Genomic DNA, 112,915 nt, shown 5'->3' with positions numbered 1-112,915 from the left:
GATGGATTCTGAGTCATGGAGTCTGAGGCATAGTAAAGAATGTAGGCTGTGTTAACTTATTACTGAGCTCCATCTCTTACATCCAATCACTGCATCACTTGTCTGTAGAGAACATAGCCAGGCTACGTTTCTTTAATTCATCTCTAGTTATTTACAGTGCAACATGGTTTAGCCTAAGCTCATCAAAAGTGAGCATTTATGTTTGCTGAGAATCAACAATAACTTTCTGTCCACACATGGATGCTAATACAACAGGCCTAGCAATGTTCACACACTGATCTTCTCTGCAGAACAGAGGTGACTCTGTGACAAACAGATGCGTTGGAGTCTGGACCATGCCTTGTTCAATATTTGCTAATGTCTTAAAGAGCTCAGGCACACATGAAAGAAGCCCCAACTTGGCAACCAGTTAAAAGGGAGGAGTGGGGACCCAGAGAGGGCAAGCCCCTGTGGCAGGTGGCCTGTCGCCCTCCTTCTCAAACATTCCAAAACCCTGCAAGGTTACTTTACACATGCACACTGGACTCATTCCAGCACCATGCACAGCTGGCCCATAATACTGAACCCTAAAGGCACATGCAAGCTGTTAGCTACAGATTTGTAACAGGCTAATGCGATTCTCCATTCCCCGTTACAGGATAGGTACTTATGGCGTAGCACAGAGAAATTTCGACCAGCATTAACTTGCTGATACTATCTTCGTTCTCGATTCGGCCAAACATCTAAAATTGTTTTAAGATGGTCATTCAGTACAAATGGATCATTTAGCTATTTGATTTTGAATTTTAGGACCCCTTTAGATATATTTGTTTTAAATAAAACATGTATTTGATAAAATATTGAATTTGGCCTTTACTACTATAGCCCATAGAAACGCATTGAATAACACATTCATTAATGGCAAAAAAGACAGTCAAATATTTATCATAAGGAATAAGGTTTTGAAATGTCTGTCCTATATCTGGGGCGGCAGGTAGCTTAGTGGTTAAGAGCGTAGTGCCAGTAACCGAAAGGTTGCTGGTTCTAATCCCCGAGCCGACTAGGTGAAAAATCTGTCGATGTGCCCTTGAGCAAGGCACTTAACCCTAATTGCTCTGGATAAGAGCGTCTGCTAAAATGTAAATCTAGGAGATATAAGAAGGCTTAGGAAATCTTTTATTTTTTGGGTTGGCACAAAACTACCTCCATACCGGTTACCTTCAGATGAGTCCTATTGGGGGTCCTAGAGCAAAACGGAGAACACCATCGTCTTCGTGAGAATCTCCCCTTTCCACAGTGTAGCCCAAATGGTTTGGATGCTACAAACAGAAGTTGACACATTGACGGTACCAACTTCAGTAGAATCCCGTGTGGCTTGTGGGAGTCGTAGAGAAAAACGGAGACCACCGTCATGTTCATGAGAGTCTAATTTTTCCATAGAGTGGTTTATAGGCCAAATCGTTTGGACGGTACAGACGTTTTCGTGAGAAGACTAATTTTCGGGATGTCTCATGGTCTGACAAACACTGCTGTAGCTCAGCCACCTTCCACCGCAGATGCGGAAGGCTGCCATAGGCGGATGCGGTGGATTGAGACGCAGCCCATGCCAAAAAATTAACGGATGGATTTTGATTGGGACTTTTTAAATTATGTTACTTAGTTTGACACACCAGTTCATTAATAGACTCTAGGCGGTTTAAATAGCCAAGATGGCAGTGTACACATTGTTGGATTACTTCATGGAGCAAAACATTTCTTTATTTTAATAACAGAGCATTTTTTTAATTCAAACGAACCACCTGCAACTGGACACAGACATTTTAGATGTTTGGCCGAATTGAGAACGAGATAATATCGCCAAGTTAATGTTGGTCTAAATTTCTCTGTACTACGCAAAAAGTACCTATCCTATAACGGGTAATGAAGAATCACATTAGCCTGTTACAAATCTATAGCTCGCAAGCGGTCAGAAGACTGAGATTTTCTGTACAGTGGAGTTTTGTTAAGAGGCCCGGCGCTCAGTCTGAACATTAACACCATCGCTTACGGTATGGTTTTGGAAGCATAAGGACCTTGTCTTTCATATCAGCAAGAAGCATAAAAAAAGAAAATATGTTAAATTGATACACACCTTTATAGGGTTAGGGTTAGTGTTCCCACATGGCCATATCTCCATGTCACAGCGCGTGTTTACGGAAGACAGAGGGACCACCTGTGCTAATTAGCTATCTAGCATGCTCCGAACACCTGTGTGCAACGGAAGAAGGCCGCCAGAAAGGTGTTGTCACTGAAAGATACTGTAGGCTGCAACTGTGATAAAGCCAGTTAAAACAGTGTACAGTAAGTGTGTATTTTGCATTTGTGAAATTATTTTGATGTGATATGAAAGTAAATGGCTTTATGTTTCTAGAACCGTATCGTAATTGAGAATCCATTCACGTTTAGATGGAGTATTTGGCTGCCAGAGCCAGTCTACCTCTGAAAATAACATAATATCCTTGGACGTTAAGGATAATAAGGGTAACATTAGGCTCCTTAAGAGTACATCTTGGGCTATGTAGACCCCTGAAAGATAGACTGTAACACAGCGCTTTCAAGTGGCGTTGGCCCATTCAAGGGGACAAAATGCCCTCATTGGAGTTTCTTTCTGCACTGCATTGCCATAGATCTATTGGAAAGTGAAGTTTCTCCTAATATCTGCTGATCACAAATGTTGTTTGTTTTAACAAGCTCTTGTTCCACCTTGGCAAATCCATAGAGTCAAGGATAAACCTACTGCTTGTTTGTGCAGGCTATAACACTGCTCACATGCATGAGATGGAATGAGGCATTAATCATATCAAAAAAGATGATCACAGTTGTCCTGGCTAAATCTCAATTATTCAAGACCCCAGGCAGTATTCCATTTTAATAGATTCTGAACTTATTATAACAGTATATGAGTTTTGGGTAACACTTTCAATAAGGTTCCATTTGTAAAGTGTTTATGAAGGGTTTGTTATTACTTCATGAACAGTTATTTAATCATTTGTAAAAGCATTATAAACCATTAATACATGTGTTATAACAAATTGGTCAATATAGTGTGATTGCCAGTCAGTGCTTGCCAAATAGTGAGCCACTATTTACCACCAGTTATTAACCATTTATAAATGCACTTACAAATGCGTATAATATTGAACCCTTATGTATCATCATGCAATCTTATTTTCAATGGTTGCACAGTTAAACAATATTTATTTTCTCACTTTTGGGTGTGATGCAATGTTAAAATAAAAAAAATGTCCTCAGCAATCTACACACAAAACCCCATAATGACAAAGCGAAAACAGGTTTTTAGAAATTTTAGCAAATTTATTTAAAATAAAAAACAGAAATACCTTATTTACATAAGTTTTCAGACCCTTTGCTATGAGACTCGAAATTGAGCATAGGTGCATCCTGTTTCCATTGATCATCCTTAAGATGTTTCTACAACTTGATTGGAGTCCACCTGTGGTAAATTCAATTTATTGGACATGATTTGGAAAGGCACACAGCTGTCTATATAAGGTCCCACAGTTGACAGTGCATGTCAGAGGAAGAACCAAGCCATGAGGTTGAAGGAATTGTCCGTAGAGCTCCGAGACAGCATTGTGTCGAGGTACAGATCTGGGGAAGGGTACCAAAAAATGTCTGCAGCATTGAAGGTCCCCAAGAACACAGTGGCCTCCATCATTCTTAAATGGAAGAAGTTTGAACCACCAAGACTCTTCCTAGAGCTGGCCGCCTGGCCAAACTGAGCAATCGGGGGAGAAGGGCCTTGGTCAGGGAGGTGACGAAGAACCTGATGGTCACTCTGACAGAACTCTAGACATCCTCTGTGGAGATGGGAGAACCTTCCAACCATCTCTGCAGCACTCCACCAATCAGGCCTTTATGGTAGAGTGGCCAGAAGGAAGCCACTCCTCAGTAAAAGGCACATCACAGCCCGCTTGGAGTTTGCCAAATGCCACCTAAAGGAATCTCAGACCATGAGAAACAAGATTCTCTGGTCTGATGAAACCAAGATTTAACTCTTTGGCCTGAATGCCAAGCGTAACATCTGGAGGAAACCTGGCATCATCCCTACGGTGAAGCATGGTGGTAGCAGCATCATGCTGTGGAGATGTTGTTCAGCGGCAGGGACTGGGAGACTAGTCAGAATCGAGGCAAAGATGAACGGAGCAAAGTACAGAGAGATCCTTGATGGAAACCTGTTCCAGAGCGCTCAGGACCTCAGACTGGGGCCAAGGTTAACCTTCCAACACGACAACAACCCTAAGCACACAGCCAAGACAACGCAGGAGTGGCTTCGGGACAGGTCTCTGAATGTCCTTGAGTGGCCCAGCCAGAGCCCGGACTTTAACCTGATCGAACATCTCTGGAGAGACCTGTAAATAGCTGTGCAGCGACACTCCCCATCCAACGTGACAGTGCTTGAGAGGATCTGCAGAGAAGAATGGGAGAAACTCCCCAAATACAGGTGTGCCAAGCTTGTAGCGTCATGCCCAAGAAGACTCAAGGCTGTAATTGCTGCCAAAGGTGCTTCAACAAAGTACTGAGTAAAGGGTCTCAATACTTATGTAAATGTCATATTTCAGTAGGTTTTTATAAATTAGCAAACATTTCTGAAAAACTGTTTTTGCTTTGTCATTATGGGGTAATGTGTGTAGATTGATTAGGAAGAAAAACAATGTAATCAATGTTCGAGTAAGGCTGTAACCTAACAAAATGTGGAAAAGTTATGGGGTCTGAATACTTTTCGAAGGCACTGTATAGCCTTGTTGATTTGATGATGTTTAAATGTTTAAGTTGAAATGGTGGAGGCAATGCGACTGTTGTCTTTCTGCTGATGGCGGTAACTCAATGGTTCTAAATCAGTAGTTGACCATGCTGCAGGTCATAACTGTTTGTTAAATGCAATATTTGCTTTGTGGACTTTACAGGACAGATGTTGCTGTCCGGTTTTGTGATGAAACAAACGTATGTGTAGTTGAATTAATTCCGCCACTGTGTGATTGTTGTGTTGTTGTTGTCTCTGCCTTATTGTATATCATGGTGGCGTATGAAGAAATGGGTTAGAAAGCAAACAGTGCAATTATCACAACAGGTTGTAATATGGCTTTTTTACTGGCTTGCCTTGGCTTGGCTTCCCCACAGATTTTTACCCATGCACCGCCACTGTTTGGAGGCGCTCTGCAGAAGCCAGTCATAGCTTCAGTTATTGGCTATTTAGATTAGGCCTATTGTCAGTTATTTTAGTCTACATCCTAGGACAGACTTCGTAAACGTTTTGTAAATAGGCCTACTCATGGATCCAGCTCACCTTCTAGCCCAAAACCTGTAAATAAACACCATTTTGCACCTGATTCTGTCTGACTCCTTATGATTCACACACCCCTGACAGTAGGGTCCACCATTTACTGGTAGTAGTAATAATGGTAGCATATGCATGATGGCTAATAAATCGAACGATTATGGTCAGGCTATGCAGGAGTTCCAGTGTTATATATATATATTTTTTTTTTATTATTTTTTTTTATTTTATATATGGATGTGAATATTGTTTTTACCCCACCTGCTGGTAAGTATTGGTATTGCATACCATCAACACGCTTGCCTGTCTATGTCGTGGTTTTCCCAAAATGTAAATGAAAAGTTATACTAAATCAGTAATAGCAATGTGAACTATTCCGTTTCAAATGCACTTACTGCACTTATGTATTATGAGAGCCAACTTGGGCTGATCTATATAAAATGATGCATGTGAATAATTATGACACTTTCCTCTCCATCACTCCCTTATGAAGGCACATAGAGTTAGTGTTTGAGCATACATTGAGGTGTTTAATAAAGCTGACAGTCTCTATTGTTTGGGACTTCACAGGTGGACAAAATCTAGGTAAGAAAGTTGTTCACTTCATTTACAGAATAAGTGAGAGAACCTAAAATAGACAGTAGAAGCCAATAGTTTTACTTTAGTGAATGTAGAATACACATTTTACAACAATCTCTAGCATGATATCTTAGTCATTCAATAAAAAGTTCACTAGAATATTTATTATATAATGAAGATAAAACAACACATTCAAGGGAAATAAAATGCAGATTAACTTAAAATTCTCTCTTGATTTTGAAACGGTTTGTTTCATTCATGGCAACAAAGTCCAGCTTGTGCCGCCAAACGGTTTGAGCATCCAAACCGCAAACAGCTTCTTGACGTGAACTATTAACTACAAACAATTACCAAATAGATAGTTCTGTTTAAAAAAGCCATACAGCAAAGCAGTGTACTCTTGCACAGCAAAATGAAGAATGTTCTTTCAGCAAAGTTCCGTTGTCTCCTATAATCCTGTTCTTTCACATTCAACAGTTGTGCAGGTTTTTACACAGCACATAGACCAAAAGAGCAGGTGTACCACTTTACGTTCTCTATACATTCCTTGCGTGAATCTGATTTCAATGGAGCGCAGAGTGGGCAAGACTAGCCAGTCTCTATGTTCTGTAATGTATGTCAGCCTCTTTAGCTGTAGCGGCGTTAGTTTGGAGCTACTGTATGTGAGGCTTTTCTTGATTTATAACATGAGTAATTCTTTGGGATAAGGCTATTTTCTAATTGTGCACATAAAGAGTGGAGCTAGAAAAATTCCCTGATAAGTGCTAAAGTGTGCATGTAATTTGTAATGAAGCTATGAAAAAAAGACAACTAAAGTCTTGTTAGAATAGTGTAATGGTATTATTGCTGTTCTGTAACCTGACATGTGTTCAATTGGATATTAAATAAGTTATGTTGTGTTTCTTATGCATGTCTAAAATAATTCTGAATTAATAATTTGTTCAAAAAGGTATACATGAATTACATTTTATGTGCAACTGGCTATCCTGCTCCCTCATGCAGTGGCACTTAAGGACTAGAGGTTAACAGTCATATTCTCATCTGCTCAGGCCCTGCAGGCCCTGATCACACAGTTCCTACTTCATCATCTTCACAAATCGTCATTTTAGTACTGAGGGTGACTATATGGGACATGCAATAACATTTAATAGTAGATTGTACCCTTTAAGTGACGTTTTTTAAAGGGCGGCATCTGGGCAGAGTATGAGTTGGAAACTGCATAGATCACTATTGGCTTATTGCCAACTGCTATGGATCAAATGAAGGGGTGGAGACAGGCGTGGAGGAGAAACACACAAGGGAAAATATAGCAAATGTAAAGAGATACTCCTTTTGTACAGCAAACTTCTCATAAAATGTGTGCAATCCAGCAGTGTCAGATCAAGTCTATTCTGTTGCATTGTCTCTAGTATGTTTTAGCTGCTGAATTCTCTGACACTTTACCACTGTGAGGATGGGGTATAATGCAAGCCAAGGCCACCTGTAACAGACAATGACGTACCTGCCTGCATGGTCTGATATTATCACACAGGCAAATATACAACAGTAAAACAGAAAATGGCTGCTGCCACTCACAGGTACTACACCCTGCTTATGGGATCATGATTTCAGGGTTGTTCATTTCCTACTAGTGATGGAGCGCAAACATAGGGTATTTTGCTGTGCCAATTTATAAAACAGATTAATTTTATACATGATCATGACTGAGGTTTACATTTAGGCTATGATATTTACAGCGTTTTTAACTTAATTTACTCATAAGTGTGAACAATTTCACTAGAGTGATCCATCAATGGATAATTTAATTAACCATAAATTGGTCGTTCCACCAATTCGGTGCCTTTTGAGAAGTATTAACTTGGTAAAAAATGTTTTGTAGATTCCACCTAATTTTTACATTCTGTCATAAAGAGCATATGTTCAACTTCATAAAATAGTGCCAAATAAAGTAACAGGGTTGACCGTAACAGGGTTCATAGTAGCGGGAAGTAGGGGTGCTGAGGGTGCTGCAGTGCCCCCTGAAAAAGCAGAAGAAAAATAAAACATCTTAAATCAGCCATAAATCCCCTTGTGACACAGGGAATGGAAGCTTGTTGTGTGCAACAGAGAGTGGCAATTGAATGCAAGCTTCACAATTAAAAAACTAAAACATTTCTAGCCTGTCGATTTATGGGTAACAAGGTTGACATGGAATGTTCAACCCACTCAGTTTTCCACCACAAAACACCAGAAAATTGCCAAAAAGAGTAGAACCAGCTCACCTGCATTTACTGTATGATTTGACTACTAGATGTTCAATGTTTCTTTTGAAAAAAAAATTTTTTTAAGGAATAGTTTCACCATATTAAAAAGAGAGTTCAGTTCACGTAACAGGGTTGACCTTAAAATGAGGGACAGACGTAAATTAATTACTAATCACATTAAATAAATAATCTTCAGAGAAATTTTGCGATTAAGTGGGTTAAAATCTTCCTATAAGTGACACAGACATGTCAAAATGCAGAATTTGGGCACTTTAGCAAGCCTTTATTCATATTAAAATTAGTATATGAGTGTACAAAACTTTTTCCATAACAGACTGACCAGGTGAATCCAGGTGAAAGCTATGATCCCTTATTGATGTCACTTGTTAAATCCACTTCAATCAGTGTAGATGAAGGAGAGGAGACAGGTTATTAAATAATGATTTTTAAGCTTTGAGACAATTGAGACATGGATTGTGTATGTGTGCCATTCAGAGGGTGAATGGGCAAGACAAAAGATTTAAGTGCCTTTAAACGGGGTATGATAGTAGGTGCCAGGCGCACCGGTTTGTGTCAAGAACTGCAACGCTGCTGGGTTTTTCACGCTCAACAGTTTTCCGTGTGTACCACCCAAAGGACATCCAGCCAACTTGACACAACTGTGGGAAGCATTGGAGTCAACATGGGCCAGCATCACTCTGGAGTCCATGCCCCGACGAATTGAGGCAGTTCTGAGGGCAAATGGGGAGAGGGGGTGCAACTCAATATTAGGAAGGTGTTCTTAATGTTTTGTACACTCAGTGTATATTAAAGGGCACTTAATTTAATATAACAGGCTTTTAAAATGCAATATTGGTGCACAATTTCTACTTCAAATATCAAAGTGACGCAAAAGGCACTCTTTTCGTGGAGCGACCCAAATAGGTTTATTGGCATGGTTCATGAAATGGCATGTCTTTCAATCGAGTAAAGCACAATCACAATGGATGGTTTTTCAATGCTGAGATGGGACCTTGGGTTTGAAAGTTGGCAGTGTATTCAGCAGCTACAGGTAAATAGCCTAACCCTAAACCATATTTTCCTCAGCGTTGAGATTATCCTTCACAACATAAGATATAGTGGAACTTTAACCTTACATCACTGTTATTACAATTTCTTAAGGACAGACATTCACCACTATTAAAGGGAAAACAACTCAAAAAACGACTCTCTGGAAACAAAACCACTTTGATTATAACGGTAGTAATTCAATTTTGAAGAAAGTACAGTATAATTAACAAAATAGTAAATATTAACCAGTGAATCATCTACTTAATAAGGATCCCGCCCGTAAACATGGCAGTAATCCACAAAAATATACCTTTTTCTTGAATCTGGTGATGGTACAATACATACGTACTTACACCAAGGTGATATATATATTAAAGTTGCTATTTACATAACAAAAGAAAGTGTTTGGCTCAAATGTTTAATTTTACAAACAGAACAGCAAGTGTTCATGGCTTTAGATATTGATTCAAGATCTGGCTTGCATGTCTTTATATTGTTTGTAACAAAGCACAGTAAAAACTAAACTAAAAAATTAACAATTGTTTTTGAGAGAATTGCTAGGAAACCATAGCTACAAAATAACAGAAAGAAACATACAGTACAGCTTTGGCTTACATTACCAATGAATTGTTGGAGCAATGAGAAGATGTCTTGCTATTACTATGTTACCAGTTCAACTGGACAATTTCCCATAATGTTAATGTCCCATATATCAGATTATAAAATGAATATGTTATTATTGCAATATACTTTTTCCTATTTATTTTAAAACTAAACACATGACTCTGAGCCATGTCCTTCCCATACAGGATAGCTTTTCCTGTCTCAAACCCCACAAGGGAAACCTCTTTCAAATGAAAAACAACAACTATTTTGTAGAGTGTCTCTGAGGTCGAAATTGTTTTAAAATTTGATTTCACATCTATTGATTTAATAAGTTAATAGAAGAGACAAATTGAGACAAAGTTGTATGAGATTAAAGTCGTATGAGGTTACACCGTGTAGTGAAACATGAGCTCTAACAGTGGACGCCACAAACAGGGGCCCTCAGCCAGCAGGCAACACTCAGACTTTCTTTGATTGTTTGTAACTTGCAACCACAACAGCAAAAACAGCAACTACAAGTAAGTGCCAGACTAGACCAGTGACTACAATAATCTAGATTTGTTTTTTTCTTCTTTTTTTTCTTTGAACATCGGACTCCTGCAAACATAATCTGATTCGCACCCAGTACCTGATAACATCTGTTTGTGTACATAATTCAGTCCAACTACTTGAATGTTTTTCTTATTAATGTGAGACTTATTTAATTTATTTGCCATTCTCCTTCTTACAAAATGAAATGGAGTTAAATAATAATATTATAATGATAACTATCAGGACCTTTCCTACCCCCTCCATCTCTCCCCCATGTCTACCCTCTCCCTCCCTCCGTCTGACTAGCTGGTGACTGGAGGCCTGACTGGGTGGCTCTATGTCACCCAGGTGTCCATGCGCATGCGCTTGACAGAGGGGCTCTCCCTGTTGTCCTCGGTGCCGGCCGGGGGTCTGCCCAGCCCCATGGACGAGGAGTGGAAGTCCGGCCGGTGGTCTTCGCGGTCGCTGCCGTCGTACGAGCTGCAGGAGGAGCTGAGGCTGTCCACTGGCGAGCGGCCCAGGTCCTGCCGGCTGGACGCCTGCTGCTGCTGCTGATGTTGCTGCTGCTGCTGGGGGAAGCCAGAGGAGGTGACGCGCTCCCGCGGAGGGGAGATGGGCTCTGACTTGATGTTGATGTTCTGGCTGGTGTTGATAGAGAGGTTGGAGCCCTGAGGTAGGTGACCACCACCCCTGTGGAGAGGAACAGCACGGGGTCAGTGGCCATTTGGAAAGTGACATAGATCAGGTGCTTGGAGTGGTGGTTGGAAAATTGACATTTGAAAGAGTACAAGCTATGTACTTTGAATGTGTATATAATGTGTGTACTGAATATTATATTAATGTGTGGGTGTCTTTATGTGTGTGTGTTTGCTAGTGTGTTACTCACACCAAAGAGCTGAGAGCTGCCTGGCCCAGTTGATGTTGTTGCCATGCCGACATGGAGCCCAGAGAGAGGCCTGGAGCGCCGAAGCCCTGTAGGGAGGAGATCTCTGCACTGCTCAGGGAGTACTCTGCAACAACAACAGCACCAGAGAACAGTGAGTTACACACACTCCTCCTCCCACTGCTACACCTCTCACCACAGGAGACCAGACCAATCAGTATGAGCCAGTCAGGCAGCGCTGAGGCATACGTGGCAGGGGACAGAGGGGTAGACTCACCGGTGTTGTAGCCGGTGGGCATGCCTGAGTAGACCAGGCCTTGGGGGGGCAGGCTGGGGGTGGTGACAGACACTACTGGGGTGGCCAGTAGCTGGGACTGGGAGCTGCTTATCCTGTGGGTGTTCTGTAAAAAGCACAAAGAAAACAGGTTTAATGAACAAAACAACCCTGTAGGGCACTGTAAAGGCTTACTGTGGTGAACCCAAAGTGCAAGATGGTAAATTGATATAGAAAAAACATGTTACAGATATGTTGTGTATATATTAGCTGTACAGTATTTTTTAAGTCATAATTTGATAAGACTATAATAATGTACCAATGGAAAATGTGTTGCAATACTACTTTCCACCAAGAGGTAGCACTGTAGCTTCATGTCACATTTTTTTTTTTTGTCATTTAGCAGACTTATCCAGAGCGACTTACAGGAGCAATTAGGGTTAAGTGCCTTGCTCAAGGGCACATTGACAGATTTTTCACCTAGTCGGCTCGGGGATTAGAACCAGCGACCTTTCGGTTACTGGCACAATGCTCTTAACCACTAAGCTACCTGCCGCCCCACATGTAGCTACAATCCAGATAACATATTGAGCCTTGTTCGTATCATCATATAATACGAACAAGGCTCAATATGATGACTGTTTGACAATATGTGTAATAAGAACAAAACTAAATCCCATCAAGACTTAAATACTTTTTTTGTCCAATATTGATAAATGGAGTGATGTTTGTGGGTAAATCTGTAAACAGACATTCAATGTAGGGATTATGGATAATCAGAAACAGGAATATAGTTTTTAAATAGAATACCGTTTTACCATACACAATAGTGGGATTTGTGCTGACATGCACTCGTTGTTGTATTCAGTTGTCCTTACAAGCTAAGGCAAATGCTCTTCAGCACTCAAATTGTTTATAGACTGTGTATAAAGAAATTGTCAATTCAATGGCCACCAAAGATGTGTAAAAAAGAAAAAAACAGATGTACTGCCAGAAAGAGACAGATCATTAATTTTTTATAACAAATAGTAGCTACTACATATCTCCTATAAAATCACAATCCTGGGTGCAGTGGCTGCATGCTGTCCCAAGCACACAGTCACACAACACAGTGCCTTCATGCAGCACCAACAGGACCACACAAGCTCTGAGAATGCCAATCATGGTAGGCACTCATTAGGATCTATGGATACTTTAGTCAAATCTTCTGAGAATATAGTACTCTGTTCATTATGTACCTCTAATATCCACTTTTAATGCTACACTTGTTTGTTCTGATGTGAAAGTGAGACTATTTTGCTAGCACCTAACAGAGGCAAAATGGCAGAGTTAGCGTGAGCTGCAGGACTGTTTGTGATCTGGGTGGGAATAACATCAAGAGACACCTTTTACTGCATCAGTCTAGCAAACACATACAGCATATCATATCATATGATTACTTGGTGATCTGAGCAGCTCTGGTGTAGCAATTTGTAATATAGTGCAGCTGAGGGTTTCATTTGAGGCAATATTGCATCATGACAGTTTGATAACTTCCTTGCAAATATCTGCTGCTCCTACTCTCTCCAACCAGATGACATCATCAAAAACAAGCCTCTCTGAGAATGACATAATCCACAATGAAGTAATCTAACCCTCCCCATGAGGAACAAAATCCAAGATTTGAAATCTGTTCTTTGGAAGTTACTTTGTAATGTTATACATATTACAAAACCTTTTGTTTAAAACAATTATATGTAACGATGTGTGTCCAAACTACTTTCTTGAAGTAACAAGACGCAAGAGTGATAATGACCTGTCTAATAGTTATAGTGAACGTGTGCATCGTGTGCTCACTCACAAACAAACAGAAACATTTCAGCATTCCCTGAACAACACATGGGAGTGGCGGTGCACAGCACATTAGACAGGTTGAGGCATCTTGCCAGGCTCAGGACATGCAGTGAAACACTGATGCTGCTCTTCATTTCTCAATTCAATCTTTATAAAATTTAAATCTATTCAATCAAATAAATTCAATAAACTCAGTTAAAGGTATTCAAATCTACAGTTCAAGAACAGCCTTCACTCCTGAACATGTTATTACTGATCTATTTGCCTCTTGTTGTTGTTACGATGAAATTGAAAGTGTGTTCATTCAGCCATTTTTCTCAGGCATTTCTCAAAACTCACCAAATCCATTTTCTCCTCCTCCGACTGCTCTCAACAGAAGAGAAGAAGAGAGGCAGGGTTACAAGAGAAGGTCAGAATGGCTTCTACAGTCACCCTTTTGATGTTGAAAACCAAAGTCCTAATTGCCTGATTGTATTCCACAAGTAAAAGTCATCTAGACGTGCCTGCCCTCTAGACTTAAATATTCACTCTGTCCTCTGCTATTCATGTTACCATGCGAAACTTTCTTTGTCAAATGCAATGTCTTTGTCAAATGCAATACTTGGAAGGCAATACTGTACAATGCTTTGGATAAAAGTGTCTGCTAAATGACCATGTTATAACACTTTAGCTTGGGTTTGTGACCATTTCAGAGTAAGACCTATCATTTTGGACTCATCACTATTTGCTACTCAGAAGGTTCCTGGTGTAAAACCGAAATGGGTCAACTAGAGTCAATTATTAAAGACACTCTAACAAGAATGGTTTAAGTCAGCAAACACACTTAATGACTTGGACTCACATTGAATAAGTACTTAACCTCTCATGCATCCATCTAATTACATCATCAAACCTGAGGCTATAGCTTGACTCAATTGGAAGGCTCTCCACTTACTTTAAATAAAACTGTGTTCAAGAAACTAAAACTGACTAGTTAGGTCATTTCAATGCAAACTGTAATGTAATCAAATCTTTGTAGCTATCTATCATGTAGAGTAGTCAACAAGGTACAAGTCAATGTAATACATTGATACAGTACTACTTAACCTGCATATTGCGCATTTTTGTTTCACCTAGTAGATTACAGGGGTCTCTGTATGTGAGGCCTACTGTTCTGCTAGACAAGAGGCTAACTGGAAGCCCCTCTTCCATCTTCCCTGTGCTGAGGGACTAACTGTGCCTAGGCCAGGACTGTCTTAATAATACCCACACTCAATCAATAGCGGCAGGAAGACACGATAAGGGCGACAAGATATTATCTGGCTCACACTCTGGGCCCCTGATTAAGCCTTCATCCCCACTCTGTCACACCGAGATGTGATTAATTTAATACCATTATGGCCTAATGACAGGCTGTCTGCAGACCTGCCAGCCCCCAACGCTGCCTTAACCCATCTGGAACGCTGCGTTTACACTGACAGAGCAGAGCCGAGCAGGCCCTCCCTTTTGTCTCAATACTACTGACACGTTCAGGACTTCTAGAATCTCTCTGTCTGAACCATGGTAATCCTGCTCAACAGTTCTAAAAACGAACACTCTAAGGCTGCGTTTAGACAGGCAGCCCAATATTGATTCTTATTTCACTAATTGGTCTTTTGACCAATCAGATCAGCTCTGAAAAATATCTGATGTGAAAAGATCTGTGGAAAAAATATCAGAATTGGGCTGCCTGTCTAAACGCAGCCTTAATTGCTTTGTCCTTGTGATGTGTGAATCTCTGTGTTGGGGAAGCTTCTCTGAGAAGATAGTTTACCAAGCTACCAATTACTTCACACTGAAAGAAGTTAAGCTACACTAATGCTACCCCTAAAGAAAATATAGTTTAGTTTCACTTTAAAAAAGTAGTTCATCACATCTAAACTACTTTGTGATAAATTACCATATGTAAATCTAAAATGTCAAAGACTATACATAAAAAAAATTAAAAAATAACTTTGTGGTCATATGTTAACAGAATGTGTAATTTCGTCTATTAAACACAAAAACAATGTTTCAAGTGAGAATTAGGAAGGTCTGATGCCGCTCAAAATGACGAACTACCGAGTGGCGCAGTGGTCTAAGGCACTGTTTATTAGACCTAGTCTGCATCGCAGTGCTAGCTGTGCCACTAGAGATCCTGGTTCGAATCCAGGCTCTGTCGTAGCCGGCCGTGACCAGGAGACCCATGAGGCGAAGCACAATTGGTCCAGGGTAGGGGAGGGAATGGCCGGCAGGGATGTAGCTCAGTTGGTAGAGCATGGCGTTTGCAACGCCAGGGTTGTGGGTTTGATTCCCATGGGGGGCCAGTATGAATTTTTTTTTTAAAGAATGTACGCACTCACTAACTGTAAGTCGCTCTGGATAAGAGCGTCTGCTAAATGACTACTTCACCCATATTACATTTTTGCAAAATAAGTAGTGTGTAGTTCCAGTAGTTAGCTACACCGCTACATGGCAAAACAGTAATTAACTACTGAAAAACCTACCTAGATTTGAATTTAGTTCAACTACCACCAAGCTACTGCAAAATGTAGTTAAATTACTAGTTTAACTATATGTAGTTCACTACTCCCCAACACTGGAAGCTCTGTGGTTTGGTTCGGTTTGGGAGCTCTACCACTTCCAGATGTTGGCAGGGTAACACACACATGTTGATCCCCTGCACCAGGCTGGTAGATGGATCCGGGGTGCCCACGCCATGGTAACCCTAGGTATATTTACCATACAAGCCATCTGTGTCTTGGAGGAACTCCCATTGTTGAGAGCTCCAGCATGTAGGTTGGAAAGAGTCAATGACTGGTTAATTTCTGAAACCTTTTTTTCCCATTTAGATTTATGGCCATGGCAGTCTAGTGTAGCCTCAGGTGCTCAATGTGGTCAGAGCTCTCTGCACATTAATTATAATAATTAGAGAGGGCCTCTAATTTCAATATTTATAATTGAGTGACTGTTAAGGCACCTGGGGCCTAATTTATAAACGTTGCGTACGCACAAAATATGCCCAAAAACAGTTTTCACACAAAAGTTGGCATTTATAAAAACGTAACTTGACTTGAGAATGTGCTTATCCTCCCACAAACTTTAGACCATGCGTAGGCCTACGCACAGTTTCTAGTGGTTTAAGTATTGCATTGCAAGAAGGCAAAAGTAGCCTATAGTAGCCTTGTGCAAATGGGGAATATACTGTATGATGACACTCTTATTCATAACAAAAAGGTAGCTAAATAAAATAACAAGATGCAATTAGATGCATTCCAAAATAATTAGAAATAGGCATCCGTTTCCTATTATTTATTTAATTTCCATGATCATTGCAGAATAAATTCCTCACCTTTTCATACTCGCAAAATAGCCTATAGGCCTACAACAGGTTAGGACAGGCTACCATTCGTCCCATCTCTCATTTAATTGGACCCGCTTCACAGTAGTAAATAGATAAGCTATTTCAAGTCTACTAGCCTATTTTGCTCTATGCGATCCGATCCGAAGCGCAGTTTAACTTAACGGTAGAACAGACGGTTCACCTTTTCCATTGACAATTGTAGGCTACGTCTGAATACTGTAATGTCAAATTTCTTGAGTAGAATTTATTTCATTTATATAGAGTTGAAGTCGGAAGTTTACATACACCTTAGCCAAATACATTTAAACTCAGTTTTTCACAATTCCTGACATTTAATCTGAGTACAAATTCCCTGTTTTAGGTCAGTTAGGATCACCACTTTATTTTAAGAATGTGAAATGTCAGAATAATAGTAGAGAGAATTATTTATTTCAGCTTTTATTTTTTTCATCACGTTCCCAGTGGGTCAGAAGTTGTTTAACTTGGGTCAAACGTTTCAGGTAGCCTTCCACAAGCTTCCAACAATAAAGTTGGGTGAATTTTGGCCCATTCCTCCTGACAGAGCTGGTGTAACTGAGTCAGGTTTGTAGGCCTCCTTGCTCGCACACGCTTTTTCAGTTCTGCCCACACATTTTCTATAGGATTGAGGTCAGGGCTTTGTGATGGCCGCTCCAATACCTTGACTTTGTTGTCCTTAAGCCATTTTGCCACAACTTTGGAAGTATGCTTGGGGTCATTGTCCATTTGGAAGAACCATTTGCGACCAAGCTTTAACTTCCTGACTGATGTCTTGAGATGTTGCTTCAATATATCCACATCATTTTCCTTCCTCATGATGCCATCTATTTTGTGAAGTGCACCAGTCCCTCCTGCAGCAAAGCATCCCCACAGCATGATGCTGCCACCCACGTGCTTCACGTTTGGGATGGTGTTCTTCGGCTTGCAAGTAACCCCCTTTTTCTTCCAAACATAACAAAAGTCATTATGGCCAAACAGTTCTATTTTTGTTTAATCAGACCAGAGGACATTTCTCCAAAAAGTACGATCTTTGTCCCCATATGCAGTTGTAAACCGTAGTCTGGCTTTTTTTATGCCGGTTTTGGAGCAGTGGCTTCTTCCTTGCTGAGCGGCCTTTCAGATTATGTCGATATAGGACTCGTCTTACTGTGGATATAGATACTTTTGTACCTGTTTCCTCCAGCATCTTCACAAGGTCCTTTGCTGTTGTTCTGGCATTGATTTGCACTTTTCGCACCAAAGTACGTTCATCTCTAGGAGACGGAATGCGTCTCCTTCCTGAGCAGTATGACGGCTGCGTGGTCCCATGGTGTTTATACTTGCGTACTATTGTTTGTACAGATGAACGTGGTACCTTCAGGCATTTGGAAATTGCTCCCAAGGATGAACCAGACTTGTGGAGGTCTACAATTTTTATTCTGAGGTCTGGGCTGATTTCTTTTAATTTTGCCATGATGTCAAGCAAAGAGGCACTGAGTTTGAAGGTAGGCCTTGAAATACATCCACAGGTACATCTCCAATTGACTCAAATTATGTCAATTAGCCTATCAGATGCTTCTAAAGCCATGACATAATTTTCTGGAATTTTCCAAGCTGTTTAAAGGCACAGTCAACTTAGTGTATGTAAACTTCTGCCCCCTGGAATTGTGATACAGTGAATTATAAGTGAAATAATCTGTCTGTAAACAATTGTTGGAAAAAGTACTTGTGTCATGAACAAAGTAGATGTCCATACCGACTTGCCAAAACTATAGTTTGTTAACAAGAAATTTGTGGAGTGGTTGAAAAACGAGTTTTAATGACTCCAACCGAAGTGTATGTAAACTTCCGACTTCAACTGTACATATATCATAACCATTGCAGAATAAATTCCTCTCTTTCTGTGGCCATGATGAGTTCATAATACCGAAGTAGCTGTACAACAAATGACCATGCGCATCTCTCATATAATTGGGCCTATTAGATAATTGGGCTATTATAATTTCAGTAGTTTTTGCTCTATGCATCCGAAAGGGAGCGCGGTTTATAACATACAGTAGAATTGAACAGGTGAACAGATAGTTGATCTGTTGCATTGAAGTGTGTAGGCTATCACTGTAAGTAGGCCTATTGTAGGCCCAAATAGACAATGTATCAGAATTCGCGGTCAGTGCAGGATATTTAGGTTCGGGGAAAAGTAAATGCAAAAAAGTATTGAATTAAATTGAATCTGTTTACAGGTCCACAACAATTTGCAATAGTTTTTTCTTTCAGAAATGGTCAGATACAGCAAATGTTACTGCAAAAGAAAACATTCTGCCAACAGCTCCAAAGACATTTGATTACTTTGGCCATTGCTATTTCCTTTAGATACTGTCTTGGTCTAATTCCAATACTTCCAAAGTATACAGCAAATAAGGGCGTCGTCAGGCAGTGTTATAATTCTTGTATTTTTATTTACTGTAAAATGTACGCAACGGTTATTATTTACTGTAAAATGTATGCAACGGTTATAAATGTGGCCCCTGGACCTCAGAGATACAGTATAGCTGTGTTGTTTGTTTTCTTGTCACCGTCCAGAGTCTAGCTCCTGTCTCTGCATGTCTGGCAGACATATCAGTGTGGATGACGGATCACCACCTCAAGCTGAACCTCGGCAAGACAGAGCTGCTCTTCCTCCCGGGGAAGGACTGCCCGTTCCATGATCTCGCCATCACGGTTGACAACTCCGTTGTGTCCTCCTCCCAGAGTGCAAAGAGCCTTGGCGTGACCCTGGACAACACCCTGTCGTTCTCCGCTAACATCAAGGCGGTGACCCGATCCTGTAGGTTCATGCTCTACAACATTCGGAGAGTACGACCCTGCCTTACACAGGAAGCGGCACAGGTCCTAATCCAGGCACTTGTCATCTCCCGTCTGGATTACTGCAACTCGCTGTTGGCTGGGCTCCCTGCCTGTGCCATTAAACCCCTACAACTCATCCAGAATGCCGCAGCCCGTCTGGTGTTCAACCTTCCCAAGTTCTCTCAGGTCAACCCGCTCCTCTGCACACTCCACTGGCTTCCAGTTGAAGCTCGCATCTGCTACAAGACCATGGTGCTTGCCTACGGAGCTGTGAGGGGAACGGCACCTCCGTACCTTCAAGCTCTGATCAGTCCCTACACCCAAACGAGGGCATTGCATTCATCCACCTCTGGCCTGCTGGCCCCCCTACCTCTGCGGAAGCACAGTTCCCGCTCAGCCCAGTCAAAACTGTTCGCTGCTCTGGCACCCCAATGGTGGAACAAGCTCCCTCACGACGCCAGGACAGCGTAGTCACTCACCACCTTCCGGAGACACTTGAAACTCCACCTCTTTAAGGAAAACCTGGGATAGGATAAAGTAATCCTTCTACCCCACCCCTTACCCCACCCCCCCATAAAAATAAAAATAAACATATTGTAAAGTGGTTATCCCACTGGCTATAAGGTGAATGCACCAATTTGTAAGTCGCTCTGGATAAGAGTGTCTGCTAAATGACGTAAATGTAAATGTAAATGTAGGTGATCAAATAAAAATGCAGCATGAGAACGAATGCCACTCACTGATTGCTGTTGATGTAAGTGAATCTAGGCTGCACGTAAACCTGTCCCACCAGGAATAAAGCAAGAGGTCCTCAGACAGAACTGATATCCTCAGGCAAGGAGGACCATTTCTCCTGCTCCAAAACATTTCTAACATTGCACGCTATACCACAATGATACCATCACAATCCAGTGAGGGGAAAATAAAACTCCCTCTGTTGCACACATGTGAGGGACAAAGAAGCCAAAATCGGAGCAGCCCTGAGGTAGAGACACGCAGTGTTCATACCAGTCTGCTCATGTGCAGTGTAGGCTACTCACCAGTGGGGGCATCATGCCTTTGCTGGACGGGGGGATCAGCACTCTCAGGTCTGGCTTGCGGTTGCCCATCCCCATGTTCCCTCCAGGGGGCGGTGGAGACTTGGTTGGCATGACTTTCCCCAGGCCGTTCCCGCTGGTTGCGCCAAGGAGTCCCGGAGAGCCCCTAGGGTTGACAAAGCCGTTCCCTGCAGAGAGACACAGAAACAGAAGCCGTCATGGGACTGTGAGACACTACAACAACAGTCATCTGCCAAATCTCCAACACACCATTTCAAAGCTGCATAGCCTGCCACGGCACGCAACGTTAAGTGTTCCCAACCCTCTGGGAAGTTTTAATAGTCTCAGATAATTATCCTGCACATTTACCAAAATAGAACGTCAATTTCAGAATTGATGAGCCTTTCATTCTTGCTGTGAGTGACGATATCAAAGTCAACTCCTTGTATCCTGGGATGAGGAGTAATTCACTTAACAAATGTACTGTGACTGCTGTTTAAGATGGGAATAGCAAGCCATTACAGTTGGGTAAAACTGTTTGCTAAAGGATTGTTATGGTACTTTTTTTGTGTGACAATATGAGAATAATATGTCTTGCTACAGTATGCAAGACTATGTACTCATTGTACTGTATTCGTAGTACTATATACGTATGTGTGGATTGTCATTTCTTCTTTACTCTAATGGTAGATCTACAGAACAATGAGTCATAAGGGTGGTTTAGCCCACACCCAGAGTCACTTCCTGTGGCAACCGTTCTAAAACAAAGTGAAAGCAGGCACAGGGCAATGACACCATCTCAGAGCTGATCAGGAGAAGGACCAGTACAGTACAAGTCACACCATGCTCCTGAGTGGCGCAGCGGTCTAAGCGGCTCTTGCCTAGTTAAATAAAGGTAAAATAAACTGTGGCTGATGTGAGCTATATATGCTATGAAATGCTATGTTATGAAATTAATGTGAGAGTATTTGCAATCGCAGTTTATATCTCTTTTTAATGCAACATCTATAACTATTCTGATGAATCAGAACATTGAAAAAATGGATAACAGAATCTAGAAAATGATGAGAAACAGAGGGATGAAAGAATCAATGCTATCTAGTATTTCATCAACAGATCAGTGTCACACTTCAACAAGTAACTCAGTACTCCATTGTGTTCTATAGAGCCCAGTGAAACACAAGCAGGCTGCAGAATAAGCAGGACCTAGTGACATAATGGAACAATCACCTCCCTAGCTACAGATAAGAACCCCCACAATACACGGCCAAATAAACAGTTATGAGACAATGGTATGTCACAGCTGAATCAACAGCATATGCAACGCAAGCTACTATCACTCCCAGCACTCGCTTTCATCTTATACTTGAATTGACTGCTGCAAAATCGAAGGTGCACGCATATAATTAGCTATGTAAATTACCCAAACCCTACAAATAGCAGACACTGCTATTGCTTATGACAAAAAAATCCAATACTTTAACATAAATATAGGTTCATTGGAGGACAAGTACCACATGGGTCAGCAACAGTTGCAAAGAAAGTATTTTCACTATCAAAAATGTGATAAATCTGTGTAAATTATGATTATTTATTTTCTGGAAAGGCAAACCCTGGTTTTGTATTTTCACACAGAAGTTTCTTCTCTTCTCGGCTCTACTCAGAAACAGTTGTGGGGGTGGGTGGGCAAATCAAGCGAGGCAATATCTGGGCTGGTGTTTGGGAGGGGGAGGGTCCTGACTGTAAAAGGTGCAGCAACACAGCTCTTTGATAATGATCAGAGGCCTATGGTATCATCGCAGGGAATCAGTTCAAAATGAAAATCTGTTATTTCACAAACGTGAATGTGTAGGCATTGCAGGCAGTAACTATGGCCTAACGGAGAAAAAACATGCTCCTTGAAGCTAATTGTATATAGCCTACAGCCAGTTGTGCACAAAAGCAACATGCAGAATTGTAAAGTACATTTGTGCAGAGCATAATGCCTGAAATTGCTGATTAGCAAAAGACTTAGACATAATTGGTGCCAGTATCCATTTAAAACAGTCTCTAAATGGGGCACTATTACAAGACAGAACAACTATTTTTACCTTACAGCACATCTTAAAACAAGAAAATGATCACGTGCAGAGATCACATGATCACACAAGCCTTTTGGCAGAAACATTTTTGCGGATTTGTTTTCTGTTTGTTATCTGAAACAGAATGGTTCTTCTGCCATCAAATCATCAGTGAATGAACCTAGAACATGTAGAATGTTTAGTTTCTGTGTTTGGGTAAATAAATAGACTCTTTGTTGTAAATAATTAACACTGCCCACCGTGGGAGCAGGGTTACATAAGAGGTTGTATGTAACTCAAACATTTAGTATTCATCTGAACGTAAGTCAAAATAAACTCTGTTGACTAAATTGTGCTTTCACTAGAATGCATTGAAGAGCAAGTGATGCAGCACTGACCAGACCTGACTGTCATTAGGCAAACACCAGAGGAACTTGAGTCTCAGTGAGGGAAGAGAATATGCATACATGAACGAGAAAAGATTAATGGGTGTGAATCAAGAGCCTCTAATAGATTAAGTGGAAAAGAGAGCAAATTCTAATTATAGCATCCATTAATGAGCCTGGACAGAAACTCTTTAGCGGGTGCTCTGGTATTGTTTTGGCTCAGGAAACAGAGAGCAGGGCCACAGTTTGTGAGACTGCAGTGCAGTCACTCACTCACTAGTTAGTTGTTCCAAGAACTCCAATCCATATTTCACTTGGAGGGCCCCTTAGTATAAAAACAAATACAGTTTAGAATGCTTTCTTAATGGAAAAAACACACATTGGAAGTGGTAATCCACTGGGAACACCAACGGCTTCCACGGTTCTCAAGAAATAGAGGAATAATATGTTCAGATAGACTCTTTTCGACACACAAACAGCCCTTGCAATCGCTCTTTAAGAGCCTGTAACTCTCCAGTATTAATGAAGGAATCTGCACAGCTTGCAGGCATATTGCATAACAGAGAGAAGAGTCACATCCCTTACATTCTGACAAGCTCTCATTCTTAATGCTCAACAGAGTGGGAAAAGAGAGAGCATGGAAAGAGTGGAACTGTGTGCAAAGCATCTCTAATGTATTGAGGAGTGTGACTGTATCACACAAAGAATTCCACATTGGATTGCTAATTAGGTGTAAAAATGATATCACAGAGTTGCTTTAATTACATCCATATCATTTATGTTTGAGCAAAGCATAAGAAGTTCATAGTCTTCTCGTGAGCCAAGGTTTAGGTATTTGAATGAGAGCCAAAACAGATGGCTCATTTTAGATAGAACAATTGAAAATTCATTGCTATCAAAAACTGCTCTCTGAAAATATAGAATTAAAATACAGCTTTCACAATTTGCCTGCAAAACCAGAATACTGTATGTTGTGAGTGAATATTCTGACCCTCACTAGGCTTATGTCATGATCACTTAAACCGAGACTACCTTGTGGAGCCCACTGCTCTTCAGACATAATCTTATTTATCATGATTCATGTCTGCAGAGCACTGGGACTGACCCACTGTGAGACCTCTCCACACTTAGAAAAAAGGGTTCCAAATGGGTTATTCGGCTGTCCCCATAGGATAACCCTTATAACTCTATGTAGAAAGGGCTCTAACTGCTTGGAACCAAAAAAGGTTATTCAAAGGGTTCTCCTATGGGGACAGCCAAATAACCCTTTTAGGTTCTAGATAGCGCCTTTTTTTCTAAGAGTGCAGGAAGAATAGTGGAGCCCTTTCCCCCTTATTGAATCTTAAACACTGGCTTTTATGCAACTCGTGTGCTAAATGAACATCACCCCTCTGCAAAGCCTCATTTACCCGAGTTACCTGTAATGTTCTAGGAGTGAAATGACTGTATGAAAATAGAAAATAGAATTTCTGCTCAACGTAAGATGTGGTGTATTAACAGAAACACACTTTCATGTGTTAGTTTGTCAGCTGCCAAATCCTGTTATGGTCTCAGATTGAAACCAGACTCATGTTCATTCTGAATGAACACATATACTCAATTCATATCACATGTGATAAAGACCTCCTTCACACTGCTGCAGAAAGGAAACTATGAAAATGGCTCCAAAAAGCTTTCAAGCTCCAGTGGAAGATAGAAAAGCTAAGGTGCATGACATGCCATGTCATGTCCATGGACAAAATGATTCATTTGCACTTTGCCGGTGCATGTCAATATGAAGAAAGAGTTTTCTTTCTGAGGACAAGAGCTGGCATATCAGATGGGATTAGGGTTTGGATCAGTGCCGCCATTCCCTAGGCTTAATCAGTGATCCGGAGCATTTTCCAGGACATTCTCCGTGCTTGTAAGCCCCTCTTAGTGGCGATATCAAGCCACACCACCGGAGGAGAAAAGAGAGCGAGCAACAAGACAGAACTGGTGCAAAAGGCCTCTCCTCTCCCTATAGCTGCTGCTTGTGAAAAATCAGAGCTATGTAAGGAATGGCCATCTGACGGCAGCACTGGAGAGAGAGGTTTCTCTTCCAAGCAGTCTCTGCTGTTCTACCCAGTTTGGTACAAACAACAGCTGCAGTCTCCTGCCAGTGTGCCAACGGCTGACACCCCTCCCTTGGCATGGGGACGGCACAGCACCCCACAACCTTACCGCTTACCCAGCACAGGGACAGGGCTCCGAGCACCGCCAAAGACCAAATACAGACAGACCAAACATTTCACCTAGCCCTGACTGAGAGCATTGAATCACCTCACCAACCACAGACTCAAACTTATACCCAGCATGTCTCTGCTCACGATGCAGGACATAATTAATGTATAGCTTTAAATACAGCTTCTGTTGATTGCATAATGTATTTTCACTACTATCATAATATTGTATCATATGAGACACAGTGGCCTGTCTGGTAGGGAGAGGGTTAACGTCCACCTGCCTCTGCCTCTCACACAGCACATAGCAGCCATGACAGGCTGTCCGGTCATTGTGTACAGAGGACTTAGAGGGATGTCATGGCCGGAATACCTCCAGGGTGCTGCTGGCCTAGACATCTTGCAGGCTCTCTCCAGCCATATAAGGGCTGCCATGGTACTGGGAAAAACAGATGCACCTGTCAATAGAGGGAAGGAAACTGGAGGAGGGAGGGTGGGATGGAGGTGTCTGTCTTAAAGGAAACACTGTGTTTATTTACCTTCCAAAGAGAATCCGCCGCCTCAACACTACCTTTTAATATGTTAACCCTTTCAGGCACAAACAAGCTCACAATGAAGGTATAGCCCTAAGAATATATATAGTGACTGTTGTCATCCGTAAACCCCTAATATAACTTGTACAACAAACATGTTTGGAGCGACACAAAGTGAGCAGCCAATTGAGAACAAGAGGCAGTCTTGATCTGTTACTATCCAGGAGGAACAGATGGACGAGTGACCTTCCTGGTGTCCTTGGTGGTTTGATTGTGTGTTACCATAGCAGCGGGCCAGACATTAGCAGCTGCTGCCATTTTCCTCTGTTACTGTACTCAACCATCTACGCCTCTTCTTTGGAACACATTGGCAAAAAAGATATGTCCCTCTTGGACTGACTCTTGGAGCCTTGGATGCAATCACTTCACCAACCTGTCTAGTTGCAGTCTGAATAATATACTGAACATACATCATCTCTGTCTGGGTTCTGAGGATAAAACAGAACATGCTGACACTCAGCTTGGCTGTCTTGCTATACAGTAAGGACAGTGTCCCATCACTCTAACGTGTATACGAAGACCATGTTAACTAACTGCCTTCAATGTTACCAATACTCACAGACAGACAACAAATACAGTCCCCTCGCATGCAATAAATGACCAAGAATCTAACAAAAGCTGTCGTTGACCATGTCGCAGGCACATGTACATGTATGCAGACAGTGAGGTGAGGGCCAATTGGGCAGAGCCACAGAGACCTAATGAGTTCGTCCTGGAGGACCTACTATACTCGCTGGGCTGGTGCTCACGCCACGCTGGCACTGCCAGGTCTGTCCTACCCAGCATGCCACCTAATGAGATGCATGAAATGATATTATTAACCATCTGCATCCTTCAGCTGGGAGCGTGGGATCAGGGAAGAGCAGCACTCAATCCCTCCAAAGAGGCTGGGGTCATTCTCTCAGTTAACCACTGCCATAGAGCATAATATGAGGTGTCTGGAAATGTTTAGGATTTAATTGTGGAATACATGGAAACAACATCCAGCTTTGAACAACTTCCATCACTTCTACCACTACTTGGAGCTAACAGTGAGTGGGAATGCATTCTCTCTGGTTCTATGGCGAGTGGGCCATTGGCCCTGTCCTTACTTTGTGCAGTCATCCAAGTCAAAGTTGTCAAGTAATGGCCCTAAGTCAAAGTGTTTTCTTTAATGCAACAATGCCAGTATCCCACAGTTTGTGTGAAGGGACATTCTCAGGTCCACACTTTAGTACTCTGACCACAACACCATCAGCCTTGCTTTTGTATACATATTGAAGTTATAACCTAGTACGGAGCTGAACAACAAAATATTATTTACCTGTGAATCTACTTTACAGGCACAGTGCACATAAATCCAGCTGTAAGCATGAGGTGGCAGTAAGGCTAAAGACCGCCCTGTTGTTTCAGTGGCTCCCCAGAGAATAGAGACATTGTATTTTACCCATGCTGCAGTTGTGGTTACCACCTTTTATGAGACTGAAATGAACATAAAACCCATACATTTCTTATTTCCAATGCAGATGGACTTCAAGCATAGTGCTAATTTTACCATAGAGAACTCTGCATCCTGCCGAGGCATGGGCTGGCTGAATGCACAGACCACTCTGCACAACACAGAGGATGTAGCTATGGTGTCAAAACATTACTAGTTCATCCCACTTCCTCTGAGCAACACAAGTCTTAAAAGTTGTGAAACATGAGTCATAGTGCAGGCATTACTATAAACAGCAGTGGTAAACAAGTGGTAATATGAGCTCACTGACACCACTGGACCTTTGCTTGAGTCATGAAAAATCCCTTCAATTAAGTGGGACTTTTTCTCATAATAAACTAGATGCAAATAGGCCCATTGCAAACATATCACATATCAGGCAAATATCGAGCAAGTTATATCTGAAAGATCAAGAGTGAAATTGGTGGATAAAGACCTGAATCTTTACCACCATGGTCAGTTGTAGTGAGAGAGAAAAAAACAGTGAAATGTAACAGTACTGACCTGCATTGCCTTGACTAGGGGGCCTCTGCTGGCCACCGCTGGAGCCCACGTTCCTGTGTAAGGAGGCCTGAGGGGGAGAGAGCATCCCGCTGTCGCTCAGAGAGGCTGTGGCCTGGGCCAGGGCATGGCTGCTCATGGAGCCTCCTGGGTTGTAGGACATGGTGTTCTGGTTGGAGACTGGTACTGCCACATGCATGGAGAAGTTCTGCTGGGGCAGCGCTGTGGGCTACAGGAGGGAAACACACAGACATGGGGAGAATTAAAGACATGGCACTGGGCTGAGGGTCACAGGGGGAAGGAGACGGCAGAGATGGCATCTGTGATGGTGCCACATCAATCATATTGGTACGGTTAACAGAGCAGTCCTATTAACTTATCGCAAACAAACAGCTCTATGCTGCAGCTGGCAAGTTGTTCATGTTCCTAATCCAGGTTGCTTATAAAGGCGTATCTTACACTCTTACACATTCACTTCTGTTAACATTGCATTAAGTGTGAAAGGCCAAGAAATGACCACAAATAAAAATACCTTTGGTTTGTAATGGGATTAAACAATAACTGTCTTGAATAATAGGCTACAAAGTGGAATCTGAAAAATTGCTGTATTCCATATGATGCTGTCATAAGCTTGTATAATATATGTATAAATAATAATGCATAAAATGTACAAATGAACACTATATTATTGTAAATGCACAAAACAATCATTTTGCTATATAAAAACATTACACATCACTGAAAACATAACATATTCCAAAACATGCACATTAGCAGTGCCTTGTACCAGGTGTTCAGTCTTGCATTGTAATAGTCAGCACTGCAGAACAACGTTTTCTCTTTTAATCAGGATAGTGTAATTGTGTAATTTCCAAAAATATGAAAGCATTTTGGATAAAAACATATATTATGAGTTTTAATCACTTGACGTTTCTATTACTCTAGTCCATGTCTGTGCAGTGCTGACTATCCACAGAGTGTGTGAGAGTGACTGGTGACAGTGAGACCACTCCATTCACAGCATAGTCCAGTGAGGCAGTCAGTTAGTGATATTATTAGTATGTTAATTGCAAACAGTGGTGCTCTCCATGTCAGAATTAGAGAGAAAACAACAGTTGAAGCACTATACTTTATGCAGGATTCTATGATTGCCACCTGCAATAAGATCACTATTGTCTCAAGGTAAAGCTCTGTGTAATGGTAGTAGCTTGATGAACGAGTGGAGAATACACAGTGATAGTCCACTGATGTTGTGCTTTAGGAGGACTGTACACTTTTTTGTAAATCTCCCCCTTTGCTCATTGTATGATCTCTCCTAGTTCCCCATATCCTAGTGGGGCGTCCTCAATTCACCTGGGAAAATCATACACATGCCATCTAGAACCTAAAATGGTTATTCAGCTGTCCCCATAGGAGAACCCTTTGAATAACCCTTTTTGGTTCCAGGTATAACCCTTTTGGGTTCCATGAAGAACCCTTTCCACAGAGGGTTTTACATGGAACCCAAAAGGGTTCTTCAAAGGGTTCTCCTATGGGGACAGCCAAATAACCATTTTAGGTTCTAGATAGCACCTTTTTCTAAGAGTGTATGATTTGCCCAGGTGAATGGAGGACGCCCCACTAGGAGATGGGGAACCAGGACAGACCATACAATGAGCAAAGGGGAGATACATTTTTAAAATCTCCCCAGTCACATGATCTGGGCACTGTGGGACTAAAAGAGATTCAATTTTCACATCTGCTTGTGGGTGAAAAATGGGTTTTGGGAAAAAACACATAAATCACCAAAGCTACAGAACCAGTCAATATTTAAACCAGAGTGGGAAGAAATGGAGGGATCTTCCCCTTTTTCCAGGGGGAAATGTGTCTTGATAATAAAGAAGCTTCTCCTCTGGAATAAAAAAATGCACTTTCCTTTTCATATAGTTTTCAAATGTTTCAAATAATGTGGAGAAATGTGATCATTTCAATAGAGCTTTGAAAAGGTTCAACCTATCATAACAATGTGATCTTATCAGGGTGTGCCAAAATATAAGTTGCAGTACAAATAAACAAAATAAACAATTACACTTCCAATGAACGGAAAAAAGGTTATGCTTGAATAGTCCATGTTTGCTTATAGTAGTTGACAGAGGTTGCAGGGTGGGATAATGAAAAAAAATAAGAACAAATAAAAACCAAAAGGTCAAAATCCTTTGTGCCACAAAGCCAAGCAGCAAAAACATTGCATTTACTTACGATTTTATGATTTCTCATCATATTATCAAACTCCTCATTAATTTTTTTATACTTTTCTTCTGTGTGAGGGGTGAGGACATATGAGGCATCGGGGTCCGGGCTATCACAGCCTCTGTGTTCTTTCTTGTTTAGCGCCTGTAGTGGACATCAACATAAAAACAGGAATCAACAAAAAATGGCAAGAGATGGAGGAAGTACTTACACCACAGCGCTTGTACATTAAATCACTCTCTTCGCTTAGTTTGCCGAAACGGTCGTCCATGAGGGGGCTGTGCCCAAAACAGTCATCTGGATCAGGACTGGCACACAGGTCATTATGGCCTTTGTTTCTTAATTTCTGAAATAAAATTGCACAATTCACACACAATATATACTGCAGGAGACTCAGTCTACTACCACATGACTCTCTGTCTAGCTAGGTTATAATATACCTCTACAAACCTGTTCCCATAACAAAACATGAACATTGTCTAAAAATATTAACATATAAGGCATCATTCAAGTCAAGACATGAATTAATTGGATTTTTTAAATTATTCTTAATACACCCATTATAATAAACCTGCCCTAGCATGTACATTAATAAATAATAAAACATATTTTGAATTAATTTCTTATTTTTTGGCCTGCCAGTGTGCTGGTGTGAGCTGGGAATGATACAAGTACTGTATTACTACGCAATGGTTGACAATGATAGAGAAATTGAAATATCACTCCTTATCCTTTCATCATTTAGAGACCTTCAGCACAGGAGAAACTAAATATTTATCTGTCTCTGTCTCTGACCCTTTCTCTGCCCTCTCTCTCCTCTATCTCCCTCCCTCCTCCCTCTCTATCTTCCCCCTCTGTCTCTCTGCATGTGTGTGTTTCACTTATCATAAGCCATCCAGCTGTAAGACACCCCGGCATAAGAGGATCCCACAGAGCAGCAGTTCAAAACGTTGCAGACTTTAATTCAGCATGGTTGCCACTCACAGGATCTTATCAATGTTAAGTAATGTAGGAAATACATTTGTTTATTATATGTGGTCAAAGATGCTTAATAGAGCATGAAATTGAGCGATTATTGTAAGAGGAACGAGCACAGTGTGATGTGGTGTGATATAGAAGTCCAATGAGCTTTATGTTACATCTTAAAAGAATCCCACACTATAAAACAAACTAAATAAAAACAGTGTTGTGTTTGTGGTAACTTTCTATCAGAGGAGTGGTTCTCTCCAGTGTTTATGAGAGCTGATGACAGCACGTGACAGCATGCGATATCATGCCAGTCAGAGCAAATCAAGTTTGATTTATATGTGTGTTGTTCAGGTCCCCCTAACAGGCTGGTGCAGGTCCAGAGCGGTGACCTCCCCTGTCTCTGGGCTGCCTCTGAGCCGGATGTCTACAGCAAGGCCACTGACTCCTCTGGATGGAGAGGTCACAGTGTGAGGGAGTGTAGTAGGGCCCAAAGACTAATGAGCCCTTAGTCTCTGCCTCCGCCTCCATCATCCTGGAGGTGCTGGAGGTAACACACTGGCTAAGTGTGTGTGTGTGTGTGTGTGTGTGTGTGTGTTCATGGGCGTTGCAGCAGCTGGCGTCTGCTGACAGCTCTCTGACAGTACAGTGGTGTCTCGGCTGATCGCTATCTAACAATGTGTCTTACCCAACCCTGCTTACAGTAGCTACCAACACGCTGACGAGCTCTGTATGACACACTACTGTTTGATTTCCTAGGATTTAAATGTTGTGAAACCTAACTTGGTTTCAATGATTGCCTACTATACAATGTACCTGTCTACCAAGGCTCAGTTGATCCTAGCAAATTTACCAGTACTGAATCAAACTACACTCTACTCTAGTTTAGGTGTATGATGAAATGGTGTATAAGCTAAAAGCTTAAGCAGGAGAACTCGGAAAGGTACCTAAATCTCATCAGTCATATCTGTCTGACAGTGTTACTGAGGAGAGAGAGAAAGTCTCATGAGTAATGAATGATCAGGGCCGGCCCTAGCCTTTTGGGGGCCCTAAGCAAATTGTTTTTGAATAGCGAAGAGAAAAAATATATAGTTGTAGAGTTAATTTCATGCAATTCTACACATTTTGCCATGACTTATGTCATGTTAATATGATATCTGAGTGAAATTGACTAGCAAAATCATTGGGGGCCCCCTGAAAGTCAGGGCCCTTGGGCAAGTGCCCCTTCGTGTCCGGTTGATAATTTGACTATGATTACTACAAGTTTAGATAGCTGGCTAGACTAACTTAACAATCTAAAAGAAATAGCTGACATGTGCTAATTGAGTGACTGTCAGTGACTGACATAACATGAGAAAAACTGCTGATGCACAACCAAATGTCGAGATTGCACCTTGTGTATTCTACTATTCTAACTCTCAACAGTTGAGACCCCAACTGAGTTCCCCTATCGGCCGGGGGCCTTAAGTAACCGCTTATGTCGCTTATGCCTAGAGCCGGCCCTGTGAATGATACACAACATGTGTAAATGTGCAGTTAGATGCACTTGTATTTGGTGTGGTACAGAGCAAGGGCATTCTTCTCAACAAAAAAAAAACGCCTTCCTGGTTCATTTCCTGTTTACTATGGCTGCTCTTTACTTAGGCTCCCATAAAGGCTGTGTTTACTAGGGAAACTATGCACTTTCTCCACCAGACTGCCAAAGATCTGATCGGGACCTGCAAATTAAAGTCCCAACCTGCTCATTATGGGAATAGCTGGGTTGGGCTGGTCGGCCATGGCTGTGTGAGATGGGCAGGGCCGCAGGCAGCACTTCCACAATGAGCCTCCAACCAGCCGCACCCCTCTGGCCCCTGGCCGCGACCACTCAGGGAGGGGCCAGTGTGGAAACATCCAGTGCCAGGGACACTCAGCATTCGGAACAAACCATGGAACATGTTGCACTGAGACTAAACAACACAAAGCCTAACAACGAGTGCTCATATCTCGGTCATTGTCCATGAGAGATGGATTCATAAGTAAATATTAATCACTCTGATTAGAGATGTACTGAAATGCAACATAACCTTAAAATGAGGACATAATCATGCGTGCCTAAGAAAGAGTGAATATTTCCTCTGAGGTGCTCCTAGCTGAGCATGCTAAAGAGTGAAGGTCTGGGACAGCATGGCCGTTATTCCTCCTTAAATGACTTGGCATGTTTCGGGTGTCACACAGACGCTGCCCGCAGCTCCCAGTAAATGGATCACTAAATCAGCACATGGCCAAACAGGTGTCCCTCTACCAAACACCTGTCAGGCCCTGGCTCCCCGGCCCAGCCCAGCCAATCACAAACAGCTTCACACCGACATGGCCTTACAAGGGGCCACATGGAGCCCTGAAGGCCATCAGACATTCCCCAGTCAAGGATTTTACTCCATAATATAAATACATAAAAGTATTGGTAAAGCAATACAAACCTTGCGCAAAACCTAGAAAACAAAACCAACCAACTCTGAACGCACTGGGCACAAACGTAATTTCAACGTCTAGTTTTGATTTATATTTGGTTGAGTAACGTGAAATCAACAAAACATTTCACCACGTCACTGCATTTAGGTTAAGAGTTGGGTGAAAATAATATGAAATTCCCTTACGTTGATTCAACGTCATCACATAGATTCTTTGTTGTTGAAATGACATGGAAACAATGTTGATTCAAACAGTTTTTGCCCAGTGGGAAGTATGGTAAACTAAATCCAAAATAAAACAAGTGTTCCTTCTATTGCTTTTCAAATTCTAGCTCTGAAACACATTTTCAAAAGTAATGTCAAGCTGTGTTGTTTGTGCTTATTAAGAAAGAAAAGTTGGAGGGGTGTGAATACAGTAGAACAGAGAGATTTTCAACAACAACATTTATAATGGAGGTTGGGTAGGGGTGGTGGGTCTGTCTGTATTCAGGGGCTGCAGACAAGAGAGTAGTGACGAGTGAACTTGTGTAATCTGTTCACAAGGCCTGTGGAGGCTCATAAAGTTCAGTGGGAACCAGGCCAGCAGCTATTTTCTCACAGCCGTCCAGACCTGGATTGATAGAAATGTGGCTCTATACACTCAAAATGTGAGTCTGGGAGTCTGACGTCAAACCAGCAGGACATCATAGTGAGTGTATGAATGTAGCAATAAGAGAACAGAAAGCATGCCTTTAGTAAGGGAGGCCTTGAAATGTGTCACTTCATTCTTAGTATTGTATGCCCAACCGACATACTGACGATAACATCTAGTGTACCTGTATCACTCATCTCCTCCATAGCGCCAATAATTGTTAATTTAGCTGAAACTCACAAACATACACAGGAGTATGAGTTTTTGGAGCATTGTGTCAATTGTAGTGTCAATTGTACTTTTTTAAATCTATATATTTTTTATATTACATTTCACCCACCATAGATTATATATATAGTGTTCCATAAAGATCAACGTTTATGTCACATAAAATAAACATGAATATAACACTCAAAAGACTGACAGGGTCTTTTTTACAATTGGCTGAGTTTAACACCAACCACAGAGTTTATATCATAGCCCCATATACATTCAAAACTGAAGCAAACATCATTTCAGGAGTTAAAAATAAAGTGGAGCCGAAGCTGTTTTGAAGCTGTTGCGTAAGCCACCTACATTCCCTGTTCCTTGTGAAGCACTTTCACTGAAATAGGCCCAAGCAATTTCTGCACAGTCTGCCTTGGATAGAACACCATTACACTCCAATGCCCCCCACTTGTGTCAAGAGCTTTTAAAATTTCACTTATTCATGTACTGTACCTGAATAAAAGGGAGGTTGGAAGTAGACAGTAACTTTTCAAATGTGGGGAGATGGCAGGTAGAGGCTGAACTGTGAGTGTTTTCCAGTGTGCAATGGTAGCTACACAGAACATACACCAAGATCATACTTTAAGAGCCATTATTATTGTATTATAGTCTATATAAAGTATGTATAGTTTAACTATTTCTGCTTCTGTAGCGTTCCTCCCCTCCTTGCTCACCCTGCAGTGTTGTGAATGAGCTGTTGTGCCTGTTGCCGCACTAAGCAAGGTAGCATGCTAATCCTCATGACATCACCATTGTGTCCGGTCCGTTCCATCTAATGTGCTTATCAAAGGGCCTCTTTGAGTGTGAAGGCAGTTGAGAATCAGCATGGGGAGGTTGCTGATAGCAAGGCTTTTATCTGCTCACAAATACTCTCTTATATAACATCTTAAGAGACAAGTCTTTCAGTGTGAGCATGCTCCCATTTTTCCTTTGGTGCTGTAGATTTCACTTGAGGGGGAAAAAGGAACTGTTGGTTGTTCTCGTGGACACTCTAGCTAATGGCTGTATGTATTGTATGCCATTACCAAGGGCCCTAAAAGCTTCTCCTCTCTACTCACTGGTACTGGTCATGTTACTGGTCTGGGAGTAGGGGAGTAGGGAGGGCTAGATAAGGAAAGTGGTTTTGATTCCCAGACATATCTGTTTTAATGACCATTCCACATCATCAGTGATCTAACTGATATCAGGATATGACCTCTCTGTCAGACCATTGTCCTCAATTCACAGGATTGGACGGGACGGACTGCATTTTGTTTGGTTATTATTATCTGACTGCAGTTGTTTGGAAAACAATATACAGTCTGTAATCCAATCCCCTCCAAAAACAGGACAATGGCGAGACCACAGTTAGCTCCAAGCTGATCCACCAAAAAGACTAACACATGCAGACGTATAAAAGTAGAGTGAGCCTAACTGAGCAGTGGTCTGCATGTGTCTAAAGGAGGCAGACAGGGAAGAGAAAGCCTCTGTCTCAGCTCAGCTCAATATACAGTAAAGCAGATAATTACTGTGGTTGACTGACTAGATTATCACTTTGATAAATATAGCCGCTATATTATTGAATAAGAATCCATTGCACTGCAGCGAGCAATACTTTTCCCTCAGAGAGACAGCTGCTCAGAGACTGTTGATGGACGTGTCAAAGATATTAGTTGCCACAGTCAAAAGAGAACACACTTTCAATCAGCGGCTTGGATATTTTCAGAACATTTAGCCAACTGGGAATTGAAGTCCAAATTGAGGATAAAGACATGTCATCATTATCTACATCTTTAAAAGAATGGGAACAAATGAGACAAACACGCTCCATTACATCCAACTAGTTCTAGATATCTATAGAGCGCCATGTGGGTATATTTTAGATGAGAAGAAATTACATTCAACATAAAAAGTGTAAAAAGGTATACAATTTAAGTAAATAACCATTCACTAAACAAACTCTTACTACTACAAGAAGTTCACTTAACATCTTTCCCCTCCCTCCCTCCCTCCCTCCCTCCCTCCCTCCCTCCCTCCCTCCCTCCCTCCCTCCCTCCCTCCCTCCCTCCCTCCCTCCCTCCCTGTCTCGCTCTGTCTCTCTGTCTCTCTCTCTCTCTCTGTCTCTCTCTCTGTCTCTGTCTCTCCCTCCCTGTACCCACAAAGTGGATCATTAGCTGTCAGAGCCCTTGAAACCGTACCCCCGCCCTCAACTCCCATTCCTGCTCGCCTCTAAAATATTCATAAGGACAATTAGGAGTTCCGATAAGGCGGCGTGGAGGGCTGGGACGGGCACGGAGGGCTGGGACGGGCACGGAGGGCTGGGGCGGGCACGGAGGGCTGGGGTGGGCACGGAGGGCTGGGGCGGGCACGGAGGGCTGGGGCGGGCACGGAGGGCTGGGGTGGGCACGGAGGGCTGGGGCGGGCATGGAGGGCTGTGTGTGCACAGCGGAAGGAAAGGGCAGGAAGTGCCAGCAGGACGTCTGTTCTGCAACACTCTATACCCAGACCACAGACCTGGCCTCATCAATCTGAGCCACAGCAGCCCTTCCTCCCTCCCTGCCACCCACTCCTCACTCAGCCAGACTAGGCAGGGAGGGTGGCATGATGCCAGCTAACCCCCTCCTCCACCAAACTAGCTTTGCTCTGTCCTCGCCCCTGGGCAGAGAGGGGGGGGGGGGGCGTGGTTGTTCCTCTGTCAATACTGGTCACCAAGGCACTCTAATGGTGGCATGGCTGTCATTAAAGTAGTTCAAACCAAATTAGGCAGCTCATGTCTGACCTATTTTACGTATTCTGATGTTTATGACGTGTCTGGTAAGGCTGTGAGTCTGGCTGTTCCTATATGAACCTGAAAGAATAATAAAGTGGTTATTCACTGAACATTTGTTGCATGTTGCCACTGAGCTGCATGTAATGAATTATTTTCATAGTTTTACCATAAGCCATGGTAGGCCTGTGCCAGTTAATCGGTGCCATATGCCTCTAGAAACTAAAGAATACATCACTTAATACATTTTAATCAACTAAAACACAGAGGAATCATATATCATGGCAATGTTGAAATCATTCAAGTGTTTATGGGATGATGTCAGCTAAATGTAATTCACAGTTGAGATTTGAAAACATTTGCCAGAACAATGAGGTAGAGAGCAAAGAATTGTACTAGTAAAGGTCTTCATTCCTGGTGTTATAGAAATCCTCCATTATCCTTGGTTTGATGCCTAGGGATGAGCTCCGGTGTTAAAATGAGCTGGGATTGAGACTTGTTAGAATGCAATGCAAAGTATTATACATTGTTTTATACTGAACAAAAATATAAACGCAACATGTAAAGTGTTGATCCCATGTTTTATGAGCTGAAAAAGAAAATCCCCAACATTTTCTATTAATACAAAAAGCTTATTTCTCTCACAGATTTGTTTACATCCCTGTTAGTGAGCATTTCTCCTTTGCCAAGATAATCCATCCACCTGACAGGTGTGGCAAATCAAGGAGCTGATTAAACAGCATGATCATTACACAGGTGCACCTTATGCAAGGGGACAATAAAAGGCCACTCTAAAATGTGCAGTTTTGTCACACAACACAATGCCACAGATGTTTCAAGTTTTGAGAGCGCATGTTTATTTCTCTACCAATGTCGTTTTAGAGAATTTGGCAGTACGTCCAACCGGCCTCACAACCACAGACCACTTGTAATCACGCTAGCCCAGGACATCCACATCCGGCTTCTTCACCTGCGGGATCATCTGAGACCAGCCACCCGGACAGTTGATGAAACTGAGGAGTATTTCTGTCTGTAAAAAAGCCCTTTTGTGGGGAAAAACTCATTCTGACTGGCTGGGCCTGGCTCTCAAGTGGGTGGGCCTATGCCCAGTCATGTGAAAACCATAGATTAGGGCCTAATAAATGTATTTAAATTGACTGATTTCTTTAAATGAACTGTAACTCAGTAAAATCTTTGAAATTGTTGTGTGCTGCATTTATATTTTTGTTCAGTGAATGTGTAATGAATTAGGTTGAACACTCATGTTGTCATTTTCTATGCCTTCTTCTTTTTCCTGCAAGGAAGTTTTCAATCTTTCTCACTTTCTGGATTCATACAGTACCAGTCAAAAGTTTGGACACATCTACTCATTCAAGGGTTTTCTTTATTTTTACTATTTTTTACATTGTAGAATAATAGTGACGATATCAGAACTATGAAATAACACATATGGAATCATGTAGTAACCAAAAAAGTGTTAAACAAATCAAAAAATATATTTTAGATTTTTGATTAATCAAAGTAGCCACCCTTTGCCTTGATGACAGCTTTGCACACTATTGGCATTCTCTCAACCAGCTTCATGAGGTAGTCACCTGGAATGCATTTCAATTAACAGGTGTGCCTAGTTAAAAGTTAATTTGTGGAATTTATTTCCTTCTTAATGCGTTTGAGCCAATCAGTTGTGTTGTGACAAGGTAGGGGTGGTATACAGAAGATAGCCCTATTTGGTAAAAGACCAAGTCCATATTACGGCAAAAACAGCTCAAATAAGCAAAGAGAAATGACAGACCATCATTACTTTAAGACATGAAGGTCAGTCAATATGAACATTTCAAGAACTTTGAAAGTTTCTTCAAGTGCAGTCGCAAAAACCATCAAGCGCTATGATGAAACTGGCTCTCATGAGGACCGCCACAGGAAAGGAAGACCCAGAGTTACCTCTGCTGCAGAGGGTAAGTTCATTAGAGTTACCAGCCTCAGAAATTGTAGCCCAGATAAATGCTTCACAGAGATCAAGTAACAGACACATCTCAACATCAACTGTTCAGAGGAGACGGTGTGAATCAGGCCTTCATGGTCGAATTGCTACAAAGAAACCACTACTAAAGGACACCAATAATAAGAAGAGACTTGCTTGGGCCAAGAAACACAAGCAATGGACATTAGATTTTTCCAACCGCCGTGTTTTTGTGAGACGCAGAGTAGGTGAACTGATAATCTCCGCATGTGTGGTTCCCACCGTGAAGCATGGAGGAGGAGGTGTGATGGTGTGGGGGTGCTTTGCTGGTGACACTGTTCGCGATTTATTTAGAATTCAAGGCACATTTAACCAGCATGGCTACCACAGCATTCTGCAGCGATACGCCATCCCATCTGGTTTGCGCTTAGTGGGACTATCATTTGTTTTTCAACAGGACAATGACCCAACACACCTCCAGGCTGTGTAAGGGCTATTTGACCAAGAAGGAGAGTGATGGAGTGCTGCATCAGATGACCTGGCCTCCACAACCACCCAACCTCAACCCAACTGAGATGGTTTGGAATGAGTTGGACCGCAGAGTGAAGGAAAAACAGCCAACAAGTGCTCAGCATATGTGGGAACTCCTTACAGACTGTTGGAAAAGCATTCCAGGTGAAGCTGGTTGAGCGAATGCCAAGAGTGTGCAAAGCTGTCATCAAGGCAAAGGGTGGCTACTTTGAAGAATCTAAAATCTAAAAATGTGTTTAACACTTTTTTGGCTACTACATGATTTCATATCTGTTATTTCATAGTTTTTATGTCTTCACTATTATTCTACAATGTAGAAAATAGTAAAAAAATTAAGAAAAATCCTTGAATGAGTAGGTGTGTCCAAACTTTTGACTGGTACTGTAATGCAGTGTTGATCAGCATGTAATAAGGTGCAAATGATTGCTTTATTTTTCAAATCAAATCTAAGTTTATTGGTCACGTACACAGTTTAGCATATGTTATAACGGAACGCTATAAGCGTAATGCTTATGTTATTAGCTCCTAATAATGCAGTAAAATCTCAAACAAGTACATAAATAATTAAAACGTTTTAAAAAGTACATAAAAAAAAAAGAAATCAAGAACGTCAGGATGAATCCAATCTATACTCTATTATACTATACTATATAATTATACTATATTCTATATTCAGTTCTATGTAGTGTTGCTTGTGTAAGATGCTGCTGCTCATGCTGCTGCTCAGACTCAGGCTATTATGAACCAGGTAATCCAGCCCAGCGGGCTCTGTCCCCCTGCCAGGAGCCAGGTAACCTAGGGACAGGTTAGGATCTGTCTCACTTGCCCCAAAACTGGGTTCAGGAAGAGAACTGCACCAAAAACCAACCAGTTCTAACACAAGAGTGTTTAACAGCAAAAACACATCAGTGGTTATATCACACACACATCTACACACATCTAATTCCATAAACCACTAAAACACTAGTAAAACCTTTCATTCATATAGAGCCTTTCTCTAAGCTATGGACACAGTACATGAGAAAGAAGCAACATAATACAAATCCTACTCAGATGAGCAGCAGAGGGAAAATGTTATTTATAAAAAATAGAGCCAGTATGCTGGGTAATTTGTCATTCAGTCTAAAAAACATGTACTCATGTGTCATCTCTCTTTTTTCCTTTGTGAATGAGCGTGAGTGTTATTTGTACAAAGCTGCGAGTGCAGTGCTCAAGCACTTGAGATTAGAGCATGGCTCATTAGTGTCATTGGAGAGTAATGTTTACCGGGGACTACGATGGCTGTTGTTCTCTCTCCTTTTATTTCACCCTCTCCAAGAACAACTAGTTTTGAAAATACGTATCACACTTAAGAGGGAAGGATGGAAAAAAACTCTGACGTCAATGAAGCACGACATGTGCCGAAAACAAACAACTCTTGGCTGTAACCTGGTAACAAGCATCAAAGTGAAGAGTGCAGAGGCTTTGTCAAAGAACAGGGGCATATGGCTAACATACACACATGCACACACTCACACACTTCATTGGTAAACTGAGGACGATTTCACTGTTCACTGTTCATGTCCTCTGTTTTTCTCAAACACTAACATGGGTTTCCACAGCAACCAAGTCACAGTGAACATGAGGAAGAAGAGACAATTATAGTCCATTCAAGGTTTGTTACATAAATGTGGACCGAAATAGGATGTTCTATGAAAGACTTAAATCAAAATTATCACTATTGTTTTTTTCATAGAAGGCAAAAAACTCCAAAGACAGTGGTGACCCTGTTTCTAGTTCAAGCCCAGAGGAAAAGGAGTCCTTGTCCTATAAAGAGGGGCACTTTGAAACCCAGCAGGAGACTGGCTACAAAACCATTAGTACTCCTTCACTCAGCGATGCAAATGAAGGCTTTTCAACCAACACGTGTACTGCACCTCAGTACATGGGAAAAGGTAACAGTTCTGTTATCTAGAACCACAAAGAAATAAGAAAAATGTATCAAACAATATCAAAATATATGACAAGAGGAGCTTAGCTTCTTTCAGAGAACGACAGAAAACATTTGTACAACAAAGCCTGACTAACAACTTGATACTTGTAAAATGAAGAAGGGTTTGTGTGTGTCAATATTTCATCATGTAGTGATAAAGTACAGTGTGTGTTACTGTACATTAGACTCAACGTATTAGTATCCCTCCCTATTCACATGTGGAAGCAGATGAAATGCCTCATTTGAAACAGAATTGCACTGCCAAGCATATTTCCTAAAACCACAATCAAGAAAAGTATATCACAGTGTTTTACCTAGTATTTTATGCACTTGAAAGAATGTACAGACGCACACCACTAGTAACCTCCACGCAGCTAAGAGGTCAGAGCTATTACTATTGTGGCCTACAAAGATAGCACTGCTATTTCTGCTTTCAACGCATACATTAGTGATTCCTTGTTTATTTGTAGGTATACTTCCTCATGATATATCCCTGTCCTCATTGGCCTGCTCAGAATACTGTGCTTGTTTTGATGGTGCAGACTGACTGTACAAGTTAAAGTTACGCTTCAAAGGTTTTGTATAATTTCAGCCAGCAGTTTTGAAAGTAGTGCTCAAGAGCCAAATTGTGTACTACGTCATCCATTTCGTATGATATGTTACGAATTGCTAAAAATTACATATATATATATATACAGTTGAAGTCGGAAGTTTACATACACTTAGGTTGGAGTCATTAAAACTTGTTTTTCAACCACTCCACAAATTTCTTTTTAACAAACTATTGTTTTGGCAAGTCGGTTAGGACATCTACTTTGTGCATGACACAAGTAATGTTTCCAATAATTGTTTACAGACAGATTATTTCACTTATAATTCACTGTATCACAATTCCAGTGGGTCAAAAGTTTACATACACTAAGTTGACTGTGCCTCTTTGCTTGACATCATGGGAAAATTAAGAGAAATCTGCCAAGAACTCAGAAATAAAATTGTAGACCACCACAAGTTTGGTTCATCCTTGGGAACAATTTACAAACACCACGTTCATCTGTACAAACAATAGTACGCAAGTATAAACACCATGGGACCACGCAGCCGTCATACAGCTCAGGAAGGAGACACGTTCTGTCTCCTAGAGATGAACGTACTTTGGTGCGAAAAGTGCAAATCAATCCCAGAACAACAGCAAAGGACCTTGTGAAGATGCTGGAGGAAACAGGTACAAAAGTATCTATATCCACAGGAAAACGAGTCCTATATCGACATAACCTGAAAGGCCGCTCAGCAAGGAAGAAGCCACTGCTCCAAAACCGCCATAAAAAAGCCAGACTACGGTTTGCAACTGCACATGGGGACAAAGATTGTACTTTTTGGAGAAATGTCCTCTGGTCTGATGAAACAAAAATAGAACTGTTTGGCCATAATGACCATCGTTATGTTTGGACGAAAAAGGGGATGGCTTTCAAGCCGAAGAACACCATCCCAACCGTGAAGCACAGGGGTGGCAGCATCATGCTGTGGGGGTGCTTTGCTGCAGGAGAGACTGGTGCACTTCACAAAATAGATGGCATCATGAGGAAGGAAAATTATGTGGATATATTGAAGCAACATCTCAAGACATCAGTCAGGAAGTTAAAGCTTGGTCGCAAATGGGTCTTCCAAATGGACAATGACCCCAAGCATACTTCAAAAGTTGTGGCAAAATGGCTTAAGGACAACAAAGTCAAGGCATTGGAGTGGCCATCACAAAGCCCTGACCTCAATCCTATAGAACATTTGTGGGCAGAACTGAAAAAGCATGTGCGAGCAAGGAGGCCTACAAACCTGACTCAGTTACACCAGCTCTGTCAGGAGGAATGGGCCAAAATGTACCCAACTTATTGTGGGAAGCTTGTGGAAGGCTACCCGAAACATTTGACCCAAGTTAAACAATTTAAAGGCAATGCTACCAAATACTAACTGAGTGTATGTAAACTTCTGACCCACTGGGAATGTGATGAAAGAAATAAAAGCTGAAATAAATCCTTCTCTCTACTATTATTCTGACATTTCACATTCTTAAAATAAAGTGGTGATCCTAACTGACCTAAGACAGTGAATTTTTACTAGGATTAAATGTCAGGAATTGTGAAAAACTGAGTTTAATGTATTTGGCTAAGGTGTATGTAAACTTCCGACTTCAACTGTATATATATATATATATATATATATATATATATATATATATATATATATATATATATATATAGTGAGCTCCAAAAGTATTGGGACAGTGACCATTTTATGGTTGTTTTGGCTCTGTACTCCAGCATGACTATGAGGTCAAAGTGCAGACTGTATCGTAATCACCGTAATCATGGAAGCATCCATATTAATGTAGAAGTGTGTAAGGGTTGGGGTGAGTTGTGACCCAGGTGCAGTGCAGGATATACAGTAGGCAGTAGGCAGAGATGGTGAAACAAGGATCTTTACTGGTGGTTCCGAAGCCAAAATACAAAATAACGGACTTATCACGATAAAAGAAAGACGGAGCAAATAAGTCTCCAAAAATCGTCTGACAGCCAAAATATGAAATACTACCTAAGACTGAAACAAATAACGAAACAGGGAGAACACTTCTCAAGTACCTGTACATAGATCTCCGATCAGACACTGAGTAGTACTGCTGGACATAGAGAAACTAGCAGAGAAAACTGAGCAAAGGAACACAGGGAAGTGAGGGCATAAATACCCAGGTGAACCGATAGACACAGGTGACACCAATAGGATGATTATTAGTCCTGACTGTGAGTGAGGAGGTACCTAAGGTTGTCGGAGGATGACACCTAGAGGGTCGCTCCGGGACTGCAACCCCCTCCTGTAACAGAAGTGCTTAGAAACACATTCTATTCTTATTTACAATAACAGTGACTCCAAAATGACACAATACATTATTTACCATTCATTTCTATTGGGCACAAAATAATCTAAAACACAACCAAAACAAACAGCAGATGCATCCAACAAGTGGGTAGAGTCACAAGATTGATGTAATCATTGCGTGCTAGGAATATGGGCCCAAATACTAAACTTTTGACTACTTTAATACACATATAAGTGAATTTGTCCAAATACTTTTGGTCCCCTAATTTCTAAACAGTTCACCCAATATGGATGAAAATACCCTCAAATGAAAGCTGACAGTCTGCACTTTAACCTCGTAGTCATTGTATCATTTCAAATTCAAAGTGCTGGAGTACAGAGCCAAAACAACAAAACATTTGTCACTGTCCCAATACTTTTGGAGCTCACTTTTTTTTTTAATTTGTATGATACAGTATATTACGAATTTGTAAGTGCTTAAGATCCTGGACTGCATCTTTAAACGACTTTCCTGGAATACACAACAACACTCAAGCACCTGCACTGAACTGGATACACACAGCAGAGTTATAGGAAACTAGCCCTTTGCTTTGTTTTTCAAATAAAATCCATTACTTAAATATGAATATTAGAACAAAATCAAAACAAATAAATCTCTCTTACATTATTAAAGATAAGCATAAACAAACATGTTCAGGACTGACCCTTGCTCTCAGTGCTGTTCCAATTCAAGTGACATATGCAGAGCACATTCCCAGACACTGACGGCCTCAGTCTTAATAGTATGAATGCATGGGGAGTAATTGACACTTCTATTCATATCCTACTCACTACAGACCAATTCCATACAGAATCCCATTGCAACAAATATATCAATACAGAGATGGCTTCAGAGATAAAGTCGCCAATACAGCTTATCAGATACTCAGCTAAATATTACAGTTATAATATCTCACCATGCATAGTACTCTACCAAACCAAACCCCCTCTATGGAAATAATTATACAAACCAGGCATAGGTAGAAACTATTTAATGTATCATAGGTTATAAAAATGAAGGGTAAAGCAAATTAATGTCATTTTAATAAAGCTTGAGAACCCAAAAGTACACATTTGTTTTGCTGCTGGAATATTAAAATTGGGATCGGCTCGTGTATCAGAATGCCCTGAATCTACTTTAATTTAATAAATCTATGTCAATAGAACTGACATTTGACTTAGCTTAAGATGTATTTTTAATATCATGGGTGCTCAGAGAGCGATATCGCTGCATAGCGGTAAGGATGAGAAGGTACTGCTGAAGAAAACAGATGAGGAAAATACTAAGTGGTGCCAATGATCAGTGAAATTAAATGATTTAGACCATGAGGTAAACTAGTCACGACATATGGTGAAGTACAACTTATGGGAAAATATCAAATTCAATTATGTCACTATCAAGATAAAAAGGCTACTCAGACTGTCTAAATGACTTTGTTAGATGCTTAAACTGAGGAAGAGAGTACTGCCTAATGGGTTCTGAGATCTTGCCAGATTATATCACTTTGCAGGCAGTGTAACCCTGATGTGTAGACATTGTATGTAGAATAAGTATAGTAAAAACATGTGTTAATTAGGGGAAGTGGGCTTTTAGATTCTCCCTCCAAGTGACCTTACGCAGGCGAGCCAGTGCAGCTAACTATGCGTACCCTTCAGCCATCTCAAATGTCAAACAAGGCTTTAGTGGATCACAGAGGGATTCTGGGCACTGGCCAACCCAAAGTCAAGTCGCTACGTTAAGCACTTGCCAATTAAAATTTAATATTTTATTTTGTGTTGTCATCTGTGCATATCAAACATAAATTAGACCCCTGACCCCTTTTAGATTCATCTTTCAAACTTAGTTAATCATCCAGGATTGGGCGAGTCAGTGACATCGCTGGAGCGTGAGGTACAGATGTAGGATCTTAATTTCAGCCAGTTTGCTACAGCAGGAAAATAATTCTGCAGCAATAGGAAATTACCATTATTATGTGGATTATAATTAATGGACATTTTTGTAGGGGTTGATACATTTTTCGTTAGGGCAAATCAAGTCTGACAGTTCAAAGTGGAAATGACAAAATTTAGAATACTTTTCAAACCTCAAATACACTACAAGTTTGCATTTCCTGCTGTGCTGGAAAATTCTCAAAAGAGTGATCAAATGAAGATCCTACATCTGTACGTGCCATGATCCGTGTGATGCCAGTAACTTTAAGGCAGGGGAATCTCCTCAGTACACAGCAGCTCCATGTTCTCCTGGGATGCAACACTGTGTCATATTATGATACAGTACGGTGATTACTGACTGTTCATGACTCACACAAAATGTATTTGAAGTTGAAACCAACTATTCAATTTTAGACTGAAGCTTGTATTTTTTTCACCTTTTTCTTGTTTTATTGAGAAAAATACTGTTAGGTGCATGTTTACAGCAGACTTCATTGTATGCACTACTTTCTACTGAACATCGACTACAAAATACTGGTTCACACCTACCAAGCTATCCACAACTCTGGACCCAAGTGCCTGTCTGACCTCATTCTACCCTCCTGCCCCACACGCACCCTTCACTCCTCCAGGTCTGTCTCCTTTCAGCAGCCCCGCAGCAGACTAAAAACTATGGGTGACAGGGCTTTCAGTTGCGCGGCTCTGCGGCTGTGGAACACACTTCCAGACACTATTAGGGCAGCAGAGTCTCTGTCCTCCTTTAAGGCACAGCTCAAGACCGTGTTGTTCAGAAAAGCTTTCAAGGACCTCTGCCATTTCTGTTCTCAGGTCCTCTGGATCTGGTGACACCTGTATATAGCTTTGATTGTTGTTGTTATTATTATTATTATTATTATTATTATTATTATTATTATTATTATTATTATTATTATTATATGTTCCAGAGAGCCAGCCCCTCTGGAGGAGTGGTATGTATGAGAGGATTCAGGAGTGGTGACAGCTTCTCTCTGTGCCAGCCAGAGCCTCATGTGACTGTCCCCATTATCTTGGAATGTCACAATTATAGATACACAGCACTCAGGCCTGAATCTGTCTCTGATGCTCCACAGAGGGAGCCACTAGGCTTTGATGTTTATTACAATGTGCTTACTCACTAAGCCTAAGTCAACAAGAGTATGGTCATAATATTCCACAAAGATTACCACCATCTCACACTAGAAGGCTTTTTCAACTATTCATTTTCACGATTGATTCCTGTACTTGAGGAACAGTTGTGTTTATACAAGTATTAACTGGGAAGCCTTGGTGTGGTCACCTTGATTGGAGAGAGAAACTAAAATTAAAGGACAAATCTTTCCATCATATCATTACTGCATTATGTGGTCCATTGAAGTGCAGTTGTCGTGCATAAATACATAACATGTCATGTCGTTGCAAGGTGTCTGGTGTCCACTGCCTGAGAAACATGATTCATCCCCATAAATAAAAGGAATACATATTTTCAAGTGCCAAGAGTCAAAGTGAGCAACTTATATGTCTATTTGAGGACTACATCATTAAACTGATAGCTCCACTATAATAAAATGAAAGAAATTCCATCATCATTTTTGCCTAATCAAATAAAGCATGTGTATTTTGATGGGTAGAGTGAAGGGTTTGAAACAGAGGCCTTCCTTTCCCTCTCTTCCTCTCGCTCTTTCTTTGCTGACAATTTTCTTCACATTCACGTTCTCCACAGAAGCACCGGGCGGAAGATAATTGATCAATCAGGCAAATTGAACAGTCTGGACGGCTAGCCCACGATAGCAGATGTGCCAATTTGCATTCATTAAGACAGAGATGAGTCTTAATCACTGTACTGGATTTGATTGACAACATAAACAGCCCCTGTCTCAAATCCTGGAACCACTGCTTTTTATATCTCTTTTCCATATTTTAAATAGTCATTTCTATATGCAATGGCATTTGTTTTATGATCCTCTGCCAATGGCCAATGTGGTTACTGTAAGCAGGCTTTGTGGTGAAAGAGCGGAGTGATTTAAATGGAAAGTAGGGGAGTAAAGAGAGAAAAGCAGACCCAATAGACCTGGCATTATAAAATGGTCAGTATCTACATATCTTATTGGAGTGCCATTCATAATAATAGATGATAATTGAAAGTAACAATACTGACAAATCTATGGAGATGATGCAAGTAATTTTTACGCTCATTTTATTTCACTGAATGAGCTGTTTATCTTTAGAACACTCAACAATGACACCTTTTTTATTTTCAAAAGCACATTTAACAAAGATGGCCTCTCTAATGTCACTGGGAGATAAAGGTGCATTTGCATATGACTGCTCTTGCTTTGCTTACTCCACAAGATGGGCATCTGAAAAGTGTAGCAAAATGTCAACTTTTTACATCCATTGTAGTCCAGCTCTTTACAAGCCCAGGAATGGTATTTGAGTAAAATTGCAGCTCCAAATTTGATTAAAGCCATTATTACCAGCCTGGACTAAAGTGTAGTCTAACAGTCGTGTTTAAACTATTACAGATGTATAATTCCTTGCAATTATATCCACATCCCCTATTTTATGAGATTACTTTAAATGTGTTCAGTCAATGTCAATTTCGTTTAAATGCAAACTTGATTAATCCAAGCATTGCTGCAAACCGTAATTGTGTTGAAATGCTCTAAAGAAAATCACAGATGGACGTTCCTGTGAAGTTGATTTCAGGGAATCTCAGCTAGACAGTGAGCTGTCTGTATTCAGAGTAACGGTAGAAGGTTATAGAACAGCTAAAGGAAGATTTCATTACCTCTAGTTGGGGAGGAAGAGGAGAAGGTTTTATTTGATTATCTTAATTACCTACAGCAGCATTTTCATTTGCGGTACGAATAGAATTCAATAATAAGCACAACAACAGTTCCTATACTGTAGAACTTTTACCATAGCACCCAACTCCAGACCGAACAGCAGTGGTCTACTATACAGGGTAGCATGACATATGCAAGCTGGTCTGTCTGTTTCTTTATCACAGTGATATTGATCCAGTTGACATGCATTTGACCTATCCTCTGTACATCAGTCTTGATAAAGATTCTCAGATAAAATGTTCAAGGTTTCTCACTGCAAACTATTTGTAAAGAAAGGGTACCAGAAACTAAAATGATCCTGTAAAAGCAAGCTTTTCTTCTCTACTTGCCCCCATGTTCGCTCAGCACAGGTAAATGGCATGGCAAGGAATGACGTTTTCTCTGGCAATATATGTTCTATAAAGTCCTTAGAGAACCAGACAAGCTTGCCCTAACCTCTGAGGAAAGGAAACAGTACATCAATCCATCCAGCATAGCTACTCAGTAAATAAAAGGCTGCTTTGAGAGCAGGGTCTTTGAAAGGCGAGACGCAGATGGGATCAGATGGGAGCGGGGAGACTTCTAATCAGACGGAGAAGTGGACGTGATCCACAAATGGAGATTTCATGCAACAGTTCACCTGTCGCCCGGAGTGTTGCTGGAGTTCAGACCACCACACACATACACACACCGTACACACACCACACACACATTTATGCTCAGGCACAGTGATCTGAGCCTGCTGCTCTGGTCTCCACAGCGAGCCAAGTTTGAGACAAAATCCATAGCCCTCCACTGGGTTATCAAACTGTGCCCCAGGCATGCCTCCATCTGAGGAAAACATGGGAATTGCTCTCCCACACTGCAAGGCCCAGCCTTTATCTACAGATGGTACTACTGAGCAGGAATGTGACCTTTTGATTTGGCTTCGCACATGGAATGGGAACGTATGCTGCCCAATGAAAACTCCGAAAGGATTTGCTTGGTCTCTCAACCGAGGCAGGTGAGCAAATGACTGTTTGTGTGGTAATTATCAGTTTAATGCAATTTATACATTTAGAGGAGTGTCAGGGTAAGTGTCTCCATGTGAGATACATCACTACAGAGAGCAGTGGAGGCTGCTGAGGGCAGGACGGCTCATAATAATGGCTGGAATGGAGTTAATGGAATGGCATCAAACACATGGAAACCATGTGTTTGATGTATTTGATACCATTCCACTGATTCCACTCCAGCCATTACCATATATATTTATATTATTATTATATATTTTTTACATTTAGCAGACGCTCTTATCCAGAGCGACTTACAGGAGCAATTAGGGTTAAGTGCCTTGCTCAAGGGCACATCGACAGATTTTTCACCTAGTCGGCTCGGGGATTAGAACCAGCGACCTTTCGGTTACTGGCACAACGCTCTTAACCACTAAGCTACCTGCCGCCCGTGAGCCCGTCCTCCCCATTTAAGGTGCCACCAACCTCCTGTGACAGAGAGAGAGGGAGAGTGGGAGAGAGAGAGAGGGAGAAAATGAAAGAAACAGAGAGAGAGAGAGAGAGGGGGGAGATAGATAGATCTATCCATTATAGACCCATTCAGTGCTTCTCTCATCCATTTACACTAAGAAGGGACCTATGGCTTCACTAGCCGTGCAGTCATCCTATATCCCAATGACACTGACTACACACAGATAGGGAAGCAGCAGACAGACTGCCAACCAGACAGATAGACATTCAGATCATGGCCCAAATACAATTTGTGCTTTTGTCTTTTCAAAAGGGTAGTCCATGTTTTAATGATAGAGATCATGCTTAAAAGTGCAGACATCTATTTGCTATCTCTGTGTTCTGTAAGAATAAAAGGACATACATTTAATTTGTCTTTTATTGAAGACGTCACCTGGCTTCTCTCTATATAAACACTTATATGAACAGGATGCAGCCAACAGCCTGGGCTAGATCAGATAAGCCCACAGCAGACACTGAGCTCTATCTAACGGCTCTGACATTTGCTCTTGTGCCGCAGCACATTTTGGAACAGTGAATGGTGGGCACTGTGGAAATGTTCAGAAGTGGACACTGGACAGGCCTGCTTACTTCTGCTCTGCTTCTTCACTTCTGAACCTTGGTCACATAGCCAGCAGGGCTAGAGAGATTTGCACATATCTGCACAGATGCTGGCCGAGTGAGCAGGGACAACGCTGCATTGTTCTCATCTTTCGTTCGTGCAGCAAGAGCAGGGAAGTATCCTTGTGAGTGGTTAGAGGGGCTATGTGGGAAATGAACAGATCGCCACCAGCTTGTACTACACTTCAGTTAGTGGCAGTGCCCCTAGAGATAACACAGTGTGCCCTGCAGAGTACAAAACATGCCAATTACAAGATACAGCTAACACATACATCAATAAACAACAATGGAAACAGACACATACACTACCATACTGTAGAATCTGTACGGGAATCTCTACAAAAAGGAAAAGCCTATTTATTAAGAACAAATAGCAAATTATGAATCCTCTTCCATTTGTGAGAAACAGTTTTAGTTTTTGTACTTTGGTCCTGATGAATACAAGAAGGACTCCCGAGTCACGACAGAAAACAAACATGGGGTCACTTTTACATAATTGTGGAGTGTGTCCATTTATTATTTATGCAGGTGAGACCCTGCTTAGCTCAGAGGGAGAGAGCACAGGGCCCCTGGTGGAGGACTGAGGCTGCTGGATGCCAGAGAACTGTTTTGCAGCTCTGCCAAGCAGGTAATTCACTAGCAGCAGTAGAATGAATAAAAAATACCAGGCACAGCTGACTCCTTTCATGCAATTTGATTCATTTCTTTAAGTGAAAGACGTTTTAAAACGTGGGATTCTTGGAATTTGTGTATCATACTCTGTAGCCTTTTCCTGCAGTCAAATGACTAGTGGCCTCATGGGTGGAATGTTATTAATATTTTTCATAATTTCATAATAAAAAATAACAAAATACAAATAGGTGTTTCTATGTCAAACGGTTTTGTTATATTTCTTCTGTGATGTATATAAAGTGTAATATTGGGAGACAAACTCAGAATTGAATACATTTCAACTCTATATCTGACCTAGAGTATGTGGACAACTACAAATACCTAGGTGTCTGGTTAGACTGTAAACTCTCCTTCCAGACTCACATTAAGCATCTCCAATCAAAAGTTAGATCTAGAATCGGCTTCCTATTTCGCAACAAAGCCTCCTTCACTCATGCTGCCAAACATGCCCTCGTAAAACTGACTATCCTACCGATCCTTGACTTCGGCGATGTCATTTACAAAATAGCCTCCAACACTCTACTCAGCAAATTGGATGTAGTCTATCACAGTGCCATCCGTTTTGTCACCAAAGCCCCATATACTACCCACCATTGTGACCTGTACGCTCTTGTTGGCTGGCCCTCACTACATATTCGTCGCCAAATCCACTGGCTCCAGGTCATCTATAAATCACTGCTAGGCAAATCCCCGTCCTATCTTAGCTCACTGGTCACCATAGCAACACCCACCCGTAGTCTGTGCTCCAGCAGGTATTTCTCACTGGTCATCCCTAAAGCCAACACCTCCTTTGGCCGCCATTCCTTCCAGTTCTCTGCTGCCAATGACTGGAACGAACTGCAAAAATCTCTGAAGCTGGAGACTCTTATCTCCCTCACTGCACCTGAACTGCACCTGTACACAGCCTTTCTGAAATTAGCCCACCCAACTACCTCATCCCCATATTGTTATTTATTTTGCTAATTTGCACCCCAGTATCTCTATTTGCACATCATCTATCATTCCAGTGTTAATACGAAATTGTAACTATTTTGCACTATGGCCTATTTATTGCCTTACCTCCATAACTTACTACATTCGCACACACTGTATATATATTTCTGTTGTATTTTTGACTTTATGTTTTGTTTACCCCATATGTAACTCTGTGTTGTTGTTTTTATCGCACTGCTTAGCTTTATCTTGGCCAGGTCGCAGTTGTAAATGAGAACTTGTTCTCAACTGGCTTACCTGGTTAAATAAAGGTGAAATAAAAATAAAAAATGGTACAGATGTTTTATTTTTTTAAGCCCATAACCATGTGTGTGAGGTGTATACTTTGGTTTCAAAGTACATTTGTTCAAGACTACCAAGAAACACTCTGTGTGACCCTGATTTAGCAGAAAGTATTCACACACCTTTAATTTTCCAACATTTTGTTGTGTTATAAAGTGGGATAAAAATGTATTTAAGATCTACACAAAATACTCTGTAATGTCAAAGTGGAAGACAAATTTAATAAAACACTATTATAAACTGGGTGGGTCGATCCCTGAATGCTGATTGGCTGAGAGCCGTGGTATATCAGACCATTTACCACGGGTATGACAAAACAATTATTTTTACTGCTCTAATTAAGTAGGTAACCAGTTTATAATAGCAATAAGGCACCTCAGGGGTTTGTGATATATGGCCAATATACCACGGCTAAGGGCTGTGTCCAGGCACTCCGCGTTGCGTCGTGCATAAGAACAGCCCTTAGCCGTGGTATATTGGCCATATACCACACCCACTCAATCCTTATTGCTTAAATATATCTTGATTAGATAAGTATACAACCCCCTAAGTCAATACATGTTAGAATCACCTTTGGCAGCAATTACAGCCCTTAGTCTCTAAGAGCTTTGCACACCTGGATTGTACAATATTTGCCAATTATTCTTTAAAACATTCTTCAAGCTCTGTCAAGTTGGTTGTTGATCATTGCTAGACAGCCATTTTCAAGTCTTGCCAAAGATTTTCAAGCTAATTTAAGTCAAAACTGTGACTATGCCACTCAGAAACATTCAATGTCGTCTTGTTAAGCAACTCTAGTGTGTTGGATTTGCCCCAAACATAAGGCTTTGTATTCAGGACAAAAAGTGAATTTCTTTGCCACATTTTTTGCAGTTTTACTTTACTGCCTTATTGCAAACAGGTTTTGGAATATTTTTTATTCTGTACAGGCTTCCTTCTTTTCATTCTGTCATTTAGGTTAGTATTGTGGAGTAACTACAATGTTGTTGATCCATCCTCAGTTTTCTCCTATCACAGCCATTTAACTCTGTAACTGTTTTAAAATCACCATTGGCCTCATGGTGAAATCCCTGAGCGGTTTCCTTCCTCTCCGGCAACTCAGTTAGGAAGGACGCCTGTATCTTTGTAGTGACTGGGTGTATTGATACACCATCCAAAGTGTAATTAATAACTGCACCATGCTTAAAGGGATATTCAATGTCTGCTTTGTGGTTGAATATGTGCTTGAAATTCACTGCCTGACTGAGGGACCTTACAGATAATTGTATGTGTGGGGTACAGAGATGGGGGTAGTCCTTTAAAACTCATGTTAAACACTATTACTGCACACATTGTGAGTCCATGCAACTTATTATGTGACTTGTTCAGCATATTTTTACTCTTGAACTTATTTAGGTTTGCCATAACAAAAGGGTTGAATACTTATTGACTCAAGACATTTTAGCTTTTCATTTTTAATTAATTTGTAAACATTTCTAAAAACATTATTCCACTTTGACATTATGGGGTATTGTGTGTAGATCAGTGACACAACATCACAATTTCATCCATTTTAAATTCAGGCTGTAACACACCAAATGTGGAAAAAGTCAAGGTGTGTGAATACTTTCTGCATGCACTGTATGTTTGAGTGAAGTCTGACAGTGAAAACACAAGTGTATTATGACGCAGCTAGCAGTGCAGAAACCAGGAAAATGTCTGTCCTGTTTAATGAAAACACCTCAGTCAAACTTGAAACACAAGACCTAGTCTGTGTCTATTTTAAATATTGGATTGCAAAACAAATAAAGCACTTTTATTGTTATTATCCAGGTTTTTCGACTGGGTTTTTATTTAAGGCCTTTGCAACTGTAAGCCGAATTCAGTCTTTTACGATTATCACTTCACACTGTGCGATGTTACCAAATTAATATCTTGATATCAACCTGGCCAGATTGTACGATTTGCTTCAGTTCAGTCATCACATTCTGCGATTGGCTTGAGGCTACGTCAGCCGACGTAGGCTACGTCAACTGCAGCGGTGTTTTTGATCTGCGCATGTGCCAGCCCCAGCAGCGCAGGCCTCTCTCTATGCTTATGCGCGAGTGAAGTGAGGTCAGAAAAACTGAAAGTATGCATCTTAGAAATAGTTTTCACTTACAAACTTTATATGTCCAACCTCAGAATCAAATAGGCTTCCCCAAAATAACATGGTCGCTGTGGTAGAACGTTTATTCTGATAGCCGATTTTGTGCATTGATCAAAATCCCATCAGGTAGCCTGATTTCAGATGTGTCATGTAGGCTAAACAAGATTATTAGGGAAATCGTAGTTCTTGCACAGCATGTAATAGTTTAAATCAAACTAGGCATAAGACGTCTAAAATTGTACAGTCTGCAAAGGTCTTTAGTCAAGAATTAAGACACTAACTTCAGAAAACAGGTTCTGAATAGGTTGAAAAACCACAAGTGCGTCAGTAAGAGGTATTTGGATCCCGAAGGATCCATAATCACCCCATTTTCTTTTCAGTGATGCTCTTGGCCGACAAATTCGGTAGGCTGGCATATCAAGTGGCTTATTCTTCTTCTGTGAGTGTTTGGGCATGTAGAGGGACACTAGCTGCCAGGAAGACCAAGTGCTGCTGGAATTCTCTCCAACACTCTTAGAGCCAATATGAATCTCTAAAGTATGTTCACTACACAATGCTATGTAATTAAACCTAACATTTACAGACTTTTTGTCTTAAACGGTGGTATAATAATTATGCGATTCATCCATGCAGGTACAGTGGGGAAAAAAAGTATTTAGTCAGCCACCAATTGTGCAAGTTCTCCCACTTAAAAAGATGAGAGAGGCCTGTAATTTTCATCATAGGTACACGTCAACTATGACAGACAAATTTAGATTTTTTTTCCAGAAAACCACATTGTAGGATTTTTTATGAATTTATTTGCAAATTATGGTGGAAAATAAGTATTTGGTCACCTACAAACAAGCAAGAATACTTTTTTCCCCACTGTATCTACAGTACCGTATCTGGGGGAAACAGGGTTTCCATGCTGTTTGGACAGCTACTGAGTGTAGGCCTGTGCAGTGGTAGATTTTTCTCATTTGTTGTTGAACTGAAGCTGAACTTATCAGAGGCTGCAGACGTCCTCTGCCCTACCCGACGGGTGACTAGAAGGAAACTGTTACCGGCCCTTCAGTTTCCAACGACCAAACAGTTCCTACATAAGCATATACATGGTTTTCCTGCCCTGATACAGTGAAAATGTGAAGCCACTCACCTCGACAATGTCAGAGTTAGTTCTGCTCTCGTGGGGCTCGTTGTACTCAGTGTATTTGAGCAGGACTTTGTCCATGTCTGTGCTCGCATACTGAAAGAGTTTGTTTGAGCTGTTGAATATGATCAGGGCTATCTCACAGTCGCATAGAACGCTGAGCTCATAGGCCTTCTTCATTAGCCCAAACTTCCTCTTCGTGAAGGTAACCTGAGGAGACACAGACCAACATCATCAGTTACACGAAGGAACAAAACCAGATTCAGAAATTACTATTCAAATCTAGAAAATATACATAAATAAATCCACACATAATTTAGTATGCATGTATAAAAGACGGTGCTTAAACAGAATTGGAAATTATGTTGAACAGCAGCCTGAGGGTGTTTTTGCTGGTTTGATAGGGGTCAGGCTGCAGCTGCAAAGTTTCAGAACTAAAAATAAGACACTTTCCTATCTCCATCTCTCATAATACAGAAGTCATAAGAGTATCCCTGTAGGAAAACTACAGTGAGGATATGAGGCTGGTGTGACTGGTTAGCAGGCCAGAGGTCAGGCAGTGTAAAGTCATGTAACAGTTCAGTAAGCTGAATCAGGGCGTTAGGAACTGGGATCCATACATTACATTAACTCCTGACTCCATATATGGTACAGACAGCGGTCCCTCCCTGCCTCTGCATCACTCTGCCAGTAACACGAGCCCACAGATGGGACTGCAGGTCATGCATCACTCCAGTGGTATTGACACCTAACCCTCTCTGCAGACTTTCTGTCCTGCATCTCTCCAGCTCTGTCTCTGTGGTTGCCTGTACCCAATACACATGTCATTATGTAACACTTCTTTATTGCCTTTGCAGTACTGTATGCTATGACCCTCGATCATTGTAAAACCTGATCCAGACAAACAGGGAAACAAGGAATGTAGATGTTCTTCCGTTGAGAACCTACAAGTTGTTCTGTAATGTTGTTTATGTGAAACACCTCCTCAATAGCATTTATGCAAGCTTATCATCCTCACAGTATGCATCATGTAAAGTTCATTCAGTTACAGTACAGCGAGAGCTATGCTATGGATATGCCAGTGAAAGCTGTGCTTCAGGCCAAAGGAGAGTGAATGTGTCTGTATTCACTTCTGCCAATTTCACTGACCTACTAAGAGGAGCTGAGCAGATGAGCTGGCTTTGTTCAACTTTAATTGGTCACAGCTTGCGGCTACCCTCATTTAAAATGGCATAATGCAATATAGTCCTATGAGTTGCATAGCTTATCTGTCTCCACTCAGCCAGTGGGGTCACTCCAACTGTGAAAAATGAATTTCAAATGTTCCACACTACAGGTAATTACACAGGTCCATTATAACTCTGGGAGACACACAGACCCATTCCACATGTCATTTTACAGTCACTGCTCCCATGTCAGGTGTGGACATGATGACAAAACCAAATACAAGAATGACATTTCCTAAAATGGCACATTTTAATAGTATGAGTTGCAAGTCTTAGAACACGTGAAAGGCCCAGTGCAGTCAAAATTCTGTTTTGCCTGTGTTTTGTATCATATTGTACAGCAGCTGATGAAACTAACACTGTAAAGGTGTGAAAAAGTCTGATCAGTGTTATTTCCTGACAGTTGCTGGTTGAACAAAACAATTTACACAGGACCTTCTAATGAGCAGGTTTTTGCATGGGTGGCCATCACCAGGCAGTACATTAGTTAATAGACCAATAACAAAGAGAGTTCTGCCACTTTTCAACCTCATATACATTATCTCCAGCACCATACCAGCGTCTACATATGTGAAAACTGTGTGTTTCTATGGTCTGTGGTTAAATAGATAAGAACGGTACAAAAAACTGCTTCTCTGTGACATTACAGGGTAGGACTAAAATTAAGAAAAATATTTTCTAAACTTGCAACGGGTTTCTAGCCAGAGGGAATGTATTTTCTTGCTCCCCACATCACTGTGAATCTCATAGTGTTTGAAAATCACTGCTTTAACTTTTGATGATGTCATCAGGTTGAACTTTCTTACTTTATATTTTTTCTACAAAAAGTAGAAATGCGCCATTTTCACATATGTAAACACTGGTATTGTACTGGAGATAATGAAAATGATGTAGAAAATGTTTGTAATTGCCTATTAATTGTTACCCAGAAATGATTTGATATTGATGTAAAAACGGCTGCATTTACAGTAAGTTTGACATATGGATGTATACGAGTCCTGCTGGAGAGCAAGTCCTCTATATATTGGTTTTGTGCATGTCATAGTGTTTATTTGTGCTGTGGAGGCAATACGCTCCATGAGGGCAGACAAGGGTATGTGCAGTTTCTGTATCCTTGGTCCACAGAGGACCAGTCCCCACTCTGTTCTCATCAGACCTGACTATAACACAGTATAGTACAGTAGGCTACAGTAGCTCCTGGTGCAGCATAATGGACCTGTGTGTGACAGGCCAAACCACCTGACACTGACCTCCCTTGACTCACACTCCTTCTCAGAGCTGCTTGCTTGCTTACTTGTTTGTTTAACCGGCTGGAAAGCACCGACTGTCATGTGGGGAAATGATTAACAAATGGACTGCATTTTAGCAGATGAGTGTGTCTGCTAAGCTAAGCTATGGAGGGAGGGAGCATTACCTTTCAGCAGGAAGCAGGACGCTAACCCTGGGTGAGTGAACTGAACTGGTGAGCTGGGACTTTGTTCCAGCTGGCTGGGCTGGCCCTCAGTGTGCTGAGTGGAAGAGCAGGGCCACAGCGCTGTGCTGACCTAGGCTCCTGCTTCATTTCACCCAGAGGAGCACAGAGACCTGGATCACCATGCTTCGCTCCGCATCGCCTCTGCAGAGCCAGCTGCTTGCTCTTAAAGAGGAGTGTTCCCTATTCTATTATACTGTCTGTATCCTTGCACTGACTGGACATACTGTAGGAAGCATGTCTGACATGGTTTCTGTACTGTATGCCCTGATCAAAGAAGATAATACAGACAGGGCAAACAACATGTCCACATACTGTGCTTCATACTAATGTACAACAAGGTTTATCTGTATCATAGAAGAAGCTTTTAGATGCAGCGAGAACAAGCCCTTCATGTCATGACTATCAGCAGCCTACACCGCAGAGTTGAGACCTTGCTGAGGTGTGGGCCTTTGGGTTGACACCCCCCACGTCCTGTCCTCTATGGGGTGACTGCCTGGTGAGACAGTGGAAAACCACAGACATCCTTGAGGTCACGTGGGCTAGTCTGTAGGCAGGGTTTTTCTATGGCTCACCACGTCAAAGACATCCACACAATAGACACCATTCTATGGGTTACTCAAGAATTTGGGTGGTGCTTCAAGTGTAATGATTATGTTTAGTTAATGTACTGTCTAATTCATGTAATGACAGTGACAGCAAAAGGAGTATCCACTGTAAATCATGTGGAACAAACTACCACAAGTTATTTGTGTGCTACTATTATCCTCTGCCAAGCATTCAACTGCAAATATAGAAATAATAAAATGACTCAACTTTTCTAAACTCTAAATGTAAAATGCATCCATTTCTCCAACTTTCTGCATCCTTTGATAAGGTCATTATAATAACCCACACAATGCCTAGCAGACAGACAGTAATTATATTAGCATTTCCCACCTGATTGTGCGCCTGGCTGAAAACCTTGACCTTTTCAGATTCTCTCTCACTGCTAGTGACGAGCTGGGGGTGCTAATTCTGCTCTCATATAAAACTTTCTCCAACTACTTTTCCTTCAGGTCTCCACCACTCATCCTATCTATGAAGTGCATGCCTCAGGCATTGTGCTTCCGAAATTCTCCATTGACAACTGTAGTCAGTAATTAAATGTGGGAAGACGAACGAAGAGGATTTTCAATAGAATGTTTAGCTTGGTCAAGTGGCCTTATGTAAGAACTACTATACTGTATAGCATTTGTTGCCAGAGATCCAGCTGAGTGCATGGTCGTCTTGCATGGTCGTCTTGCTCTGCCATGATATGAACTGTATGCCTACATGATCCTGTCTCCAGAGAATGACAATGATGGAGGGACCTGTCACTCAACAGGTCTATAACTTTCAAGGAGTCAACATGACAAACAGGCCATCAGGGTTGGCTTTGGGGTGATGGAGGTGATGCCGAGTCATTGAGGGAAAAGGGAGCTGGAACTCCATGTCCACTCTAATGGTCTCCATGGCAGACAGGGGTGTGGAAGGCTGGGTTGGCTGCAGAGCATGTGTGCCCTGACACCAGCTGGGAGAGTGACCCAGGCCCCCTGGCTCCTTGGCTGTGCAGTACTAGAGTACAATACTAGTCACAGGGCCTTCCCTCCTGTCCTGTCTGGCTGGATCAGCTCTCACAGGGAGAATGGACAGCTCCAGGACCCCTGTGCCAATGGACCACTGCAGGATCCAGAGGCCTGGCCCACCAGCTGGGCTTGACCTTGGAACCTAACTGGACGATCCTTCCCATTAGACCACATGAAATGAGCCCACCGCTCTGACCTCCTCTGCTAGGTCTACATTGATACTGTATGTATAGAGTTTACTCGGCTGAGCCGGTGAGAGGACTGGTGCTAGAAAATTATGTAATTATTGTTCAGTATTGGACGTCATTTGAATCATTAAAGTCATTATAGTCTGTCTGTTCCAGATGGGTAGAAAAGGTTGAATCATCTCATTGTCCCTGCTTTTCAACCTGACAACATGAGCAGACCACCATACTTCCCTCACTAACCTCTTGCTAATACTTCACTATGGAAACACAAAACATAACTTTCCCTGTTTCACATATAGCTGCTACCCTCTCATTTGTAAGGCAGTTAAACATTATATTTTTCAAACATGCGTCATAGGCTGTGCACTCCACCTAGCCTCCCCTGTTTTCCACCACCTTTCTTTATTCTCTCTCTCCATTCTCTACCAACAAGGTTTTTACCTGTTAAATAAATAATGGAGTTGGCCCGGGAGCTTTCAGTTTCAGAGTAGGGAGAGAAAGGGATGAAAAATAGAGATGTGCTCTGCTGCTCCCTGGTGAGAGAGGGAGAGGGAGAGAGAGAGAGTTAGGGAGAGGGAAAGAGAGAGCAGCACTGTGCTCACAGCAAGGGCAGGCAACCCTCCACCCAGCAGCAAAATCATCAAACTTTTAATGACTTGGGCAATTACCCCCAGTGAGCCTGCTTAATGGCATCCAGAGGACGTCATTAGACATGAGGAGCTAACTACGTAGCATTCACTGGGCCAGACACAGCCAGCCTCACTCTATTATTTTTAGTAGACGCTCTTATCCAGAGTGACTTACAGTTTCATACTTCACCGTAACTGGTCCCCCCTGGGAATCGAACCCACAGCACTGCCTTTGCAAGCGCTGTGCTCTACCAACTGAGCCACCACTCCACTCCGCTACAAAACAAAGCCACCTTCCACTGTCCTTTCACTGGGAGGGAGACCCCCACACATGCTGCTACTAAAAAGTCCTCTCATCTCCTCCATGGCCTTTCACATTGTTATGTTGTACTATTCATGAGGCAAAGACTATCACAACACAATCAGGCCACAACAGAGAGCTTCTCTGTTTGAAAGGCACTTCTCATCAGGTCATGTGAGGCGACTGATATTATTAAACCAGATTCCCCCTCAGGGAATCATCTCAGAACATTCCCCTACTCTTGAATTATTCAGCCAGATTCTCTAAATGAGAGTAGTAATTGTAGGGTGTTGCAGTTGAGTAAATCAGGCCTTTCACTGGCTGGTCTGATTTGAAGATTGATCCATCCATAGTGATTCTGTTGTCGAGCTCCATTATAGAATTCATCCCTTACACAGGTTTGCAATTAGTATGTCAGGCAGGCTGCTCTGCTCAGTGAGGCTGGCTGAGCTGAGGTTTCTACCTGACAGGACCTCAGCCTCCATCTTTCATACACCTAGAGTATGAAGAGAAGGAACGCAGTAGAACCAAGGGTGAGCATCATAAAATAATTATAGGGTCATGAAATCTATTCATTAAAAAGTGATTTGGCTATTATTACATTTTAGAGAATTGAAAGGTGAGTCAATCCAAAGGAAATCAAAGAAACATCCTAGAAATGACACACTCTATATGCTCTGCCTGAGCTCTGCATGGGCTCTTGAGGCTAATCTTTCTGCCATAAATCGTGAAAGGTCAACAACCCTTCCAGAGCACTTCCAGTGTTGATGTTACAAGAACACCCCTGCTGTCCCCGTGCAGCGTCCTGTATTACCACACTATTTAATTAGCCCACTTAAGGCCTTCGTTCACTTTAAAGGGGAATTATGGCAAATTTCGAAAATGTTTCTATGTTCCTAAACCCCTCTGACGCATTATTGGACTGTCCGTCGAACTGGGAGAGCGAGGTAGAGCTAGAGTGAGAGCTACGTCACCAGGTTATGCAGCCGCCCACTCTCACTGCAGCGCTAGATAGAACTTTGTGGAATAATGCAAATCTACGAAAAATAAACATTCTGTCACAGCGAAAATACTAAATTCGGCAAGTCCAATCGATTGTGAGATATGCGATAAACTTGGGTCGCGGGTTCACAATTTTACCTTTTCTGAGATCTCTGCCAAGCAAGGAGGACAGGAGCCGACCTAATCGCATCTCCCACTTTTACCTTGCAACCCCATTGGAAATAATTTCACCTGCCAACATCCCGCCACGTCTATTTCTATGGGCACAAGCACTGTTCATGACACAAACTATTCACACCCCTCTTGTTGGCGGAGAGAAAATGTGCAGTTTTAAAGCTTATTTCCTGCAATTCTACACATTTTGTCATGTATTCATGTGATATTTGAGTGACTCGAACATTACTACAAAATCTATGGGCTAAAAAACCTAGCTAAAATATGTTGAGCTGGACATTTCTGATAAGTTATAAATAGCTCTCTAATGTATTTTATCTTTATTTAACTAGGCAAGTCAGTTAAGAACAAATTCTTATTTACAATGACGGCCTACACCGGGCGCCACCCTATGGGACTCCCAATCACGGCCAGTTGTGATACAGCCTGGAATCGAACCAGGGGGTCTGTAGTGATACCTCAAGCACTGAGATGCAGTGCCTTAGACCGCTGCGCCACTCGGGAGCCACTCGGTTATGCAATGACTGACATGACAAGATGAAAACTGATGATGCAATACCCAATTTCGAAATTGTGCTTTGTGCATTCTACTATTACCACTTTGAAGAGTAAGTTGAAAACGGACTGAGATCCTTAATCCCCCCTGCCGACCCCTCGCTACATCCCTTGTTGCATGGTGTGATCAGATCATTACGGAAATATATATATACTAAAATGAGAGGGAAATACTAGTGAGTGTGCAACATAATGTCCACTTCATAGGATGACACATATGGGCTAAAAGGCTAATTTATATAACAAATGTTTCATTAGATTGTAATTTTCCTACAGTAGCCAGCTGACAGCGAACGTATCCTTGTAAATTAATTTCCGTTGCAAATATAATAGACAGCCTAGGTAGGTACTGATGCATGCATCTATCGAAATGTGATTTATGCTCACTGTCCAAATTTTCATTGGGTAGATCAAATATGCTATTTTTACATTTATTATTAGCCTACATTTACATTTTCAAATTGGTAGACTAATGACAATCATTTACAAAATGATGCATGGGATTTTGTTTGCAAGCCAGGGCCAAATTGCCTTCCTCGATAAAATACACTAGCATAAAATACCATATTCCTTGAAAGTAATGTATTGATTATACAGTGCCTTCGGAAAGTATTCAGACCCCTTGACTTTTTCCGCATTTTGTTACATTACAGCCTTATTCTAAAATGGATTAAATAAATAAAAATAATCAGCAATCTAAGCACAATCCTCCATAATGACAAAGCGAAAACAGGTTTTGGGAAAAAATAAAAACAGAAATACCTTATTTACATAAGTATTCAGACCCTTTGCTATGAGTCTCGAAATTGTGCTCAGGTGCATCCTGTTTTCATTGATCATCCTTGAGATGTTTCTACAACTTGATTGGCGTCCACCTGTGGTAAATTCAATTGATTGGACATTATTTGGAAAGGCACACACCTGTCTATGTAAGGTCCCACAGTTGACAGTGCATGTCAGAGCAAAAACCAAGCCATGAGGCTGAAGGAATTGTCCGTAGAGCTCCGAGACAGGATTGTGTCGAGGCACAGATCTGGGGAAGGGTACCAAAAAATGTCTGCAGCATTGAATGTCCCCAAGAACACTGTGGCCTCCATCATTCTTAAATGGAAGAAGTTTGGAACCACCAAGACTCTTCCTAGAGCTGGTGACCCGGCCAGACTGAGCAATCGAGGGAGAAGGGTCATGGTGAGGGAGATGACCAAGAACCCGATGGTCACTCTGACAGTGCTCTAGAGTTCTTCTGTGGAGATGGGAGAACCTTCCAGAAGGACAACCATCTCTGCAGCACTCCACCAATCAGGCCTTTGTGGTAAAGTGGCCAGACGAAGCAACTCCTCAGTAAAAGGCACATGACAGCCCGCTTGGAGTTTTTCTGGTCTGATGAAACCATGATTGAACTCTTTGGCCTGAATACCAAGCGTCACGTCTGGAGGAAACCTGGCACCATCCCTACGATGAAGCATGGTGGTGGCAGCATCATGCTGTGGGGGATGTTTTCAGTCAGGATCGAGGCAAAGATGAACGAAGCAAAGTACAGAGAGATCCTTGATGAAATCCTGCTCCAGAGTGCTCAGGTCCTCAGACTGGGGCGAAGGTTCACCTTCCAATAGGACAATGACCCTAAGCACACAGCCAAGACAACGCAGGAGTGGCTTCGGGACAAGCCTCTGAATGTCCTTGAGTGGCCCAGCCAGAGCCCGGACTTGAACCCGATCTCTGGAGAGACCTGAAAATAGCTTTGCAGCAACGCTCCCCATCCAACCTGACAGAGCTTGAGAGGATCTGCAGAGAAGAATGGGAGAAACTCCCCAAATACAGTTGTGCCAAGCTTATAGCGTCACACCCAAGAAGACTTGATGCTGTAATTGCTGCCAAAGGTGCTTCAACAAAGTACTAAGTAAAGGGTCTAAATACTTATGTAAATGTAATATTTCTGTTTTTATTTTTTATAAATTAGCAACAATTTATAGAAACCTGTTTTTGCTTTGTTATTATAGTGTATTGTGTGTAGATTGATGAATAAAAAATCTATGTAATACATTTTAGAATAAGGCTGTAACGTAACAAAATTTGGAAAAAGTCAAGGGGTCTGAATACTTTCCGAAGGCACTGATGAATGATGATCACTGCAATCAACAGCTGCAGTGTTGCTCATTGGATTACACCATATCATGGAACAGGCTATGTGAAAGTTTATAAAGTCAAAAGGCAGACATATGGATTTATTTGATTTGGATGGATGGTTGACATGACAGAAAGGTAGGCGGATATTTTCTTATCTAAAATGTGGGTGAAACTTTGCTTCAGTATACATTTCTCGCGCTCGTTATGTGTTTTGTTTCGCGCATGGGACTCAAACCTAGATGGACTCGTGCCTGGTAAAAACGTTATAGCGTATTGCGCAATATATTACAAAATTCTAACAAAATACACAACATCATTTAGGAGATAAAGGTTGTAAGCACAGTGTTTCTGATCAGATCGACAATGATCTTCTAATGTATTTGTGTGGCTATAATGCTATCTTTAGAGCCCAACATTTTCTGCTTGGTTTCCAGAGCATTGAAAAATAAATGAAATAGGCTACTACCGAGGTCTGATGATGCTTCTGAGAATATAGTAAAAGGCATGTTGTGTTGGGTGATGTGCTAAAGTCTGATGTAGGCTATTTTGAAATCTGACAGTGTGTTGTGTTTATGAGGAGGCCCCTACTGCGTGTGTTGTTGCATGAGCTGGCTGCTGTTTCCTCCTTGCTTGGCAGATATCTCAGAAAATGTACAATTGTGAACCTGTGACCCAAATGTATCATTAAAAATGTATATGCCACATCTCACAATCGACTGGACTTCCCGAATTTAGTATTTCCGCTATGACAAAACGTGTATATTTTCCGTATATTTGCGTTATTCCACAAAATTCTATCTAGCGCTGTAGTGAGTGGGGGGCTGTATAACCCTGTGACGTAGCTCTCGCTCTGCCTCGCTCACCCTGAGTGAGAGAGGTGTGCACGTTGACAGACAGTCCAACAAGTCAGAGGGGTTTAGGAACATAGTCACATTTTAGAAATGTGCCGTTATTCCGCTTTAATGCTATGAATATGGACTGCTGGCGGTGAAGCCATGTGAATAAAGATTCTAACCGTCTTCTGATAATGAGCCTGCATGCTAATGGCCGTTCCCCCTTGGTTAGGAGCACACCCCAGGGACAGGGGACTGTTTGTTTCATGGTCCATAGAGAGAAGATACACACACACATCACATTATCATGGTGAAGCTTTATTTTAGCAGCACTCCCAGTGTTTTCACAGTGTGCCCCATTCTCATAGAAGAGTAATGGCAGCGCCTGGGCTCTACTGATAACCATTCTGGGAGATGAAGAAGTGTGACATTTCAAAATCATATTGGGAAAAAAACAACACAACAGTAAACATGCCGTCCCCCACGAATGATGCAGCGCCCCCCTTAGGCCAATCAGTGTGATTTTTTAAATGACGGATCTCTATGGCAAGATGCATCATTCACCCAAGTTTCGCCAAAACTGGGCCAGTGGTGTCTGAGATATTGCATTTGATTAATGTATGTACAGTCGATTACTATAGTGCCCCCCCTTGGGCCAATCAGTGTAATTTTGTAAATGACGGATCTCTATGGTAAGACGCATCATTCACCCAAGTTTAATCAAAATCGGGCCAGTGGTATCTGAGATATCTCGTGGGTTAGCTAGACTGATATCCCTGAGCATGTGTGCCAAATATCATCACTCTGAGTCAAACAGATCAAGAGATAAAAACATGTGCCTGTTATAGCGCCTCCATGAGGTCGATATGAATGTTCTTGCATATGTTGATTCTTGACAGTGTTTGCAACGTGTCCCAAATGTTGTTACAATACGAATATCCTTGACTGATTTGTGCCATACGAGGCCCATGTTAATATTTATGTTGTTTTAGGTACTAGTCTGGAACATTTTGCTTTGAGAGACCTTTGTCCATATATGTCACATATCAGCTTTTGTGCAGATCGATCATTCGGTGCCAGAGGAGTAGCGTGTTAAGTGTTTCTCACATAATTCTAAATGCTGGAAACTCCATCATGGTGGACCTTATGGGTCCCTGTGCCAAATTTATTCCTTGTGAGGTGAGGGACCTATGTACTGAATTTCATGGCTTTGGGTCAAATAGGGTAAGGGGCGTGACCTTTCAAAGTTTGCAATTTCAATCTCTTGTTATAGCACCACCATCTGGCCAATCTGTGTAATTTAGCAAATGTCGGATCTCTATGGCAAGACGCATCATTCACCCAAGTTTCGTCAAAATCGAGCCAGTACTGTCTGAGATACCGCGTGTGACCAACGTACGAACGACTGTACGAACGAACATACTAACGGACAGAGACAGACGTTTTCGCAGTTTGCCAATTTAGCAATCAGAAACAACCTGAAATTATGTTGTCGCTTACTTCCTTTTCCTTTTTTGCTGATGTCACAGGTCAGTGCAGATACTAATGCTTTGGCAGGAGCCTGCTCTCCCCTGCACTGCTATTTGGATCCCACCCAGAACCAGGTGTTATGCTGATAATTGGCCCATCATGTAGATTTTGGTTTCTCACTTGGCTGAGCTGCATCCCACACAGTAACTGTCAGAGACATGGGGGAGCGGGAGCAGAGCAGAAGAGAGGGGAAGGGGCACGAGGTCCCATGTTATCATCCTCAGGAGGCTGAGCAAAACCTCAATTCGCTTTCTGTGTGCATGGCATAAAAGTTGTTTCACCCACTAGAGAGTGCAAATGATATTTTGAGAGGGTGCGAATAGGATACATCCTATTGGATCGGGCTCAAAGACCACTTCTCCATACTGTAATGCAAAATATCAAACACATTGCTGTTCACAGGAACACCTACTACCTGACATAGATCTGCATATTCTGCATATGTAATGCAGTGATATGAAAGCTCTAGGGATTTCGGTTCTCCACAGATACAGTCGGCCTCAGACAGTGGTTGAGCAGACAGGACGGTGCTGTGTTGTGCTGTTTAGGGGGGTTATATTTAGCGTGAGCAGGCAAACAGAGTGAATTCCAGGGCAGGCCTCTCCTCTCTGTGGCTGGCCAGTACCAGAGCCATGGCAGTTAGTGTTGAGGGAGAGAAGGGTGCTCTGTGTCCAGCTAACTGACCCACCCTGCTAATGAGAGGGTGGTGTGGTGCAGTGGCTGCTCCTAATTACTACCAAGCAGCTGCAACCGCATGGAGCCACGCGGAGCCCAGCGAGGGGCCCTGCCCGGCCAAGGGACAAGCCCTCCAGTGTGGAGAGGCCGCAGTCGCCCCACTTCGCCCCGCTCACCCTATGCTCACTGCTCAGTGCTCTGGGTTCACTCCCACGCCAAGCAGCCTCTTCTGTAGCCTGCTATACTACTGCTGCTCCCTCATCAACTTCTCCTGCTGAAATTGCAGGGTGGCGGGGGAATCATGTCTGTAAATATGGCTGCACTGACAATTTTTTAAAATGGTTCCTGTTTATCCGGCTGGGGACTTTCTGTTCAGATTCATATTGTCACTGACAGCAGCCCAGCTTCAGTTCCATAGAACAGGTATCCTATCCAAAATATTACCCAATATAGAAATGGCCTTTCTCCTAAATTGTGGGAACCATATTTCAGTTTACAGTCAATAGATTTTGTTAACATTATTTCAGCATCTAATCTATTCTAAAAAAAAATATATATATATATATATATATATATATATATATATATATCTAGACTGTTATTGAGATGAGGTTTTACTTATTAAACTCAGTTTAAATTAAATGATTACAATACCTTGTTTACTTGTTTTCATCTATTTCATAACGAGTTTATACCTATAAAATCTATCTTTATATGGGATGTAAACATGGTCTTTGTTAAGCCACCACATCCAATAGTTTCTCAACATTTAAAGATGCATTATTCAGAAATTGCTAAAATTCTAACAGTTCGCCTAATATCAGTATTTGAGACAACACAAGCAAGTATAGTGTAGAGAATCATTGTACCATCTAAACCCCTGTGAAATATATTTCCATAACCAAAAATATTGTATTTACAGCTGTCTGAAGCTGGTGTACAAAACCGAAAGTAAAAGACGCAAAAGCTAAACTTAAGAACGGGAAGCATAGAAATAGCGCACATAGTACAGATCTACCACTTCTTAGACTTGCTTTTAATGAGAATGACAGATCTATAATTTCTACACATCTTTAAGGCATATCATTTTACTCCTAACCCCTACACTGGAGAGATATACTTTCTCTTACAGGACTGGATCATGTTCATGTATTACAAACAATAAATTATGTTATTTGGATTGAAAATACATGAGGCACCAATTCACTCCAGAGAACAGTGCTACCTCAAATAGAAATAGTTGCTATATGAAAACATACAGTCCTGTGAAGTCAGTGGGCACTTTGAGTCCCAGTCAAGAATTCACCACAGGTGGTAAGCGGTGAGAAGTCAACTCCTGTTTTCAACATACGGAACAACACTGTAGGCCTCATGTAGATAAGTGGGAGTAGTCTCCTTCCATTAGCTTGTGTGTGGAGAGAGAGAGGCGTCTTTATGCTGAGTGGAGGGCAGGGGAGAGGGGTGACACTGACCTGCCTGTTCCTCTCATCCATGATCCTGGTGATCTGTATCTTCTTCCGTCCCATCTTTGCGTTCTGTTCGGTCTCTCTGACACCTCAAGAATATCAGAAAAACTACCGAGCTCGTCTTCTTCCTTAACTCCTAGCACATTGTACAACACTCTCTTCTCTCTCTCTGGCTCTGTCCTTCTCGTGACCACACCACAATCTGCAGAGAGAGAGAGAGAGAGAGAGAGAGAGAGAGAGAGAGAGAGAGAGAGAGAGAGAGAGAGAGAGAGAGAGAGAGAGAGAGAGAGAGAGAGAGAGAGAGAGAGAGAGAGAGAGAGAGAGAGAGAGAGAGAGAGAGAGAGAGAGAGAGAGAGAGAGAGAGAGAGAGAGAGAACAGAGTTAACATAACACCCAGTGATCTCTTCTCAGGCACAACAAAGCAGCCAAGGGCTCTATGTTCCATTCCTTGACACATACAGAGAGGTTATGAGACCGACCGGAGAACATGATGGCACCTTATCTACTCATCTGCACTTCCACAGCAGCTGGAGCCACTGGCAGAACACTTCAGATTTAAAGGAGAAACCGTTTGGAAAATGCTCAACGCAATTTATAAGTTAATCTGCTCCTTAGTGTTGAATATGCCTGATTCAGAACCAATGATAAAAGGGCCTTTCAAGAGCTTTTCATACATAAGTGTGAAATGATATTTTCCATTTTATGTGAGAAATGACTGCATTGAGCTCTTACTGAAGTACAAGTTGCCATGTGGAGCTGGTGTTGACTCCCAACCAAGTAAATGTCTACTGGGTTTATCTTGCTTTAATCTTTAAACCTAACAACCAGGAACAGGATGACAGAATCACAGAGCTTTAACAAAAAAAATGTATCCTATTCTCTCTCGCTCTCTGTGTCTGTCTTTCTTTTTTTTTTTTTTTCTCATATGTTCACCAGGAGTCTGTAAAAAAGTATCCCTAAGATGCCTGTGAAGACCGAGCACAGAGCTTCACTGTTCCTCATCTGACCCAGGCTGCTGCCAGCTTTGCTCTTCAGATGATTAAGAGTACACCCAGTCAGGTTTAAATCCTCTGAGGTGGATGAGGTAGTTCCCACGTGAGGTACTCTGTAACCTGCCAACCTGGTCACTGGTTCAGACTTCAGCAAGCCCAGTGAACTTTGACCTCTGCTCTAAGAGAGATAGACTTCTCCCTGGAGGAGCATTCATCACTGACACATGGACATAATTTACAAGCAAATGGAGAAATGCCTATATTTCCCCATAGAGCAGAACCTCAGAGCGAGGTTAACATTGTAGTATTCAGCCTAGGTCCAGCAGAGATACAGTCAGCACTATAGACTACCGTGTGGTTACCAAAGACCAAGGAGCCGTGAGAGCTGACTAACATCATGGGACCAGAAATGGCCAGTTCCAGCGGCATACAGTAATTTGGGGCTTTGAGACACTGGCATTATAGTGTCTGGCTGTCTGAATCTAACCTCCACTGTTAGGTAAACTCAACATGAGATAACCTAGCCAACAACCCCAACCCACGCATGGCTGTCCACAGTAAGGAAACTAACCACGCAAAGCGCCATGAAGAATTTCCCTAAACCACATCACAACAAGCCGGTGAGCACGACAGTGTTTCCAAATACTCATACTGACACTTTTTCTACTGGTGTGTCTGTATGAGTGTGTATTTCTGTCCATCTCTCTCACTTTGAAGAGCAGTTGACTTGCTTCTCTTGACAATACTGTACAATTGTAGGCCTGCATCTGAAGACAGTGAAACACACACATTCCACCTCGTCTCTAAACTGTGAGAGGATCTGTCACAGCAGTCTAGGACCGTTCTTGTGGCATAATGCCTTGTGTCATGACATTTCTGTTACGTAAATATGAGATGACAAGCTGAGGTCCCTCAGACACCAGGTTTGCTACTGCACTCTACTTGGTACATCTACTCTTTGAAGAAAACACATAGAAATATATTTCCTTATTCTATCTGTAAATCAAATCTAAAATCAAATAAGATGTTATTTGTCACATGCGCAGAATACAACGGTGAAATGCTTACTTATAAGCCCTTAACCAACAATGCAGTTTTAAGAAAAAAAAGAAAATGCAGATCAGTTTTAGCATAATAAAAGGTGTCATAAATCTATGCATAATAACTGGTGAATGTTAAAGCATAGTTCTCAAAAGAGACACCAGATGGGAGACAGACAATCAACACCTGTACTGTTTTTATTTTATTTTTCACTGATGCATTATGTATCAGTACATCTGTAGCATGTGTCGATTACTAAACCTTTTCACATAACTGCCTACACATAAAAAAGTATAAGTAAAAAGTAAGTCAAAGTTAATCCATAACTGAACTAAAATAAATGCTTTTGGATTAACTGCTTGATGGATGTGAAGTCAACTTGTTCACAGGTATAAGAGTTATTTAGGTAGAGAGCAGAGTTCTAGTCTTGGCTGTGAGTTGTGTCCTAATCTCGTTGGGTGACAGAGCAGAGCAGGGCAGGGCAGGGGCAGCAGAGGGGATGTAGAGTTACACTAAACCCTGGTGGATTACTGCAGCACGTGGAAACTGGCCAGCACTGCAGCATGTCACCACTCACAGCCTCGGCACGGCACGCCTCTTTACAGGTGGATGTACATAACCCTCCACAAGGCTCGCTAACTAGAGCATGGTACCATGAGTCATACGACTCCTATTGTTTAGTGCTCAATGATGCTAATGGTAAACTGCAGCTAAGTAACATAACTCACGTCAATGTGCGGCAGGTAGCATAGCGGTTAAGAGTGTTGGGCCAGTAACTGAAAGGTCGCTGGTTTGAATCCCCAAGCCGACTAGGTGAAAAATCTGTCAAATGTGCCCTTGAGTAAGGCACTTAACCCTAATTACTCTGGATAAGTGCGTCTACTAAATGATTAAACTGTCACTGACTCTCCAGGTCCATACAACCATGGTATTTTTAAGGTGAGGTTAACTGAACTATCCATTTAAAGCTTTACTCTATGTTAATGATGCTTGATAGGATTATTCTGTCCATTTAACCTTGCTTGTAAGAATGAAAATGTATACATCTCACCATGTACTCTTTAGAAGACCTTGATAATGTACACATGCACCACTTTGTCTTTAATTTAAACCGGTCCAGCACTTCTTAAAGGTGCTTACCAAACATTTGCACCACAGAGATCAATGCACAGTGAATATGTCTCTATAGGAGAGACCATATTAGGCTGACATCAAAATCAATACCAGCTACATGTCCCACAGAATGTGTAGATGAAACCAAGCCTCATTTACAACCAAATGAACCAAGAGTGTAAATACAGTGGAACGTTTTGAGCATTGTTGTTTAGCTTAAAAAGTCCTCTTAGATCCTTGGAATTCATCTAATTAAGAGTGATGTCTGGCCACTTCTGAGCAGTTTTTGTGTGTCTGTGTGTGTGTGAGAGACAGGCCCAGTGAGAGGCCAGCCCAGTAGCAGCCGCTCTCTGTCTCTCAGTCCCTTCCTCCCTCTCGTGAGACAGGCCTCTGGGAGATGGGGAGGGTTGGTGACGGGGTCGGCCCTTTCACACTCAATAAAACATGCTCCACTCCCATGTAATTACTGAACACAGCACATCCGCCTCGCTCCCTCACTCCCTCTCAGTCAGTAAGCCTGAATAAGCTCTGCACGTAGTCACAAAGCTGGAGGCCTAGCGTTACTTAACCTTATATTACATCTTACACTGCTGTCCAACACAAAAGATGACATCCTACATGGTTTATTACATTAAAAGGATGAGACCAGATTATCTATTATTGACCCTGTTATTGGCCATACTACATTCAGAGCATGATATGGTTAGAATGATATATCTTAAAGCCAAGAAAAATCTATTGCTTTGAATGTTCAGCTCTTCCTTGCTTCAAAGGCTCTATACATTCAAACGTGTGTACTCTACTGTCTAAGCGAGTGTTTAATGTGAGGAAAGCCTCCCCCATTTCCCTTATTACTCTGACTGTAATGGACAGGAGCCAAAGTCCTGAGCATAGCCATGACAGTTGTGCTTCCTGTTTGTGACGAGCTCAGTTTGACTATCCTACCACAGGGCCAGGCCATGGAGTGACCAGACAAGACTCAACTTCCTGCCTCTCCACTTCCTGTTTTTCAGGACCCCTCTAAATGCCCACTGCAGGGGAGGAAGGGAAAAAAGGGAGCGAGTGTGCCTTTGGGACACCCTTCCTCTCTGATCTCCTCCACGTGTTGCCTTCCTGACTGTAACTCTGAGACTAAACAACAACATGACTCCACCTCCTGTTGAGTCTCTCTGTGTGTTTAATATGTTTACAGTACGGTGCCATTAGACAGACTGGACAGGCACATGCTGCCACACCAAGCACTCCACCACTTTCTATTCAGTTAGACGTCAGGCTTTCCTTGTTTTGGCCAGGACTGATAATGACTTGAAACATTTCCTGAGTTACATAATGATGAATCACTACTCCATCACACAAACTAATGAGCAGTAAAATACTGATTAAACAGAGTTCATACTTAACAAGAAAACAGCAGCGCAAAATGGTAGCAACATAATCCCAAAACTTGAAAGTGGAAGGAAATGGCTCAGTTCCAGTTTGTTAGGCTTTAGCGGTTTGGGGACATGGAGCAAAGTAAACCCTCGCGGTTCTGCTGCTTCGTTTCAATGAGACCCTGACATAAGTGCATTAAGAAATGAACACCCCAACTCTTTGTTCTTCCTATCATCAGGCTGTGCTGTACCTGTAAATGGGGCTGTTGGCCTGGGGGGAGTGGAGGAGAGCCAGCCTCTCTCTCTCCCGCTCCTATACTTCCCTTTGTGAGAGCACCCTTATCTCCCACTCCAGCAGGGAGAGGTAGGATTGTGGCCCCAGAACCAGCATCACTAGTGTTAATGTCTCCTGATGTTAATCTGACACATGGCTGATCCTGCAACAACCACTTTCTCCATTCCGCTCTCCCTCTTTCCATCTCTCTCTTTCTCCATTCCTCTCTCTCTCCCTCTACCTCTCCCTCCTCCCCCCTCAGTCTCTCTCTCTCTCTCACCTCTGTTTCCAAGGCAACTAATGAGATATAATTAATAAGATCTACCAAAGGGGTGTGTGAACAGAAATGAGTGAGAAAGAAGCTTTGAAAAAGAGAGAGAGCTGCTTGCCTAGTGAGCTAAAGAAACTCCTTCAAATGTGTGTGCATATTGGACTTTCTACATCCTGTTAACTTTCTTTGTAGATCATTGCTTGGGGTGACATTATCATCCTAGACAATGACTTCAAAAACATTTATAATTTTTACATAAACTCTTATCCAGAGCGACTTACAGTTAGTGAGTGCATACATTTTTCTTACTGGCCACCCGTGGGAAACGTTCCCACAACCCTGGTGTTGCAAGCGCCATGCTCTACCAGCTGAGCTACACAGAGAAGTTAAGACAATTACTACATTAGCACCATGATATTGTTATAGAGAAATCGTACACATGCAATTTCCACAAAAGATAAACATTTGGGGTAAACTGAAATATTGAGATTCTTTCAATATGATCAGTAAGTCTGAAATGAATTGCATACATTTGGATTAAATGTATGAATGTGAAATACAAGTGAAGGCTACTGTATACTCTGAAGCAGTTTGCGAGTTATTTGTGAGATAACAACAGACAATAGAAAGTATTTTCCTCCTTTATTTCATATAATACAGTAGTTATACTCAAGTATGCCTTGATATGATTTGAGTGGATCCAGCCCTACATAGGCAATTAAAGTTAGAGTACAACAAGGTTTGGACGGTGACTTACACAAACATTCCAAAGCATGTTCTGCATAGCTTGCATAGTAAATAATAATGGTTAATTGAGTATACGGGTACTGGGATATGGCAAAGCTTCTCCACTTTTATAACTTTTTTAGCACGCATCTAAATTGGACCGAAAGTTGAAGACTGAAGTTGTTGGCCTACCTTGCTCAAGTTTATCAAAATGTTTTCCATTGACATGTATGAGAGTGTGACGTGTAGGGGACAAAGATGCAGTATTCACAGACTACAGAGTGGTTGTGTTGAGGAGGCAGACCAGAGCAGGCCAGGCTGTGAGTGGTTAATCTCTCCCAATGATGACTGCTACCTCACTCCAACTCTCCACTGACCCAGCTGTAATCCCACGTTGGATCAATGCAAGTTCAAACAATCATCCATCCTGCTAGCGCCTAACTCTGACTGGGAAGATGGAGTTGCAGACAGGGACAAAGCTACTTATCACCTCCACAATTATATCATCAGGAAAACCCCACTGGATTAACTGGCTTTTCTCTTAGACCACCACATCATATAACATCCATCAATAACCTGGGAGAAATGGACAACTGCAAAAACGAATCTCTTTAGGAGAGAGGTCAATAACAGAACACACACCCTTACAGCCTTGCCAATCAAGACAGGTATATTATTGTTACTTTTGAGTGTATTCCTATTGCATGCTGAAATCAGCTGCATTGAGCAAGTTTCAAGGTATGGTAAGGTTTTGATAATAGGCTACATATCCAGAACGACAGAAAAACACGACATGAGATGCTGACACTGAAACTGAGCGCTAGCAGACAGACACCCTCCCTCTCAGTCACACAGTAATGTCAGGGGATGAGAGAACTATGCAAGGTGACTTTGACTAAATGCCTTGGGGTCCATGAGAGTAAGCCATTGACTTGACTTTATGGCATATTTTTCTCACTTATCACCATACTGAGTCCTAAAAGCTTGTATGACGAAACTAAGAGGGAATTAATACACATTTCCCTTTGGCTTGTAGGCACAGTAAGAAAAATCTGAGGCCAGTAAGACACCTGCAACAAGCAGCAGACACAGTGTACTGTAATCACTGCCAACATGTACACCTTAGCTGGCCTAGCAGACAGCCAGTTACACTGACTGCTCATGTATCTTCTACAGACATGGAACAGTGCATTGAAGTTCAGACAACAGAGCTTGATAAACGTCATAGTCCAAACAGATGTTGTAGTGCTGGAGCTGGTGTATGAGTGTGAGTATGTGAGCGCACGTGTGTTTGTATGTGAACTTAAAGGGAATAGAGAGGAAACAGGAATAAAACCTTGAGACGGAAGAGAGGAAGAGTTCCCCCCACCCCCATGCCCAGCCCCAGCTTTCTTGCCGTGTGCGGTAGCAGCAGCGTTGTAACATAATTACTGCTGGGACGCCTCTATTCCCAATGATCCATTTGCGTCAGTCAGGTTTTTGAGCAGAGCCGATGAATGGATTCTCAGTTTCTCAAGGATAAAGATATGACCCTATCCGAACTGTTGTATCCATTTCATGTGCAGAGGCTACTCTCCTTCTCAAGGTTCATCTTCTGATGCTAATTGTAGTACAACGCTTTAGCATGAAGAAAAGGATGCAAGCTTAGAGTAATTATTTTTTCTTCATTAAAAATGTCTGGTTGAGAAATGCATGATATACATTGAGAGGAATTATACTGCCGGTTATTCAGATTTGCAATGGTGAACAACCCACAAGCTAAACTATTTTAATTTGAGCATCTTGCTGTTTTTGGATGAAGCCCAAAATGTAATATTGTTCTGTCAAACTTATTACCTTGTTATGTGACAGTCACAAATCACTTCTAATCAACCAAAATGTCATATTCTACTGCCAAAATGAAACTGACTAAGTGTCTAAGTACTCACATCAAATTAGGAGTAACAGCCAAACACAGTCATTCAACATCACTGTCTCTGAGCCAAAACCTATCTCCAAAAACATTTAATCACCAACATCCCTTATGACAGTATGTCAATTTTACAAGTGAATTTCCTGACACGAATCAACGTCAGAATCTGACATTCTCTCTGGATGAGCACTTCAAGTGTCACAGCGCACCCAAGTTCTCCTTTTCTAAATCATTCTGATAGAGTCACAGATGACACAGGCCTAAAAGAAATGCACAAGCTGAACATTCCTGAAAGTTTTCTGAACATTTCTGTACACTTTCTTCATCCTTCATAATCTCAATTTTTCAGGGAATCAGGAAATGCACATTTTCCGAGTCTCCTGTAAATATACATGCACCCACACCCAAATTCATGCATCCTAAATGTTAGCATGGCAGCCCTGTGTGGATTGTGGACCTGTTGGCTGTGTGATGTGGTTGTATGTGTCCATTTGCATGGTTGTCCATCATCACAGGGACTTCTAACCAGGGAGGCATAATCACGCCAACGCAGAGGGGTGCAACATCCCCCCTACCCTCAGCCCCCAAGGCACCCTGCAAACTGTGTTAAGCGGCATGGCAGCCTTTTGATGTTCCACAGACCGCAAATCCAAAATGGTAAACAGCACAGATGAATCAAGATCGTCTTCCTGGGGGAATATGCTGTGTAATGATATTAGGGACGTCATGCATTAATGTGTCACGGCAGCACTACATTTACCCGCTCTCATCCCCACAAAATTTGCTGAATATCCAGATGAAACATTCCGATTCAGTTTAGATATGTAATTATATTTCAAATATGTTGTTTGATCAACAGCAGGCAGATTTAACTATATAAACAAATGAAACTGCTCTGAGTTTACCATGTTGTGTTACACATCATGTACACATTGTTTCTGTTGGTTGTTAGTGTGTTACTTCCTGTCCTGACCAACAGAGCACTGGTGCTTCTTTTAATGGAAAAAAACTTTTTTTGTTTTGTTTTATGGCTTAGAATAAATATTAGATTTTCTCTTTCCATTTTTATCTTGCTCTCCATCCCTCTGTTACTCTGTGTTCCATTACATAAAAGGTTTATGCAACCCAAGCAGCATGGACCATTATGACTCATGAAAACTGTGAAAGGTTCAACATTGATTTGATTTTTTAACCCCAAAAAATGATCGCAACCATATTCTTTTGATGACTCCACACATACCTACATGGATGATCGTGGAAATCCCAAAATATAACACTAATCCCTTGAGGAAAGGGTACAGAGGTTGGAAGATGATATAATGCTAAATAACAGAATTGTAATTTGAATAGACTGATCTCAATATACAGCCAATAAATCCATGTCACTTTGGCAAGGTGAAACCACTTATTTCCATTACAACGTAAGCCCTGATTTTCGACAATTAATTTTTCTGTTCACTGGTTTCAATTTGTTGTTTAGTGTTTTTGGCATGATAAAAACTCTTCGGTTTATTGTAAATGAGTGCTTGTCAACAACGACAGGGAAAAGAGGAAAGACGTACAGTAGAGATAATTTTAAACAACCACATCATATAGGCACCAGGGAGAATGTTCAGTGGATGCGAAGTTGTTTTACTTCAATACCAAGCCAAAGCTCAGAAAACAACATTCACTTTGAAATATAGATGTGCTCTTATATAAACGTTGTCTGCCTGGTGCATGACTGGTGCTTATGCAACCAGTGTTTGAATGGGGGCATATCCTTGGAAACTTTATGCTTGTACAGGACAAAAAGAACAGAAAATGTGTCATTCTAAAGTATCTTCTCTATCAATACTTGTTGTTTGTTGCTCAGAACACCAAATCTGAACCAAACATAAGAACTTTCCTCCAGCAAATCTGTCCCAAGATCAAGAATAATGTATTGTAAATTATCCAATAATGTATTTTTTATGCAACAGGCTCAACATCAAATAAACAATATTATGAATATATCCAGGCATTCCAGAAAGAATTGGCTTATTTTGCATAATGATTCAGTACCTCCATAAAGTACCAGTGCTAGAGAACATCTAGGAATGATGTATGGATGAGAATGTAAAGCTGATACAATCTTTACCACAATTTGCATGTTTTGTTTTGTACTTTGGGATTTACAAGCACAGCACTGCCTTTTGGAATTTCCTAAATGTTCTGAGTAGATATTATACTAAATGAAACCCATTCTTTTAAAAGTCAACAGGACAGACGGATCAAACACAAAATAAGGCTGTTTGACAGGTCATCATACAAACATATCCTCCCATCCATACATACATAGTGTACTACACACACACACACACACACACACACACACACACACACACACACAAACACACACACACACACACACACACACACACACACCACACACATACACACGCACACAGAAACCCACTGGCCCTGCTGCCTGCCTCTCCAGGAATCTTTCCAACCCAACTGTTTTGTGATAGTCTGTTGGCCTGACTGAGGCCCAGTTGTTGGTGACGGATGCCTCTCCCCCCATGCATGGTCTGAACACTGTTGGCAGCTTGGTCAGTGACAGGGGGGCCGAGTGGAGGGAGGGGAGTAGGAACAAACTGGGGAGCAGAGAGTGTGACACTGGCTGAGTACATCCAGAGAACAGCTGATACACCAGTGGGCTCAGTCAGTCTACTATTTCACCTGGATCAGCAGCGCACATGTGCCACACACGGCACACAGTCTGGTCCCAGGCAGAGACAGACTGGACTGGGAGAAAGAAGGAGAGAGGGAGGGCAGAGACAGCTGGCAGACTCAACAAACTCTCACACAGAGGCTTAAGAGAGCCAGGCTCTGGAGACTGAAATTAGGGTACAACTACTGCAGCCAGGACAGGAATTAAATATATATGTTTTGGATGAAGAAAGAAAAAGAGTGCCTTAATATAAAACTCTGGTTTTGCATTCCAGGTGATAACCTGTACTGTATTACTGCTCCCAGCGAGATTGTGAGACTACATGTTTTAATACAGGAGTGGTGTAATGTTTTCCCTGGTTGGATGCTGCCAGGGCTGTAAAGGCAGAGGGATGATGTCATGCCCAGCCCAGTAAAAGTGATACGTCCCTGCCCCGTCTTCCACTTCTCCTAATATGGCAGGGGTCAAGTCTCTTTCCTTACACTAGCGTAGGAGCATCGTAGGGGAAACTGATGGGGTGAAATGTTGGCTGCACCTTCTGCTTAGATTAGGCTTGGGCGGTATCCAGATTTTCATACCGTCATACTGTTCTTCTGCCATCCTGGGATTTACAGTATTACCGGCATAGCACACAAGGGGGCGTTAAAAACTCAAAGAAAGCGCATTGGCCGTCTATTACCAGAATGCTTAAAAACTTTTCACAAGTAATAGAGAATTCTCAAGGAAACTTTTAGCTGAATGCTAACAAGCGCAAACCAACAAAATCATTGCAAAGACTGGCAAATCCAGCTCATAAAGTTATACAAGTATAGCTAGTATCAATTTTCGGTGATTGTGGACATTTACAAGCGAAATTGAACAGCAGAAATTGTGCAAATGAACAAAGTTGTGATGCATGCTTGTCTGAAGGAAAAGCAGCATGTGTACACAGAGCAGAGAGGAGAAGAACGGAAAGGAGGAAAAAAATGCTAGTGGGAAGCACAGGGAAAAAATGGCAGCTGTACAGATAACTTCTCCAGAGATCTTTGACTTCTCAAACATGGTCTCCTTTCTTAGCTAACTAACAAGTAACCAAATACACAGCTGGAGAGTATAGCACATCTTAGATATCTGATGGTAAACATTTTGTAGTGAATTGCATACAAATTTAACTTCATCACCTCATGTGCACCGCACAACAGAGAGAGAGACTCACCAATAGAACGCTATGGACTCACCAGGTCCCGCTTTCTCCCGTTGTGCTCTTTACAACAAACATGTGACTGGCTAATGTTCTGGGGAACTACGGTAAGCTTCATAATTAAAAAAACGAAGAACGCGATCTGCTTTATCTCCTTGCACAAGTTGACTGCTGGTGATGATGGCGCCGGAGAGGATGGCTGCCGTTTTATGGACTCTTAACCAACCGTGCTATTTTGTGTGTTTTTTCATATTGTTTGTAACTTATTTAGTACGTAATTATGCTGCTACCGTCTCTTATGACCGAAAAGAGCTTCTGGACATCAGAACAGCGATTACTCACCTTGAACTGGACAAATCATTTTTCTTTAATGAGTCGGACGAGAGGGATTTGCTCCAGACACCCGACAGGGCCCTCATCCCCGTCATTCGCAGTAGAAAGAAAAGGAGATATCGCAGAAGGAGATCAGGGTGCTTGGTTAGGAGCCGGCGACGAGTGGCTAATCTGCCTTTTCCATCGATTCTATTGGCCAATTTACAATCGTTTGATAATAAAGTGGACGAACTACAGGCACGAATATCCTACCAACGGGACATTAAAAACGGTAATATCTTATGTTTCACCGAGTCGTGGCTGAACGAAGACATGAATAACATACAGCTGGCGGGTTATACACCGTATCGGCAGGATAGAACAGCAGCCTCTGGTAAGACAAGGGGTGGCGGTCTATGTATATTTGTAAACAAAAGCTGGTGCATGATCTCTAAGGAAGTCTCGAGGTTTTGCTCGCCTGAGGTAGAGTATCTGTCTGGTGTTCAACCTTCCCAAGTTCTCTCACGTCACCCCGCTCCTCCGCACACTCCACTGGCTTCCAGTTGAAGCTCGCATCTGCTACAAGACCATGGTGCTTGCCTACGGAGCTGTGAGGGGAACGGCACCTCCGTACCTTCAGGCTCTGATCAGTCCCTACACCCAAACGAGGGCATTGCGTTCATCCACCTCTGGCCTGCTGGCTCCCCTACCTCTGCGGAAGCATAGTTCCCGCTCAGCCCAGTCAAAACTGTTCGCTGCTCTGGCACCCCAATGGTGGAACAAGCTCCCTCACGACGCCAGGACAGCGGAGTCACTCACCACCTTCCGGAGACATTTGAAACCCCACCTCTTTAAGGAATACCTGGGATAGGATAAAGTAATCCTTCTAACCCCCCCTTACCCCAACCCACCCCCAAAAAAAATGGAAAAAAAAAATAATAATAATAATAAATTGATTACAAAAAAAAGTATTAAAAAATGATATATATTATTGACAAAAAAAAAACAAAAAAACAAAAAATAAATAAACATTGTAAAGTGGTTATCCGACTGGCTATAAGGTGAATGCACCAATTTGTAAGTCGCTCTGGATAAGAGCGTCTGCTAAATGACGTAAATGTAAATGTAAATGATAAGCTGTAGAACACACTATCTACTAAGAGAGTTTTCATATATATTCATCGTAGCTGTCTATTTACCACCACAAACCGATGCTGGCACTAAGACCGCACTCAATGAACTGTATACGGCCATAAGCAAACAGGAAAACGCTCATCCAGAGCCCTCCATTTGGCAAATCTGACCATAATTATATCCTACTGATTCCTGCTTACAAGCAAAAACTAAAGCAGGAAGCGCCAGTGACTCGGTCAATAAAAAAGTGGTCAGATGAAGCAGATGCTAAGCTACAGGACTGTTTTGCTAGCACAGACTGGAATATGTTCCGGGATTCTTCTGATGGCATTGAGGAGTACACCACATCAGTCACTGGCTTCATCAATAAGTGCATCAATGACGTCGTCCCCACATTGACTGTACTTACATACCCCAACCAGAAGCCATGGATTACGGGCAACATCCGCACTGAGCTAAAGGGTAGAGCTGCCGCTTTCAAGGAGCGGGACTCTAACCCGGAAGCGTATAAGAAATCCTGTTATGCCCTCCGACGAACCATTAAACAGGCAAAGCGTCAATACAGGACTAAGATCAAATCGTACTGCACCGGCTCCGACGCTCAGACTACAAAGGGAAGCACAGCCACGAGCTGCCCAGTGACACGAGCCTACTAGATTAGCTAAATTACTTCTATGCTCGCTTCGAGGCAAGTAACATTGAAACATGCATGAGAGGATCAGCTGTTCCGGACGACTGTGTGATCACGCTCTCAGGTCAACATTCACAAGGCTGCAGGGCCAGACAGATATACTCCGAGCATGCGCTGACCAACTGGCAAGTGTCTTCACTGACATTTTCAACCTCTCCCTGTCTGAGTCTGTAATACCAACATGTTTCAAGCAGATCACCATAGTCCCTGTGCCCAAGAACATTAAGGTAACCTGCCTAAATGACTACCGACCCGTAGCACTCACATCTGTAGCCATGAAGTGCTTTGAAAGGCTGGTCATGGCTCACATCAACACCATTATCCCAGAAACCCTAGACCCACTCCAATTTGCATACTGCCCCAACAGATCCACAGATGATGCGATCTCTATTGCGCTCCACACTGCCCTTTCACACCTGGACAAAAGGAACACCTATGTGAGAATGCTATTCATTGACTACAGCTCAGAATTCAACACCATAGTGCCCTTAAAGCTCATCACTAAGCTAAGGACCCTGGGACAAAACACCTCCCTCTGCAACTGGATCCTGGACTTCCTGACGGGCCGCCCCCAGGTGTTAAGGGTAGGTAACAACACATCCGCCACGCTGATCCTCAACACGGGGGCCCCTCAGGTGTCCGTGCTCAGTCCCCTCTTGTACTCCCTGTTCACTCATAACTGCATGGCAAGGCACAACTCCAACACCATCAGTAAGTTTGCCGATGACACAACAGTAGTAGGCCTGATCACCGACAACGACGAGACAGCCAATAGGGAGGAGGTCAGAGACCTGGCCATGTGGTGCCAGGACAACAACCTCTCCCTCAACATGATCAAGAAAAAGGAGATGATTGTGGACTACAGGAAAAAGAAGAGGACCGAGCACGCCCCATTCTCATCGACGGGGCTGTAGTGGAGCAGGCTGAGAGCTTCAAGTTCCTTGGTGTCCACATCACCAACAAGCTAACATGGTCCAAGCACACCAACACAGTCGTGAAGAGGGCATGACAGCACCAAGTCTAGGTCCAAGAGGCTTCTAAACAGCTTCTACTCCCAAGCCATAAGACTCCTGAACATCTAATCAAATGTCTACTCAGACTATTTGCATTGACCACCCCCCTCTTTTACGCTGCTGCTACTCTCTGCTTATTATCTATGCATAGTCACTTTAATAACTCTACCTACATTTACATATTACCTCAATAACCTCAACTAACCGGCACATTGACTCGGTACCGGTACCCCGTGTATATAGCCTCACTACTGCTGCTCTTTTATTATTTTATATTGTATTTTTCTTTGATTTTTTTTTGGTATTCTTTCTTAAAACTGCATTGTTGGTTAAGGGCTTGTAAGTAAGCATTTCACTGTAAGGTCTACACCTGTTGTATTCGGTGCATGTGACAAATACAATTTGATTTGATTTGATTTTGGTATTTATACTGAAGAATATCAATGCAACATGTAAAGTGTTGGTCCCATGTTTCATGAGCTGAAATAAGTGAGAATTTCTCCTTTGCCAAGATAATCCATCCACCAGAGCGGTGTGGCATATCAAGAAGCTGATTAAACAGCATGATCATTACACAGGTGCACCTTGTGCTGGGGACAATAAAAGGCCAGTTATAAGTTTTGTTATACAACACAATGCCACAGATGTCTCATGTTTTGAAGGAGCGTGCAATTGGCATGCTGACTGCAGGAATGTCCAACAGAGCTGTTGCCAGAGAACGTAATGTTCATTTCTCTACCATAAGCCGCCTCCAACGTCATTTTAGAGAATTTGGCAGTACGTCCAACCAGCCTCACAACCGAAGACCACGTGTAACCACGTCAGCCCAGGACCTCCACATCTGGCTTCTTCACCTTCGGGATCATCTGAGACCAGCCACCCGGACAGCTGATGAAACTGTGGGTTTGCACAACTGAAGAATTTCAGCACAAACTGTCAGAAACTGTCTCAGGGAAGCTCATCTGCGTGCTCGTTGTCATCACCAGAGTTTTGACCTGACTGCAGTTCAGCGTCGTAACTGACTTCAGAGTGCAAATGCTCACCTTCGATGGCCACTGGCACGCTGGAAAAGTGTGCTCTTCACAGATGAATCCCAGTTTCAAAAGTACCAGGCAGATGGCAGACATGGCATCGTGTGGATGAGCGGTTTGCTGATGTCAACGTTGTGAACAGAGTGAACAGAGTGCCCCATGGTGGTGGTGGGGTTATGGCATGGGCAGGCATAAGCTACAGAATGCACAGAGATACCGTGATGAGATCCTGAGGCCCATTGTCGTGCCATTCATCCGCCGCCATCACCTCATGTTTCAGTATGGTAATGTACGGCCCCTTGTTGCAAGGTTCTGTACACAATTCCTGGAAGCTGAACATGTCCCAGTTCTTCCATGGCCTGCATACTCACCAGACCTATCACCCATTGAGCATGTTTGGGATGCTCTGGATCGACATGTATGACAGCATGTTCCAGTTCCCACCAATGTTCAGCAACTTCGCACAGCCATCGAAGAGGAGTGGGACAACATTCCACAGGTCACAATCAACAGCCTGATCAACTCTATGCAAAGGAGAGTGTCGCGCTTCATCAGGCAAATGGTGGTCACACCAGATACTTACTGGTTTTCTGATCCACGCCCCTACCTATTTTTAAAAAGTTACCTGTGACCAACAGATGCATATCTGTATTCCTAGTCATGTGAAGTCCATAGATTAGGGCCTAATGAATTTATTTCAATTGACTGATTTCCTTATAAGAACTGTAACTCAGTAAAATCTTTAAAATTGCTGCAAGTTTTGTTTATATTTTTGTTCAGAGTACTTAACAAGTAGCTACAAATATTCAAATATATTCAAAAACTTCAAATAAATAGTTTCAACAGTAGACGGTATATGAAAACCATCCCGTGGGTATTTCCAAATACCCCGGTACACGGTATATACGGTATACCGCCCAACCCTAGCTTAGATAATTTTACAGTGTCAAAGCAAAGGTGAGTAAAGACATTCTGAAATCAAGATCAAGACCGTAAGCACAACTCTACGTGTTTTGCTGAAAACAAAACAACCTAGTGGACTTAAACCCCCTACCCGTAGTGTCTCTAATTACTAAACATGGACAGATGTAATGCATGTTCCCTGCTCAGCTTGAAAACAAAACACCGGTCATCCTGCTCAAACACTGCCCTCACAGCAGAGAGATGGTGGGACTTGAGTCCTGAGGTGGACCCGACCCGCTTTCAGACCAGAAGAGGGTGTTAGGTCACTTCCCTTCACTGGTAATAGACATGTTGTGTGCTGCAGGATAATGGAAATTACGACATCCCTCCAGCTGTCCAGGTTCAGAGGGCTTCACAGACAGGCAGAAAAACAAGGATACAGTCAGGCCCCTGGCTCTTCCTCCAGCCCACATTGCCGCTCTCGCTCCAGCTGCAGGAGGCCTGACTCTTCCCACCACCAGCTACTGTACTTATTGACTGCATGGGGTCACATTGGGGACTATGACCTCCAGATCCCCAAACACAACCCACACACCTGCAAATCTGTTTATTATTCAGGAGACCCCTGGTGGGATTCAATTCTATATTATTGTATATTATTTTTGTCTGAGCAAATACCATACTTTTCTACCAAATGCTTTGGGATATCTTACGCAACCCAGTTACCATGGCTAGTGCCTATAAGAATAGCCCACAGATTCCACCATGTGATCCTGCTGATCCTCTAACATCAAATCAAATCAAATTTTATTTGTCACATACTTTCATAAATCACAGGACTAGACTAACAGGGAAATGCTTACTTACTGGCTCTTCCCAACAATGCAGAGAGAAAGACAATAGAAAAATAATAGAAAGGTAATAACAAATAATAATAAAAGTCATAATAAATACACAATGAGTAACGATAACATGGCTATATAGATTGAGGTAAATATGTACATATAACTAGGAATAAAGTGAGTAGGCAACAGGACAGATAATAAACAGCAGCAGCTTGTGCAGAAAGGGTCAATGCAGATAGTCCGGGTAGCTATTTGGTTAACTATTTAGTAGTTTTATGGCTTGGGGGTAGAAGCTGTTCAGGGTCCTGTTGGTTCCAGACTTGGTGCATCGGTACCACTTGCCGTGCGGTAGCAGAGAGAACAGTCTATGACTTGGGTGGCTGGAGTCTTTGACAATTTGTAGGGCCTTCCTCTGACACCACCTGGTATAGAGGTCCTAGATGGCAGGGAGCTTGGCCCCAGTGATGTACTGGGCCTTACACACTACCCTCTGTAGCGCCTTGCGGTCGGATGCCAAGCAGTTGCCATACCAAGCGGTGATGCAGCCAGTCAAGATGCTCTCAATGGTGCAGCTGTAGAACTCATTATCAGATTGCCTTCTCAACAGGAGCAGCATACAGTATGTTTATCAGTGACAGTGATTAGAAACAAAACAGACACACACAAAGCAGCCCTGCCTTTGTATTGCCTGTATAACATGCTTGGCGCTCACTGTGCAAGACAGGATACTATTCAGATTGAGGGAAATGTTTTAGGCTTTATAAGCTGCTCGTCTATGCATACTGTAAATATCTAGTATTCTCGAAATTCATAAACCCTGCAAGAAAAATCAGGTCTTCCATGGGGATTCCAGCCTTTTTATGTTAAGATAAAGAGGATGCGTCTTAAATGTGATACAGGGGAGCATATTAGCGATCACAAGAAATCTTTTGATCTAGCAAATTAGATTATAATGTATTCCTTTGATACTGTATATGCTTTTTCAAAGTCTCATTGAAATTCAGTCAAAGTGCAACTCAGCAAAGTAATGTACTTCAAGGGAAAATGTATACAACAATTCTGATCTATGATACTGTAGGTATTTAAATCAAATCAAATTGTATTTGTCACATGCTTTGTAAACAACAGGTGTAGACTAACAGTGAAATGCTTACTTGCGGGTCCTTTTCCAACAATGCAGAGTTAAAGATAAAGATTTTAAAAAGTGTGTGTGTGTGTAGCGTCAGTATGCATGTGTGTGTGAGCTAGTGATGCGCGATTTGACTCATAACCCGCAGTCCCCACGGTTATATCCGCGGGGCGGGCGGGTTTAGGGTAATGAAATATTGTGTGGATGAATGGCGGGTGGGTGGCGGGCAGGTTGAATAAATAGAAAGCAATACCTTAAATTATCCATAAATGTAGCCTATCATTCTTGTGCAATTTATATCTATAGACTACATTTAAGTTTTTATTTCATTATTTTAGGCTATCTGGCATTCTAACTGTACGCACGCCAAATAGCCTACATGCCAATCGCCAAATGCTTTTTGGAACAGGCAGAAAAAGTTAATGTCGATCTATGGAGACAAAAAGGACAATGTCTGCATTTAATTCGAGAAAAGCTGCGAAATGGATAAAAAGAATGGAGGGAAAGATTTGGTGAAGTGGTAAAATAGGATGATAGCAATGCCGGCTATGTTATGTGTGATGATTGTGAGGCGCTATAGCAATTCGACAGTCACAAGACGGACTTCAAATAGGCCTATGGCACGTCAATGGAACTGTAGCCTACTGTTCAGATGGGTTAAATGGAAATTGAAATCTGGACACTGACTGTATGTTTATAACCTCTTACATAGCCTTAATGTTAATGTCATGCAGAATTACTGTAAGCATTTCTTGCAGTAAAATGATACACCAAATGTAGGCAAAATATTTACTCGGAAACAGGAGTGGAGAAATATGATTTATTTATTTCAGCATCTTGAGAGAATGTGAATGCGCAGTTATGTAACCTCTGTATAAGTTTTATCTTTATCAGCATCATAAAAGCTGATAGTAGGCTATTTCAACCACATAAAATATGCATCCAAGCCGAACTGAAATCTTATCAGAAACATTTTGTGTTGTTTTCACAGCTTTCTATTACCTTGCAAGTGTCAAACTGATGTAATTTGGAAATTTTGCAAATACAATCCCCCCCCAATCCCTAAACGTCTTTGCTCCGAAAAAGAAGCAGAGATGACAGGGAAAACTTTACCGATGTCAACCACTGAACAACAATATAAACTAAACATGCAACAATTTCAAAGATTTTACTGACTTACAGTTCATATAAGGAAATCAGTCAATTGAAATAAATAAATTAGGCCCTAATCTATAGATTTCACATGACTGGGAATCCAGAGCATCCCAAAGATGCTCAATGGGTGATAGGTCTGGTGAGTATGCAGGCCATGGAAGAACTGGGACATTTTCAGCTTCCAGGAATTGCATACAGATCCTTGTGACATGGGGCTGTGCATTATCATGCTGAAACATAAGGTGATGGCGGCAGATGAATGGCACGACAATGGTCCTCAGGATCTCTTCACGGTATATCTGTGCATTCCGCAGGTTATGCCTGCCCACACCATAACCCCACCATGGGGCACTCTGTTCACAACGTTTACATCAGCAAACCGCTCACCCACACGACACCATACAAGCTGTCTGCCATCTGCCTTTTGCCCACTGAAGTCAGTCAGGTCAAAACCCTGGTGAGAACAACAAGCATACAGATTAGCTTCCCTGAGACGGTTTCTGACTGTTTGTGCCGAAATTCTTCGGCTGTGCAAACCCATAGTTTCATCAGCTGTCCGGGTGGCTGGTCTCAGATGATCCCGCAGGTGAAGAAGCCGGGTGTGGAGGTCTTGGGCTGGAGTGGTTACACGTGGTCTGCGGTTGTGAGGCTGGTTGTACATACTGTCAAATTCTCTAAAACGAAGTTGGAGGCGGCTTATGGTAGAAAAAATCGAATTAACTTATCTGGCAACAGCTCTGGTGGACATTCCTGCAGTCAGCATGCCAACTGCACGCTCCTTCAAAACTTGAGGCATCTGTGGCATTGTGTTGTGTGACAAAACTGCACATTTTAGAGTGGCCTTTTTTTGTCCCAAGCACAAGGTGCACCTGTGCAATGATCATGCTGTTTAATCAGTTTCTTGATATGCTACCCCTGTCAGGTGGATGGATTATCTTGGCAAAGGAGAAATGCTCACTAACAGGGATGTAAATAAATTTGTGCACAACATTTGAGAGAAATAACCTTTTTGTGTGTATGGAAGATTTCTGGGATCTTTTATTTCAGCTCATGAAACGTGAGACCAACACTTTACATGTTGCGTTTATATTTTTGTTCAGTGTAGTAATTTGATCCTCCTGATTCCTGCTTACAAGCAAAAACTAAAGCAGGAAGCACCAGTGACTCGGTCAATAAAACAGTGGTCAAATGAAGCAGATGCTAAGCTACAGGACTGTTTTGCTAGCACAGACTGGAATATGTTCAGAGATTCTTCCGATGAAATTGAGGAGTACACCACATCAGTCACTGGCTTCATCAATAAGTGCATCAATGACGTCGTCCCCACAGTGACTGTACGTACAGTGAGGGAAAAAAGTATTTGATCCCCTGCTGATTTTGTACGTTTGCCCACTGACAAAGACATGATCAGTCTATAATTTTAATGGTAGGTTTATTTGAACAGTGAAAGACAGAATAACAACAAAAAAATCCAGAAAAACCCATGTCAAAAATGTTATAAATTGATTCGCATTTTAATGACGGAAATAAGTATTTGACCCCCTCTCAATCAGCAAGATTTCTGGCTCCCAGGTGTCTTTTATACAGGTAACGAGCTGAGATTAGGAGCACACTCTTAAAGGGAGTGCTCCTAATCTCAGTTTGTTACCTGTATAAAAGACACCTGTCCACAGAAGCAATCAATCAATCAGATTCCAAACTCTCCACCATGGCCAAGACCAAAGAGCTCTCCAAGGATGTTGGGGACAAGATTGTAGACCTACACAAGGCTGGAATGGGCTACAAGACCATCGCCAAGCAGCTTGGTGAGAAGGTGACAACAGTTGGTGCGATTATTCTCAAATGGAAGAAACAGAAAATAATTGTCAATCTCCCTTGGCCTGGGGCTCCATGCAAAATCTCACCTCGTGGAGTTGCAATGATCATGAGAACGGTGAGGAATCAGCCCAGAACTACACGGGAGGATCTTGTCAATGATCTCAAGGCAGCTGGGACCATAGTCACCAAGAAAACAATTGGTAATACACTACGCCGTGAAGGACTGAAATCCTGCAGCGCCCGCAAGGTCCCCCTGCTCAAGAAAGCACATATACAGGCCCGTCTGAAGTTTGCCAATAAACATCTGAATGATTCAGAGGAGAACTGGGTGAAAGTGTTGTGGTCAGATGAGACCACAATCAAGCTATTTGGCATCAACTCAACTCGCTGTGTTTGGAGGAGGAGGAATGCTGCCTATGACCCCAAGAACACCATCCCCACCGTCAAACATGGAGGTGGAAACATTATGCTTTGGGGGTGTTTTTCTGCTAAGGGGACAGGACAACTCCACCACATCAAAGAGACGATGGACGGGGCCATGTACCGTCAAATATTGGGTGAGAACCTCCTTCCCTCAGCCAGGGCATTGAAAATGGGTCGTGGATGGGTATTCCAGCATGACAATGACCCAAAACACACGGCAGAGGCAACAAATGAGTGGCTCAAGAAGAAGCACATTAAGGTCCTGGAGTGGCCTAGCCAGTCTCCAGCCCTTAATCCCAAAGAAAATCTGTGGAGGGAGCTGAAGGTTCAAGTTGCCAAACATCAGCCTCGAAACCTTAATGACTTGGAGAAGATCTGCAAAGAGGAGTGGAACAAAATCCCTTCTGAGATGTGTGCAAACCTGGTGGCCAACTACAAGAAACGTCTGACCTCTGTGATTGCCAACAAGGGTTGTGCCACCAAGTACTAAGTCATGTTTTGCAGAGGGGTCAAATACTTATTTCCGTCATTAAAATGCGAATCGATTTATAACATTTTTGACATGCGTTTTTCTGGATTTTTTTGTTGTTATTCTGTCACTCACTGTTCAAATAAACCTACCATTAACATTATAGACTGATCATGTCTTTGTCAGTGGGCAAACGTACAAAATCAGCAGGGATCAAATACTTTTCTCCCTCACTGTACATACCCCAACCAGAAGCCATGGATTACAGGCAACATCCGCACTGAGCTAAAGGGTAGAGCTGCCGCATTCAAGGAGCGGGACTCTAACCCTGAAGCTTATAAGAAATCCCGCTATGCCCTCCGACGAACCATCAAACAGGCAAGGTGTCAATACAGGACTAAGATCGAATCGTACTACACCGGCTCCGACGCTCGTCGGATGTGGCAGGGCTTGCAAACTATTACAGACTACAAAGGGAAGCACAGCCGCGAGCTGCCCATTGACACAAGCCTACCAGATGAGCTAAATTACTTCTATGCTCGCTTCGAGGCAAGTAACACTGAAACATGCATGAGAGCATCAGCTGTTCCAGATGACCGTGTGATCACACTCTCCACAGCCGATGTGAGTAAGACCTTTAAACAGGTCAACATTCACAAGGCCGCAGGGCCAGACGGATTACCAGGACATGTACTCCGAGCATGCGCTGACCAACTGGCAAGTGTCTTCACTGACATCTTCAACCTCTCCCTGTCTGAGTCTGTAATACCAACATGTTTCAAGCAGACCACAATAGTCCCTGTGCCCAAGAACACTAAGGTAACCTGCCTAAATGACTACCGACCCATAGCACTCATGTCCGTAGCCATGAAGTGCTTTGAAAGGCTGGTCATGGCTCACATCAACACCATTATCCCAGAAACCCTAGACCCACTCCAATTTGCATATCGCCCCAACAGAGCCACAGATGATGCAATCTCTATTACGCTCCACACTGCCTTTTCACACCTGGACAAAAGGAACACCTATGTGAGAATGCTATTCATTGACTAGAGCTCAGCGTTCAACACCATAGTGCCCTCAAAGCTCATCACTAAGCTAAGGACCCTGAGACTAAACACCTCCCTTTGCAACTGGATCCTGGACTTCCTGACGGGCCGTCACCAGGTGGTAAGGGTAGGTAACAACACATCTGCCACGCTGATCATCAACATGGGAGCCCCTCAAGGGTGCGTGCTCAGTCCCCTCATGTACTCCCTGTTCAGTCATGACTACATGGCCAGGCACTACTCCAACACCATCATTAAGATTGCAGATGACACAACAGTGGTAGGCCTGATCACCGACAACGACGAGACAGCCTATAGGGAGGAGGTCAGAGACCTGGCCGTGTGGTGCCAGGACAACAACCTCTCCCTCAACGTGATATAGACAAAGGAGATGATTGGGGACTACAGGAAAAAGAAGAGGACCAAGCATGCCCCCATTCTCATCGACAGGGCTGTAGTGGAGCAGGTTGAGAGCGTCAAGTTCCTTGGTGTCCACATCACCAACAAACTAACATAGTCCAAGCACACCAAGACAGTCGTGAAGAGGGCACGACAAAACATATTCCCCCTAAGGAGATTGAAAAGATTTGGCATGGGTCCTCATATCCTCAAAAGGTTCTATAGCTTCACCATTGAGAGCATCCTGACTGGTTGCATCACTGCCTGGCATGGTAACTGCTTGGCCTCCGACCGCAAGGCACTACAGAGGGCAGTGCGTACGGCCCAGTACATCACTGGGGCCAAGCTTCCTGCCATCCAGGACCTCTATACCAGGCGGTGTCAGAGGAAGGCCCTAACAATTGTCAAAGACTCCAGCCACCCTAGTCATAGACTGTTCTCTCTGCTACCGCACGGCAAGTGGTACCGGAGTGCCCAGTCTAGGTCCAAGAGGCTTCTAAACAGCTTCTACCCCCAAGCCATAAGACTCCTGAACATCTAATCAAATGGCTACCCAGACTATTTGCATTACCCCCCACCCCTCTTTTACGCTGCTGCTACTCTCTGTTTATTATCTTTGCATAGTCACTTTAATAACTCTACCTACATGTACTTATTACCCCAATTACCTCGACTAACCGGTGCCCCCGCACATTGACTCGGTACCGGTACCCCCTGTATATAGCCTCGCTTTTGTTATTTTTACTGCTGCTCTTTAATTATTTGTTACTTTTATTTTGTATTATTTTATATTGTATTCTTTTGTGATTTTTTTATTAATTTTTTATTTATTAATTTTTTGGTATTCTTTCTTAAAACTGAATTGTTGGTTAAGGGCTTGTAAGTAAGCATTTCACTGTAAGGTCTACACCTGTTGTATTCAGCACATGTGACAAATACAATTTGATTTGATTTGATTTGGTGTGGTTAGCTTGCTTTCCAGCTAGCTAGCCAGGTTAGCTTAAGCCTTGTGGTGTGAGCTAGCTCTTTGTTATTGTGGTTAGCTAAAGCCTCGAAGCATGGGCTAACCTAGTTAGCTAAAGCCTTGCAGCATTGGCTAACCAAGTCTCTGTGATTGGATACTTCGAGCCAGTGATCCGCCCCTGAGCGAAATCCCATACTGACACATAGAAATAAAACCACAGAAACATGTTGTCCATCATTGTTAATATATGTGGTCCTCTGTAGCTCAATTGGTAGAGCATGGCACTTGTAAAGCCAGGGTAGTGGGTTCGATCCCTGGGACCACCCATACGTAAAAATGTATGCACACATGACTGTAAGTCTCTTTGGATAAAAGCGTCTGCTAAATGGCATATTATTATATTATTATTATTATGTTAGCCTTACGTAACCGTGCATTGTGTGGGTGAGCGGTTTGCTGATGTCAACGTCGTGAAAAGAGTGCCCCATTGTGGCGGTGGAGTTATGGTATTGGCATAAGCTACGGACAATTAACACAATTGCATTTTATCGATGGCAATTTGAATGCACAAAAATACAGAGATCCTGAGACTTTACAATGTACATAGATTTAAAAACATTAACATGTAGTGTGTGTGTGTGTCTATCAGTTACACACTACATGTCAATATTTTGTCTGTAATGTATTTTTCGTTATATTGCGGACCCCAGTAAGACTAGCTGTCACCATTGGCGTTGGCTAATGGGATCCTAATAAATCAAATCAAATCAAATTGTGAGGCCCATTTTTTTATCTTTATTCCCAGTCATGTGAAATCAATAGATTAGGGCCTAATCAAATATTTAAATTGACTGATTTCCTCACATTAACTGTAACTCAGTAAAATCAATGAAATTAGTGCATGTTGGTTTTACATCTTTGTTCAGTATCCTTGCAACACAGTAATATTTCTATATCTCGTCTCTTGTGTAGTTAACCCTATGTTTATTAGTTTGTGTTAACTAGACCAACTGATTAGCCTCGCGGCTCTACGGTCGTGGGAGAATAACTATCTGAAGTCGAACTGCCCCCACACAAACCATTGGCCAGCACCTTTGACCAGCACTGTGCTAGCTACAGCATGCCTTAGCCACAAGGTAGCTCCTACCTCGCTAACGCATTAGCCGTGAGGCTTCTACTAGCTATCTTACTCTGATCTAAAGCCCAGGGCTTACACGTTGATTTTTTACAACAGGCATCTCAGCATAGCCCTGTTTTATACAATGGCGACTGCTGCCTCATCCCAAGACGAGCCAAGCAAAGCATTCAAACCCCACGTTCTTGCACTTGCGGTTCCATGATTGCGGGGAAGGATTTTCACCTTCTATGCATCAATTGCCTGGGAAGGGAACATGCTCAGGAAACACTCGACAACCCAGAGTCCTGTAAGCATTGTACATTTCTGTCTAAAGCAGGTTTGAGGAGGATGCTAAAACACTCCACTATCTCTACCCCCTCCCTCACCCCTCAGCCACCGGCCTAGGTTGAGACTCAGCCCCCCTAAACCGAGTGTCAAGGGAAGGCGAGCCAAGGGATTATGAGGATGACGGTGGGATTAATCTCGTCAAGTCCCTGGGTCTCCCTGCCCCCAAGACAGAGAAGCAGCAAATGTCCCTTACCTAGAATTGGGCTCCTCGTTGTTTCCAAGCGAGCCACGGCCAGACCGGGTAGCGAGTGGCCGGCTCTCTTGGGACCTGTACGATTGGGAAAAGACTCCCATCCCGCATGGCCCCCGCTAAGCAACTGCTTCCCGCCATCCCGGCTTGCCTCAAGGAGGCGAGGAGCTCATGGGACAAACCCCTTACCAGGAAGATCCTGGCTAGGGGCTTCCATAGCCTGCACATGCACAATATGTAGGAATCCGGGTTTTGTAACCCTCCCATGGTTGAGCCGTCACTGGCTGACTACCTCCACCCCACACACCATGCTACTAGCACTACTGGAACTTCCCTCCCTGGAAAGACAGAGCGCTTTTCTGCCTATATTTTCCATAAGACGTACAAAACCTCGGCGCTATCAATGAGAGCACTCAACGTGACCTTTTCATTGATGGCTTACCAGGCAGAGTTACTGGAGGAGGTGATAAAATAACTGGATTTGGATACCCTGAATCCAGATGCTTGGGATGTATGATGTATGATGTCTGATTGCAGATCTAAACCTCCATGCCGCCCGTAGTGCCATCCAAGGCTCTCGTCGTACCATGAGTATGGCGGTGTTGGGAGATAGGGCACTTTGGTTAAGTTTGTCCAGCTTAACAGACAGCTTGGACCTCCTGGATGCCCTTGTGACACCCAAGGAATTGTTTGGGCTCGCTGTCACCACCATATGGCAGAAGTGTGACATGCGTTAGAAAGAAGCCAAAGCCTTCTGCCTGCCCCGCAAACCCGTAATCCATGGCAGCCCGTTGGTCACCGCAACGCGCCCCAGCCTCACAGCATGGAGGGGGAAACATGCTGCTTCTTGGGGGACCAAACACCCCCGGTGACACAGCAGACTGCCAATACCCAGGTTAAGCCCTTGAAACAAAGCAAACCTGGAGGTAAACAGTCCTTTGATGCGGCCGCATTAAGGTTCTGTCCTCTTAACCCCCCTATGGGGGGCAAGAATGGTCAGCCAATCTAGGGCACATCCCTTAGCGGCAAATGAGGATAGTGTGCAAAGCCTACGGCTTCCTTGCCTTACCCTCTCTCTTGGGTTTAAGGTGAGCTATCCCTCCCTGTCTCATAATGATAAGCAGGGGAACAGGTTTTCTTGGCTCACTTTGAAGAACCCCTTAGCCCACCGGGTGTTTTGGGATATTTTTGGGCAATCTTATGGCAACTCCGCTCTACTGATAGAAAACATTTCCGACAGTCAGTACAGTATTTTTTACTTGTACTTTCTGGTCTGCCCTTTGCTGGGAGCCGGAGCACCAGACAGCTACAGTATCTGGAACACCCAAGTCCACTATGCTCTGGCCTTTTTTCCTCATCCCGTTTCTACCCTGCTCTTGGTTTATGCAGTTGGGCACTTGTCAGCTCTACCTTCACTTCTCGGGAACAAGCGGCTGGGGTTATTTTTGCTCTTGTTAACCCTCCCCTCCGGGGTAGGGCCAAGACAGACCAGCTGCATAACTGCTCTATTGCTTAGGATTAGGACATCTGGGTAACCAGCATGTTTCCTTCTTCTTTTAAGCTACACCGGTTGGCGGCTAAGGTAATTCCGTTGGCCACTCTATGGCGCAAAGCCCTGCTTGGTGACACGGTATAGCCATACTTATTGCCACCTGCTAGGGATGCATTCCAAGAGGATCAAGCATGTTTTGCAAGAAACACTATGCTTATATACCTTGGACACAATACGAGGTATACCAGTTAATTGGGAGACACTCTCTGTCCCCCATGCAGCGTTATCAAATCAAATAACATTTTATTGGTCACATACACATATTTAGCAGATGTTATTGCGGGTGTAGCAAAATGCTTGTGTTCCTAGCTCAAACAGTGCAGTAGTATGTAACAATTAACAACAATACTGTCACGCTCTGGCTCCGGGACTGTGTATTTTGAGCCAGGGTGTGTTCATTTGGTTGTGTTTGGTATTGGTTGTGTTGTATTTGGTTGTGTGTTCCTTGTCAGTCATTGTAACTGAGGACTTCACGATTCGTCATTGTTTGTTGTTTTTTTGTAGTGAGTACTTTAATTTAATAAAGTCATGTTCGCTCAACGCGCTGCGCTTTGGTCTCCCTCATTAGACGATCGTGACAGAAAAACCCACCTTAACCAGATCAAGCAGCATGAAGAAGAGAGAGGATGGACTTGGGAGCAGTTGAGTAGGAGTCTCGACTGGGCCAAGCCAAGAGAAGAGGAGAGAGGTTGGACTTTGGAGCAGTGGGGTGATAGTCTGGCGAGAACGATGGAGGCCTGGTCCACGAAGAGGAGAGAACCCCAGAAATTTTTTAGGGGGGGGCTCACGACGTCGGACCAGCAGGAGGCCGCGATAGAGCGGTCCAGTGGGTTGCTGGAGGAGGCCGTCGGGTTACGGGGGCCACTGGTCGAAGAGGGGATGGAGGAAGTAGAGGCACGGCGAGAGGTACTGGCGTGTGTTGCCAGTCCGGTCCGGCCCGTTCCAGATCCCGGTGTAGGGCCAGTGGTGTGTGTCCCCAGTACAGTCCGGCCCATCCAAGCTCCCCGCACCAAGCCAGTGGTGTGCGTCGTCAGCCCTGTCCGGCCCGTTCCTGCTCTCCGCGCCAAGCCAGGGGTGCGCGTCGGCAGTCCTGATCCAGCTAACTGGGTCAGATCGGACTGGGGGCACTACGGGGGGATTGTAGTAGGGTGGTGGTCAAGCCCGGAGCCGGAGCCGCCTCCGAGGAGCAATACCCACCCAGCCCTTCCCTATTTGGGGTGTAGGCGCGGTCGGAGTCCGCGCCTTTAGGGGGGGGTACTGTCACGCTCTGGCTCCGGGACTGTGTATTTTGAGCCAGGGTGTGTTCATTTGGTTGTGTTTGGTATTGGTTGTGTTGTATTTGGTTGTGTGTTCCTTGTCAGTCATTGTAACTGAGGACTTCACGATTCGTCATTGTTTGTTGTTTTTTTGTAGTGAGTACTTTAATTTAATAAAGTCATGTTCGCTCAACGCGCTGCGCTTTGGTCTCCCTCATTAGACGATCGTGACAAATACACACAAATCTAAACGTAAAATAATGTAATTAAGAAATATATGAATATTAGGACAAGCAATGTCTGAGTGGCATTGACTAAAGTATCTCGCCCGCATGGCACGTGCGAGCTGGCACTGAGCACCTGAGAGCCCGCATTTCGCATCTATCCTGACTTTTTCTCTCCCCTATGCCTGGTACAGAGTGAGGTAATAGGCTTATCCCTCATCTTCGAGCCCCTTCTTGAACGCCCTGGTTAGCAGAGATCACTCTCCTGCTTTATAACCAGTCCTGGTAGCTACTGTTACGCAGGGATCGTCTGACCCAAACGTACGGGGAGATTTTCCACCCTGGCCCTCTAGGCATGGCCCCTGGGAGGAAAAGTCTAAATGCGACAAGCCTGCCACTCAAGATCATTGACGATCCAGAGTGCCCCAGTGCCCCTTCTACACGTTCACTGTTTGAAAATGGCAGCCTCACTCTTCCTCATGGCAGCCTCTTGAGCCGCTGGAAAGCGGGGAGATGTAATACTTCTCCTTCTAACCCGCTTTACCATCTGCCCTATGCCTGCAAAGTGAGTGAGTGGGCTGCATGCACTGTCAGCCTGCCGTTTGTGCCTTCAGTTTGCCCCAGGGTCCTCCTAGGTACCTTGTTCCCCAAACCCTGCCTTTATGCCTAGGGTCAGCGGCAACTGCTTTGTCACACCCTAGAGCTTGTGGTTACACCCACCGCTCTTCCCATTCCCGTTTACGTTTTGCGCATTTGCTTGCATGAAGCAAGAGTTTATTGGGCGTTTGGTGCAAGGGTGGGGTGGGGGGGGGGGGGGCTACCTCATTAACGGCTATCCCTTGAGATAGTGGAGGCTATTGTATTGGAAAATATAATAGCAAGGGTTACAGCCCGGAAGGGCTCGTTCCACCAGAGGTATGGCTACCTATTAGGCACTGTTCTAAGGCATTTCCTTACAGGAGAATTGGGTAATTGCATGTTGGGTTACCCCTCATATGTTTATGAGGTCTTTACTAGCTGGATGTCACTGCAGCTTCGTTGGTGCATACCTCCTCAGTGTCGAAGCCTCTGAGGTGTGATGCTATTGGGACTACCCTGGCTTCGGAGAGCATGTCTGCAATACAGAAGTTGGCCATATCCCATAGTGACACATCGAAACGAGTATTAGAAATATAACTTCTATGAGAATATGAGTGAAATGTGTCACCACATTTCCCTGCTCGCAAGAGCATAAGGAAGAGAGGCATGCTTGAGAATGGCCAGTGGGCTGGCGAGTGGCTCCTTACAGGGAGGAGATTGGCTCACCTCATTCACCACTCAACCTGTCTGTCTCCACCAGACGCTGTGTCATTGGATAATTTTAGCCAGTGATCTGCCCCTGGGCGAATCCCATTGTGACACATCGCACTCATATTCTAATATAACCAGGGTTGCGTAACCCGAAGTTTTTCTAACATATCAATAGTGACACAAATATTATAGAATGAGAGACCAGAAGTCTCACAGGTGCAGTGTGACTCTGGTCAAAGCCATAATCTCTACTCCACCACATAGCAGAAGCTTTCACAGGCTAACCTCAGAAGCCACACTGCAGCTAGCATGCATCAACAACTTCTGGCTTTTCAGTTTATATCTGCTGTCAGTCCTCAGTATAACTCAAGTCACTTAACTTGACTTGGCAGTGGTGAATAGATCAAACGTAATAGTGTGGTTATTGTCCTACTCCAATTAAGTAACATAGTAGTACACCTGAAAGTTAACTTGTAATACAAGTGTGTCACATGACACATGGCCAGTCATTTCTTGTTATGACACAATGTCAGTTTAGCCCTCTGGTTTGTTTATCATGTGTACCATTTCTAGGAAGGCCATAGTGGCACTGCATTGGCTTTATTTTCTTCTGTAGAGAGCCTGTCAGAAAAACACTCGTAAATAAATACATCTAAAGATAGGAGTGCACTGTCGATCCAACATGACTCAACATGAAAGCAGCTCTAGTCATTTTCACATAGGCCATTAGAGATAAGCCATTCCTACACAATGCTTTGTAGAAGCGGAGCTCAGAGATTTACATGGTGAATCAAAATATGGCCTGTGTCAATTTAGCTTTGGAGAATAAGTTATTTCTGCTACTGCGAAGACTTTAAAAGGGCAAACTGATGGAAAATTACGAAATTAAGTAAATATGAGTGATCTTATCAGAGGTGAGATTTTCTGTCATCAGAATAGAATGCTTTGAAAAGCTCTAAAATATATCATTATGATGATTAATAGCTTTAAAAGGGTAAGGTTATTATAAAACCTTGATAACTTAACTTACACTATGAAAACTTTCTCTAGTGTTTACAAAATCAATCAAAAAAAATACATTCTAAGTTGACTTGCACTCTTAACCCTGTGTAGGCCACTTAGACAGTGGAGGGGGAGAGAAAGACAGGGATGATAGTTGTGAAAGAGGATTAACTGCAGATTGAGGCTGCCACTTTGGTTTAGGATCTTACTGCTGATTCTCCAGTATGGCCAGAGAAAGCTGAGGGGGTAAGGACACCGTCTGACTGAGGGCTCGCAGGGGAAGGGCAAAGAAGACAGAAAGAGGCTGTCGATCCTTAAGCCGCTCTGCCCTGCTCAGCAGCACATGTGCTGAGTGGGCCGTATGGGGTTGCTTACGGCCAGAGGTCACAGCCAAGGGCAGGACAGTTGAAAGGTTACTGTTAGCTGCTCCCTTAGACAAACAGTGCATTAGTGAGTGGTTCATTAGTGCTTCTGTGTTAGAAACAGTGTTTCAGTCTATCAGAGGTTTATAAGCCACTGTAGTTCAGGATAATGATATCTAGGTCAGAATGAAAGGGGGCTAATTGTCAACAGAGTTGCTTTGTTGATATTCTACAGTGACATAACAGGCAGATGTGATAAGAAAAAATAGGCCTATAGGAAATAATGGTGTTTTTTCTGTTTGCTTTTCCAAGTATACATTAATCCTGGAACGCACCACTGTACATTATTAGTATAAAACTTTCCTAATTTCACATTTAAAATCATAATAATGTCTACAAATATATACACTACCGTTCAAAAGTCTGAGATATCGCTTTTTCTTTGCAACTCTGCCTAGAAGGTCAGCATCCCAGAGTCGCCTCTTCACTGTTGACATTGAGACTGGTGTTTTGCGGGTACTATTTAATGAAGCTGCCAGTTGAGGACCTGTGAGGCGCCTGTTTCTCAAACTAGACACTCTAATGTATTTGTCCTCTTACTCAGTTGTGCACTGGGGCCTCCCACTCCTCTTTCTATTCTGGTTATGTCCTTGTTTTCAAAAGAAAACCTATTCTGGTTAGAGCCAGTTTGTGCTGTTCTATGTAGGGAGTAATACACAGCGTTGTACGAGATCTTCAGTTTCTTGGCAATTTCTCGCATGGAATAGCCTTCATTTCTCAGAACAAGAATAGACTGACGAGTTTCAGAAGAAAGTTATTTGTTTCTGGCCATTTTGAGCCTGTAATCGAACGCACAATTGCTGATGCTCCAGATTCTCAATTAGTCTCAAGAAGGCCAGTTTTCAGCAGTGCTAACATAATTGCAAAAGGGTTTTCTAATGATCAATTAGCCTTTTAAAATGATAAACTTGGATTAGCAAACAAAACGTGCCATTGGAACACAGGACTGATGGTTGCTGATAATGGGCCTCTGTACGCCTATGTAGATTTTACATACAAAATCAGCCGTTTCCAGCTACAATAGCCATTTACAACATTAACAATGTCTACACTGTATTTCTGATCAATTTGATGTTATTTTAATGGACAAAAAAATTGCTTTTCTTTCGAAAACAAGGACATTTCTAAGTGACCTCAAACTTTTGAACGGTAGTGTATATATATATATATAATTTTTAAAGACAAGGCAGGCTCACATATATATATATATATATATATATATATATATATATATATATGAGCCTGCCTTTCCTCTAAAAATATATGAACTGCATAATAAGTGTTTGAATATGATTTGATAAATATTATAATTACATTAACTTCAAAACCACACCGCCATGTAGGAAAGTAAGCTGTATTTATGAAGTGTATATGTGGTATACTAGCCTGTGCCAGGGCTGGTCCCTGATCCCCAGGCTAAAGGTTTGGAATTCATCATCACAGCACGTTAAGGGCCTGCCTAATAAAGTTACAACTGTGCTGCATTAAAACATGATAGACGGTTTGATTTGGCATACTCCACAGAAACGTGTTTGCACAATAACACAGACTCAGTTTTGTGAGATTGAAGAAGAGAGAAAAAACGAACAAGGAGCAAATATTTTGATACACATTTTAAATTATGATTTTGTGTGTTTGTCAAACATGTCGCTGGCTGGTATCCTGGGGTAACTAACCCATTTAGCATCAAAGGTGAGGCTCTGTGGCCTGGTGGTGAGACAGGAGGCAGCCAGGGGTTTCTGGGTTTGGAGCTCAGCTCTCTGTTGGGTCGGATTGTGGGGTTGAGTAACCCTGCTAGGACACTGTGCATTCCTCTGGGTTACACAGCCATTCTAGCAGACACACACAATACAAGGGGAAATCAGAGCTGGCTTAATGCAGCGAATAAATGCAAGAAATCGATCCATATTTATGGTTTGGCCATTCTGGGATAGAAGAACTTCATTTATACCCCTTTTATTTATTAAAGGTACTTAGGAAGCTTTCCTTTAGAATTGAGAGTCTAGTGAGTACACAAGCAAACTATGGCCTAAAACATTATCTGCAGGGCTCAAGATTCTGCATCCTGCCTCCAGGTCTCACGGGAGAATGCTGGAATCTCCAGTTCGATGATGGAGCTCCAATAAACAATGAATCATGTTGCAGAGAGCATGCGCAAAGAGCTTTGTAACAAAAAAAAACGAAGCAAAGTGGACATAGAGAACAAGCATAGTTTCTCCCTGTTGTTGAACTGAGAAATATCTTTAACATAATTGCCAAAGTGCCCTCACACCTAACTTTGAGAAGAAGAGAAGAGTTGCTACATAAGGTCACAGTCACACTAGGGAATAATGAGAGAGAAACAGTGAAACAACAACTAATATAAACACATACTTTGATGAAAAAAGTTAATATCATGACCTTTGCAGATACTTGTTTTTTGTGGAGAGGTTGTATAATACACAACCTTTCTTCTTTGCTTGTCTTCTTTGTTATTTTATCGCTCTATCTAAAAAGATGAAAATAGTTCATCATGTTGCCTACTGGTTCTTTTTAACGAACAATTAGTTAGTCTTGTAGAACTCTCAAAAAAGGCTATGTAATTTGCTATAGAACTGTGCCTGTGAGCCAGCTGCAGTTGACACAGTTCAACTCTCAAGTGTACTGTAGGGGAAGTGCCTACAGTACAATGGTGTAACATGGTGAACACTACAAAATCCATGTACAGCTGACACTCTCATGAAACCAGATGGTCTTAATGATTTCCCCCCAATTCATATAAAGAGAATAACCAAAAGGACCAAAGACGACATAAAACATGAATGGAGATACATGGCAATTACAATCAAAAGTAAGTATATCAAACATAAATAAACAGCAGAGTAAATGAACAGGTAAACAAGAAAGAGGGGGAAAAGAACATGTGGCTCACCCAACTATCAAAGCAGTGATAACCTCTTTATTGGACCAAGAATATCCAGCTCCTGCCTGTCTGTCTCTTTCTTTAGCCTTCAATGCTTCCCTCGCTCGCGTTAAGCTTCCTGCAGATTTCTCCTCCTTGGGAAAAATGTCCTGGGAGGGGTAGAGGAGAGAAAGTGTTTTGCTCAGTGATTCAGAGGCATGGTGTAAACGCCAGCATTCTCTTTCTGACAACCAGCATTAATTGCAGATCAGACTCGCCCACACACTCCACATTTATCCTGTGTGTCTCCTGGAAGGAGCTGAGACCAGGCTGTGATATTCTGGTGCTATGAAGAGGAGTGCTGTGGGAGACCCTCCAGACCCACACTCCTCACACCAATCACCACCTTAGATCCTATCCCTTTTACCTGGGTCAACTTTCTCCACTCAAGCTAAAGACTGTATTTAAACATCTATGGATTTACAGAGAGACATTTAGGCCTGAACACATCCATGATGTAATACGTTACTGATAAAGGTAAAATTCATTTGATAACTTGTTGTACTGCACCCTGACATAACACTAGAGTGTAAAAATGCAACATTTGTTGCAGTAGACTATTACAGACAAGTATATCCTATGAGTGATTGCAGTAGCATATTGCATGTTCTTAAATAAGTTGACTCTACTTCAACACAACACTTTTCTGTAAGATGGAGCGAAGCTGTCTGACTTGCTGTATGCATCTCATCCACACACTATACATAAGAGGTCACGTGAAGTGCATCAGGAGCAACAGGGCCTCATTATTGGATAAGCCTTGGGTGTCTCAGAACCTAACGATGGCGGATTGGAGGGTGCTTTGCTCTGCTGCATTAATAGTCACTATCGGCCTGCTGGGGAAGTAATGTAAATGCAATGGGGGGGGGGGACTCCTCCAGAGGGGACCAAAATAGATACTCAATAAAAACACACACAGATATCCCTTTATATTGCTGCCAAGACGGCTGTCCCTGAAAAACTTTGCTATTTTCATTTAGTGCCAAGCCAGGAATACCTCATGGTTGGGGAAACCATAGGGAACGTTATACATTTATCAGTCAGTCTCGACCAAACACTCTCTACACTATTTACCTTCATCTGGATTTATAAACAATGGGGTTAAGTCAAGTGAAGATGCCATAAACGTTTGTCCTTATACTGACTGAGTCAGTTTATCATCTACTATACTAAGGCCAGGTTTATTATTTTACTTTCCATTTGTGAGTTTACAAAACACAATGTTTCATATACAAGTTCAAAATGTACAATTCGTACAAACAAAAAAATCTAAATTTACACTGACAGGTACAATATGGCGTGTGGACTTTAACAAATATGTTAAATGAGCAGAGTGTAATTTGTTATAATGTTAAACGTTCACTTACTGGTAAGTATTTATGGTCATTTTCAATGGCAGATAAATGATCAAGACAAATCAATGCCTCCTTCCTACCTTCTATAAATCTGTTCAGTCAGTAGAGCAGACACACGTTGAGGTCATTCTCCTAACTATTCACCATGACCTGACTGCCTCCCATCAAGCTTGTAATTAGATATTTAAACCCACAAACAGGTGCAGGGACTTATTTCATTGTGGAGTGTTGCTGTATAATTTACTCAGAGGAAACTTAATTCAGCCCTGAGTGAGAGACAAAACCTAAATTCAGATTACGTGTATAGGCATGTCCTACACAACATAGATTTTCACCTTACTCATGCAATCAATATCAGGAGAGGAGAGAGACCAATGGTGGAAAACATACATTTCTCCACAGTAGAGGTGTAAATGCAAAGCAACAACAGCAGTTACAGTAGCAGTTCTGATGGGGCAGTGGCCATCAGCTGACCAGAACCATATACATTTCAGGACTTCAGTGCAAAGCATATTATTAATAAACGGACACTTGCTATGTAGGATACTCTTATAACAATGTAATTAATATTATGTATAATAGTATGAAAAATGTATGCACTCACTAACTGTAAGTCGCTCTGGATAAGAGCGTCTGCTAAATGACTAAAATGTAAAATGTAAAAAAATTACATGCTTAGGCTACTAGTTGGTATTGTGTCACCTATTAAAATAAGAAAATCCACAACTAAGAAAATTTGAGTTTACAGTGACAGCAGTAGCCTATGGAATGGCTATAGGCAATATCCCTACTTCTAATCGCACCATCTTTAGTGGTTCAGACATCTAAATCAGCTGGCTATTATAGTGTATGTGATACAATTATAGTATGCACAGAAAATGACAATGTATTTCAGAGCAATCAAAGTATTCAAAAGCCAAACAGTCATTTGATAGCATGTAGCCTATTGTGATGATGTAATGGCATTTAAGTGAATGCAAAATAAATGTTTAATGTCGGTAAAACAAAACAAAGTTAAATTGTATTAGCAAATGCATGCCTCCCGTTGTCTGAGAAGTCCCCGACACTGACTGTCAACTGATATTGCGCGCTCTATGATAGCCTATTGTAGCCACTGTAAATAAGTTACAGTAAAGTCATTGCCATTAGTAATTCAAGACGACTGATAAAAACTATTATTCTAAGAAATATCCTGAAAATGACACACTCTGAAAAAGTTTATCAAATTAACCGTAGGCTATCAAATTAAATAAGATAAAGATAGCGGAACTCTTCTAGTCTATTGGGGCAATAAGCGCAAAGACGCACGTTCATATGATCAATATGAATATGAAATAACTGTAGCCTATTCATAGGCATACAAATACATTTTTTTTTTAAATCCAGCATAGACACAGAAACTGACATAATATAATAATGCTACAGTATGGGATTGCTTTTCGATCCCAAATTCACTCAATGTCTCCCTCCTGCGCTTTCTCTCTCACACGAGTGCAATTTTGTTGCTATTTTTGTTACTCACCTTGTCTCTCAAGTCCCTCGCTGTATATAGATACTCTATATCAGAGGCTCCAATGGATACCGTGTGCGTGTGACATTAACGTAATTTTAGTCACATTTACACACGAACTGCTATTTTAGGGAGCAGCTAAACTCAGTAGAGCCAGTCTCTTGTCAGTGAGAGACTCCTCCCCTTATCTGACGAACGCCAGACGAGGGAGAAATCAACCTCCTCCCACTCATGTCTCATCGTTACAAAAACTATACCCAAACTTCTTTAACTTTCATCGTAGGCTACCTATATTACCTCGATAAATGTGACTTTTACAGTGAAATAGAATGTCAAAATGACCGTGCGCGAGGGCATGATATTGGCTATATGATGACATGATTAGTAAGATGTGCTCTATGCTACTCAAAAAGGCCCAGCCTATGTATGCTATTTATACAGTTTGGTCAACTTGATATGGTTTGTACCCAATTTACAATGATAATAACATAGTAATTGCATTCTTGCTACATCATGCTTGGAAGTCTTGGTGTCAACATAGCACCGCTGCCCTTGTATTCCATTGTAAAGTTTGAACTCTGCTACATCTGTGTCTGAGCTACAGACAAGTAAGTTAGTGGGACATGGGAAATGTAATGCAACAATGTAGGCTATCTTACATTGTAAGTGATTGACATAGCGTAAATGTGGCAGCAACTACACTCAAATCCGTTCAAATTACGATATAAATTGAAATCTGTTGTTAATTATGATTGTTGGCGGCATTCACCTCACTCCATACGATTGACGTCATATCTCTCAAAGACAACAGCAACATTGGAAAGGACATGTTTCTGATCCAATTGAAATACTCAGCGGCTGGTCAGTAACCAATTACAGAAGGGAGGTGGGATCTGTATAACTGGCATGTGGCAAAGTCACGTGTAAGTGCAGGATCTGAGGAAGAGGAGTGGTGCGGAGCTCGGATTGTTTTTACCTAGATTTAAAGGAACAGGTGCATGTGGAAATAAAGTAACACTATTGTAACTTCACAATTAGTGATGAGATTTTGCATTTTCATCTTACCAGAATGGGTTTAGGAAACACCTATAAAATAAGTAAATGATCTGGCACTATTTCCATCAATGTGCACAGTCTGCACACACTGTTATGAGGTTTTGTAACACTATCATCACTTTCATAAGCCATTATGAATTATTACATGTTTATAAATGTTTATAAAACCTTTATACATGACCATACATGTTAATAATGAAGTACTTATTTATTAGTAAGTTAGGCTATTCATAGTTTATAGATTTAGTATAGTTTATTGATGACTATTCATGAATGTTATAAAGTGTTACCCATGAGGGTAAAAAACAACAACAAAAAACATTTGGATGTCCATTGCCATCACTCATTAGATGAACAACCCTCAATGTATTTGGGGTATCAAATTCTAGCTCTTCTTTAAGATGACTGTATACAGGAATCAGGAAAATACTGTGAGTGTCCTTCCATACTACTGTACTGCCTCATGGCTTTATGTCAGAGTATTGTGTGTGTTAGGAGCACAAAGGAACAGCACCAAGTGACTGCAAGGAACCAGGGTGTGTACAATATACAGTAGACCTGCCTCTAAACAGACACAGAGTTACATCCCAGGCATGTTCGATCTCCAAAATCCATCAGCTGTGTCACAGTAATGAATCCTTCAAATTAAGCTCTCCTTAATCCCACATTAGATTGTTCCTATGGCTCTACTATCATTGATTTTAGTGGGTTTATTAATCCCATTCCGTAGCTCCACTTTGGTCCTGGCAAGGCACAGGCCATCTGCAAAAAATTGTCCTGCCAGGGCGAGGCATATTCTGTTGATCTATTCCACAAACACTTGTTAGCCCCGGTCCACTGAAAACTTCCCCATGTACCCCTGACAACCTCCCCATATACCCCTGAAAACATCCCCATGTACCCCTGACAACACCTCCCCATATACCTCTGAAGATCTTCCCATACCTGAAAACCTCCCCATATACAGTACCCCTGAAAACCTACCTATATACCCCTGAATACCTCCCCATGTACACCTGACAACCTCCCCAACTACCCCTGAAAACCTCCCCATGTACCCCTGACAACTTCCCCATGTACCCCTAAAAACCTCCCTATGTACCGCTGACAACCTCACCATGTACGCCTGACAACCTCACCATATACACAGTCACTGGTGATATTAATGGGGGAAAAGTGTATTCATCCACGGCCCCAGCTTGATAATAAAGCGTATATACTTAACAAAAATATCAACGCAACATGTAAAGTGTTGGTCCGATGTTTTATGAGCTGAAATAAAAGATCCCAGAAATGTTCCATATTCACAAAAATATTATTTATCTCAAATTCTGTGCACAAATGTATTTACATTCCTGGTAGTGAGCATTTCTCCTTTGCCAATATAATCCATCCACCTGACAGGTGTGGCATATCAAGAAGCTGATTAAATGGCATGATCATTACACAGGTGCACCTTGTGCTGGGGACAATAAAAGACCACTCTAAAATGTGCAGTTTTGTCACAAAACACAATGCCACAGATGTCTCAAGTTTTGAGGGAGCGCGCAATTGGCATGCTTACTGTAGGAATGTCCACCAGATCTGTTGTCAGAGAATTTATTGTTCATTTCTATACCATAAGCCGCCTCCAACGTCATTTTAGGTAATTTGGCAGTACATCCAACCAGCCTCACAACCTCAGACCACATGTAACCATGCCAGCCCAGGACCTCCACATCCGGCTTCTTCACCTGCGGGATCGTCTGAGACCAGCCACCCGGACAGCTGATGAAACTGAGGAGTATTTCTGTCTATAATAAAGCCCTTTTGTGTGGAAAAACTCATTCTGATTGGCTGGGCCTGGCTCCCCTGTGGGTGGGCCTGGCTCCCAAGTGGGTGGGCCTAAGCCCTCCCAGGTCCACCTATGGCTGCGCCCCTGCCCAGTCATGTGAAATCCATAGATTAGGGCCTAATGAATTTATTTCAATTGACTGATTTCCTTATATATTTTTTGTTCAGTATAATTTACTCAAAGTTTTGTTGACCTCAAAGGTATTAGAAAACACAGTTTGTGTAAGTGAATTTGTATATGTTCGTATGTAATGTGTAAGTCGCTCTGGATAAGAGCGTCTGCTAAATGACGAAAATGTCAATGTAAATAAGAGTGTGTTTATGCTATCACATGCTATACACTTTCACTGTGTGTTCATGCAATAACCTGTTATAACAATTGATTTAACTACGCATATCACCAATTTCAGATAGTTTTTCTTTGATTGTATAAATATCATCAACCAGGTTTTAAATCCTTAACACATCAACTAAGATTTACATCATTGTGTGAAGTCACAGTTCAGCACTTTAAACACATGATTAAAGCATAACAATAAATATAACTCTCTTATGATCACCATGTTTGTTTGTGAGTTAATAGAGTTTCAGGGGAATGACCTCTCAGTAGAAAGAGCTGTTGCTCACCCATCATTGCTTTCAGCACCTACTAAATAGTACTGTTGCGTCCACATCAATGTGCCTTGCCTGGGTAAGACCCCTCATATCCAACCCTCATCTTCCATAAGTCAAGACCGAGACGCCACTCATGACACCCCCCTGCCCTTTGTGTAACACAAAGGCCTATGTCACTGTGTGTCTCACCTGTTTGAGTTGTTGCACAAATGCCTTCACAGAACCTGCTGTAAAGGGTCTTCAGGTTTTTTCCTGCAAGGATTCACTTTCTGTATCTCTTGTTTCCTCTCTTTATATTTCGGTCTCTCTTCTTTGTATCACTCGTTCTCTTTCTTCTACTTCAAAGCCAGACCAGCTGGCTTTGGATGCTTTCCTTCTTGCCCCTGAGAAGCCTGACTTCACACCCTCTGACTCCTCTTGTCCCTTGGTCTTTCTGCCGGGAGGGAGTGGGGCAACAACAGTTTGAAGGGTAGGACCCCAGATGGACGCAGACATGCCAGGCATGCGTTGTGTGACAGGGCTTGGCTCAGGGGCTCTCTGGACCAGCCGCAGCTGTCAGTCATGGGCACAGAAGGTGTTAGGAGGTTTTCCTTATTGTGTTATTGTGATTCATATACGCTGAGTGTACAAATGTTAGGAACACCTGCTCTTTCTATGGCATAGACTGACCAGGTGAATCCAGGTGAAAGCTATGATTCCTTATTGATGTCCCCTGTTAAATCCACTTCAATCAGGAGACAGGTTAAAGAAGGATTTTTAAGCCTTGAGACAATTGAGACATGGATTGTGCATGTGCCATTCAGAGGGTGAATGGGCAAGACAAAAGATTTGTGCCTTTGAACGGGGTGTGGTAGTAGGTGCCGGGCGCACTGATTTGAGTGTGTCAGAACTGCAACCCTGCTGGATTTTTCACGCTCAACAGTTTCCCTTGTGTATCAATAATGGTCCACCACCCAAAGGACATCCAGCCAACTTGA

The 112,915-nt window shown here is 42.3% G+C and overlaps 1 protein-coding gene across 8 annotated transcripts; it reads right to left on the bottom strand.

Annotated features, from left to right (window-relative positions):
• Nucleotides 1-9,038: 9,038 nt before the first annotated feature.
• LOC121531893 (myocyte-specific enhancer factor 2A-like) lies at nt 9,039-112,379 on the bottom strand. Of its 8 annotated transcripts, none has more exons than XM_045204957.1 (11): nt 112,128-112,379; nt 105,540-105,679; nt 70,325-70,520; nt 56,541-56,744; nt 30,012-30,146; nt 27,777-28,002; nt 20,559-20,743; nt 13,656-13,679; nt 11,487-11,610; nt 11,213-11,336; nt 9,039-11,016 (listed from the first exon to the last, which is right to left on the bottom strand). In XM_045204957.1, exons 3-11 carry the CDS (start codon nt 70,376-70,378, stop codon nt 10,662-10,664), a joined length of 1,431 nt encoding a protein of 476 aa, XP_045060892.1. In that variant the 5' UTR covers nt 70,379-70,520; nt 105,540-105,679; nt 112,128-112,379; the 3' UTR covers nt 9,039-10,661. The 8 variants fall into 8 exon arrangements, with proteins under 8 accessions (XP_045060892.1, XP_045060891.1, XP_041693368.1 ...); XM_045204956.1 differs by lacking the exons at nt 30,012-30,146; nt 112,128-112,379 and adding exons at nt 30,214-30,348; nt 108,447-108,612; XM_041837434.2 differs by lacking the exon at nt 112,128-112,379 and adding an exon at nt 108,447-108,612.
• Nucleotides 112,380-112,915: the final 536 nt, after the last annotated feature.

The sequence above is a fragment of the Coregonus clupeaformis genome, chromosome 19 (assembly GCF_020615455.1).
Source record: "Coregonus clupeaformis isolate EN_2021a chromosome 19, ASM2061545v1, whole genome shotgun sequence".
In the NCBI taxonomy this organism is placed as follows: Eukaryota; Metazoa; Chordata; class Actinopteri; order Salmoniformes; family Salmonidae; genus Coregonus; species Coregonus clupeaformis.
This window is presented reverse-complemented; position numbering and strand designations above follow the sequence as displayed.

What these genes read in the sequence shown, in the direction of transcription:
- LOC121531893 (XM_045204957.1), bottom strand. Translation starts at nt 70,378, where the DNA reads ATGGGACGGAAGAAGATACAGATCACCAGGATCATGGATGAGAGGAAC. An exon ending in CCCTAGTCAAGGCAATGCAG is followed by an intron (nt 20,744 to 27,776) that starts GTCAGTACTGTT and finishes GTCTCTCTGCAG; the next exon opens with GGAACGGCTTTGTCAACCCT. An exon ending in AGGAGGAGAAAATGGATTTG is followed by an intron (nt 11,611 to 13,655) that starts GTGAGTTTTGAG and finishes TGCTTTTTACAG; the next exon opens with AACACCCACAGGATAAGCAG.